Source organism: Necator americanus, chromosome I (assembly GCF_031761385.1).
Source record: "Necator americanus strain Aroian chromosome I, whole genome shotgun sequence".
NCBI classification, from domain to species: Eukaryota; Metazoa; Nematoda; class Chromadorea; order Rhabditida; family Ancylostomatidae; genus Necator; species Necator americanus.
In genome coordinates this window covers 36,134,505-36,255,264 of record NC_087371.1, presented here as the reverse complement: position 1 = coordinate 36,255,264, position 120,760 = coordinate 36,134,505, and the positions used below count along the sequence as shown (strand labels likewise).

Genomic DNA, 120,760 nt, shown 5'->3' with positions numbered 1-120,760 from the left:
AATTGCTGTGATTCTAGACCCTAGACAAGTCTCTAAGGACTTTTTTCACGGAGAATGAGTCAAAAATGATTCTTTACACTTGTTTGAAATTAATAACCTTAAGTAATAATCAAAATAACGTCTTCTGTGGTAGTTTAAAGCTCTTCACTTGAGCTGAGTATAAAGATTTTCGAAAAATAAATGTCTTCTGGATGTCGTCTGGTCAATGGATTACAGGCGAAGTGACGTAGGATGTCAGGATATTGCAATATTGACAGAAGAACATTATGCGCTCCACAGTCTCTCATTAAACGAGCACCTTCATGGAAAAATAATTTCTGGGAAGAAAAAAGAAACTTGAAAAGCAGACAGGAGAAAGAAATGTTGAAGAAATGATAAAAAGAGGCAAATTGAGGAATGCACCATAAATCAGAGGCGATTGGAAAAAAGTGTAGTTTGAAATAAACGCTCGTTTCAGAAGAAATAGTACAAGACAAAGATGTAACTTTAAAAGCAACTGCGACAAAAGCGAATTCATCTAAAACTATCCATAAATTCCCCTTATTTTCCATTATTATTAATTATCCACAAATAATCCCAAAAGAAAAGATTGAAATTCTAGTTTGGCAGATAAAACAAATGTGAGTATGATATTTTTCCAGAAATAGTAAAGGAGAACAGAAAGCTTTGTTGAAATACTCCCCTCAGGACATTAATAAACTCGTTCGAATCGAATCGTGAATTCATTGAAGCGAAAAAGTGTAGATCAAAAGATAGAAGAACATTGTGCGCTATCGATCAGCCAGTCTTGTACCGTTGATGGAGCGACTGTCATGCGCTGTCTGTCGTGTGGGGGACGAACGAACTCATAATCAACGCCAAAAACGATGAAAACGACGACGACGAGACACGGTGCGTGTCCCGCCCCGGCCGAGATGAAGAAAATTTTACGGGCTGAACTTTGAAGAGTGAGGAATTAACGAAGAGACGTAACGTATGATAGTGATGATGATGATGATGATGATGTTCGACCCGTAATACTCGCAACACTTCAAATTCATTTCGCAAAGGGCATTTTGAATCGCCGCAACCAACGTAACGAGGAGGACGAGGAGGTACGAGGTACGAGGAGAAGAACTTCACTCTGGCTGGTATGTTTGAGCTTGTCTTTACGCCTCGGCCCGTGAGAGACGAGAGGACCGCGCATAATCACAATATTTGTATTGCGCTCTTTTATTCTTTTAGAATTCGCTGCTCTCTCTCTCGTTCCTTGCAAGCAGCTAGCGACACGATTCATTCAACTCATTGGACGATGGCCACGATGATGATGAAATGCTTAAAATGTGTTTCCGAGGACTGTATGAGCGGGAGGGGGAATTTCGCGTCTGGAACATTGCCAGCAACGATCGACTGTCGGACTTATCACTTTGTTTCATCTGCGGAAATAAATGCCAACACCAGTACCAGCAGTGCGCACACAGCAAATCGACGACGATGTTGCGCAGAGTTTTACAAAAGTCATAAAAGTTTGTTGATGAGTCCGTCCGTAGCAGAGTCACATAGATAGTGTGTGTAATGCGGTGAGGCACGGACGGAGGGGAAGCTGCGCTGGCTGCGGCTACTCAACTCAGCCACGAGTACCACCGGCTAGGGCTTAGCTTCAGGTCGCCAGCGTACCTGCAAGCTGCAGCATAACCCTAGTGACCGTCCGTACCAGTTATTCCCGGAATAACTGTAATTATTTTGATCTCAGAAGAAGATAGTAACCCTCCAAAGTTCCCGCCATCCAGCTGTCACTCTTTACTCATACACTTGATTACTGGATCACAACGCTGTCAGAGCAAAAGCGCTGCGAAAGCTGTTCTACTACACTACGCTACGAGTAGCTGCTCCTTCCCTACAGGATTAGCAGCCAGCCATCTCCTCAGCACTCAGCTCACACCTCATCCCTCCAATCAACAGCAAATGATTCCCTCAAGACGTCATACCGATAAACCATTCATTAACATCCACATATGAGATTAGGGAATAAATATGAAAATCCTATACGACGACAACGAACGGAAACATTGTGTCAGCTAGTGTGGCATACGGTAGCAAAGCAACGCCTCAAGGGACTTCCCCACTCATACATATAATGCAGCTTGGATAGGACGTACTCAATCACTCGGATGCCAATTTTATTTCGAGAGCAGCATAGCCGACACGAGAACAAGTAATGACCTTATAAAACAAGTCGCATTTGCACATGTATTTTGAGAGGCAAATCGAGGGATTTGAGTGTTCGTTTAAAGGAAGCAGAATGTGTGGAAATGATGGCGATCCATCAGAACTTCACAGGTTACCGAGGTCAACGACAACGTCACACACACACACTACACGCTACACCGATACGATCAAAATATGAAATGTATCAAAATGCCGCCCGATACTTTCGCCGATTCGTCGTGTACAAAAAAGGACACGGCAGTGTCATGATAAATGACCCGAACACGTCATTTCCGAATCCTGAATCACTTCACCGGCTCCTGAAGCAGGATACAGTATCGTGCATGTGTCTGTGTGTTGCGGTGACGCGGTGCTTTGCGGTGAATCGTCAGAACATGCACATAAAAACGGAATCGTCGATGGATAATTGCACATACAGTGCGTCCAGCGCACCCCACCGCACCGTTCATGGGGTTGTGAACAGACCGTGTTTGGTGCGCTGCTTTGAGGATCACATTGCTACCGTAACACTGACATACACACACACACATCTATTCCACACGGTAAACCATCAACAAGCTCATAAACATCGATTGAACACACGAATGAACAGATCGTGTCACGATGAACTTTTTCCGTTGAAGTTTCATTAAAACGACAATATGATAATTGCTAAGGTACAAAACTGACATTATTGGTGTACGGTATGGAAATTTTTGGTAGGGAAAAAATTTGAAGTGCTGACCTAGAAAGCAGCAGGTTAACACTCACACACACACCGAAGAGGCGCGCGGATGAGTCGTCGGCAAAAAGCAAGAAATTATCAAATGGGCGGGACGTCGAGGCAGCACATCCTACCTCGCCACTCTCTTCCACTCACATACACTCTCCGCTTTCTACTCATGACCGCAGGGAGGCGGAGGAATTTTTAATCGTTCGCGTTACAAAGGACACCTTATGCAGCGAGTGAAATTAGGAGGGATTATGCAGAAATTATTGTCGAAAATCGTCGTCGGCACAAATCAAGGACGCCGTGTGTACAAATCGAGGGGAGGGCGGGAACGAACAGGAATTAGAAGGAGGACAGGATATTTGGTGGATTTTTTTCCCACTTCTGCTGCGACTACGATGCGATTCTGCCTTCTACGAGAATCTAAAGACATTATGAAGACCGCAGCGGCGGCGGCGACGGTGGAAAACTCGAGCCGAAATGAACCTACCCATCTATATCTCGGTTCTCGTGGTCCTCTCATTTCTCTACACTCACTACGCGATGGGGAAATGAACTGAAATTGTTTACCTCCTTGTGGTGATTCTCAACTAACATCATCTCGCTGCTCTATCTATGTATATAAAGCCGAGCACTGAAGTATTCCGGCAGTATTTATGCGGTCATTACGGTCACAACGTTGCTGAACGTGATCCTTTTCGAATCCGGCACCGTTATCAGGAAGGGATTCTTCATTTTTCCACGATTTCAATGTGCAGCACATATCAATTTCGGCAGCTACCACTTCACCGCGTTAAGATTGGTATGAGACGAAAAATGGTAGTTCGAAATGGTCGATGCTTTGAGGCAACGTGTTATTTATGCCAGCTCCGTTCAATGAGTTTGTTATGTGGCTGTCCGGGGCCCTCTCCTTTCCTTTCACAGAGAGAAAACAGAAAACCATCAATTATCGATCTTACAACACATTGAATCCACATTACATGTCGTTTCCCATAACACACAACGCTTTTTTTCGTTGAGAATTCACCCACATCCAGAAAACTCTCTGCAACATATTCATATTCTATTCAGAAATATTCAGAAATGTGTTCTGCTTTTTTTTTCTTTCTTTTCTGGTGCACCATTGGTGTATGTGAATAAATAAATAAATAAATAAATAAACATGTAGGAAAACAAAATCTTTAACCAACTAGCTATCCAGAAACTTCCATGGACAACTGAAAGAAGTCAGTTGTGTTCTCTTAAAATACAACAATACAACATCGTACACAGGTGGCAGTAGTGACAGTAAACGGTTCTCCACCATCTATGATGGTGTTAAATCATTTTATTGGTTGAACTGTAGAGTGTACAGTATTCTTATTCTGGTTCTACTTATCTATATAAAGTTAATATCGCATCGAAGTCTTCCTACTGTCCCTGAACTAGACAATATCCAGAAAAAAATTCCTTCGTGGTGCTTTTTCAATGAAAACGAGGACACATTCTGTCTGTGATGGTCCACAATGACGAAAACGTTCGTACAGAAGCAATTTTGAACAATTAAAAACCTTTAAATCCATTTCTTTTGTTTTTTCCCCAAAAAGTCAACTTTTAACATTTTTAGAATCCTGTTTTTGAATTAGAAAAACTTGGCGACAAAGTGTAAACGCACACAATTTTTATAAGTAAAACATTAAAAATGCTGCACCAAAAGAAACTTTTATTGTTGAAATTTTGAAATCTCTAGAAAACGCCTGCGAAATTCTGATTTGTAAAAGGTTTGTAAATTTCAACTGTTTTCTGAGGTACATATTAACATTCAAATTTCGCCTCATTCACCTCAATAATTGGGCTTTGCGTAGGTTTTCATAACTATGCTGGGAGAGATTTTTTTACACTCTCATACTGACTCTCTAAACCGGTAGATAACCTTCTAAATTCTAGAAATTTCTCCAAAAAAAAAAATGGGAAAATGGTTGTGTTGTGCTCTCCGAGAACCAGTGGATTTTTCTGGTCAAATTGCGTCTTGATTGTCCCTTCGAGCACATATCTCAAAATCTGACAAATTCTGTCAATTCCACTAATTATTGTGTAAAAGATGCATCTCTGACAACGTATCTCCGCGAGATGATTAACGTTCGTTTTAAGGAAATTATTGACTACAATCGATCCTATATATCCTCTTCAAGGAATTTGTGATTGGTTGAAATAATTGGACAATGTGATGTTGTTCGTATAATCTACCTTCTTCCGTGCTGGAAAAGAGATTTATTTCCAAAAATCTTCGTGAAAAATTCAGAACCTCTAGGGAATTTGTCAGAAAAAGCCAAAAAAAGCAAAAATTTCTAGAGGAACATCTTTAGGGGAACGCTGGAAGAATATTTATTTTCCTGTAGGTAGTGGTTTCTAGGGAACTAAAGAATGTATTTAAGGATTTTTTTCGAATCTAAGGAACTTGTAGCTGAACTGGAACTCGAAAAGAGGTACTTAATGGACTAGGATTTTCTAATATCCTTAGCGACACCTTTTTCCAGGATCTACTCGAACAGTTTAGTTTAGACGCTGTCAGTGAGCATTCTTTTCCCGACGTTCTCCTACGGACTCCCCTTTTCTAGTAGGATTTTACGTTCAATCGAAGGCGGCGCGAGTTCTGGATGAAACGGCACAAATTAGGAGGAGCTGATTAAAGCTTTAATGCTTGATATTACCCGCAGATGTGCCTCATGCGCTCATTCGCTTCGTCGTCGCCGCCGCCACTACCACGACGAGAAACCCGCCAATCAAAACTATAAATAAAAAGATATCCGGGCGCTTTATGAGAACCCATTAAAGCCTAAAGCCACACACACACACGCATCCAGGCCCTCAACGCATCACCCACCGACCGACGACGAATAACGCACTTAAAAGGAGTAGCACACAAGATTTTTTCTCTTCTTGGATTTTACAGATGAATAAGGGGGAGAATTTTGAAGTACGAGTACGATTATATATGATCTATGTATGATGGTTTCTTAAATGTCCCAAAAAATCACTGAAGCAAATCCGTTGACTTCAGGAAATGTTCGGATGACGTGTCCAGAACCACAGGCAGACCACCACACTACGGTCGGATCCTCAGTGGAGCTCCTTCAAGATTTCCGAGATTTCTCAACATTAAACACCGCCTCCACTCCACTTCAACGATCCTTAAGCGTCGCCGAATAAAAGCGTGTAAACGGTCGCTACCAAAACGCTTCTCATCAAAAATCCGCGAAGTTTTGTAGCTTGTAAACATAGAATGTGAATTGTGGAGACGCAGACACACACACGACAACTAAGCGCGAGCAGTTATGCAATATGTGAATCGATGCGTCTACACTCTCCAGCTATCTCCTCTCCAGCCGCCAGGATGCCCATGCGAAGCACGGCCAGCCGGCCAGCCACGGAAGGAATACGGTACTCGTTCATTTCTTATTAATTCTCGCTCATCACTTGACGCGTCCGCCATTGCAGATCGTTCGTCGTGCGGCGGCTGCGTCAACGAACGGGGACGAGCAGATAGCGGCGGCGCGGAAAAAAAGCGCTTAGGATGTAAGATAAACAGCCAGGGAGTTAGGATCGAAATAGCTCCTAATTTTCCAGAAAATTCAAGCTCTGATATTTCTTGGAATTGCTGTCAACATCTAAAATAACTGGACAATTTGAAACTGTGCTGACTAAAATGGATAGGTAGGGTCTAGGTAGAGGCGAAACGATCCTTTTTTTCAATTTCATCCTCTATTTTATTTATTTTGCCTTTTTGTTTGCTTCTCTATGTTCTTATTTAATTCTTTGAGCGTCCAGCGTGGTTAGACATTTAGTACTGAGGTAACGATGCGATCCAGGATCCAGGAAAGATCTAACGACTCGGAGAGAGCCCCTTTGAATTCCAAGCTGCAAGTTGTTCCTCCGCATTTATTCACGCGCATCCTCGATGAGTCTTTGGAGCTTTGTTGATTCCATATCGCAAAGCCATCCGACATGAAACATCCAGGAATTCGACTCAGCGGACATAATGACACCTTCCCTTGGACATTAACGTTTACGAAGAAATACAAAAAAGAAATTTCTGATTGTACAAAACAAAAACACAATGGGAATCTGAGCAAAAATGAATCGTGGCTGAAATAAAACCTAGTAAAATGAATTTTACATTCTCCAATTATTTTACAAACTAGTTAATAAAATTGGTTCTCCTTTTTTCCCTCCACTTTCTCAAACTTTTCGTTCAGAGTTTGTTGATTTAGTAAATAACAAACAACGAACTAAACGAAAGATTCTAATGCCTTTGGTCAAATTTCGTCTTTCTTCGTCCAATATTCAACTGTTTATGGAAAATATGATCCAGAGTCCCTACATGACCAAACTATGTATGGCCAATAAAGTTATCAAATTAAAAAATGTTAGGATAAGATAAAAAAGAACATAATAAATTATTGTTTTAAATTTTTGCTTTAAATCCTTGCCATTCCGTTCTACTCCTTCTTTTCTCTTCAGTTTATTTATTGGAGTTTATTTATTGGCCCATATTAGGTCCCATAATTGTAAAAGTGGAAAAAAACATTGCTGAAAACATTTCGAGTTCCCTGACAAAGTTTGACTATTGATTTTGTGGATGTGCTCTGAAAGCGAAGAAAAGTATTTTGATGGAATTTCTGTTAGAACCCAAGAAGAAAATGAATCCACTAAAAACTCCTCTTTCCCCGGAGTTTTCTCAGAATTTCTCTTCTTTCTCACGCAAAAATCGATTTACTGAGAGCTTAGCGGAGAAAAAAGCAAAATTTCGACTTGAAAATGTTGACGTGGAATGAAAGATCGTCTTTAAATGAAAGGAATGAATGGGAGGATGTGGAAGAAAGAAGGGAACAGTCATTCCCCGTCAGTGAAAAAGAGGCGTGGACGAGTAGTGAGTGATGGCGAGGTGGTAGCGGTAGGAGGCGAAGCGAAGGAGAGCGAAGAAGACGTGTCTGTCCGCATATTTCTCATTATAATCGGGATGGAGAGCGAGGCGAAGAGGAGGAGGAGGATACGGTAAAAAGGGCGGGATTAATAATGGGGCGAACATAACGGCTGGACGTATAAACATGTCTTCTTCTGGAGAAGTTGACTACACCTACGCCTGCACGGATAAATCCAGGTGAATTCGGTAGATATTCGAAGGAGGAATTAATGGTAAGTACTTTTTTGAAAAGAGCCGAATATATGGTACATAGTAGTAGTGTAGGTGAAATAATGAGGATGATGAGGGGAAGGAGGAGGATAAACTGCTGTAGTCTGAAGGAATGAGAGAAGGAGAAACTCATTACTCGGATACGCGTTATCTGCTCATGCAATATGCCGAGATGCTTATAATTTTTCATCGTTTCCTGTCCATTAATCTGCTATGATATCTGGCTATGTGGGGGAGATTTGTGAGGAAGAGCATCCCCAGTTTAGTGCGTCGTCCACGAACGCGTGAAACGATTCTAATCTGAATTGAACGCTTATGCTTTGCTAATTATTTCCCTACGTCCACATAAAACACGATGAACATCAACCCATTGGTGATTTATCAAATCCGAGAACTCATCCACAATGCTCGGGATGTGTCCGGGTTTCGCGTTCATCTCCACATGAATGAGCACAACAAAATCATGAACGAGTTGTGGCTTAGCGCTGAGTTCAGCTTATAAATGAGACTTTTTCTCCCATCTAGGGGTTTGTTTTTGTTTTTGTTTTCTTTTTTCTGTTTTTTATTTATAAGTTCTTGTTGTAACTCAAAAAATGTTGAATGTTTTTCATTTTAAAGCCACTAAAAATACTGAGAAAAAGCACAGAAAGAGAAATATTCGTAGAAACCTTAACCGATACATATCTAACTTTTCGTTCTGTCATTTTAGAAGCAATAATCTTTAGTTAACATCGACTTACCGTAGTTTTTTTTAGATGACTTACCTTTTTTAAAGGAATATGTACTTTTAAAAAAATTGGATTTTATGAGAATTTTGAATTGTTTGTCGGCAGTACTTCTTGAACATTATCGGGACAATGACGAACCGAAGGAAAGTTCGGCGCGGAGATTAAGCCAGAAGTAGGACTAGTAAACCAAAAAGAAACTAATTTAAGTCAATCAATCGATTAGCTAATTTAAAGTTAAAGATTCTCTCGAAAAAACTTACCTACTTATTGAAAATTTGCGGAATCCTTAAGAGCACTCTTCGATGAAGTAACAGTGACAGGAAAGCTTTTGATACATTGAGCTTTTCTTCACGTAAAAGAAATATTTGTCACTTGTCATTTGTCACTCAATTATTTGTCACTACTATTACTTATTTATTCTCGATAACATTTTTGTTTTGCGATATTTCTTACCATCGCTATTTTTGAACTCACTCAATTATATACATGGAGAACTTTGACCATTCATCTTGAAAAAATCCAACAAGACAAGAAATGTTCTAGACGATCCTGCTGAGGCACACATCGCATGAAAATATATTGCAGTTCGAGTTCTGCTGACTTTTCTTCAACCGCTTTACACATTTTGGATGTGATTTGAGGTGTGTGCCTGGCTGGTTCCTGCTATTTATTACAATAGCATTGTAGAGTTGATTAAATGTTCGGATAGAAAAAAGTAGCTCAATTGTTATGCATAAGAACAGAACAGCCGCTAGAAAATGATGAGCGATGAGATGAAGGAATGAAAATAATCGCCGGAGTCGAACAGTTCAAGTTACACATGGTGGATTGAGATTCTCCTATCTACCTTCATCAATATTTGATATTTTTTGATATTCTTATTATTATTGATATTGATATTATTATTGCTGATATTATTACTGGTTATTCTTGATATTTTTCTCATAACTTATCCAGAAAGTTGATATTTTGAGACTACAGATGTGGGAAAATTAGGAGAAACAGGTAGAAAAAATGAGAAAATATCCTCGTTTTACATTGTTCTCAGATAAGCAGTCAAAGAAAACTGTATGGAATTTACGAGATTTTTTAAAAATTACTGTAGACTAGTATGAACTAGGAAATTATTCAGTTCGCATTGATATATAGTACATCAACGTCAGTTAAAATAATAAATCAGTGCTATTATAATAAAATCTGTAATAAAATAGTAGTAGATAATGAGTAATAAATAAATAAATAATAATTAAATATAAAATACAAGACATACAAAAAAAGATATAAAATTATTCAAAAATTAGGTTAAATAAGTTAAAATATCAAATAACTCAGAGAAATTCACTTATTTACAAGTTGCAATTAGTCATTATTGACTTATGCAAAGCTACCGTATGTTTTGTGCGCAGTTTTCTTTCTGTTTGAACAAAAAAATCACTCTCAATCAAATTCTCAGGGAAATTCTCAAGGATATTCAAATAATGTTCAACAATAATAAGGAAATTATTAGGAAATTATAATAATAGGGAAATTCACTTATTTACTGGTTGAGAATAGTTATTATTGATTTATGCAACACTACCGTATGTATTTTGCAAAGTTTCTTTCTGTTTACAGAAAAAAAAATCACTCTCAGTCAAATTCTTAGAGAAATTCTCAAGGATATTCAAATTATGTTCGCTACCGAGGAAATACCGGTCTCAAGAGACTTTCTTGCACATATCTCAGAGGTAAATGTATTCTGGATGGAAAGCGATTCTATGTGCCTAATCAGATTTGCTTTCATAGAGAGATGGAGAGAGAATGAATGAGTGACGGAGTGCGGTAGTGAGGGAGTGGCTCCACCACTCCGGATCCCCCCACCCACCCCGTGCTCGTCGTCCCACGTCCCATACATAGAGCCATGTGTGTGTCGTTATGTTTGTTTGTTGGCATTGTCATCCGTTCAGCATACTAATGAGCTAAGAGCGTGTCGTTATAATAAGACCCTAATAAGGCCCTAATCGAAGAGAAAGGAGTAATGTCTCCGAACGAGCCTTAATTGCCTCGTATTCATATATGTGTGTTTTCGGTTGGGACGGGGGGCGCGAGGGGGGAGGGGGTCAGACAGCTGGCCATAAAATTCGCGCATCACCGATCGGCACTCGGCTTCAACCAAAGAAAACACACCCCTCGTACATCGTGGACGACGACGACGACAGATTGCTGCTAACAAGATTTCTCCATAAACCACGAACCACATACAAAACATACGAACAGATGCGAATCGAGCCCAGCGCAAGGTGCGTAACGTTTCGCGTTGTTCTTCGGGCGTTCCTCTACGAATGCAACAGTGCTGAGTCGGGGAAAAAAATCCCCATCCACCAATTTATTGAATCGATACGAGTTCGTGCTTAAGTTTATGATGAGGCGAAGGGAGAAGAAATTCGAAACATCGGGAGGCAGATCATAAATCTCACCCGTATTACGTCAATAATTCATCGCCAGCAACTGTCGTTGTGCAATGACTCCCGACCAGGTGGAATCCGTCCGAGGGCACAAAAGCAACGTGAATCAGGAGCAGCGATCTCGCGAAGAAGTTGATAGCTGCCAGATAACGGGTCGCTAATTTCTTCTACTTCACTTTTCTCAGAAAATCACTTTGGTTCAGCATAAATCCATGCAATAACATGGAATTTTCAACATTATAGAATTACTTCACGGCAATTTTGTTTCTTTTTCCTTAGGAACTCATCCTGGTTCAAAATGAATCCACGAAATATCATGAAATTTCCACTATCACAGAGATTACTTCACAGAACCAGCATCACTTTCTAGTGATGTTCAAAAAATGCAACAAAGAAAAATCCACAGAATATTGCTAATTCCTGAGTTTTCTCAATGAGACAAAAAGGAAAAGTGTTAAGTAAAACAGAGGAAAATTTACGAAAACCATAGCTGATTTGTTGTTTCTTTTTTTTCCTGGGAATTCATTCTGGAATTCAACATAAATCCATAACAACTACTAAATTCACATAATTCATCCATGTGAATCACTTCACAGGATCAGTTTCCAGTGATGTTCGAAAACGGAAACAAAGAAAAAGCTACAGTATATAGGTTTCTCCTTAGGTTTCCCCAATGAAAAGAAAAACATTAGGTGAAATTGCGAAAATTTAGGAAAGCCGTAGGTGAAATACTGCTGGATAAAGTTGACTCTGCTGGATTATTCAATTATGTTGGTGTTTACATAGTTCTGCGGGGTCATAGGAGTCCTTAACAGTATTTATGTATGAATAATCAGTATTATTTATGATTTATGAAGTATAAAGTGATTTATTATTTATGAATGTACTCCGGAATAATCAATTTTGAGCTGTTACAAGTACTAAGTTCACCTATTCAACTCTTATTCAGTCGTAATCGCTCTGCTTTTGTACTACGGTAGCTTTTAATTAATTATTCATTATTACTAATTATTATTTATTTCTCCTGATCCCTCTAGGCTAGAGGTACTACGGTAGCTCTTCGTCGTAAGCTAATGTTTATGCTAGAAAATAATCCATTCAAAACATTGGATTGGAGTCATTAACAATAAGCGCATGACCTCCGTAGCGATGGGGTGAAGCCGTAATCCATCATGCACACTGTTCATCAGATTCGTAGAATACGTACGTAGTAATCGAGATGTCAAATCTCTCTCGAATGGAAAAACGGATGATGATGATGATGATGATCCAAGCGCTAATTGTTCATGTATGGTTGTTGAATGACTGCTTTACAGCAGTTGTTCTCAAGCAAGAATACATCGATTAACGACGAAGCAGATGGCAATCATTTTCCGGAATTTTTAAATAGTTGCATGTTGTTGGATTGATTCAAATGCTAAGCTGACGTCACACTCATTTATTTAGTAGGAAATAAAGCTGAATTTATAGTCAAATGCGGAGAATTTTCCGCGCATCGCCTTACATTTTTTAAGGTTAGCGATATCAAATGAAAACCTCTTCACATCCACTGGTTAGAATATTTCTTCTTGTTCTTTTTAGATATTGTCCTACGCAGAAAAAAAAACACAGTTTTTTAAATTCACTCTTTTCAACAAATTCTCACTAATTTTTGGTTCTTATTTCCAAAATTCAACTGAGAAAATTACAAAAATTCCAGTTATTTTATATATATATATATATATATATTCTAATTATTTCGTCTTGTGCTCTGTTCATACACGCTTGCATGTAATAAGTAAATAAATAAATAAATAAATATTGTTACTACATAGTTTTAGCCTCTAAGGCAGACTTTAATCATATCACATAGAACCCAATCACATTCGAAAAGAAAACCACATTCATATTAGCAGGCATGAAACATTGAGTCTGTATAAAAGTGACAAACAAAAATAGATTTCTAAATTTCCAGGAAACGTTGGGATAATGAGATATTTTCAAGGATTCTTCGGCGCTCACACAAATAATTTTACCAATTAGAGAAGTTTTTTTTTACAATATTATTTAACTTAAATTTACAGGTCCTTCAAACAATTTGAAGTTTCATTTTCTTACAAGAATTTCAATTTACAAAGGAATTTCCAATATCATACTGTAGCGGCTTTCTATTGTCCAACTAGAATATGTATATAAGAAAATAAGTGATTAGGAAAATTATGTGTTCAAGAGCTTTTTCCGCTTCTCTTTCCGAAGACATCCAGTTTAATTTGTGGCTACTATGTTAATAAAAAAACTTTTATTTTCACTGGAAATAGTGAACCTTTATCAGTACAGAATTTAAGCTGTTTTAAAATCTAACGTGGAAAAATATTGGGATCTGCTTTGTGCAGCATCGAATCGGTTATTTTCCGCGATGCTAACTGATTATTATCTTCTCGAAAAAAATCTATTTGGCCCTCCTCAACTATCTGGAAATGTTTTTTTTTTTGTTCTTTACTTTTATTCATGCACGACAAAAAAATTAGAAGAGCTAATTATTTCCTGTGATGGTCTCTTTCTTTGAGCTCTTCCTAGAAAAATTATATGAATGTGAATGCTCGTGACGGGACGACGAGCTGCTCTGCGTGTATTGCTCTCACTCAGGCGGACGCGTCTTCCGGCCGGAAGACGAGCATCGAGGGATAAACGCAGCAGCGCATTCACAAATAATTCAACGCTTTGCGCAGCTCTGACAAAAATATGGCAATTATCGTCGATGACAGTAGCATAGCTAATGTTTTGAATGAAATTCAAACAAATGAGGGAAGAGTGGAAATTAATTCGAAAATTCGAGAAGAAATCTACCAGTAAGAACAAGAAGAAATGCTGAGGCTAAATGATAAACTGACAGGGTTCTGATAATTCCTCAGTTAAGTAGTGATCTGAAGCTTGAGATTGAGTGAGTGACATGTTGGGATTCGAGTGCGCGGCGGTGCGATTTGAGGAACGACTTACGTTGTGATGGATCGACACAGTTGTGCTGATCGTAAACCTCAACCAAGTTGTCACCGTTTGGGGGTCAGCATCCACAAACAGCTTCCGTCCGAGAAATTATTTTATTCGTTAGCCGATCGTCACACCTACACTAAGAGGGACACACACACTCGCACTACTATTCGTTCGAACCAATCCGCTTCAAATTCTATTTCGTAGCGACTTTTCATCATTAACCTCTTCGTCCTCTTCGAGGGTATTATATAAGGGTGAGCGTGGCGATGAATGCTCATTATGCCGTTATCACGTCCATCTAAGGAGACCTTATTGAGGCTTCGCTTCATTTTAATTTCCGCAATAATGCCTGCCCATTGCAAAATAAGTCAAATCGACACATACACATCAAAGAATCGTTTTCGAGGGAACATTTCGTGCAATTTTCCCTCCTCAACTCTTTGAGATCAAATATTTTCCTCACCAAATCATACTCCATCTTTTGCTGCCTTATTAAAATTAGTTTTCATATTAATTAATACATCGCTACATCTTCACAAATCATTCTATAGCTTCAAGTAGCGGAATTAATAGACGGAGGTTCTCTTCAAGACCAACAATTCAAAAGAGCCCAAAACATCCTTTCAACTATGATCTCCATCACCATTTTTAGTTAAGGAGCATGTTCTATTTTTGTGGAACAAACAAAATTTTTGTTTAGAAAAACAAAGAGAAGTTTTATTTAGAAAATATGAGTATGAAATGGAGGCAGAATGCTGATAACGGTGGTGAGGATTTGAGGAAAAGTGCTAGAGCTGGAGCTACAGCTACAGCTAGAATTCGAAGAAACTACTCACATCCAGGCAAATAGATCAGCTGAGGTCACCTGTCTGGAGATAATTTCTCAGGACAATGTACATTAATCGGTGACGACCTAATTTTGCTATATCTCTTATAACATGAAGTTTATCTCAAGACCAATTACGCGGATAAAACCAGGAAGTGAAGTTACCGTAGCCTACATGAGCCCACAATCCTAAATCAATGATAATTGTAATTGTAACTGTAAACCTAACTCAGCTCCATGATAAATGTAAATCTGTGGTATAATCCGACATAAAGACACTGTTCATAACTCTTGAAAGCAGCTTTGAAGTTGCCAAAGAGAACCGAATTGCTTCGGATCTTTCCGGAAGCCTAATACTCTCAAAGTTCACTGCAAATGATCTACGATCGGATTATTGATGTAGTCTTGTTGCGAACTCTCGTATATGACCACAAGGTGAGCTCAAGGACGAAATTTTCGAATTTTTGCTGTATCTACCGGTTTTTTCTTAATTATTCTAAGTAGCTTTATTTATATTATGGTTATTTTTAGTAACGAGGTGTACATTATAGTCTATATAACGTATTTCAGTAGTTCCGGAAGTTTTAGGATTTTTTCCTCGAACACATTTTTATAGGGTTCTTCAGTTTACAGCAAAAATCTCTACTACAGTTAGAACATCTCTACTTTTTTTACTGGATTTTCCGTAGTAATCATTTTCATCAATAAGGATTTCTCGATTTTGTTCTGGGAATAGTTTTAGGAAGTCACTTCACTGAGAAGGGAACGTTAACTCAGAAATAGAAATTGAAATTGGAGGCTGACCATAAACATAGGAGGTTATTCACTGCGAACACAGACATTTCCTTAATGCTCGTATTCCAAAGAGATCATATTTTAAAAATATCAATATTTTAAGAATGAGTTTTTACCGCTTTTATATTCGACGAGATCTTGGGAGAAAAATGTAACAAAAATCCAGGAATAAGAGTTTTCAAGACGATTAATCAAAACATAATAATAATAATAATAGAGGAGACCAAAAAAGTGCCCGAAATTCGAAATCAACTCAACATTGCGAGTGGGATGGGCGGTGTGTGTGTGGGGTATTGAAGAGGTCAAAACCTTTTCCCACGCTTGTGAGATCTTCCGCTAAGCCGTCGTATGCCAGAACACTGATGAACGGCGGGAAACACGATATTCCCAAATCACACCACCACCACCACCACTCTCTCTCCCTCCGATGAGGACAACCACATCACCTTGAAGTATTAGGTGAATAATACAAATCGACTTAGATTAAGCTTAAACTTTTCACCGATTTTTTTCTCTTTTTCTTTATTCTTGTTGAAGTTATGCGAGCAACCTATTAAATTCGAATGGATTTCTTTTCGTGGTCGAAAAAATTTCCTTTTTCAGATATTCTACAAATTTTTAGAAGTTCGTGGATTGATCGAGTCAGACCAAAAACATATTTGTCTTCTTCTCTTCGACACACTCGCGCCTCTGCCATCTTCTGTGGGTTATGGTACTTATTGAAATAATTTTAAAAAGTCAAAATATTCAAAAAAAAAACAATTATCACAGTTTTGATGTGCAAAAAGAGCTCTTTCAAATAATCAACAAGGTACAACCAAATCATCATAAAATAAAATATAATATAAAATTCTACGAACTTATTCCCCTAACCTAATATGTTGGGAAATCCATATTTATTTATTAGCGGATTCATATAAAAAATTCTTGTGACTCTTCCACGCGATCTCTATAGATGCGTCGAATAGATAACATCTATAAGGCCGTCTTTAGCTACTCACCACCTAATCCACTGATTTCGGGTGCTGGTGCTTGAGCAGTGAACGAGAATCGCAAGTTTCACTTATCTCCCCACTACACCTGTCACAAAGTTGGTTCCGATAGCTTTATTTTGAAAATTTCTAGTTCTAGGTCGCTATCCGAACGCTTACAAAATGTGAATATGATTATAAATTGGCCATTTTCATCTGCGAAGCTCATTAAAGATAAAAATCCGCTTCTTTCTCTCTTTTCCGTGCTTGTTTCAAATTCATTCACTTCTTTCTCTCTTTTCCTCTGCTCTACTCTGCTTGTTTTAAATGTTTTCAATACAATGCCGAATAAATAATTTATTATCACATAATCAACACCACAACGGCATGAAAACGATCTAATATGTATACGAGACAAAAAAAAAACATTTCTGAACAAGGAAGCGTGTAGGGAGCGGCGAGAATACAGAGTACAAGGGCTAAGACAAGAAGGATCATCACAGAACTGAAGCAGCTCAACATGCATGACGTGTATGGGGATGGCATTGCCAAAATCTTCCGGCTTTAAAACGAATTTGGTCATGCAGCTGCAAAAATACACACCTCTCTGCAGACTAGCACTCGCCTAAGTAGCACAAGCGTTCACGATGCGACTGTTGAAATTTCGCGCGCCAGAGGATTGTGTGACACCACATTTTCTTACAAAAAAAAAACACCACAGAAAAGAAAATCGCAAGAAACCACCTCACTCTTTTAAAACGAACATTACAATCTACCTTCATCAAATGTACGTCATAACGATGCACTTATGCTAAAGGAATCCTTCAGTAATCATTGAGAAGTGAAAAAAGGAGAAAAACAAAAACAATTTCATGTAGAGTTAAAGTTAAGGAGAATTCAGTAGACGTTCCACAGCAGCATTCAAATCACCGAATGAAGCACGCAAAGCTGCAAAAAAAGGAGAAAAGAATAAGGATAATATGTAAAATAAAATGTGACATATGACATGAATAGAAAAATATTCATTTGTGACCAAGGATAAATATTTAATGATGCTAACACAACCAACCTGCAATGTTCTGTGCCCTGTTCGAAAATCCCATACCAGCAAGTTGCTCCAATTGTGAAGCGTACAACACTTCAGGATCCTGAAATTCCTTGTAACTGAGAAGATGCCTCAATGATGCACTCAGCGGAATTACTCGTGTTTCAAGACATCAACTTCGTTTCATATGAGTACATTAGCTTGAATTGATATAGTTTTAAACTCAAAGAGATGAAAATTTCTATCACTTTCCATTAGCTACGGAGCACATTTAATAAATAAGAGAAGCTTACAAGCTCGGCAACCGTTGCTCGTCGCAAAGCTGCCGAGAAACGTAAAAATTATTGTAAAAAGTTGCTAGAATCTCGAGGACAACACATATGAAAGTTTCTATCTTTTGCCTTTTTTTCTTTGCTTTTCAAACGGCTCCTCACTCTGAATGATGAGACTTTATATAGGTCCACAGGAGAAACGCTTCTGTTTGAAGCACGCAGATCTATGTCACCTGGGTTCGTAATTTTGCAGTTAATCCTTCCTTAATCGTTTTTTTTTCTAAACTTCACTCCTTTTTATTACTAATGCTGATAATAATTCTAATAATGTTGAGAGTTACATGTGTGAGCCGCCAAAACTTCGCTCACCAATGTCCGCCTCATGTTTAGAACTTATCACTGTAGAATTTAGATTTATACAGGAATATGTGTACGAATTTCCCTTTATCTCAGGAATTATTTCGCTTTCTTCCTAATTTTTCTGACATACATGGTTTAGACATTTGCATTGCGGATAAAATTAACTACGTACCTCTACCACTTCACAGCATATCTAATTAGCAACTTTTATAAGTTGCTTATTTCATGTTTTATAAATCTTATTCTATTATTTTATATTTTTTTATATATTTTATGCTTCAAATCGAAGGAAAACCATGTACTTCGTTCTCTTCCGGGAAGAGAATTTCACCAGGACTTTCAGACTTTCTAGTTCTTTCAAAACTCTAACACCAAAAGAGAGATTATTCCAAATGATTCGAGCAGACAATCTCAGAAATTGCAACGCTTCAACTGCGGCGTGACTTTGATGAAACAAATGGAGGGTATGATGAAAGCGCGACCGATTCGCCGGCAAACAATGAGCTGTGGCTGGCACTTGCCTTCTCCACAATCAGCAAAGGAACGACCGCATCGTCAAACACGCGGCTGCTGTTGTTAACTATGCTCACATTCGCCTCCGTTTCGCCTTTCAAAACCACCATTTCACAGCAACACTTTCATAGCATTCTTATGAATGGAATACGCTCTGTCGGAGAATATTTCGACGCTACAGGGACCACTTCCAAAACATAAACATCCCCTTTTGATGTAAATGTCTGTTGAGACAAAAGAAAACGCAGATTACTGCGTTTGAGACCTTTCCGCTCTCAATGTGATGGGTCATAAAAAGCAGCAATGCTATCGCAACACGCGGAATTAATAAAACAGCGATAAGAGCGCAGCGGAATAATCCCCGATGAAGAATGGGCCCGAGGGGGATGACGCAATGAAATTGTGAAAACACAAAAGCATGCTAATCAACAAAATTATAATCGCTTGAAAACGCTAACACATTGTTTGAAACTACTGCGTTAAGCTGCATCCACTCATTCTTTCCAAGACCGTTATAGAAATAAATGATCTTTCTCGAACAAGAATTTCATGCTGTTGCTTAGAAATCAAAATATGACATTCGCAAACCAAGCTGTAACAAAAACCTCCGTCTAATTATTCCTCTAAAAAACAAAATATATGAACCCTACCAATAAGAAATGGGAAATACATTTGGAGGTTTTTTTTTGGTCGATTATGTTGGCAACGAACTTCGTCGTCGGTACCCCAACTGCAACCAAAGCCTCTTACAAGGACGTATCGGACAAAGGTTTTATTTACAGCTTTGCCCTTTTTGCTGAAAAAAGACTCGTCTCCCACACACCCACACTCGAAACCCATAAAAACGCTATTAAGTTCCATCCAATACACTTTACGAAGAGTTCCTCCTCTCCCTACAAACCATACCAACCATGGATTTGCATTCGAATATACGCCTGGATATCTGGAATCGGCATTAAATTTGCAGCATTTGACACCCTACACAATCAGATTAGTGGGAGGTCCTATGACTCAATCGCTATGCGCATTAATATTCGGCGCGATCGCATTCGATACAGTAACAGTAGCCAGTATAACTCGCACCCGTCAGTGAGCACAAAGACGAGCCGCGTGTTCGTCGGCGATGTCATATTATATAGTGCGCGATACAAATTCGCCTTTCTTCGCTCGATGACAAATGCGAACGGCAACCAGCACCACTGAATGCCGAATGCAAAATGATCAACGCGGATCGCGATCAATCGCCACTAACGACAATTCCTTACATTCGCACCACCCAGGGGACTCCTCAAAATATTGGAGGAGACTTTATAGGTCAGAAATGGGCTCCGATTCCAGAGAAGTTGGGGAACCAAATAGAGTTTCATTTTTCTCATGAGTGCGATCCTAGTGTCAATAGGTCTGGTGCTTTGTGGAGACCACGAGTGACAACGCTTCATTGTAAAATCTACAGTATCTGAAAACTACATCAAACAGCACTCGACATAATTGCAGAGCCAAAAATGAGGCAGAACTGTACTGTATAAGGTAGAATGGTTCCAAACTCTCCCGTTTTTCTTAATTAACCTTATTTTTTTCTGGGATCTTATAAATAAAAGTAAAACATGCTTCCTTCGCAGTTCCCACTCTTACGAATAATCAATTGACTGCAGATTTCCCTATTTTTCGACGAGTTTCTCACAGCTATAAAAATAGATTCCCTTAGAGATTTTTCTGTTCTATAGGTAAACATGGGAAATACCATCCAAAAATGATTTAAATCACGATTGAAAAATAGATAAGCACACGTTTTAACTGCCGTTCTGAACTATTTTGTGCACTTAACAGCCGTTATTGTCCACATGATTCGAAAAATTTGAAATCTGCGACAAAAAAAAAGTTCTCTTTGCATCCTTATGTGTAGAAGAAACAATCTCATAGTAAGCAGCAACGCTCCTCAACCAGGTTCGTGAATTATTTTTCGCTCCAGCTGGTGTGCTTGAGCAAGAAATCCTTCATCATATCAACAAACAATTAAACGCTTACTTATCCTCATAGTATTTCCTGGAATTACTTGCAGATATTCCGTAACATTTGATTTTTGCAAGAAAACACTTCGTATTCAACTATGCTTATGAAGCAATGAAGTTGCAGTCGCTGCTGGAGTACGCTATGCCGAAAGCAATCAGAGCTTGGGAAGCGCTTCAGCGTAATGAATTCTGAAAGCTGCATGACAATACTCCATATACCATGTCAACCGCGATTTCGTGATGCGATGACATTATGGCTGTTTGCTCAGCTTATGCAATAAGGGCCTAATCACTTACGCTGCCATAGGCCGCATCACACAATTGACGCCCCAAGTTACACGTCACGTAGGGAGACAATGATGGAACGGAAAATCAATGGGAATTGCGTTTTGTCGCTTTATCGCTCTTATTATAGCTAACAAGCCTTATAGCCTTCACAAGTATTATTTCACAAAAAAAAACCAACAGATATGAGAGGTATAAACCCAGTACTTTAAATAGAAAAAACACGAAAATGATTGCAATGCAGTCCGAGACCTTAGGAAAAGGAACCTTTCCTTTCAGGTTAATTTAAGTTTTTTAATTCTTTCCTAATTCAATTTCTTATAATCACATGTGTATGTCAGCTAGGCACAGTGCTTGTGCAATTTGACCCGCTACTCCCAGAGCGACGAGCATAAAGAGCTTATGGCCGAAATTCGAGATGATAATTGCATTAGAGCTAAGGCAAATCAGAGACATCCGTTGCTCATTACTTGGTCGTTTTTGTTGAACAGAATCTACTGAACATACTAGAAATATGACTCCTTTTACATAAGCTGCAAAAAGAAAAGCAACTCAACGAAAACTTACACTCACACTTATTCAAATTCAACATTTATATTAATCAAAAGTTCCGAACATTCTGAAGTGGCATATATTTGTTTGTAAGTAACGCTTCTGAAACGAAAAGAAGCAAGAAATATCTCAACCAAATACAGAAGGCACAGCCACGCATTGTCTCATTCGTAACTTCTTGAAATTAAGTCAAAGTGATTTTTAAAAAGACTGATTTAAAGAAAAAGAAAATAATCCCTGATAAAAATTTCGACCATCTGGTCCGGAATCACCTATTTTAACGGCGGCTGTGTATGCCAAACTGGGACAAACAAGCATATACATGCATCTTTTGCAGGATTTGGTCCCGTTATTTCATTGGACTTTCATTTGACGGAAAAACAAATCCCACGAAGAGAGAAGAATTAACAATTCAATTATCTGTTTTCCAAACGCCCACACGAATCATCACGTGATCCGTATTTAATAAAACAACAGCTGTTTCAAATGATACAGAGAAACAATAGACGAGAGAAGAACCAAATGCTAAAAAAGCGACTGCCACGGAAACATGCCAATCCGGTCCCACCATATAAACTCACTGTTTCCTTTTTTTTACTAAAAGAAGGTATAGGTTTGTCCTTTCCTAATTTACATCCTAAAAGAACTGAGCTGTGCGAACATGTAAAATCAGATATTGTTCCACTGGAAACTAAGTATAGTACAATCAAAACGACATAAAGCGCAGTGCAGTTGCGTAAGCGGTTGCACTTGAAGCGGTGCGCTGGAGCGTAACGGTTAGAATCGAGTGAGGACCCTTGCTACCACCGTTCATAACTACAGTTCGCGATAGTCTCATCTCGATTACAACCGCTTTCTTCACCGCACAGCTTCGAGCGCAGCCGCTTACGCAATTGCACCGAGTTTCACGTCGTTTTCACCCGACTATAACTTTCGCTAATATTTAACTCTACTAACAAACTGGTCTCCTCTCGCTGGAAATGGTCATCACGGGGACTGTAGGCCGCATTACATCGTGGGCATAAATAGTATTTCTTATAGCATGATCGTTTTCTGCATTTTCTGTTCATCAATCTTTAACAAAGTCCAAGTTAGCGGTACGGATCATTTTGTGGCTCATTATATATAAAACTAAAAAAAACTACGCAGAAACCGCAACAACCAGCGCTACCACATTAAGTAATTCCGCTCATAAAAATGTTCAGCAGAAAAAAAAGTAACTTACAGTCGTTGTATTCATCCCAGCGAACATGTTGTTAAGCATGTTCACAGGATCTTGGTTGTTTGACGATTCGGTGTTTCGTGCAGCACCTGTACCTCCGGTTCCACCAGCTGCTGCACCAGCAGCACTAGCTGCAGCGGAAAAACTGCTTCCAAACATTCTGAAAGTAAAGTGCATATGTTCTGATTTAAACACATTTAAAAAATTAACAATAGATCACTGCATCAAAAACTCCGCAGAAATGAGATTCCCCAATTTGAAACCCCAGAACGATTGTTCTTTTAACAATCTCATATATAAATTACAGAAGGGAATCCCAGAAGACGGAAAAACGAGTGATAACTAGGTAAGTTGTGATAAAGAAATGAAAAAAGTTCCTCTGTTGTTTAAATCTTTTGTCGAAGCCAGGTGTTGTTAATGTGGGGGAAATAGAATAATAGAAGCTCTTCATAAAGGCTTTAAACAACGAAAAAATAAATCAGGACAATAATGCTCCACTCTCAACATGTCGATCAAAAATTCATAACCAATATTACTTACGAGGACAATTGCAGATTTGAAATTACGAGTGTTTCTGAACACAGATGCTGGGTTTTATGAGTACGCAAAAACGTAACCTACCCGGCTAAAGCAGGTGCCTCGCGCCGAATTGTATCCATTCCCTGTTGTATCATGCGTAACGCCTCCAAGACCCTGGGATTTGTCATCGCCGCCATAATTTCAGGATTACCCATCTGTAGAAGCCAGTTAAAGACTTTGCTCTTAAAAAAAAAACTACTGAACCAACCATGTTCATCATATTTGGCAGTTGCGCCCGAAGTTGCTCAGCAAGTTGAGGATTATTCGCGACCAAAGGATTCTGCTCCATTATCTGGAACAATGTAAACATATAGCATTATTGAACCTCGTTTCTCTTGTTTACAAACGAAATGCAGCATGTTCCTCTTCGAAGTGAAACCTTAACACAAATTTGGGAGAAGGCTGAATAGTGTTTTTAATTCCTAAAAGTCTTAGACGCTGCACTCTAAATAACATAATGGTCCTAAAAGAAAACTGAATTTATTGAATTCAAGGATTTGTGACGTACAGCAGCATAACAAGCAGGCACGCAGCAACAATTATACTTAGGATTATTCAAAATTGAGTCAAGTCAAGTCATCGAAATGATGGCGAACGTTGTTTATTTTGCAGCAATTACTGTTATTACGTTGAACTACGCTGGCTTCAATGCAAATACAGTTTTTCAAATACGAACACTCAAAATTCACACTTGGCAAATAAAATTAACGTGCCTGTTGCATCACTTGAGGATTCTGCGAAATACTTTGCCTGAATAACTCCATCATTTCAGGCCGCATCAACGACTGCATCATTGCCGGATCTGCTAACATCTGCTCCATCAAAGAATTCATACCAGATGAACCAAGTACAGCTGAAAATTCAAAAGACTCAGAAGTTTTAGAAAATCGCATGTCAAACAATGAATGTGTTCTCAAGTAGTACATCCAAATCCACCAGACGCAGGACTTCCAGTAGATGATGGTTGCGAATTTTGCTGCTGATTTGTTGCTCCACCACCCCACGGATTTGGTAATGCCTCACTGTTTTCTTGGCCAGCACGTTGGCTCCGAGAAGCTTTAATACAAACGAATAAACTAGAAATCACAAGAGCAAATGGAAGAGGACTAACCAACAGAATCGTCTCCTTGACGCAAAGAAGCAAACGGGTTACCAGCAAGCGAACTGGTGGCACTATTGAGGAGTGGTTCTTGTACATCTTGATACAAACGTTGCAAAGCCGCTTCACCGCCAGGAATCCCCTAAACCAACTTCTGTCGTCAAGTAACATTAAAAGTTCGTTGCATGTCTCTTAAAAGTGGAATAGACCAAAAGACACACCTGAAGGTTTCGAATGGCGAGGTCATGATTTCGCATCATTTCTTGGAACATATTGGGATTGCGGATCATTTCCATTGTTTGCCGCATCATATCCGGATCGTTTAGAACATGCCCTAGCTCGGGATTGCGCTGTAAAGCTGCCATTAGGTCAAAATATGTGGTGCATCTAGGGAATCTCAACAGAGACAAATCACATAACAGTAAAATCCTCTGGTGATGATGTGCTCAACTGAACATGAAGAGCTACTCACCTCAATGAGCTGTTGAATTTGTGGGTTGTTAGCAAAGAGAGAGCGGAAGATTTCTGGATTGCTCATGATGTTCTGCATAATTGGATTATCCATCATTTGACGCATCATCTCCGGGTTATTCAGCATCTGCTGAGCCATAGCCTACAAGACGTCATTTAATAAGATAGCAAATAAAATAAATGACAAAAGAAAGAAAATAGAGGGAATCTCAGCTAGGGAGATGGAAGGGACATAAATGAGCTATCTTTATTTTATTCCTTGAACTTGGCATAACCTTTTTATAATTGTAAGTTTACCTGAGGACCTCCAGCTCCGAGATTAGCGCCGAACAAAGGGTTAGAATTAGGCATCCCAGTGGACCCCTGTAAAATTACAAGCTTAGGTACAGCTTTCAACAACAAGTAAGAGGTGGACACAGGAATCCACGGTTATTGAAGTTCAAATTCTGCTCTATTCTGCTGTATTCAAAAATACACATTAGAAGGAACTGAACGTTGATGATACAATAGTAACGGACAGAGAAGAGAGAAATAGTCACAAAAATGGTAGATTTATTGCTATATAAGGGAGGTCTTCTACTTGGTCTTCTCCCAAGCATTTGAAGTGCGTAGCTAATTTCTCGTTCTGAATTTTTTATACTTCTTTGGCAAAAAATTTGAATGTCGACGAGCAATGTTCAAAGATCAGTGTTTGCAAATCAAGTGTCAAAAAACGGATGAGCTGAATTCCCATGAAATAAAAAAAGCCAGTCTACTGGAAACGGTAGTATTCGCCGACCCATCCAAAAAATTATAAAGAACGTTTGAGGTCGCGTATACGAGCATGATTCCTACCTGCTCACGGTGGCCCTGCTTATATTGGATGGAATAAGGCATTTGAGTATAAGCTCTAAGAACGTACGAGCTGTGTAACTTCTACAGTTGTATGGCGAAAGTAACAGATATTAAAAGAAACAGATATTAAAATGGTGCCATTGTCCAGCAGACCGCGAGAGTCCAACGCAAACAGGTCAAATACCTAGAGGGAGCGTGAAATCTTTAGCAACAACTCTCTCTTCCGTTACGCTGAACTGCCAGACACTGTGGATATGAGGTACTCGGAGTACTTGCTCTCAATACGCAATGCGAGACGTAAAGTCTCACACACTAAGGAGGTTAAGATGCTTGTCGATTGTAGGTGATTGTACAGATCTATTCTGAGCGGATGCAGCACCGTAAAGATTTAGTGTTAGATACTCCAAAATTCTCTACGCACATTGATAATAGTCGGGTCAAAACCACATAAAGCACGGTGCAGCTGCGTAAGCGGCTGCGTTCGAAGCTGTGCAGTGGAGGTACCGGTTGGTTTCGAGGTGGGACCGGTAGAAGGGGCCCGCTTCGAGCGCATCCGCTTACGCAACTGCACTGTGCTTTATGTCGTTTTGACTACTATATAATGTGAAGAACCCAGTGATCTCCAAATCTTAATTACATCATTAATCATGACAGTTTTGCCACACTATGAATGTTGATCGAAGCTTCGTTTTTTTTTCTAGAACAAACAGAATGCATTACAGCACTCTTGAATATAACGAGTGAAGGCACAATACATTCATTGAGCTCACTGCTTTATACAAGAATCATTTAGATTTTGTATTTGCCTTTCCTGCTTGCTGGCTGAGAAATACTAGACGTTCAGCGTACCAAAGTACCCACCAATTATAGAAGATTTAGTTTACATAGTAATGCCAGGAAATACTCCAGAAAAGTATTCATTGAAGAAAGGGAATGTTAACCACAAACGATACTTGATTTTTTCTTTGTAGCGTGGATTGAATTGCACGACTAATGTAATATTGCGCAAACGAGATGACAGACGTAATGTATCAAAGAGAGTTTAGCGCTAAGAGTGACACACTAAGATCTTTTCTTTTCAATTCGAAAATGTGACAATGATAAATGTCTCCGAGAAATTAAAAAGATTTTATGACGCAACTTAAATGATCAAGTATTTCTTAGATGATCACCAACTTATTGTTGGAAAAGATACGACTGGACTCCACTGCAAGTAACAAAAGCGGAAGTCTTACCTGGGAAGAATTTGTAGACGAGTTGTTAGTGTTCTGATTTGCGGCTGTTGTGCTACTTTGATTGGGCTGAAACATCAGGAAAGTAAGGATTTGAAAACGAAGGCAAATACTTTCAATTAGATAATTAAACGTATGCACTGATATTAAAAAAGGATTAAGGATAAAGTCACTGGCGTATCAATCCACTTGGGATGCGCCAACGCGTTTTTTACTGGAATTCGTAATCGTTGAGGTTTTGGAACGCGTGTTGGCCTATACAATGACTTGCGGGGGCCAGCCGATGATCAAGTCAGTGTTTTTATCCTCCCAGACAAGTCTGGTACCAATTTATCGACCCCGGAGGGATGAAAGGCTTGGTGAGCACTAGGGCGGATTCGAACCCTCGACCGTGTGGCCTCAACGGACCTCTAACCGACTGCGCCACACCCGCCCCCTGCACTGATATTAGCAAAAAAAAAATTGCGCCTGAAAAATTTTGCAATGCAAACGGAAAATGAATTCATGATCATGTTAATGATGTAATTTAACAAGTTCAACGAGGAATCGCTTTAGAAGTGGACATGTTTGAAACTGATGAACTCTATGTTGTGAAATAAGTTAATTTTCTAATTACAACAGCTAACGATCTAACGAAGTGCTTGTTCTGATGGCTATATAATTACGGTTCTAAATAGCACAACACAGAGATTTATGTGGAAACAAAGTGGTACAGAGATACGGGAGGTTTTCCCTGCACAACTGTTGATCTCGTCTTGGTGATTGCAGCTCCACTGTTTTTACTGTTTATAAATATTACTTGCTGCCGTCGAAATGAGGTTGCGCTGTTTATATGTGTTGGCTGTTCGTTTACAGTCAAATAGAGAAAAAAGGAACAAGCCCTGGTGTTACTGAATCCCTTTGGAATGCCCCAACCTGTCTAACTTCAGTTCAGAATCGTTTGAGTTTTGTGAACGCACATGTGAACTGTACAATGATTTGCATGGGTCAACTGACATATCAAGTCGTGTTTTAATCACCAAATCTATCACCAATTCTTTGATGTTGGAGAGATGAAAGACTTCGTTGACGTAGACCGGTTCACAACTATTGACCATACAGTCGTAACGGAACCTCTTACCACTCCCCTATACCCACTTCTGCTTCCATCTAAAAGAAATATCCCTTGTAGTTTTTCTAGCTTCACTGGCAACTTCTTGTTGACATTTCCTAATTCTTCCCTGCACGCTTTACCCTCGATTCTTCGGTAAAATTTAAACGTAAACCTGATATGACAGAGTACGGTAGGTGCTAAGCTCTACCTAGCTTGTCAAAGTAGATATGCGATATGTGTTCATAATTAATTGAAAATTCTTCGGAATTTATTTAATGTAATCCAAACCTTCCGCTGAAGGCTTGGATTACATTAAGCAAGCGGAGAAAACCAGGTTCAACAGCATCAGACGGATCGAGAAAAGAAGACCCTGCTATTGTGCTATGCTATTGTGATACGGTGACGGTTTACAACATCTCCGTTAGAAGCGGAAGAGGAAGAAGAACAGTTCATTGTTAAAGGTAAGATGAAGAGAAATCTTTATTGCAAGTTTTTGGTCCAAGGAGAGGACCTATATGTACTTCGTTGCATCCTATAATCTTGGCTTCGAAACAATAAATGATAAACGAAGTGGAAAAAGTGAAAGTCTTTGCTTTTTCAGGTAGTTTTTTTTTTAATTTCTGTTGAGGAGTGAGACTGCTGCGAAGTTGCTTATTCCAATATGGATGAATGAAGCTACAAAATTTTTTATATTTGATTCAATGCAATGCGGTTCAGCATAGTTTTTTTCTTAAACATAAAACGTATGAATTTATTGAACAATAGTTTCCTCGAAGGGCATTATTACCTGAGAAAAATACTAGTTAAACAAAATGTCTAGGAATTAAACAGTCGTCTTGTGCTCAAAAGAGGTAGAGCAGGTAGCACACTTTGAAACACCTTGTAGTTGCCCATCAAACTCAAACTTAACTATCAAGACAATAGTGTGGCTGTGTGACCAAAATTCGATGTTGCACGAGGGTTTTTTTTTTTACTTAAATTTCGTTCATAACTCTTCACTTCAGACTTGCAGAACAGTTTACAATGCTGTCGCACACCGCAACCTATATTTCGTAGATCATTTCTTGGTCATTTCACTATTCGCTTATCACGAAGCTGATCGTAATCGTCCTTGAAAAACTGCGTTTATTCCTAAGAGGTACGTAAAAATGCACCATCCTCGTGAACTCGCCGCATCCACGAGCGAACGGTTGAAAATCAATGAGGTCTCATAAACAGCCTATTCAGGAGAAACCAATGAACAGGGTGATGAGGGAACCGGATTATGCACAAAAATGGCACGTTCTAACGTACCTTGTAGGAACAAACGCCGTTTTTTCAAGATTGGGGGAAGTGAACGTCGCAACGCTCATGCTCGTAATGCACACCCGGAGCTCTATGCTTTCCCACGGAGACTCCACAGACATCAGTTTCGCGATACGCTGATTTAATTCCTAAGGGATACACTATTCACGCTAGTTCTAATTAATATATGCTATCAAAACCCGTAGAACAACCCAGAATGCCACAATCCGTGGAAACCTTAAATTATTACAAAATAAAATCCGTTTTTAAACGAACATCTACGGGAAGATGAGGATTTAACAATGCATTTTGTAAAGATCATGTTTAGAAAGATTGTTCCAGTTTATTTCCTTTCCTAAGGAACCTTTTCGAAAAGTTTCATTTATTGTTCCTTCGACATCAAATGTTCTTCCTTTTTCAGTCAACTCCGCTTTCATCTATTCCTTTTCATTTCATGTTTAGCACTTTTTTAAGTTAAGAAGCAGCACTTGGAACAGCAAAAAAGAACAAACAACTCGGGATGTATCTCACACTGTCTGCTCAAAATATTGCATTTCGCATTTGTTTTTGAAGGTTTCATTTCAAATGACGAGACTGCTTGACTAGACTACGTCTAACAGGCTTTTTCGACTATATTGCTGAAGCAAATCCAATACGAACAGGGAACTAAAGGCATAGTCACTTTAATGATTGGGGGTGCAAATTTCGCATTATGTGCCAACGACTTGTTTTACCAGAAGAGCTCAGGTTAGACCTCCAGGTGAGCAATCAAAAAAAAATTCACCGGAAGAATCCCAGTTTAAAGGCAACACCCCACGAATCTGAGGTGGTGCAGATTTCAGATGGAGTATTCGTATATAGGATGGGAGACTACGGAGAGGGAGGTGATTCCGTCCATTTCTTGCTAATTGCCGTAAAAAACGGCCCGGAAGATGCGGCGCCGCACAAGACTGGTGCGCTCCAATCGAATCTCTTGTACAAAATGGTGCGCCAAAACGAATGAAGCCGTATCTTCCGGGCCGTTTTTTACGGCAATTAGGAAGAAATGGACGGAATCACCACCCTCTCCTTAATCTACGATCCCGTATACGAATACTCCACCTGAAATCTGCACCACCTCAGATTCGTGGGGTGATGTCTTTAACCGTTCGGACAAAAATAAGAGAATGTCAGTAAAGAGTTGCCAGTAAAGCTAGAAGAGCTGTAAAGGATTTTTCTCGTAAATGAGTGGGTATAACGCAGTGGTAAGAGGTTCCGTTACGACTGCGCGGTCGATAGTTGGGAACCGGACTACGTCAACGAAGTCTTTCATCTCTCCAGTACCAATGAAATGATACTAGATTTGGTGATTAAAATACGATTTGATATAACAGCTGACCCATGCATGTCACTGTATAATTTGCAAGTTCGTTCACAAACCTAAAACGATTCTGAACTGAAGTTGAACGGGTTGGAGCATTCCAATGAGATTCACTAACGACAGTACTTGTTCCTTTTTTCTCCATTTGACTGTAAAAGAACAACCAACACCTACAAGTAGCGCAGCCCCATCTCCACCAAAATAATATTTATAAGCAGTATAACCTGCAATCACCAAGACGAGATCAACAGTTGTACAGGGGAATGTCATAGACTCTGTACCAGTTTATTTCCTCTGTTGTGCTATTTAGAACCTTAATTATATAGCTATCAGAATAAGCACTTCGATAAGTCGTTAGCTCGTATGTAAGTTCAGAAAATAACTTATTCCACCAGTGTTCGTCAGTTTAAAAAATGGCGATGTGCGACGTACTTCAACTCGAAATTAACTGACGGGTCAGGCATTAGCTTCTGATAAAAAAAAAGCCAAGCAGATACAGAGGCTTATAAAAGTAACACTACAAACAAAATTTTGAGCAAGGACTATACTCACGCGATTCAGCTGGCCTTGCCGCACCACCAAATGCAATGCCATGCCATCTCCAATGTCTGAAACGAGAAACACATTCACTGAGCTATGCTCCAAGAACGCGACGTAAAAATGATAGCGGGGCAGGAATGACCATGGCATTTAGAATAAAACGCTTACTGTGCGCTTGTAGTTTCTCGTGATCCTTTAGAATCTTCCCTGAGAAGATAAGGCAAAGGAGAGACTTCTCAACGTTATTCAATTTGGTGACTAGAACATCTTTGATCTGAAATAAGAGAACGTAAATGGAGTCAGGAAGTAATTTTCTACAAATGTACACAGTCACGTATAAATGCTATCTTGTGATAGTTTTCACTGAGTAAAATGTTTAATAGTTCGCAGTTCAACAACACTGACTTACACTGATCTAAGAAAACATCAACATGCTTCATGTGAGCTTACTAATAACACTTTAATGGTGAATTGTAAGGAACCTAAACTAAACGGGGCACAGGAAGAAAAAAAAAGAAAAGCCTTTGAGAACGAATTTTGGGAAGAAAACAAAACTCGATAAACCCACATCAGAAACTGTGGCATTCTCCTTTACTTGCACATCATATGCGGTGGTTGTCGTTTTAACTTTCAGGGAAATTGTAGGTACTCCTTCATCCTCGACGTCGCTCATGATTGGGACTTCTGGAACTCGATTTTCGTTTATAGTTGCAAAGATTAAAGAGAAATACGAAATACTGTAAAATAACAGAGCTTCTGATGAATGAGACCGACACGGCAAAGAAAATAGGAAATATGAACTCCTAGTGAAACAAATACGAAAGATTTCCACCAAAATTCAGGACATTTTCGACTACAACACTTCAGCACCAAAAATTGCATTGCGTTCCTCCCCCATGCAGAACCGTGGTGATGAAAATAGCAGTGGCATGCGGATTCGGTCAACTACCGTATGCTGGGTCAGAGCGAAGACATAGATTCATGTCCGGGTCCGACATGGATTCGTGGCACAAGGCAAGGCGTGTTCGACCGGCTATCGACCAATCGCAGACGGCCACACGTGCATAACCCCGTCGGTTCGATCGGCGATCGTGAAAGAAATCCGAATATTCGTGTATGTGTATGGTTGCTGCAGCGGTGGTGTCGGGAGGTTGTAGCTGGTTCCAGGACCGCTCTTCCGTCTGTGTTTAACCGTGATAAGTTATGGTTGCACGTTGCAGTACAACCATAACTTGAATGTACATGTGTTTCCCGTGTGGAATGAATGCGCCACCGCATCATTGCATGCATGGAATTTTCGCGAAGTTCTAGAAACTACTGCTCTCATCTTATTCTAAATCTTAGTTTCTGTAGGGATGTTTATGTCGCAAATAATTTATCGCTATCATCGAAATCCCATACCGTTCGCTGCCCCAATTTTCAGTCCCGTGTTTCCCCCGTACGTATTGATTAGCGCTGTGCCGTCCACGCCACTCCCCATAGACTTTCATTCGAACACATCGCATTCCCTAGCCTTCCCTGCTTGCTGTTGTGTGTGTGCGTGTGTGCTGATTCTCGTCTCTTATACTTTCTTCACGTACACGATTCTCTTAAAAATAGGGGATTTTTCAGGGTAAAACAAGAGGAATGAGGCTTATTTCCGTGTTAGCAACGCTGATATTGGGAGTTTCGGCTGGTGATGTGTTGCAATACACCGATAGCAATTTCGACGAACTCATCAAATCTCATGAAGTCGCTCTGGTGAAATTCTACGCTCCCTGGTTAGTTGCCGACGATCTACATTTCAGCTTTATGAAAATAAACTTCTGAGAAGCATAGTGGAATGGACGTGCCTTCTGGAGTTTCTTTAGCAACTAGAGAATTTCAAGAGTTATCAATTTCTTTAAGAGAATCGCATCTATAGGGGAAAAGTCAACTTGAAAATGTGTTGATTAGTGGTAGTTATTTCGGTCTACAAATTCCTGTATTGAGTCCCAAGATCAATTTAGGACGTGCACAAAATATGCTGAAAAGATCAATAGTTTCGCAACGTGACAACGAGGCTTGTCCGCTGGAGATGATGCAATGCAGAGGCAGGATAATGCTGTAGTTGTGCTCGAAATTCAGCAGATGTGCAGTAAAGCATTAGAAAGCGAGCTGCTGATCTTTTCATGGATCTGAGGACGGAACAGTGTCGATTGCACGGAATTTCAGCTCAGGATAGCAGCAGATGGCTACCCTGGATTTTTCTAGGCGTCATTAGGGTGGCCAACAAGCGGCAGATTCTCTCAAATTTGCAGAAAAAATTTACGTCAAATCTTTTCGAAATGTCAATTGACTGACATAATTAATGACACTTGTACTTATAAGATTTAAACAAATAGAGCTCGCCATCTAGGGAGTACTTCTGTCTGATATCAAAAATTATGCTAAGAACTCCTGTTCAAACGGTGCGGATTTGCTTTGTTTGGCTGTCACAAACACTCGTAATTTGTTTGTATACGGTCAACATCGGTACGTACAGCTGAGCGGACGTCTCCTTAAATTCCCTGGGCACAGTTAGATTTCATCTGTTTCCCGTAGAACTGGGCTACTTCGAAGACAAAAGACCGAATATATGTGTAGGCGGATTGTCGATATGTGCCCATATGCAGGCGTATGGTTGCACTGTTTTATTTTAAGATGAGAAGGTGCATTTAAGCCGGGGACGAATCCTTTGAATTGCATTAGTGTTCGTTTCCGGGCGTTCACTTCTGCAACAGGAGTGCAGTAAGATAGGCTATCAATTTTGTGGTAAAAGTCACGACACTGTGTTATCATACACGCTGGATCCATCGTTCGTGTTCAGTTCATCGTAACACTACGTGAGAGGGAAATCCTGAATTTTTTTAGCTGAATAGGCAGCAAACTCTGGGACTTTGATGTTGGGATTGTTTACACTTTTTCTTCGGAAAGCTTTTCAGACGCTTTTCAGCCTCTTAAGCTTTTCAAATTCTAGCTTTCCAGAAACCACTTCTTCGAGTAGAGTAGCCCTTTTTCATTTCATCACAATCTTCTCTGAAAAGGAGCAAGCAGAAGATAGCTCATGTGGTTAATAAAACTAGCAAATGTAACCGAAGATGCATGGAAAACATGAGTGACCATTTCCCTAATAAGATCTTACAACTACAAAGGTGGCTCTCTTTTTATTTCAAACTTCTTAATATGCCCATCATACACACTGTTGAATGATAACTTCTTCAGACCAGGCGAATTCAAGGAAATATACAATTTAGTGCGAGCAGCAAGTAGCAGAAACATCTTTAGCAGCTGGTACAACTACCTAAGATGTACAGTAGAGTCAAAACGAAATGAAACACAGTGCAGTTGCGTAAGCGGTTGCGCTGGAAGTGGCGCGGTGGAGATGGCGGTTGGAATCGAGGTGGGACTATCGCGAACTGCAGCAAGGAACGGTGGTAGCTGGGGTCCTCACTCTATTCCTACCGATACCTCCAGCGCGCCACTCAGAGCGCAACCGCCAACACAGCTACACGCTGCTTCATGACGTTTTGATCCGACTATACAACCTATATGTTGTCACTTCTGATGCGTCTCTGAAAAACTCCAGTTAAAAAAGGCTGTATGTCTCCCCGAGGCTACCCGCAGAGTTCAGAACCGCGCGGGAGCGCGGTTTGGCGGCTCTTAACTCTGCAGACTGCCTAAGGGATGTAGAGTGCGCGTCACATTATTGGGCCAAAATTATTGCGTCGTCTCATCGTTACATCAAAAGCAAACATAGTCTAATTGTATTAATTGTTGTTCAAACTATTTCGGACATATTTTCTAAGTATTACTGGATGTGGGCTTCTTTGGCGCGAGCAGTGTCCTTCATTCACTCTGATTTTATCCAAAGTATGTCACTTTTTGAGGGTACGCAGTTTAGGCGATGGTCAAACGGGAATTACCCGGAAATCGACGATAGTTCGCGAAATATGCGGGTTACATGGGCATTTCCTTTCAGTTCTATCTGAAATCCGCTGGTGAATTTTCACCAAAAACTACCATCATTGAATACGTCCAAACTAGAGTGACTAGATGTGCAAGAAGTTCGATTAGCCTACCCAGTTTGGCCTTTTTGGAGGGTGTTCATGAAATTTCGCATTGTTGAAGCAATCAGTCAAACTGGTTCGGGTATAGACCGGTCAAAGCGGCCGGTCGCTTGGCGCAGCTGCAACTGCGCTCGAAGCGGCGCGGTATGGCCAGGGATTACTCCCGAGGTGGGATCATCGGTCGCTCTATTTAGATTGCAAGAATTTGGGTAGCTAGCGGTAGTCCCACTTCGATTGTAACCACTGGATCCTCCGTGCCGCTCTATAACTATAGGTGTTCGAGGATCAGCGTTGGTCACAGAGAAATCGGGCTGAGCCTTAATTTCGTCCGAGGGATGAAATTGGGGTAGTAATAATAGGAAGTAGTTGGGGTCTACTCGGCGAAAGATTTTGTAGATGTTTGTGTCTCGTCCCTGTATTTGTCCTTAGTATATTTAAAGTTACCACGGACAGAGTTACCGCGAACGCAAAGATCAGGAAGGAGGTTTGATGCCGCTAACTTCCGGATTTTGCATCCAAGGGATATTTGATTATTCACACCCCAACTTGCTGCATTATGTCATCTGAATAAAGATTGTGTTCGAAAATTCGCTTCAGTACGAAGCAGCGATGTGCCTGCTATATACGGCGTATTAATGAAGCGCCCGGAGGATCCCATCCACGTTGTTAATTTCGGAAACCAACTATCGTCGTAGCCATTTTTTGAAGTGTGGCCGATGAACTTTCAATATGTTAACGCAAAGATGTAGGAAGTGCGTGTCAATGATTTCAGCGCTCTGTATGAATTCAATTTCGTATAACTCAGGTGATTGTTTCCAGAGAATTGGAACTTCTGAGTTAATTTGTACAGTCTATCTGTGCCAAACCAGTTGAGTTCTGCGCAGTTGGGATCCCCGAGATCTGAGTATCCGTCCCTTAGTTCAGTCAGTAGTGTCCTATAGGTTTTTCTTGTTTGGAGTGACAAATACTAAACAGTGAATGACCGGTGAAAAAGTGATTGGATTTCGAGATCAAGGCTTTTGAGATCTAGAAAGCTGGAACCATTGTGCTGCATGTGATGCTGCTACAGCGGACTTTCGTCGACCATTGTCCGAGCCACTACCGACAAAGTGCAAGTCCACAAACAAACTGAAGGCATTGCTACCATCAGCACTACTGCTAACAACGCTTTCATTACTGCTTTGAAAGGTGTATGCACTCTCGCTCTGAAAACGTAATTCCAAAGAGACAACCACTAATATGACATCACTTTATCCCTTTCTTGAAAGATACAGCGGATGTTCCTGTTGATTGCCCCTGGCTCTAATTTTTGGATAGACAATTGCTCATCCACTCAAGAATACAAGGAACTAAAAACTCCAGCGTCGAATTGACAGATAATAGAATGAACAAAGGGAAAACCTATATAATTTGCTTGGTACCTCAGCGCAAACTGCACGTTTCATATAAATATCAACTGTTGGTTTTGTGTAATGAATGATACTGTTCTTAAATCTGATAATGAGGGGTTATACATGCGATCAATAAATTTGACCGCATGTGTAACCTCTCATTATCAGATTTAAGAAAAAAATCATTTTTACAAAGGGAAAAATTTTTTATTATTAATTTGTTGAACGATGCTGAGTTCTGCTAAGAGAGGATAACGCTAAACAAGAGAGATATTATTGATACTAAAATAAGATCTCAATGTCCTATTTTGAAGAAAGTTGGTAACAAGCAGTGTAGATCCCATTGTAAGTGGATATACTGCTTATTCTCTGTCCTAGATAAATAATCTCACCTAGGATTTGAGTGCCCCTGCCAAAGATATTATGATCCAGATGTTTTTTTTATCATTTCTTTGGAATTAAACCTTTATTTAAAGTTGTAACCGTCTACTAAGTCCCATCTAAATCCTGCTAATTTTCAGTCGTTTTAGAGGACCAACGTAGGGGCTTGTACCTGTTTTAGTTGCTTTCTGATTTTGCTTAAACGTTCCGCGCAGCAATATCAATTCTCAAGTAATATACTCTTCCGCTACTTTTTGATTTGTGGACGACATACCTTCTTTAAAGTTTTGGTGACAGTCCCTTCATTCTTCATAGCCATGCCAGCAATCTATCGGCTGTATGAAAATAGTTTCATTATGGTATTGCCTGAAGAAGCGCATTTTCCGATAGGGGTATCCGTTTTGCAAGGTCATTTATATAACATTCTTAACTATGCAAACTATTCGAAGTCGAAGTTACTGGCGTATAAATTCACTTGGGATGCGCTAACGCTTTTTCTACTGCAATTCGTAATAGTTGAGGTTTTTTATATCACCTATACAATGATCTGCGGAGGCAGCCGATGATCAAGTCAGTTTTTACCTGCCAGACAAGTGTGGTATCAGTCTATCGACCCCCGAGGGATGGAAGACTTGGCTGGAATTAAGGCGGTTTCGAGCTACCGACCGTGTGGCTATAACCTCTTACCGAATGCGCCACACTCGCTGGATACAAACTATTACAGTATTTTAATTACACTCTTCGATAATCACTGTCATCGGGTATTTCTAGTGCGGTGAAGTAGGTATTCTTCTGCTTTAGTCTCATGTTGATTCCGCTCCTATCTGAAATACATGCACTGGAAAACCATGCTTGCGTTGCGTTATATATGACCCATTTATATTAGCTTGAGAAATGCGGTACTTGCATCTTTATCCGATTGACTTGCTATCGCAGAAGCACCCGTAGACTTGTACAACAGTTAGTTACATATTATGTTATTACCCATCCAGCAGTTATTTTCATACCAATCAGTTAATGGAGCAATACTATATACTATCTTATTCATCAAGCCATCATGAGTAAAAAACATCAATACACTCTCGAAAGTACAGAATAAAATGAATAGAATATTCCCAGTACTTAAGTCACAATTTTTAGAGGAGTTATTGGCGATAGCTAGTAGTCCCCACACTGTAACCCAATAATCAGACCTGCGCACAAGTGGTTTCTGTTCGGGTCCGGTTACATCCTTGAAAGGAATGTGTGCGCACTTAATTTATTGGAAAACTGATTAATTTTATTTTTAAAAAATGTGTACAGCTTTTAGCATCATAGAAAATTGTTTCCATTAGTGTTGCTTTGCTTCCAAGGTAGCTGCTAAGATCGTTCCTTTGTCAAGATACAGTCATATATTCTCATATCATACAACTCATTACATATCACTAACTAGGCTTCAAAATGACAGATCAGTTGCTGTCCATGCAGCTGAGTGGACACAATTTGCAACTATTGCGAGCTATTTGTTTAGCTGTATTTGGTTGTAGTAAATAGCCTTTTCGGTTTCATCTGACTATACACACGTATACATAGATGCTATCTAGGGTTTATGGTTCATACAATTTGCGAAGATCATATTTTGCGTGAAGCAATTTCACTTAAACAAGTTTTATCATAACTTTAAATAGTTGTGATAATTTCTTTGGTAGTGGGTTTGTATAAAATCTAGCGAATTGAGACTTGATGGTTTTGGGTTGGGCGAAGCGTGTTGTGCAGGTACAAACCAATCGCTCATTCTTAGAGATTTATACTAGCAATCCAGTTCTGCAGTTATCTGGACGCATACACGAATGTTTTAGGTTTGCTGATATCTTGATGGGGGAGGGACTTCTTTTTAATTGTAAGAAATCTTAAAATATTCCAATAGTATTTGACCTTGATTGAAAGTCGGGTGATGATAGCTTAGGTTTCTGTATCGTATACTCTAACAGCCTCATATGCTTCTGATATACTAAAGGTTTTAAGATTACGTTGTTCTAGGTGTGGCCACTGCAAGAAAATGGCACCGGAATTCGAGAAGGCATCCACGAAGCTGAAGAACAACGATCCTCCTATCACTCTGATCGAGGTGATTTGAGAATCAGCACTAGCTGATCTAAAAAAGATAACTAAACAGTAACACAGCTACTTGCTTTGAATTGCCAACAAGGTGTAAAAACGTGTTCTACCAGCAACTCCTGTTGGTGTGATTGTCAATATTGCTGCGTATTTGTTTCATTCATGTGCTTTTAATATCTAGATCTTACTTATTCTTCGTTTTCATTTCAGGTAGATTGCACCGTCGAGAAAACCACCTGCGACAAATTTGGAGTGAAGGGATTCCCCACTCTAAAGATTTTCCGCCACGGTTTAGAGGCTCAGTCTTACGAGGGACCTCGAGATGCCGATGGAATCATTAAGTACATGCGCGGACAAGCCGGTCCATCCGCCAAGGAACTCAAGTCTCTAGAAGAGTTCAAGAAATTCATTTCAGGAGATGAGAATGCTGTAGTTGGTGAGTGTTCCTCCAAACATATTTGCGTTTTACTTGTGTTTTTGCTTCTTTTCCTAAATATTATGGTCCTCGAACTTTAGGCTTCTTTGAGAATGAGAGCAAGTTGAAGGATTCATTCCTCAAGGTCGCCGATACCGAGCGCGACCGCTTCCAGTTTGGGTATTGCTCAAATGCTGCAGTACTCAAGGAAACTGGATACACTGAGTACGTTTGAATTAATTAAGCAATAGATCGTATTGCGCATAGCTTATACATGACTTCCACAAAGTCTATTCTCCTATGAAAACATTCCTAGAGGTGGGATGTTTTCTAGGCAGTTATCAGTTATCAAACTAAGAGAAGCAATGTTTTGCTAAGTTTCCAATCTGGGGATGTGTTGCAATTCTTTGTTAGAAGTTAGGTATTTTCTGCACAGTCGTTTACTTTACTTCTCTTTTTATTTTTTGCTGCCATATCCCATGGTTGTTAGTAAGGCTACTGTCTTTTGTCATTAAACATGTCCCATTCTAATCAGGTGGTGCGACAAGATCTTTAGCATAGTAGCTTAGCCAATTGTCATACCGAATCTTAGAAAAAAACATTTTTGCAACAATTCAGTGGTACTGCCAGCATAGCTGACGAACGTCAGTCGGTTGTCTAGCACTGTTACAGGTTGATGGTAAGGTAAGGAGGTAGGTATCAGGTATCCCAGGTATCGAGAATTGTTTGCAGTTCCTTTCCCCTATGAATTTAGAATTTATGCCCACATTTAGGTGACAACACTTTAAATGTTAGCAAGTCAGTTAAATTCTATGTATTTACATATTGGTCACACCCCTTACAGTAGTAGTCAATGGTTTTTTTCTGTGATCTTAACTATGAGACTGTCCGAAGTTTTTTTTTATTGGTTTGGCAAGAAGTACTATGGACTGATGACTGATGGCTGTTGGAGAGTACAAAATCAGCTATGATAGATCCAGTTAGAGTTTGTTATTTAAAAAAAAATGTTCATACACATACAGGAAACATTCAACGAACACATGGTTAACAAAAGTCAACAAATAAGGAAGCTCAGATAACCTACACAACTAGTCGTCATACTAAAATGTATCTTATGTATCAAAATTGAGTTGGATTCTTATTCTAGTGAGGCGTTGTGGAGCATCACAGAGAATAAGAATATCGTTAGGATATTCTTGTACCTTCAATCACAGCGTTACTGTAGGGCTTAAATTTCAACGCAAACAAGTTGATGGAAGTCAGTTTAGAACTTCTGAGTGGTGGACTCTGTTGTACGTTTTTTCGCTTCTTCATTTATGTGCGTATCAATGAAATCCGAACAAATGTGTAAGTACTACTTCAGGATTAGGAAGGCTTAGACATTGGTCACTCTCAGTGATGATATAGTGCTCTACATCTTGACGAGTGGTCCCTCTCGGTGATCCACTATTCAAGAACATGATATTCGGATGTTCTTCAGGGAGGATCAGTGCAATCTTCTGTTGAACTAGGAAATGACTGCAGCTTCCTTGTCGATGCATATTCATAGTCGGGTTGGAGACCGCTAACACTTAATGGTAGTCCGTTGTCTATAAATGTTCTTCTGCAGTGGATCGAAATTTTTCTACAGATACTTCGCCCCACTATTTAGCTGGATCTTACGCATTTTCCGGATGCTCTACGTGGTGTTTTTCCGTAACTTGTTTCTAATTATCTGCTCTGAACCCTACCCTTTTTTGCTATTATCTAGATCCTCACTGCGCACGCGGATTGTTTTCTTATTACTTCATCCTTTCACTTCTTGCTCTGATATTTTTGAGACGTTCTAACAGTGCTTTGTCGCGCACTTATGCATAACTAAAATAGAGCTGGAATCCAATCAAGAACGCGAATTAATCTGTTACCTCGCACACGGTATAACAGAACAAGGGAATATTTCATGAGTTAAACTTATTGAACTCGCAGTATATGCTCTTTAACAATGCTCCGTGGTACAATGTTCACGCGACTTGATCATATTCTATCCATGCTGTAGTCCCTACTCGTCCTTCTTGTATCTTGAAATAGAATATTCCTCGTTCTCGTCGTCGTGCAAATCATTTATGAATTGTCGACGCGTAGTATTTCAAACAAAGTGAGTGCCGTGAATGCCTTGACAGAGAGTAGAGAAAGTTTATGTATAAAGCGATGAGAAGACGTGCGTTGCGGCAGAAGCATCGCGCTCATTCAGTTGGACACTTTCGATGCCACTGTAGTTCCACTTGTGAACTTATGAACTTAATTGATGATGAATGGTTTACATGAAATACATGATTTTATCAAACTATTTACATTGACGCAAACTCAGTTTTGGCTAATTAAGTGACATCGTTGTGTTCACTCCGAAGAAACTTCACAACAAATTCGATCCCAACGAGTTCAAATACGACGGGAACTACGATACTGACAGAATCAAGAGCTTCCTTGTTCATGAAACTGTTGGGCTGGCTGGTATTCGCACCCAAGGCAATTTGTTCCAGTTTGAGCAAAGGCCCATCGTTGTAGTCTACTATAATGTCGACTACTTGAAGGATCCCAAAGGTGTGTATGTTCTTAACATTGTCTACATCATCCTACGATGACGGAGGGTTTTTTTTAAGTTCATCATCAACCCCACTTTGCTCTGAACTCAATTCAGGTTCTAACTACTGGCGAAACCGTGTTTTGAAGGTTGCTCAGGACTACAAACGTAAGGTTCATTTTGCTGTTTCGAGCAAGGAAGAGTTCTCCTCTGAGGTTGACCAAAATGGGCTGTCTGAGCGAAAGGACTCAGATAAACCCATTGTTGCTGCTATCACCAACGAGGGCAAGTTCCCAATGAATAACGAGTTCAGGTGAGAAAGGGTTTATTGAATCCAAAGGGAGGATTGATACTCTGTGATATCTGGATGTCATTTTTAGCGTAGACAACCTCAAAGCGTTTGTTGAAGATCTTCTTTCTGGTAAGCTCGAGCCTTACATGAAATCTGAGCCGATTCCCGAAAACACCGGCGCTCTCAAGGTTCGTGTCATCCACTACTTTTGTTTAATATTTGCCTGAACAAAAATATAAATGTTGCTACTTTAGAAATGCCTTTATTTGCCTCGGTAGTTGTTTACTTGTTGCAGACTGCTGTCGCCAAGAACTTCAAGGAACTGGTAATGGATGCAGATCAAGACGCTCTTATTGAGTTCTATGCACCATGGTGCGGACATTGCAAGGCTCTTGCACCTAAGTATGAAGAACTTGCGACTAAGGTTAGTTGTTGGTAATCTTCCTGTTGGCGTCGTTGTTCTTAATATACTTTTTCAAGCTAGAAAAGGAGGATGTTCTCATCGTGAAGATGGATGCAACTGCCAACGATGTGCCTCCTCTCTTCCAAGTTCAAGGGTACATGTTCTTCTTTCTTTGCTCTCTAGTATTTTCCTTTCAAAAAGGTATCCGAATAAGAGTTCAAGTGTTGATTTCAGATTCCCAACTCTCTACTGGTTACCAAAGAATAAGAAGGATTCTCCAGTCCCTTACAGTGGTGGACGTGAAGTGAAGGACTTCATTAATTTCATCGCTAAACATTCTACTGATGGTCTCAAGGGTTACTCGCGCGATGGCAAGAAGAAGAAGAAGGAAGAGTTGTAAGCGTTGACAGCAACCTCCTCTACACCTCACAGCAACCCCAATGCTGAGACTGATGTGATAGAATGCCATTTTTGTGCATTTTCTTGTTTTATTTATTCATTCCAAGGGTTACTCCCACGGTTGTTTGTTGTTATATAGGCTTATTGTGTGCCTTGTTCATGGTTTTAAGTGTTCCACGTGGTGTTTCATACAGTGTTTATTTATTGAATGTGAAATAAATTGTTATTTATATTTTTCTAAAAGCACATAGATCCATCTACACACTAAGGCAGGCAGCTACACTCAGTTTAGACAGTGAACAACGGGAAATTAGATATTTGAAATGGCGGGCGATGGTCTCATTTGGACGCTAAGTATATTGCGTGCGGCTGCGACGCGGCTCTTTCTATTTAACTGGAGTCGGAGAAATTCTGCTGGTTCTTGGCGATCACGTTGTGCTTCGGCACCTTCTACGTAGGGTTGTGTTGCCTTCATCGGTTACCTTAGGGTTTGCTTATATTCTTCCTCTCAGCTTTTCGTATAGTACAGCGTCAGGAACTAGGTCTTGGTAGTGTGTTGACGTGGATAATTCAGTCCGAATGGAGTGTACGAGCAACGGAGTTTATGCTAGGGTGCGGCCGCTTCTGTCCTGAAGTACCTGCCTCGTTATATTTGCTTTCACTACTTAGGGAACTATGGCAAACGTTAGGAATTATCTATACTAACTTAGTAAAAGGTATAAGTATGATGGGTGATTATCATCCCCTTTCCTTTCTGTTTGAGCTTATCCTTTTCTTGCCCGCATCCAAGTAGTCATCCACCCACTGGGATGTATTTTTACAAATTTCTGTGACTTTTTCTTATTAGCACGTTCGTTATAATACGTACATACATTCCTAATAATGTAAAGGAATAGAGTTAATTCAGGCAGCCCTTACCTCAGCTCTTTTTTTTTTCCTCTCAAGCAAATCTCCACCAAAATACACGGTCCTGTCTAGTATTAAATTACAGTTCAAAATATTACTATGTGGCAAGACGAATCAGACGATTCGTCCTCACATGCAGGCGGAAGTGGAGAAGGTGAAGATGTTAAAGACAAGACCGTGTACGCCACGGCGGCAGATTCGCAACATGAGGAGACAAGGGATGGTTCAAGCGCAGCCGAGCACGACAGCGACTACGAAGACCAGGAAGAAGGTAAGAATATATTTATATCTTATTTGCTAGTTCCTTTATTGATTGATGATAGTTTTAGAGAAATAAGCGGATTATGACACGTAAAATGTTGTTCTGTGGTTTTTTTCTTTGCAAAAGGATGTCATGTGAAGAATGCGTTTTCTTTTCTAATATGGAGGGTTGGAAATTACATTATTTTGCTCTTCCTAGCACTTCTGTTTCCTTAAAATGAGGATTTCATGTGCCGACCTTCACCAAAGACTACCCTTTCTGTAGCAGCGTTCACAGCCCTGTTGGCGCTCCTCATCGGTCCGCTACATTCCTTCAATCTCATTTATTTTGGATTTCGCCAATAGTTTCCTTTTCTTTAATTCGTCGAAGTAGACCAATAGTGAACAAGTATATGATGTGGGGTTTCGGTGATATTCTAACTATGTAGGTACCTCGCTTCTTCTACAGCCATCCCAACCCTAGTGAAGCTTCTCATTGATCACTCCTTCGATTCTATGGTCTTCTTTGATTTTACTGATTCTACTTCCGCTGTATATCGATCGAAATAGTCGAGCAGTGTCGCTGAAGTGGCGTTTAGGAGATATTTCAACCGTAGACATCTCCCTGGTGCTGCAGCCATCCCAACCCCAGTGGAGCTTCTCATTGATCATTCCTTCGATTCTATGGTCTTCTTTGATTTTACGGATTCTGCTTCCACTGTATATCGATCGAAGTAGTCGAGCAGTGTCGCTGAAGTGGCGTTTAGGAGATACTTCAACCGTAGACACCTCCCTGGTGCTGCAGCCATCCCAACCCCAGTGGAGCTTCTCATTGATCATTCCTTCGATTTTATGGTCTTCTTTGATTTTACGGATTCTACCTCCACTGTATATCGATCGAAATAGTCGAGCATTGTCGCTGAAGTGGCGTTTAGGAGATACTTCAACCGTAGACATCTCCCTGGTGCTGCAGCCATCCCAACCCTAGTGGAGCTTCTCATTGATCATTCCTTCGATTCTATGGTCTTCTTTGATTTTACGGATTCTGCTTCCACTGTATATCGATCGAAATAGTCGAGCAGTGTCGCTGAAGTGGCGTTTAGGAGATACTTCAACCGTAGACACCTCCCTGGTGCTGCAGCCATCCCAACCCCAGTGGAGCTTCTCATTGATCATTCCTTCGATTCTATGGTCTTCTTTGATTTTACGGATTCTGCTTCCACTGTATATCGATCGAAATAGTCGAGCATTGTCGCTGAAGTGGCGTTTAGGAGATATTTCAACCGTAGACATCTCCCTGGTGCTGCAGCCATCCCAACCCCAGTGGAGCTTCTCATTGATCATTCCTTCGATTTTATGGTCTTCTTTGATTTTACGGATTCTACCTCCACTGTATATCGATCGAAATAGTCGAGCAGTGTCGCTGAAGTGGCGTTTAGGAGATACTTCAACCGTAGACATCTCCCTGGTGCTGCAGCCATCCCAACCCTAGTGGAGCTTCTCATTGATCATTCCTTCGATTTTATGGTCTTCTTTGATTTTACGGATTCTACCTCCACTGTATATCGATCGAAATAGTCGAGCAGTGTCGCTGAAGTGGCGTTTAGGAGATATTTCAACCGTAGACATCTCCCTGGTGCTGCAGCCATCCCAACCCCAGTGGAGCTTCTCATTGATCATTCCTTCGATTTTATGGTCTTCTTTGATTTTACGGATTCTACCTCCACTGTATATCGATCGAAATAGTCGAGCAGTGTCGCTGAAGTGGCGTTTAGGAGATACTTCAACCGTAGACACCTCCCTGGTGCTGCAGCCATCCCAACCCCAGTGGAGCTTCTCATTGATCATTCCTTCGATTCTATGGTCTTCTTTGATTTTACGGATTCTGCTTCCACTGTATATCGATCGAAATAGTCGAGCATTGTCGCTGAAGTGGCGTTTAGGAGATATTTCAACCGTAGACATCTCCCTGGTGCTGCAGCCATCCCAACCCCAGTGGAGCTTCTCATTGATCATTCCTTCGATTTTATGGTCTTCTTTGATTTTACGGATTCTACCTCCACTGTATATCGATCGAAATAGTCGAGCAGTGTCGCTGAAGTGGCGTTTAGGAGATACTTCAACCGTAGACACCTCCCTGGTGCTGCAGCCATCCCAACCCCAGTGGAGCTTCTCATTGATCATTCCTTCGATTCTATGGTCTTCTTTGATTTTACGGATTCTGCTTCCACTGTATATCGATCGAAATAGTCGAGCATTGTCGCTGAAGTGGCGTTTAGGAGATATTTCAACCGTAGACATCTCCCTGGTGCTGCAGCCATCCCAACCCCAGTGGAGCTTCTCATTGATCATTCCTTCGATTTTATGGTCTTCTTTGATTTTACGGATTCTGCTTCCACTGTATATCGATCGAAATAGTCGAGCATTGTCGCTGAAGTGGCGTTTAGGAGATATTTCAACCGTAGACATCTCCCTGGTGCTGCAGCCATCCCAACCCCAGTGGAGCTTCTCATTGATCATTCCTTCGATTCTATGGTCTTCTTTGATTTTACGGATTCTGCTTCCACTGTATATCGATCGAAATAGTCGAGCATTGTCGCTGAAGTGGCGTTTAGGAGATATTTCAACCGTAGACATCTCCCTGGTGCTGCAGCCATCCCAACCCCAGTGGAGCTTCTCATTGATCATTCCTTCGATTTTATGGTCTTCTTTGATTTTACGGATTCTACCTCCACTGTATATCGATCGAAATAGTCGAGCAGTGTCGCTGAAGTGGCGTTTAGGAGATACTTCAACCGTAGACATCTCCCTGGTGCTGCAGCCATCCCAACCCTAGTGGAGCTTCTCATTGATCATTCCTTCGATTCTATGGTCTTCTTTGATTTTACGGATTCTGCTTCCACTGTATATCGATCGAAATAGTCGAGCAGTGTCGCTGAAGTGGCGTTTAGGAGATACTTCAATCGTAGACATCTCCCTGGTGCTGCAGCCATCCCAACCCCAGTGGAGCTTCTCATTGATCATTCCTTCGATTTTATGGTCTTCTTTGATTTTACTTATTCTACTTCTGCTGTATATCGATCGACTTGACTTCCTCTTTTCCAGACAGAGATGATAGCGACGAAGATAACGACCATGCTCCAGAAAGTAGTAGTAGTAGTAGTTCTGCATCTAGCGCGAGCGATGTCCCAAGGAGGCGACCGAAAGGCCGATTGGATGAAAAGACTCGCAAGGTGATGATCGAATTCGTTTGAGTTCTCTTATTATTGAATCTAGTAGTCCAAGTGGGCAATGCTCCTTTGCTGACTGGGATCTTAAGCACAGCAGTGCTTTTCTATTCTGCTTGTAATTTTTAGATTTTTCCAGCTCTTAGAAGATAGCAATTATCTAAGGCGATCAACGCGCTCGAAACTCGTTGACCGAAAGAAAAAAGGTAGCAGTCCATCAGAGGTGATTCTTTTTTTTTTCGAAGAGTAGTGGTCCTTTCATGTTTGCATTGATTTACATGCTTAATATTTTTTGAATGTAAGGAAGAAGAGGAATCTGATATCCCAAGCGAGCAAAGCTCCTCTGATGACGAGAGTTATAAGCGAAATAGTAGAAGAGGTGCAGTTTCCCAGAAATCCAAGGGATCACATGGACGTGCTGCGAAAACGGCTCGCTCTGCTGTTGATTACACGGAAAAAGGATCCGATGAAGATGTATGCTTCGATTTGTGTTAGATTTCGGTTGAGCTCAGGTGATTAGTTTAGCTGTTTGTTTTAGCTTGATGAAAATGATGTTCTTGAATGGGAAGAGGATAAGAAGTCGCCTTCTTCGGCCACTGCGAATGCGGAAACTATCGAAAGAGTAATTTTGCGATTCTTTCGTGTTCTTTAAATTGAAATATGTAGTCGGTGAGATGTCGCAATATTGATTACCGACTTTTCTAGGTGATAAAGTCAAGAATGGGTGCCCAAGGAGCAACTGGATCTGCAACGACATGCTATAACGTAGCGGAAAAGGGCGACCCAAATAGTCCTACCGCTGCTATTCTCGAACAACAGTTTTTAATAAAGTAATTCATTTATATGATATATGATATGAAAATACTGCTTTCTTCTTCATATCCTGTCGTGTCTCTCTTAGATGGGTAGGCTGGAGCCATCTACACAACACTTGGGAATCTGAAGCGTCGATTGCTGCGATGGGCGCAAATGGAATAAAAAAGATCCAGAATTTTCTGAAAAAGCAGAAAGAAATGGAGGAGTGGTGAGTGAATCAAATGTCTCGTTCTCATGAATTGTCACTGTCATTTTCTTATTCAGGAAACGTACAGCAGATAAAGAGTACATTGAGTTCTATGAGTGCGAACAAGTGATGAATGAAGAACTATGTGAAGAGTATAAAAAAGTAGAACGTATAGTCGCTCACCAGGTAATTGTTTAACTTTTTTTCTCAGACAACCATAAAGAATATGGTAGTGGCTTCAGGTGTCTCGTGACCGTAATTCAGAAGGAGTGGAAGCTACTGAGTATTATGTGAAGTGGTGCGGACTATCTTATTCTGACTGCACTTGGGAGGACGCTCGTCTCTTACCTCAGGAACAGATCCAAGCCTACCATCGAAGGATCGAGAATTATAAAGCTCCTAGCAAGAACGCTGTGGTAAGTTGTTTTCCATTTTGTAAAATACAGCTATCTATCATAACGTAAACCTTTCGTCTAAGCATAGCGTCTAAACTAATTTATAGAATGTGTGCTATACTGCCTACCTTTTTGTTTGCATTCGTATGACTTATAACACTCTCAGCAGAGGGAAACTAAGGAGTTTCTGATAAGCTCAAACATGCACAGGAACACGCCGTTGAACGATTTTCCAGAGGATCATAGTCAGTTCTTTAGGTATTACGGAAAAGGCCTAAATTCACAAAAATCGAGGACATGCCATCCTTTCTTCAAGTGGATGGTAGAGAACAAACTCTCCGAGACTATCAACTAGAAGGTCTGAACTGGATGCTACATGCGTGGTGCAAGCATAATTCTTGGTTGGTTACATTTTTAAAATCGTCTTCTTGTTCTCGACATGCACTTGATAATTCCTGACTTCTTCATTTCAGCATTCTCGCGGATGAAATGGGTCTTGGAAAGACGATCCAGTCTATAGCATTTCTGGCAGCGTTGTATCATAGGTATGATCTGTACGGGCCGTTCCTCGTCGTCGTGCCGTTGTCTACAATGGCTGCATGGCAGAAAGAATTTGCTCAATGGGCGCCAAATCTAAACCTTGTGACCTATATGGGCGACACTAGCTCTCGTGAGCAGGTTAGTCCAAGGATGTCTGACATCCGTATTAACAAAAAAGTTCTGGATAATGAGACTATTCTCCGAAATTAGCGTTCGGGGAGTTCACTTATAAAGGTTTTCGCATACTCATTTTATGAGTATAGTAACCATTTTGTGAGAAGCAAAGTTGTGATGAGCAGCATTTTAGGATGCGGTATTTAATGGGATAAGTCCCCCCACCTCCCCTCTCCACTCCCTCACCATGTCTGTCCTTTCTTCCCATAAATTTTAACCCCAATGTCGACTGAATAGATTTTGCGTGCCTTGCCCAATATTTTTTTGTGGAGATAGCAAATATTATTTCTTCAAATTCTAACTTGTTTTGTCCTATTTGTTTCATTGGTTTTTCTAGACGTAACTTCTATAAATTTAACTGTCGAATTTGATAGTGATAATCGTCACAATTTTGAAGAAGAATGAGGTTAAAGAAACGATTATTCATTAGCAGATGCCTCATAGCATCACATATATGCTCCCTCCTGATTCTACTTGCTTTTGATTTTGTTTTTTGCCATTTCAGCTTAGCAGAGTTTGCTAGTTCTCATGGTTCTCTAGACCAATACCCTTATATATTCAATTAGAAATATATTTTATATTCTGTTGAGTACGTTGCTCTTCAACCTCTAGTCTTTTCTCCAGATTCGTCAGTTCGAATGGTACGTAGCAGGCACGAAGAAAATCAAAGTCAATGCTGTCCTCACCACGTATGAAATTTTACTTAAAGATAAGGTATATTTCTAGTGGTATTCACGTAGTCGTTCGAAATTACGGTTTATTTTCGTTTCAGCCATTCTTGGGCAGCTTCCATTGGGCAGCACTGGCAGTCGATGAGGCACATCGTTTGAAAAATGACGAATCTCTTCTGTACATTTCTCTCTCTTCTTTTAATTGCGATCATCGGCTTCTCATTACTGGAACACCACTGCAGAACTCTTTGAAGGAATTATGGGCTTTACTACACTTTATAATGCCAGAAAAGTAGGTGAATCAGTCATGTTTTGTTGCTTCTGTGGTAGTATAATTGTATAGGTATAGGATGACCAGTCGGAGTTACATCGTCGTGACTATTATTAGCACATTTGAAAGGGCTCCGTCCTTATTTAATTGTCGTTTTTTTCCTCAAATTTGTGGAGCGATCTGTAGGTGGTTAGAAAAGATGCAGTAGATCTTTGGTATTGTATTTATTGCAGGGAACATACACCATATAGAGAATTCGACTAAAACGTCGTAAATGTGAAGAAGCTACAGAAATTATGCCAGTTGTTGCTTGCTGAGTTACTTTAGGGTTTTTCATTTTGCAGATTCGATAGCTGGCCAGACTTCGAGAGTGGACACAGTGACCGAGACCATAAGGGAATCGCTGCTCTACACCGAAAGTTAGAACCATATCTGTTAAGGCGCGTGAAGAAAGATGTGGAGAAAAGCTTACCTCCTAAGGTTAGTTATAGTACTTTATGAACTATAGTGGTCCTGTGAAGAATGCTTCGCCTAAGAATATTTTGTGTTGTTATACCAAAACTTAGAAAACTATCGGGTTCTGTTCCGTACCTTTCTCAGTCAACTGTACAGCAGCGGAGCAGCGATGACAAAAAAAGTTGGAAAGTGTCTGGAGACTAACAGATAAATGTAGATAAACATAAATAAGGAGCAATATTATTAGTTTTTTAGTTGGAACAAATTTTGCGTGTGGACATGACAGCCCAGCAAAAACAGTACTACAAGTGGATTCTGACGAAGAATTATCGTGAACTGTCGAAAGGCGTTAAAGGTGCTTTTTTTATTTATGCATAACATTTGTTTTAGTCGGCGTAAACAGCTTCAAAAGGTAACGGTCCTACAGCTGATAGAAATAAGTGAATTGGCCGGTTTAGGATCTATTAATGGTTTCGTAAACCTTGTCATGGAGTTAAAGAAATGCTGTAATCACACTTCTCTCGTGCGACAATATGACCACTTTGAGAATGATCCACAGGCACGGCTACAGGTGTGCTCAAAGATACTTCTAGAACTATGTCGTTACGCGTTTGCCAAGTTGTCTTTTTCAAATAATTAATTAGGAATTTTCTAGCAACTCCTTAAATCGTCGGGAAAGCTGATCCTATTGGACAAACTGCTCTGTCGTCTCAAAGACACAGGGCATCGTGTCTTGATTTTTTCTCAGATGGTGATGATGCTAGACATCTTGCAGGAGTATCTTCAACTGCGCCGTTTTCCAGCCCAGGTATACCTCATTGAGAAAATGCATTGTAGACGTTTATTCGCCAGTTTTGTTATGAAATGTGGTTGTTTCAGCGACTCGATGGATCTATGAGAGCAGATCTCCGTAAACAAGCGCTGGACCATTACAATGCCGAGGGATCTACTGACTTTGCCTTCCTGCTTTCAACTCGCGCTGGAGGTCTGGGGATCAACTTGGCTACCGCCGACACGGTTGGGATCATTGTTATCATTATATTCTTTGTAATTACTGTGGTATTTTATAACATGATATCCAAGCTTGTAGTTAGAGTAAGAGCAAAAAAACTGCTCATGGTTCGTTTCTTGAGATCAGTTCATAGCGTAGACTGACTACTCACATTTTAATTGGATGGTTTAGTTAGCATTTGTTTGTTTAGGTTATTATATTTGACTCCGACTGGAATCCACAGAACGATCTTCAAGCGATGAGCAGGGCACATCGAATAGGACAAACTCGCCAGGTTATTTTTCGTGTTGTATGATTAACAACAGTTGTTCGCCGTTGGCAAGATGTGCGTCTTTTCGTCGATTAGCAATCATTCACAACGATATCTGCTAAATATCGCCGTCAAATCTCTCGAAAATCACTCTTTTGAACGACACAACAGTTGTCTATGGCCAGGTGAATGCTGCATGTTTTTAAGATTCTAGGAATTCGATTATTTTTCATGGAAATTTGATTTCCTGATCAAGGATTATAGTTTTCGCCGAATTTTCGCGGTGAAACAGGACATACTACTTAGCTAAGTCTTTCAATCTGGATTTGACTGAAAATACTCTGAAGTTATTGAGATGAAATCAGTTCTCGAGGAAACCACTTTTTACGGGTTGGTCTTGTTGGCAGTAGATTACTATGAGAATTATTCTGTTAGTAACGTTTTCAAGTTGTAATAGTATCATATCATGTTTTAACAAAATATAGTTATTTGATATTTTAACTCAGTTGGAGGCAATGTGTGCCATTTTCTGTACAAATCCTAAATGTTCTGCAGAATTTTTCTACATGCGAAACCTTGATGATTACTCAGGTCCAAAGAAGACAACTCCTTAGACCAATAGAAATGATAGGGTCTTGAACTTTTCGTCATGTGCCGTGCTGGTTCGTCATTAGCTCTACAGGTTGATCGAGACATGTAGGAACCTCAGTCAAGCACTTTTGGAATAAAAGCATCACCATATAGAGATCACCATTTATCGTACTGTAGTCGGGAGGCGAGCGTCCTTATTTTCTGAGACTGTTCTGAACGAAGTCTGTTGGGACGAGGACTACAGTCTCTCGTTTTCTTTTCATCCTGTTTCTTTTTTCTCTCGAAATGTTTGCGGAAAGTGGTTTTTTCTCTAAGAAATATACTTGAGGACCTAGTTATATTTTTATGTCACCGTAACAATCACTATTCACCCATTTTCTTCAAGCAGATTGTGATAGAATCCTTCTCTTCTTAGACTTTTGATTAACACACTGAACGCTAAAATGGGGGTGATTTTTTCCTGAAAAGAAAACATTATTTTTTAAACAGATAATCAAATAATAACTTCATTTTTACTATTGCATGGTAGCTTCTGGTAAAATGCAGAGAACGTGAACTTCATTAGAGTCCTGATGATATTTATTTACTGACCTGTCAATCCATAACACATGGAAAGAACGTCTGAAGTCCCTAAGAGATGTCGTTGAACTTTTTATAGATCGTTGTAAATCTCGACGTCAAACCTGATGATATTGTTTATGTACTGACATGTCAATCCATCACACATGGAAAGAACCAACAAAGAAAATCAGTCGAATAGAAAAATATATGGTCATATTTTCGAATTCAAAAAGTCCCGAGGAATTTTCCCGTTAGTTTAACCGCAACGAATCTGAGTTAATTTTCAATAATAATGGTAATTGAATTGTGAAATTAATAATAATAGTAATTAATATTTGTGTTAATCGCATAAAAGTACATCTGAGATGTGGAAGCCTTGATTGATAGATGTTAGTCAATCTGTATTGAGCCAGTTTCGTCAAGTACACGACTCCACCGTGAGGCTGTTAATTCCTGTGATCACCACTTTTACATCCAAAAATCATCTCTTGGGAAGATATTTATCCTCATAGAACGAAACGTTTGGTTTGACATTGAACTAGAATCAATTCAATCAAATCAATTTCTTTCGATTGAATCAGAAACGTGATATTTTCAGGTAAACATATACCGCCTAGTGACCCGTAACTCCATGGAAGAAGAAATCGTCGAGCGCGCGAAACGTAAACTTGTGTTAGACCATCTTGTTATTCAACGAATGGATACTACTGGAAGAACCGTACGTTTATTCTTGTCAGTGTGAGAGGTTTACAGTAACTCTTACCTATTTCACAGGTACTTTCCAAGACGTCCGGAACTGGCGCTCGTTCGATTCCTTTTGACAAGAAAGAACTTAATGATATTCTGAAGTTTGGCGCGGCGGATTTGTTCAAAGAAGGCGAAGGTGAAGAACAGGAGCCAGAAGTCGATATTGATAGAATTCTTAGTGTAGCAGAGACAAGGGATGCTGACGAAACTCAGGTAAAATGTTTAACATTTACTGCTAACATTTTCGTACTTTTTACTTTTAGGAGAGCGGTAATGAACTGCTGAATTCTTTCAAATACGCTAATTTCTCAATTAATGAAGAACAAGACGTAGCAGCTGCTGCTCAACACCAGGTCTCATCTTCGAAGGATAAGGAAAATGAAGGCACAGGTGCTGACTGGGATGAGATCATTCCCGAAGCTGAAAGACAAAAACTCGAAGAAGAAGAGCGACGAAAAGTAAGAATCATCTTTGTTACACAACACCAAGAATTAAACGCGCTATTTTTTCTTTCAGATGGCAGCAGATTTGGAGTTGGCACCTCGACAACGTGTTAAGGTTGACATTGAGGAAGCAGATGATGGAGATGCATCTGCTTCTGAAGGAGAAGCCGAAAATAATGGTCGCAAGAAAAGAAAAAAAGCGTTTGGAGATTTCTCAGGTGCAGAGATCAAAAGATTTGTACGATCGTTCAGAAAGTTTGCGAAACCGTTGCAAAGGTAATCGTTTTATTTTTAGCCAGTTTTACGCAGTCGTTTTATCTGCAAAAATATTTCTTCCTCACTTCTCATTTTTTCTAGACTTGAAGCTCTTGCACAGGATGCGGAGCTGGAGGAACACAGTGCCGATGAGTTGCGAAAGCTTGCAGAAGCACTTCTTGACGGTTGCGAAAAGGCTGAAGAAGAGCACGAATTAAAGAAGAATGAAGCGAAGGTTCGTGTATCTGCTTTGGATAGAATGGAATGCAGGTCACTCAGTTATTCTTACCGTTTTTTTTTCCTTTCGCATCCTCATCTGTCGAGTTCGAGAGGTAGTGAATTTTTCGGAACAGACGTAACCTCGGTGTTTTTCTATTGTGGAGGGGCATGCCTTGACGCAATGATAGCTCTGTTATCCTCGAACTGCATCCTGATAGGCATTTTGGCAGTGTTGGTTATTGTTCGAAAATCATTGCGAGCGCTTGCGCACATCAGAAATCGCGAAATATTCATCTGAGATAATTTCACTACGTGTTTGAACAGAAAGTGTTCTTCCTTTTCCCATTAGTATTCTGAACGTTCAGCGTAATATCGTCGGAGACTCTTCAGGAATATTTGCTCAAGGGGTGCAAGTGTAATCAAGTAGCGAAATCTGATGTCAGCGCTATTGTAAAATGGGTGAAACTCATCCACGGTGCGTCTTACCTATTTTGCGTATAACAGTATTTTGATCCATTCAATGTATTACTAATAAAAAAATAAATTGCTCGAATACGGTGACTGTTCGAGTGAATGAAGCATTTCGTTGAACATCTCCTAAAAATCCTTTTTTCAGACGGATGGAGAGAAGACAAAAGATCGAGGGCCATCATTCAAATTTGTGGGAGTGGTGGACGTGAACGTGCGATCCATTCGAAAATTACATGCAGAGTTAGAACCTTTACACAAGGCCCTCTCTGAGATTGAATCAAGTACAGACTTTAGGCCTCCTCATAAAGCGCGCTCTCAGAAGGTAGGTATCTGTTTCTTCTTCAAGTTGCAAAGAAAACGAAAAGCTCGAGATTTTAGGGGTGGGATGTGGAATGGACGTCCGTAGACGACGCTGCATTGTTACGTGGTGTGTACAAATATGGGCTAGGAAGTTGGGAAGCGATTAAAATGGATCCGCAACTTGGTTTAGCTGACAAAATCTTCCTGAAGGACAAGGTGAATTGTAGAGACTTGCCGCTAGCGAGGTTATGGGTTATATGGTTTAATTTTGGTTTGCAATATCTGCTTGCATCACACAAAATTCCTTTACGATACCTTTACACTTGATCTGAATCTAACTTATGGTTGTCTCAGATCCGAAAGCCACAGCCACGGCATGTGCAGCAGCGTGTAGATTACCTGCTGAAGTTAATGGACAAGTCCACCAATGGAATGAGAAACCAAAAAGCAGCGATATCAGGAACGCGTAAACGCAAAGCGCCTGACGACGACCAAGGAAGATCTTCCGTAGTCGAAGAAAAGGTTCAGGTTTCTGTTTTATGGCGCCAAAAGTTGCTCAGATTTTAAACAACTCTTTTTTCTAGAAGCGACGAGAGAAAGAACATTCTTCTAACCATAAACATCATCACCATCATCACATCACTCCAACGAAGTCGTCAACGACCACACGCGATAAAACACTCGCAGATCAACTTGCTTTGGTACTTATCGAGAAATCCATCTATGGGCAGGCCCTTGAGGACACTGGAGATAGGCCTTTTTCTGGTGAGTTAATCTAGCTTATTGAATCTGAATGTGTATCTGCTACATTAGATGACTTTACCAAGAAAAAGAAACGACAGCGGGAAATTAGGTTTTAAAACGTACAAGAGTAAGAAATTGTCGTGTTTCCCGAACAACTTATAACCGACACCGAATGTACTAGAACGTGGTTAGAGCGATGCGCCAACGATTGATTGATTGATTGGAGCAGAGCAAAGGTGGGGCCACTAGGCAGATGCATCCCGCTCGTTTGTTTTCAGTACATTCTCTGCTGACTACATTTGCAATCCACTCCTCTTATCGCTATCCTTTTACTGTTTTTTTTTCTAATTGCTGCACTTTTTCCAGTTTATTTTCTTTTAGTTCTTTTTCTTTTGACGTTCATCTACAAATTTCCAACTTTTGACTTCTTGACGGATCTGCCTCAATTGTTCCGCTGCTCTCATTTAACCTGACATCAAGGCGTGAGAAGCTATAGATTTCTTTTTAAACAATCCTTTCAAGAATTCAAATACCGTGATGCATATTTTTGCCTCCGAAAGAGTTGAAGAGGCCACCAGCGCAGCCATGCTGTTGCTTAATTTCGCTCACCAACCATCAGCCAGTATTTTAAACCTCAGCCAACTGCGAATGGTTGGAAGTAAACGATTACACGATGTTGCACCATAAATAAAAACTTTATGACCTTACATTACTGTACTCTATCCTAGCAGAAACACTTTCCTCGCTCTTTCAGACAAATTGAAGTCTTTTATTTTCGAATCAAATCCTTCTCTTAATATGAATTTGTTTAGAATGTGTGAAGATGATGCGGCCGGTTCAAAAATATATCAAGAAATTGACAGAAGCTTGTAGCGAAAAAGAGGCAGCAAAGTACCTAATGAGGTTAGGTGACAACTGTCGTGATCAGTTAGACGAAATGCTCAAGAGGTCAGTCGCTCTACCATCTTAATCAGTTTAATATTTAGCTCTTTTATTTACCAAAATAGTAATGTTAAGGAAACCAAAGACAAATGTACGTAAATGGTATAACTATATGTGGATATTCTTATCGAAGTTTGTCTCCCAAGAACCTATGGAAATGCTGCAGAAGTACCGAGAACTTTGTGCAGCGGTGAGCCTTTATTACGCATCTGAATTTCCTAACTTTTTTTTAAACAACGTTTTCAAGAAGTAGGTCTAGAAAGATTCTCACATCGAGCTTTCAGAATCATCGACATAAACATCGTGATCATAACAACGTTCAAAAGGACCGATCACCCACTAAACACGACCCGGAGAAGGGTAAGGAGCGAGACAAGAAAGAGCATCATAAGAAGAAACATCACAAGCATGATAAAGAACACAGAGAGCATCGAACCCATAGACCTCATGATGGGCACAAGGTGATTTTTCCTTTTATCTTCTATCTGAGAATCTTGTATTTTCCCTCAATCTTCGTGATTTTCCTTTCTCGTCTTTCAAAATGATTTTTCATCCTTCTATGGCGCTAGCATTGTCCTAGAAATGTTTGCTTTTGTTATCAGCGCTCCTTCCAAGGTCAATTGGAATTTCTCTCAGTGAGCATGTATATTAAATGAATGGGGACGATATGGTGAATCTTATTTCCCTTCAGATTAAGCGAGGACGACGTTAGAACAATAAGGAACTCAACTCAATTATGTGAAGTGAATACCATTTAATTGGAATTATTACATACTTTCATTTTTGATATCGTAGCTGTTGAGTATTTGTGGTTCCTCGCTTCTATCCTTTAAGAATCAGGAATCATATCATCTACAAACAGTTAAATTTTGGAGAAAAAGTTAGGATAAAAACCAAATGGGATTTAAGTCACTGACAAATCTATCATGTTCGTGCATTTCAGGATCGAGTCTTTCGAGAAGAACCTCCAACAGAGTATCGTAGTCCTCTACAAGACGAGTATCGAAGTTCTCCACTTGTGCGACCTCCCCTCCTTTCCGCTACTCCCCGGTAGTCTATGATGGTTCGCTCAGCAGCGAATTAGGAAATGAAAACTCAGATAACCACACTAAAAGTTTGTGATTTTGGCGGAACTGATTCATTACGGGTTTCTCATTATCGTTTCATTTAAATGTCATTGTCTCTCCAAGTTTTGTGATATCTCACTGAATTTTGTCATTTGGTACAATATTTTGTTCCGTGGTGCGGGTGAGCGCTAAGACCTTTGTATCTTGTGAATTGATTGAGCCAGGCAGTTGTAGCTGTTAGAGATTTAATGCATGCCTTAGATTAGAGAGCGTATGATTCTACGCTATGTATGTTACGTTTGCCAAGTCGTGATCGTTCACCCGAGTTAATTTGAAGTTTATAAATATTTATTATACATTAGATATTTGTTTTTATGCTCTACTTGCACTCAACTCTAGTCGGATGAAAACAATAATACAAGAAAGAAAAGCAAGAGAATCTACGCATTTTGATTGGAATCTGTGGAATTGACCAATGGTCACCATCAATGAATTTAGAGTTCAACACATATCAATTTCCTTACATATTACGCCTGGCTTTTCATCGTTCAGGATCATTTGAGTAATTTTGTCGAATTCTTTGTCGACAAGCCTTTTGCAGTAGTCATCGATTACTGGCATGTCAAGGATTTGATGACAGTCCTTCTCAGCTTTCTAAAGAGTATCGGATTAATATGAGTGCATCGGGGAAAAAAAAAAACGCCAAACGCTACTCACCTTTTTCAAATTTTGATCTTCCTCTATCTCCTTCTTGTCGATACCTTCGACGAACTGCTGGCATACGGCACATTCAAGACCTTTCGCTGAGCATAACGACAACAGTAAGGATAGAATAATGAAGCTGAAGAGGCTACGCATAACTGAAATGGTTAACTCTCTTGGTTTGTGAATGTTATCATAGTTATCTCGGAGATTTCGATAGGGTTCATAGTGGAGTGGTCACTGCTCAAACTCGGCTCGGCAGATAGATGAAACGGGCTTCCAGTTTCTGGCTTCAATTTTTTTTTTCGGTAGCGTATGTTCGATAGATTCCTAATGCATGTTTACGAAAAATAAGCACATAAATTCAGTACAGGCACTAGGAACGAAGTTCCTGCAGCGAACAAAAGTACGGTCAATCAGTTGAATGTGTTCATTCTGTTGCAAACACACATCCGCTCTCTCCATATCGTCCTGCTGTGCACCTGGATGAACACTTTCGGTGCCAAGTTAGCTTCAGATATGTTATGATATAATAACTTCGATTAAAAAACAGTTTTTTTCCTACAAACATGGATCGGCTGACTTTCCCAGCTTCGTAGAGTATGCGCCGATATCCACCATGTTATGTCAGTCTGTGGTTCAGTCTTCTCATCTGGCTCTATTTTTAATTCAGTTTCCATCTTTTCTGTATCTAGCGACTTTGACGAAGGAGAAGTAGACAGCAGTTCTTCTATTTACAATTCGTAACGATTACTTAGTCATTGCGCATATGGTTTATTTGGCCCGGAGCAAATCAACAATCAATATGTTTAGTCAGGTCAAAACGACATGAAGCATAGTCCAGTTGCGTAAGCGGTTGCGCTCGAAGCGGTACGGTGAAGCGCAACGGTTAGAATAGAATGAGGACCCCTGCTACCACCGTTCATTGCTGCGGTTTGCGAAGGTCCCATCTCAATCCCAACCGTCCTCTGCACCGTGCGGCTTCGAGCGCAACCGCTTCCCCAACTGCACCGTACTTTATGTCGTTTTGAGCCGACTACTCGCCACAAAGTTGTATCGGTCAGTTTCATTTGAACTTAACATATTCTCAGATTAGAATCTAATGGGTTCAGGAAGGGAGAGTTGATGCCAATCTCACTCGATATAAACCCAGTGAAGAATACAGCCATCTGTTACGGCTATGATTGGAAGAGAAAACAAAGCTGAACACAGACATATTAAAGTGGCACATCGTTAACAACATGGACCAATAAAATTTAGCCGAAAGAATTCCGAAGACAGCGTGCTGCCCTATTCCCTGCTTATCAATCACTCCATGAACCGTAAAATACGACAAAAGATCGTTTGATTACACCTGTGTTCTCAATAAATGCAGGTCATATCACATCACCTCTCACATCAACAGCTTGGTATGATTTTACTTTAACTGCAACAACAACAAAAACAACAAAAGAGTTAATAGTATGAAAAACTATAGAACTAACTCAAACAGTCAAGAGTCGATAAAGAATTACCATTTACATAAAAACAAAAAAAAAACAGACTTCATTCACCGAAAACTAGTAGGCGACTATAGAAAAAATTCTTGATATTGGTTTCCCATGTCCTCATGAGAAGCAGATGAACGGTTGTGTTATTTATTAAAGGTTTTTCCAGACCTGATGTATTTCTGGAAAGATAGTTATATAAGTAAGAGAATAGAAGAGTTAACCACGCAAATAGCTGGGAAAGCTTGTTCATAATTTCCGAAATAAGCACATATATGATAACAAAATAGCTTCAATCTGCGCTGGATCCACAAAAGCTAATACGATGAATGGCGCTATTTAACTTCTTGTCACCCAACAATCTCACGGATAAATTTTCATCCATAGCTCTTTTAAGAAATGATGTGGAATTTAGACAGCTTCATTTAATGCAATTATTGAATCCTTTAAATAGAGGATATAAAGTAGGAAATGAAAAGTCCGAAATTTCTGTTCCATATACAGGTTACGGACAACTTATTAACTGAGAACAAAACCGTGACTAAATGCCCCCTTGCTACTTTTTGTTGGGATGACGTGAATGATTATCATTATCTTAAATTTGTAGCGATTCATTGCGTTACAGCCGCCCCGACATGCAGTATAAGCTAAAATACCACAACATTTACCTGTCTATTGAGAACCAATTAATATCCTCATTTTCGTGAAGAATCAATTGAAACGTGGTCTGAAAGTTGATAAACACGCTTGTTTCTTGCCATGGATGTAGACACGGGTGGCACCTTTTGGTACGGGTGGAAGAGCAAACCGACCACGAGTAGGGTTTCTCTTGATGACATTGCCAACACTTGTTTCCCACACTGGAATAAGAAAAAAGATTATCTTAAAACACTTCAGTAATTTTTTTTTTGAAACGAGTACAATAAAATGAAATGAGGAACCCTGTAAAGCGTGAAGATAATCTATGTAAACCCAGAACGAAACACTATAGAGTAGATGTTTGTGGAGTTTAATGTTCCAAGGAAGTGGCCACACTGACCGGTTAATTCCTTCCTATTCTTCCTTGGTGAACATACAGGTTTAAACGACTGATGGGTCCAATCGATATCCTCATTTTCTCCTGAATTATCTTCTTCCTGTTCAGTATTCATTAATTCAATTGAGTTGTTCTTTTTTTCGACAGCCACAGGACTCCCTAATGGGCTTAACTCAGACAGCGCGTCGACGTCATCCTGAAATATGGAAGAGCTGTGTACTTCTGTATACTACTTCATTTTCTTCTACTTCATTTCCCAGTAAAAAAAAAACAAACAGGAATGAATGAAATCCTGTAGAGGCTAAGTTTACTCCTGGAATTATCTTCAGTCCTTATTCTTATTTATTTGCCAAGAATTTTCACAAATTCTTCAGCAGAAGGAAGGATCCACGGTAGTATCTCTTGTTCCTTCCCAAAAATGTTTAATTTCCAAATAGCTACTGTTCTGTTTTTACAATAACATAACTTGAATAATATTTGTTGTGTCCCCTAAGATGATCTAATCTAATCTAATCTAACGCCATACGCTAACGCCATACATCTAGGGGACTGATAGGTTCTCGTAACTGTATGAGAATTCACACACATTTTATGTGAGCGGAACGTAGCAAGCATCATTTCCCTTATTTTCTCATGATTAACTTTGATTCTTGAAACACTGCAGAAGAAAACCGACTAGAAAACATTGCGTTCCACTGATATCTGGATTGTTGCATCAAAATGGATATTTAATTCAACCGAGGGTTAGCAAATAGTTAGAAAACGATCAAATTGAACAATTCTAAGATGTGAATATAAGAAAGAAAGAAAACCTGAGTCATGTCGGGGAATGATGCGAGACCTGCTACTAGAAGACGGACTCGCAGAGAGGATGATGGGTCGTAACCTCGTTCACGCAGATAAAAGTCCACTAATTTCTTCTCACCGTTCTAAAAGGAAAGTTATTATTTTAGGAGTTTTGTATTCCAAGAATATGAGCACGACAAAACCAATCTTATATGATAAATATAATACACCTTTTCGCAATATCTCCCATAAATATGTTTATTCTAGCAACCTAAACAGTATGCACGCACATAATCTTCTTCCGGATTACGCTTCTGCAACGTTAAAGTGTAAAGTTGAATGTAACTTTAAAGATTTGCAAAATATAAACTAAACATGATCTGTATTTGCTATTGGATTGAACTATTGGAGCAGCCAAATTTATCCATGAAAAGGTCTGATATGCCCCTGGACTAACCGTCTATAAAGGGTTATCCTAGTTTACGAGCGCTATCATATGAAGTGCGCAAAATTGTAGGCCTTTACGTACGTCCGAAGCGAGTTCCCATGCAAGTTCAGAGATCAAGAGGACGTCAAATTTGTACAGACGTCAAATTTTTTTCCGTACAGTGCATCTTTGGCATAGTGAACAATGATTTAATTTACTGTGCTCTACTACAGTATACTGCACTGCACTACAGTACCCTGCAATACTCTACATTACAACACTTACTACACTCACCCTTGATTCACTCTTAAACACCTGCATCCATGAATCAGCAAAGTGTTTCGCGATGCTCCTCATTTCAACAAGCATGTTCAGCGAAGTAACGCAACCATCGTTGTGTTGAGCACCCAAAGAACATTCGACGGCTTGGGCTGGAATGTTCGCAAAAGCTCGAGGCATGAAGAACAAGGACGACAGCTTCACATCCGTTTGTCTCTTCCCATGATCTACGAACCAAGTGGTGACGGATTCTCTATCCTAAAAATCACTCCGATATTCATAGTCGATACGTGAATTCAGAAGAATTAATTTCATATTCTCTGAGATTGTTTATGCGTGCTTATAGAAACAGTTCTTTTTTGATATATGCAAGCTGAGTTTCTAACTCCGAATACTTCAAATATGGTCGCATTTACGAGCGCTATCATTTCTATTTAGAAGGAAAACCAAAATTCATTGAGACTTACTACATTTACTTCTTGAACCAGCGCACGCCGGCAATGGTTGTGTGCAACCACTAACACTGGAAGTCCTAGATAAATGTTATTGATTGATGTGGGGCGTAGGGACGTACAATTCTTAGATTCATCATCTACCCACCGTCTGAAAAAAGTCGATAGTAAAGAAAAAAGGAGCGCAAACACGAATATGGCAGATTTCAGGAAAAGGAAGTCACATTTTAAACGGTAGACCTTTGTTATTTTACCTCGTCACATGCTTAGCATTTCTCTACAGCGGCACTTCCCCTTCCCCCAAATATCAGATTAACTAACTGATGGCATGGGTGTAGCGCTATGGTTAGAAGATTCCTTTGTTCCGTTGCGGCTGGACTCGATGACTCGAAGCTGATTCAAAAATTTCATCTTCCTGGATAGATAAATTAGTACCAGTTTTGAATTTCATGCGGGATCGCAGGAAGGCTGCGGGAAAAAGGCTGCGAGATCACAGAAGGCTCAAATATTGGAAAGTAAGTACCTAAGCCAATAAACTGCATAAGGGCGATTGAAATACACATTCTTGAAAACTTTGATGTGTGCATCAACAGACATAACACCACTGCTTTAAACATTTTGAAAGACTAGTCGACTACATTTCTCAACAACGAAACCGCAGCTGTGATTTGCACTAATGTGCATTGTGTAATGTAATGTCCAAAATGTGGTCGGTAATTAATTTTGAAAAAAAAATTACTGGATGAAAACTTAGATTCAATTTTATCGAAAAAACGGATTTTCCAGAATTATAAGCCTACCTGAGTCTATCTTCGAGCAACTTTCTGGTTTTCATGTATGGAACAACGTAAACTTCATTAGGATTGATAAATCTCAGCAAGCGAACCTTAAGTAGGATATTTTGTAGTCACATTCACAGGTTTTTTTTTACAAACTCATCCACTTATGTGGACGCAACGCAATTGTTAATGGATTAAGTTTACATATTAAAATAAAGTGGACGAAGACAAAAAAGAGAAAAAGTTGAAGGAGTGCGTACACCCTCAAATATTGTTCTTCGAAACTCGAGACGCATAGAAGTTCTATAAATTACCTTAATAAGTCTACTTCTCACCAGATGAATCTGTGGCCACTTTCACAAAAAAAAAATTATTTTTTTTTCTGTTTTTAGGCTGAATTAAGTGTCTATCTCTCGCTGCTTTGGTACCGAGAACAGCTGGACGTCATCACTTAGCGATTATGGGGGAGAAAACACGATTACACGAATTAGATAGAAGCAGAGAACAATGACTTAAATCCTTCTTAAAAGTACTGATTCCGCACATAATTTCCACATTACCAAATAAATATAGTGAGAAATCGTTTAGTTACATCTCATTGGTAATGCTGAGTAAAGCAAAACACATACCTCGTACAGACGAGATTCATGTAGGTCCATATTCGTCTGAATAGAACCGACATGGGCAAGTTCTTTAGCATCGACGAAATCCTATAGTGAAAGATATGCAACAAAAAGATGGAGTAGCTTATCCTACTAGGCATTTCGATATATGTTCAGGTCCAAAGCCTCTTTTGACTATGGTTTAATTGCATAACCTATTGCGCTTAAAGGCATCACCCCACGAATCTGAGGTAGTATGGATTTCAAGTGGGGTATTCGTACACGGGATCATAGATTATGGAGAGGTGGATGATTCCGTCCATTTCTTGCTAATTGGCGTAAAAAACGGCCAGAAGATGCGGCGTGTGCACACGGCTGGCGCGCTCCGACCAAACTTTGCAGAAAATAGCGCGCCGGAACGCTCGAAGCCGTATCTTCCGCGCCGTTTTTTACGGAAGAAATGGACGGAATCACCCCCCCCCCCCCCCTCCTTAATCTACGATCCTGTATACAAATACTCCACCTGAAATCCGTACGACCCAGATTCGTGCGGTGATGCCTTTGAAGATCTGACCCTGGTTAGCTCGCAACTCGACTAGAGCTAAAAAGGGTCTCACTTCCGACGCAACCGCATACGCAGTTGCACCATAAGCTTGGTTGTTTCGACACGATTGTATGGCAGCTGGGGTACTACTACCTTACAACTTTGCACAATTTTGCACCCGTTACTCCTGTGTACTACGAAGCTGTCTGCAATGACACATTCACTTAAACTCAGAGTCGCCTTGATTTTCATTTGCATTTGGTCCCCGATCAACGTCACACACTACTACCATCTAAAATTGTTCGAATTGCAGAGATATTCACAGAATAGTGAAGGACTTTGCAAACCACGCGCAGCGCCGAAGCGATAACACCTGGTTACGAATTATAACATATTCTACTAATACAATGCTAGCATCTTATTATTATCCGATTGTTTTGGTATGGAATAACTCACAAGAACATTCCATCGGCCCTCCTCACCCCATTCTTTCTCGGCGTTGTCCCTCACTAGATCCTCAGACTTATTTCGACTGAAAGTTAAATAAATGAAGCACTTTAATCGAAACAGATAGCTTAAGATGTAAGCATTCCTAGCCAGATGTGATCCCGGATTTTTTCTTCAGAATAATTCTAAAAAAAACTAGTTCAAAATACTTAACAATGAATTACCGTGAATTTCCGCTGAGTTCATCATTCATAACTTTGGACGTGTCGATATTGCAATTCCTGTCTGTCCCAGGATCTTCTAAAGCAATATGGGTGGTGATATCAAAGGAAGTCATAAAAGATCAGATCCTCAGTACTTTCTCCGATGCAACTATTGTCCGACGTTCCCTGCAAATGAGATGTTATTCAGAGCCGTAAGTAAGCAAAATACATAGTAACTGAATTGTAAGATCATATTAAGTTGTAATCAGATAAAGTACTCCTCAAGGCAATAAAATCAAGAATGAGCAACCACTTTGCATCTATCAGCTCTTCCGAGAAGAATAGAATACAGGGAGTTTATTGGATCTAACAGTGTTGTTTGGTTAAAGCACTGCACGAGAAGACAAACCTGTTCATTGGAATATTTCAAAGGCAATTTCAGTTTCTTTGTGTATTATCTTGCTCTGAAATGTAACATTGAGTAACTTTCACCTTCTAGGACTTCCATGACTTTCAAATAACAGGACAATTTAAATTTCAGGGAGTACGAACGCTTAAACTATCTAACACTGGCTGCACAGTGTTTTTGTTCAATCATCGCAAATCAATTTTCAAGCTCTGGTGAGAGTAATTAAATACAATTAATACGATTAAACGCAACAAATTCCTCCGACAATCTAGCTGCACGTTTGCGCTCAGATCTATTATCACGACATAAATCTCTCCAGATATGATTCGAGATGATTCACCGTTTACTCATTACTCGTTCTCTGCTGTTCGGCCAATCCCACTTCTTAATTCCTAAAATGACTGCCAAGAAACGTTTAATACAGTGACACTCGCGTAGATTGGTTTCGTAATGGGCGCAATGATTCTCGCTTCGCGGTGCCAAATATTCCAGACCGGACCGGCTAATTTTGCCAAGGCCGTACTTTTCTACATTGCCATCGTTACACATAAAGTAGTAAATAATTGCTTATGGAAAACACAAGTAACTTACTTGAAAAGTAGCCTTCATTGCTGGATCGAGAGGAGTCAATTTTTGGAAATCTGTAAGAAGCCGATTAACAGCCACGGTCAGAATTGATTTTCGCGACCTTGACCACTTTTAGGAAGAGAAAGGAAAAACGTAATTGGTGATACTATTGAATTCGATTCACTGCATGGCTCTTCATTCGTACTGCTTGATGAGCTTTTTTCATCGATCTTCCATCTGCAAAGAAGGATCACTATTAACCAGCGTTCATTATCAGGTTCAGAGCTTAGGTTCCCTAGCCTGACGTTACAGAAGTACCTAAATATCTCTGCGAACATTTAAAGAGGCAGAGGTTCAAGAAGCTAAGCCAAACCCGACGAATTTTGTCAGAAACGATAATTAGTCAATTGAACTAATACTAACCTGAGCCACTAAAAGGGATGGTTTGTTCAGTAATTAACGTAATTACGTTAATTACTAAACAAACCATCCCTTTTAGTGCCTCAAACCTGAAGAAACCTATTTAGGTTGCCATTACGACCACTTTTTTCGGTTACTCCGCAACCCCCTTTCTGTTCAACGATTATTGAATTACATATGTAATGGTAAACACGGCAATGGAAATTTTGTTTAAAAAACGTGTATGACAACGAAAAAACTCCATAGAAATTCACAGAATACGAGTGTTCCTTGATAAAAAGGTGTGTATGGCAAAAGAGCAAAAAAAAAAAACAAATAGCGAAAGAAAGAAAACTTATGGTTGGACTGATGAAGTTGAGAACGGGGCCGCCTCATTGCTGTCTTGAATTCCACATCCCTTCAAAGAAGAATTTATTGGGAATCAACTAGAAAGCTCTGGTGATTTCCTTCAAAAAAGGAACAACTAAGTGAAAAAGAGATAGAATTAATAGCTCCTAAATGAAGGAGGATGGCTACGGCCCAAGCTAGTGTGTTGACAGCGACTTGATTATCGTATTGAAACCAGAAGACTCACGTAGCGTGAATCAGCTTACATACGAGAACTTAGCTACTATTCCAAAGAGACTTAACAATCTCAAAACTGCCGGAGATATCAGAGTTTTAAGACATTTAAGAAACTTCAGTCTTAAGAAATTGTGAGGACATTTTCCTGGCCGAACGGTTCTACTGTAAGTCTCCGCAAAAAAAAACCTAGTTGTGATGTAAAACGAATGACTTTAAGAGGAAAAAAAAAACAGAATAGATAATTGATGAAACCTCTTCGCTGATAGAATCCGCGGGTTCCACAGTGGTTTCACTGTCTGTTGTTGCTGTAGGACGGGAAATGGTACCAGCCGCTTGGTTGCACGACAATCCACCTTGTACCTCAAGAGAGGGGCTTGAACTGCTTCCGTCCGCGTTGCGATACTCAGGAGGAACAATCCTGAAGATAGCAGGACCAACATAAACAAAAGTTACAATCAATTGCTGTTTTCTCTGGGAAGTACACAAAAGATGAGCAGACTTTAACTTTAACCTGTATAAAATTATAACACAACAAAAGATGCGTGGAAATTAAACCTGTATATGATTACAACACAAAGTGTACGTACATTCGGACTACATCGCGAGGATGTTGCGTTATAAACGTTAGCAGCAGATCATCATGAAGTTGTCCGCATACAATTTGACTGAAATTTGCTAGATTCATCAAGAAAAATCGTGGCAAATCCGCTTCACCACATTGTGAAAAATACCTATGATAACCACAAAGAAAAACAAAGGAATTCTGTTCTCTTGAAAAAAAAAATCTGTTGAAAAAACAAGAAAGAAACAAAGAAAAACCACAAAGAAAACAAAGAAAAGAATAAAGTAATAATCGGAGGGATACCGATGCACATAAAATCCTTTCTACTTTCTACTACACTTCTTTTAGATGAAAACTGTTGTATTAAGTGGACATTTATAGAAAAAAAAGGCAAAGCGAACATCATCCCTTCCAAGAAGTTCGCATAAACTCGCTGCTCGAATAACACTAATAAGACAACGTTATTACAGTTTCAGGAGGAACATCCAACTTTCCAGTTATTTCTTCTATGTTCCCTTCGCAACTAAACTTACAAACTTCAAAAAAAAAAAAACTCTTCCGTTCTTTTTTTCAATGGTCCGACCTCATCTTTCGGACACGTCTCCCTCATTCTGATAGCGTTCTTCCACCCTAAGCCACAATACTCTTCCTTTCTATCATTTGCACACGCTGCCTTTCACCTTTCCGTCCTCGTCGCCCCTCAATCCGTACTTTCCTCCCAATGTTGTGAACGAAAATACATATATCCATATTTTTATCCATGAGAGCTTCGCAGTCACACGACAAAAATTCTCATAAAACTAAGACATACGAATTTTAGTACGAAGTACGAAGCGAACATACGAATTCTCACATTGGAAAGTGTGGACGTGAATGTGAACGTGGGCGATTGCTCGTTGACACACTTCCGAGTCATTTTTATCCGAGATTTATTAAGTTTATTCGCTTTAATCTTTGTATGTACAAAGTCCCCACTGTTTATAGTCGCCGCCGAACCTACAACCGAGAAGTAATCCTAACTCATAGTTGCAAGAGAAAAAAAGAACAAGAACACCAGAACAGAACAAAGGAAGACCAAGAAAAAAAGGCAGCAAAAAGGTCCCAATGAGCATATGAGCGCTGTCGTCTCTTAGATCATCAATAGATCCTTTCGATCGACACAGGCGGCAAGAGCACCAATCTCTACCGTGAAGATATCGCGCCAGGGCTAGGATCGGCGACGACTGGAAATTAGTTGATATAAGCACAACCCGTAGTTCTCATCAATATTCACGAAAATTCGTCAAAGCTTTATTATTGATTTGCTACGAGAAACACATTCAGCTATCACCTGCATCAAATTTTGCAGATATTACACGAGTAGAAAAAAAAAAACAGACAGATGAACTATCACCTGAATTCGTCCTTGACCATGTTCAGAAGTCGTCGACGGACTTTTGCAAATGAATACAGGATAGCTTCATCCCATATTTTATTTCGCTGAATTGATACAGTTCTTCATAACTTTCAATTTACTACACGTAAAACTTTGTCAACGTTACCATTAATGCTACGTCAGCATCAACGCGCACGTCAATCTCTCCCATAGACTTTCTTAAATCGTAGAAAATTAAATCAAATTAATTAATTTAATTAACTAAAAAAAAAAGAAAAGTGAGTAGCATGGTAACATAACAGCATACAGACAGAGAATTAGTAGGGTCACAACGACATGAATCACGGTGCAATTGCGTACGCGGTTTCTCTCGAGGCGGTGCGTTCCAACTGCTGCTTCCACCGCGCCGTCTCGAGCGCGTACGCAAATGTACCGTGATTAATGTCGCTTTGACCCGACTAAGGGTGGTGAACATCGACTCTGGCTGCTCGCAGGGTAACAGACGGACGTGCGGCACTGTACAGCAGACTCTAGCAATTGGCTGTACAGCAGACTCTAGCAATTGGTGGTAATCAATAGGGTCGGGTCAAAACGAAGCATTTAGCGTTTAACATTTAGCATTAAGTAACGTAGTAACGTCCAAACGGCGCGATGGAAATGGCATTTGGAGGTGGGACTATCGTGAATTGTAGCGATGAGTGTCAACAAGGGTCTTCCTTCGATTTACCCCATGTTCCACCGCACCGCATCGAACGCAGCCGCTTACGCGACTGCACTGAGCTTCATGTCGTTTCGACCCGACTCCAGTACTGTTTGGCTAACAGATCTCGCGGTATTTAGTCACTAAAATCGTAGAGACGGAACTGCAGCTCCGCACGTCCGGCAGCGACTTTCCCGGCAGTCTTAAACTTTAAGAATTAGAAGGAAAAAAAACAGAAACACATATCTTAGAAAAAGATATCTTAGAAGCAAGCTTGTAGTTGTGAAGCTCGGTACAGTTTCGCAAGAGCAAGATACGAGTGGAAGTAGCTTAGGTCCCACCTCGATTGCATCAACTGGCTCCTACCGTGCCGACAGCCGCTTACGTAATTACACCAAGTTTCAGGTCATCATGATCCAACTATAATATGCGCAGAGAAACTGTTTACTCTAGCGTCTATCGTAGACTTCAGTTATAGGCATAGAAATGTCCACATTTTTTGCTGAATTCACTCCCTATTAGGCCGTTTTCATAAACTCAACGTGACAGGTGCGCGAAATACCTCAGAACAACCAAGAAAAGTTGCAGCTGCTTGCAGAGTTCCAATAGCACCAGTTAGAAAAGTGAAATAGTCGATGCAAAAAACGAGAATGCAACTTTTGGGAATAATCTTTAAACGACCAACTATGAATATTTGGAAGATCGTCTCATTCTTATCCCTCTGGCCGGTGGTGTTTCCGTTACGGTATCCATGAGACAGCAGCAAACTCGTTCTTTTGCACGCAAGCCACCGCTCCGCCCTCCGTTCGATTTCTTCTTGTTGGATACGCGCGTGTGTGCTTTACTAGGGCTGGCACCTACCCCAGCTCCTTGGATGAACTGGCGCTTGTGACCCAACGTGCGACAAAGAATGAAATCGAGAGTTCGGTGCTGCGCAAGTCTGCAGAATGACGGAAGAAGCTCTAACGCTGCAGAAAATGTGCAAACGTCCTCCTCGGGTCGTTTACTTCGATGGTTTTCTACTTATCCCTGCATTGTAAGGTCGTTTACCTTGCCATACTGCTAAGAAAAAGGCTTAAATGCTTAAGAAAAAGCTCAAGAAAGCCGCAATGAGGAAGATAAGTGTTAGCCCCGGCAGTGAACGACGAGAAGAAGATGCTTACAAACTTTCTGTTTTGCACGCAACATCGAATGCTATGGACGTTACTGCACAAAACACTAAACGTGGCGAATTGGTCTATGCGAGTGATTTACACAACTGTACCAGGCTTCAGACCGTGTTGATCCGAATATACCGTTTGGAACGTCAATTCCTATGAAGCGGTGTACTGTTCTGGACGAGGCATTCGAAGCAGAATGTTAAGAATGTTTTTAGAATGAATATTGAAATGTTTCTACTTTTAGTGTCATTGCGACGATGCTCAAACTTTATCCGTGATGAGCAGTTTTGGATTCCACTTCAAATAATTCACTGACAAGTTGCCAAGTTCCAACCTTCACAGTACTCAGCCATTGTTCCCTTTATAATGTCTCTTTGGGCCAACCTCGTATTAAATCAGTGTGTTTACTCTCGTTCTCACTGATATGATGCATATTTGTCGTCCACAGAAGTATAAAGACCTTGGCCTGCCGTGGGCGATTTAGAAACATCCTCAGTACAGTGGTGACCTCTTTACAGTGCACCAGCTTCCTCCTAACATTACTGAGCAATTCTCAAGATGCATCAAGAAGCTCTAGTTAGATCTTTATCAAATCACACCAATAAGAAACAGACAAATACAATACCCATAATACCGTCAAAAGAATATTAGCATGCAAAGAAGGCAAATTAATTCTGTAGACTAAAACTACATTCCTTGAGAATTGAGGAATTCATCAATATCAGCGACATTTGACTGCAGCAAATTCTCGTTTAATCGAACAGATTCCGTTGCCTTAAGAAGAATGATTAATTACTGTCAACTAAAATTTATTCTAGGATTCACTGCACTTTAAACATCAATCGCGAGATTTTGGCTCAAAACCTGCAAGAGATGAGGCGGGTTCATAAGCTAAAAGGTGTAATGCAGCCTTTATATGCCTATGAAAACGGCTAAATTTGCAAAACAGCAGATGTCATCAAATGTCTGACCAGGATAATCGTTGCCGGAAGGAAACACATTAGAAAGATTGAGGAGTTTTCCTGCGTAGTGATTAAATTTGCACACACATCTCGCATGGCAGAAAGCTGACCAATAATCGGGTTGCAATATACCAAACGCACCACAGCAAATTGAGGACAGAAGCGTCTGATTACTGGCACCTTATCTTGTTTCGGAAGGCAAAGTTAGAAAGAATGTGTCAAGTAATGATACTTGACGGAAATGCATTTTAAAAAATCAACTAAAAAGGAGAAACAGTAACTCCACAGGTGGAGTAGAGTTAATGCTCACGACTTTTTGCCCTCTAATGTATTTAACTTTAACTACACATTCCCAACAATTAGCATTATGAACAACTTTACCTGTTTGATAGGGCGACTGAGTGTTTGTAAATCTTCAGGTGGCAGTGTGTTGCAGAAGAAGTTCTAAATTAACAATAGACAAAATATAGGACACAGGTAAAGTATCCACAAAAACGCACCTCCACTTCCTGGGCAAAGCTTTCAGAACATTGACGTTCAATAGATAGTTTCATGCACCTCTGAAATTCAAGTCCTTGTATGCATATTAAATATGTGGACTGCTTCAATATAATGGTAAACCTTACCTGGAAAAGAGACGAATTGACCCCTCCAAATTTTTCAATAAGAGAAGCGATGTTCTCCTTGAAATAATTCCACAGGAACTGTTGTCCTACTTTACTCACACTTGCTCCATAGAACAGCAGCATGTGATCTTGAGCACGAGCTTTTCCCTGGAAATTGTGTTTAACTATCGTCTAGAAGAATAAACTGGAAACATTGGCCTGTCAAATGTGCTGGTGACTTAAAGGTGATTAGGGATAGCGTCTGAAGAAGAAAATCAGTTTTCTAGGGACTATTTTTCAAAGATTCGCGTTTCTGTTCTTCTTTCTCTCCTGCTTACACTGCTTTTTCTCGAAGTTTTTGATAAAAGTGACTTATGGTGCTGTTCTATACATCTGCAATCTTTTTCTTTCTTTCTCTTTTTCTTTGCAATCTACCTCTCAAGGGCTACCCTATTCTTGAATAGTCATGGATCTGCAATAAATTTGTTGATATCAAACCAAGGCGTGCAACTATGGAAGCTGAAAGCGATGTGTTGCTACCCTAAATACGAATGAAATTATGAGAGTGGTTTTCGGTACCTTGAAATGGTTTCAACTGGGCTGCCGTGAAATTTGAGAAAGGATGAGATGGGAGAGGGAGAGGAGGTCGTTCTCTATAGTCTTTTGTGGAGGTGGGGGTCGTTCTCAGGACCCTCACCTCTACAAAAGTAGTGTTTTTTTCTAAAACTTCTTACAGAAGTTCATGCTCATTTGACCATTACCCAATTCCAAGCTTTGAATTCTGTTTATTCATTCAGGGGTGAAAAAAAAATCAGGTTGAGAAGGGTCGAAACGACAAACGATGAAGCACGGTGCAACGTTGGAATCAAAGTGGGACCATCACGAACTGCAGCGAAGAATGGTGCTAGGTCCAAGTTCCTCCATCGATCAATGACACTACGCCCCACTTTACCTCTTCGAGCAGAACCGCTTGCGCAGCTGCACTCAGCTCGTTAATGTCGTTTTGACCCTACTATATACATATACGCCATCGTTATTTCAAAACTGCAGGTTCTTTTCTCTCCCCTAAACTAAGAAATATCTGTACCAAAACTCACATCTTGAATAGCGTACTTGAAAAGTCGCTGGAGCAGGTTCGGGTCTTGGGTTTGTGATAGCGCAGTGATGCAGTTTCTCTCAACTTCCGGAAATCCTACAGTCTCGTAAATTTGCAGTAGCTGGTTAAACGCGGACTCTCCTCCGTTTCTTACTGCATTTGTGAAAATCTGAAGGATCACTCTGTAAATGACAATTTAAAAAAATGAAAAGAAAGCGAAAATACCAACACAGAGGCGCAGGTCGGGATGTAGAGGTCGCTTTGATTCCACGTGGTCCGAAAACAAGGAGAGTGCTTTCTCAATAGTTTCGTCATGGCCAGCTCTCATTAGTCTTCCGTGTACAACAGCTCGCAAAATACCACGCTGAGAATCTTTAAGAAGATATCTTCAGTGGAAGCAAAATCACTTCATACAAGTAAAATAAAAATGGATGTTTCAATGCTCGAGTCTCGAGAGCCCGCGACGAAAAATCGCTCAAACTGGTATTATCGCACGGGAATAAAGGGAATAAATAAGGTTTCATGTTTGAATATTTTCAACAGTACAGAACCTTCGCCATCATGACAGTCCCATCCTAAGCGTGCTCCAAGATTTGCCATTACTGCTATGATGAAAGAATTGAACCTGTAGAAGTAATTTGCAGATTTGATCATTCTTCCTCAAACTGCAAAAACTACCGTTTTGAAATAGGGCCATCAACATAATTTAAAACATTTGCAAGATCCTCAATTCCTCCTGCTAGAGACTGCCAGATAATATATTCATCTTCATTTTGAAGAGATGCTAGGACGGAAAGGAATGTGGACGCTCCAGTTCGACCTGCTTGAACCTGAAACATACTATTTCAGAAACTCAGCTATATTAGAAACTAACAAAACCTCACAAGAGCAAACAGGTCGTTCACTACAGAGAATCGATCTAGAAGCAGCATATTGCCATTGGCAATATCTGGTATCATAGCTTGCAACATCTCAGGGCTATATTCCACGCGATAGAATCCCGTCGAACCAGCATTCAACTATTCAAAGAAACATTTTTGGTGGATCTCACGACATTTCAGTAAAAATGTGTCTACCTTCACCCATTCGTCCTCACCAACATTGGGCACTTCAATCTCCTGCTCAGGGTCAACAAGGAGAAACTTCCCTTTTACTTCTGCAGGATTGGTACCAACGCAGACATTTATGGGCACCTAAAAATGTCAATATCAAAATAGTTTTACTCTCTTAAGCATAAGGTTTGCTCTAGTATATGATTAATCAAAAGACATGAAGTTCGGTGTAGTTGCATTAGCGGCTGTCCTTGAAGCGATACGATGGAGCGCAACGGCCAGGATCGAGAGGGCCACTCATCACTGCAGTTCGCGATGGTCCTGTCCCACCTCAACTCCTGTCACTAGCTCCAACGCGCCATTTTCTTTGTGACCCGACTGCACCTTTCCTCTTTCGGAATGAAGGCCACTCTAGTACTGAAGAAATCGTCTCCAGACTTCCATAGCATTTAAAATCAATAAACTTATCATACATCGTGGATAATATTCTTTTCGAAGTTTAGAAGCGATAGTTGATCTTGGGATCAGTTTTGGAACTCTTGTAGAAAAGGAATTTATCATAGATATAGAATATCGCGATATAATACACAAAACCTACTCGTTGGTGCATACATAGGAGTTCATGGATAGAAAAATATCTCAAAAAGATTCGTTGTAGTGCAACGCAGTTTGTGAAAATTGGTACCAGCTTCAGTAAAGTACTGCTGTGTAGATGTACCCCCTCCAAAAAAAAGGTCGAAAGCCGCGTCGCCAAATCAACACTTCCGCAGAGCAACGATTGCAACGGCTCTATTCAGCAGGAAAAGAACGGAAAGACATTTCAAGTCTTCTAAATCAACAATCCTTTCACTAATAGCACAATCCAAGTAATCGATTTCAGATTATTTAGCTACTGGTTTCGCTATTTTCGTCTCTGATGCGAATAAAAAGCATTAAAACCTAAAACACAGATTGAGACCTGCCACAGAGAATTGCTCGTGTCCTCTCCACCATCCGCAAGGAATCTTCGTTGAGAAAGCGTCAAAATCCTGCTTGTTCCTTGTTGTTTACTACTGACAGTAACAACGGGATACCCCATTTGTTTGGTCCAACCAGACATTAACTTAGCAACATCCTAGAAACAAAAAATGACAGTCGGAAGTGATAAACCATCTGGGTATGACATTAATAGTACAACGAGACTTGTCCGGAGGCCTTGCCTAACGCTTCCCAGAGATCTAGCGTTATAGCATTGTCATATTGGAATTTTTTCAAATACAGCCGTAAGCCATCTTGGAATGTTGGTTCCCCGAGGTAGAAGAACAGCATACGATTGATGGCATTCGACTTAGCATATGTAATGTTGTCATAAATTTCTTCGAGCTCACAAGGATTGTCAATTTCAACCTGAAAGTAAATAAGGAAGACGTACAGTTGCGATAATAAAGTGCAATTCAAAACAACCTCTATTGGATGACTGTTTCGCAAACCATCGAGATTGAATCCTTGTGCTAACTCATCGTTTACAAAGTGCTCCCAGATCTTGAACTCTGGACAATTATATCCAACGAATAGGTACTCCATAAAAGAGGCAAAACCTTCTTTCAGCCACAGATCCGTCCACCATTTCTGGAAAGCAATTGAAACCTTCTCACTACATGCATGCAGTTGTAAAAATGCAAATTGCAAGTATTAATTAAGATGTTGTTGTTATCTTCAAAGGAGCGAAACAGACCATAGTAACAAGGTTCCCGAACCAAAAATGAGCGAGTTCGTGAGCTACAACGAGTGCGACACGAGATCTTTGACGAGTAGAAGATTTTGTCGGGTCTACGAGTAGAGCAACTTCGCGGTAAGTTACCAATCCCCAGTTCTCCATAGCACCTGCAAAGAAACTTCTCTGACTTTCAAAAAAAAAAAAACACAAAGCAATTCAAATGAAAGTCGGAGACAGTAGTATCAAATGAAAATGAAGTGCCCACCCATACTAAAATCAGGAATAGCAATGAGATCACATTTTGGCAGTGGATAATCTATACCAAACCAGTTATTATACCAGTCTATAGCTCTGGAAAAAAAAGAGTGGATGAATAATTACAAAGGCAGATAAGATATCAAGTAGTACATGTAAACTACATACTTAGCCGCAAGATCTAGTGAGAATGTCCCTTGGCATCGTTTTCCAGGAATAGTGTACACCCTTATTTCGGTGCCACTTTTTGAAGAAGTCTAAAATCAATGAAACCAAATATTGTGGAACGCCTTTCAAATGTATTGTGGATAACCAACCTGGATGTAGTCTAATTCCCCGACCACGAACGCAACAAGATAAGTGGACATTTGCGGCGTTCGGTCAAATTTAACACGAACTTTTTTGGCACCATGAAATTCACAAGGATCAGCACTCACAATTGGCTGAAAAAACGGTAGTGTCGATATGACGTGACATAGTATTAACTTAAGAAATAAATCAAGCTAATATAACTAATTAATAATCTATGAATAGAAAATATCAGTTAGACAAATTTTTAATCCTATGCTAATTTCATTTACCATATTGGAAAGCGCCGTCATCCCAGGATCAACAATTAGTGATATGTCGAATGTTGCTTTGTAAATTGGCTCATCGAAACATGGGAACGCATAACGAGCATAAGTAGACTGAAAGAAAATTTACTCGCAATGACAACAAGCAATGTTTTTGATCTAATCTATGAAGAGCGGAAACAAAACGAACCTCAAACTGTGTAGAGACAAGGAATTTCTCCTGATTTTGCTCGTCCTTATAGGAACTTCTGTAAAAACCACGCATTTTGTCGTTGATTTCACCGGTGTACTCGAGTGAGAGAGTGGCCTGCAAGTGCAAACCGTTTACTTTTTAAGGTAAGAGACTGAAGGCAGAAGAAATCGTCATTGTACCGTCTGCGGGCTAGCAAGAGCACCAAGGTTGAAAGTAACAATATTGAATTTAGGATCATATGAGTGCTGCAAATCCTTCATGACTAAAACGCAAAATCAGTAAGAATGTTTAATAAGCAGTACTGAAGAGTGTTGTTTACAATCAGATGTCCGACTTACCCGATCCATTTTCCAACGTCATCTTAGCCGAGTCAATTTTGATTGTCATCATGTGAAGTTTAATGACATCTGTGGCCGATAATATACGAATTTTGAGATTTAAACTTCCAGAAAATGAAAAACTGAAAACATAAGTAAAGTATATCAATTGAATAATACATTTTGGAACAATTCTTCGCCGCTGTTCAGATTTCAAAAGAAGAAAAAGAGAACTGAATCAGCATGTTGTATAATAGATATTGACGAAGCCTTGTTCGCAAATGTTGAAGCAGTCAAGCTTTGATAAATCTCATCAATCGCATTACTGAATGAATAAAAAAACATCATTGGACTTACGCAGTCATATCAGGGACGATATTTAAATCGTAGTGTTCTGGTACGGCAAATGTCGGCAGACGCTCATACTTTTCCTTCAATGGAGCTGGACAGGTCTCCATTTTACGTGCTGCAGAGAAGCTGAATGTGCGAAACACAGCAGTGTCTGAAAGATGTCTCCTTACGTACTGAGGGATAGTTGATGAAGAGCGAACATGTTTTACGGAACGTTCAGCGATAAAACACAATCTGAACTATGCTAAATGGGGAAAATTAAACTCGCACCAGTGCTGGGAAAAGCCGATAGGCGTATTCGTGGATAGCGTATGGGTGGTACTTGGCAAAGTAGTGCTGAAGGACAACACATTAAATTTCTTTTGAAGATAATTTGAGGTGGAGATACTTTGAGGTTACCTATCTTAAGGATCGTAAGCAGAACACATCCTGATTTAAAGGAATAATACCGTCACTACGCAGATTACATTCATTACTTCTACTTGACTGCTAGCAAAAAAAAGTTCTGCAACCTTTAACAGATAGGTTTTTTCTCCTGGCATAATTGTTTGAACCATAGTTCAGCTCTGAAATAGCGCAGCACTTCACCACAACCTGAAGCCTGATGCAGTTGTGTAGCTGGCCCGGCAGCACTCGAAGCGACATGGTGGAGCAGGCTATTGCGACCGATGCAGGGCCATCGCTAACTCCACTCAGATCACAGAGGTGAATGGAATTTTTCATGGTCCCAACTCGATCGCAACCGCTAGCACCAGAATAACGCTTCGAGCACGGCCGCTTATGGAACTGCCCTAGGCTTCAGACCGTCTCGATTCGTGGATCTTCGGCAAAAGGGACCCTCTTTTATCTCCGAACTCAGGTTGAAAGGAAACCACTACTGCACCGCAGTTATGTGTTCACGTGCAAACGAAACCGTTGCAGATAACCGTTTAGGCGATGTTGTACCATAAATAAAGACTTTTCCCGTAGCGCAATGTTGTAAGTCCTTCGTTATAATTCTCGACAAATGCATCATTTTTCACCGAAGTCACTACCGGTACTGATAGATGATGCGTCATAAAGTCCTTCTATTTTACTAGTGTAATCTGAACGTATCAATCATTGTTTGTCGATCGACGACTTCGTTTTCGCAGGTGTTGTCGAGTCAAAAAGATTTGAACTTTAGCGCAGTTCCGTAAGGGCCCGGTCTCAAGGTATAGCCGCTACTCATGTCTGCAGCAAGCACGGGTCCTGTCTCGATCGCAACCGCTAGATCCACCGCAACGCTTCGAACGCAGCCTGTTATGCAGGCTGCACCAATTTCCAGGTCGTTTTTATCAGACTTCATCAGTTTTTCAGCTATCTATTTTCCATTCAGATTGCCTTCTGCTCATATTTGTTTTAAAACATAGGGCACTCGAAGTAGATTTAACGTTGGTAACGTTGTGGAGACGTGACGCCTCACCCCATCGGTGAAAGCGGAACTGGTCTGGTCTAATCAATAGGATAGTCAGTTATCTCATCGAGAGAACGTGGCCGTCACTGACTTCAGGAAGAGCTTCGTTGATCTTTTTTTGGAGTCAATATGACGGGTTGCAGAGTAGGATCCTCTATATGGCAATGACAAACAAGGGAATACAAAGGGAAATCGGAAATTCTAACTAAAACAGAGACAAGAATGACTTGTAGCTAGACGCTCAGAATCAGTATTATTGACTCACTTTATGTGAATAGAGAAAGAGGAACAAATCAGCACCAAGCTTACACATAGTTCTACCGTTTTTTCACCACATTCATTTCAATTCAGAATCCTTAGAGGTTCACGAACGCGTGACTAGCCTCTACAATGACTAGGGGAAGCTAACCGATGTGTCAAGTCACCGTTTTTATCCTCCTAGACAAATCTGGTACCAATTTATTGACCCTGTAGGGATGAGAGGTTTGGTTCCCACGAGGGAGGAATCGAACCTCAGATCGATCATGCTGCAGTCACAGCAGAAGCTTTTACTGACTGCACTACGTCGTCCATATAGCAAAATAATCAAGGAAAAATCTGATAGACTTTGTCGACTAAATATATACTATAGTGTTTAAGGGAGAACGAATAATTCAGCGACCCGACCATAGCCAATAGCATGACGGGGACAAGTTCAAGGATCACTTTGAAGACTTCAGGAAGTCGGATGACAGATAGAAGAGATAAGACCTACTACCACATATGTACACAACGAAATCTTCAGGGAGTGGTTTCTACGCAGACAAAGAGAAGGGTTAAGGTGTACATTTGGGGATGGGCGGGCACTCAGCTGCACTCTTATTTCTGAATGCGAATGATTAAGTCGGGGCTCTAAGCAGACTCTAGGCGGAGCTCTAACTATGTATTAGTATTAGAGGATCTCTGACATTCATGCTAAGGCGGCTAAGAGAAAAAAAAGAAGATAGAAATCCCCGAAATAAGTGTCCCACCTCCAAGTTACACTTTACCCGGGAAGAAAATATCGCAGCTCAACAGGGATCAGGCCGGAGAAATTAGTGAACGAACGCAAGTGCAACGCTTATAGGATCCCGGGGTCCTGGGAGTCGTAGATGAAGCAAACTTCCCCACGCATACTTTTTTGAAGTGAGCTTGAACAGTGACACAGGAAAGTTATCCGTATAGCAAAGAGAAACAAAAGTCCAAGGCGGAATTCTGAATGGAAAAAGACATTAAACGACGTGGCAAGACGCTCAGCATCAATATTAATGCCCCACCTTATAAGAATAAAGAAAAGGGGACATATTGTACATTCTGGTGGTAGAGAGCTCAACCATGTTTTGACTCAACGCCTCTCGATAACTATCTGGTCACTTTCATTACGATTAGTTAAGTGAAGTTGAAGGATGATGCTTCTGGCGTTAATCAGTTCGCTTGGGATGCGCCCCCACGTTCATTTCAATTCAGAATTCGTTGAGGTTTACGAACGTGTAACTGGCCTATACAATAACTAGCGGTGGCAGGTCATTTAGCTAAGTAATCAAGCAAAAATCTATGAAAACTTAGTCGAATATCAAAATTTACAGCTATATAGTGGTCAGAGCAAGAATAAACCCTATTATCCGCACCTCTACACGATGAGATCTTCAGCAAACGACTCCTAGCTAGTCGTAGAGGCGAAAACATCGTTGATCCACGGGATCAAAGAATCGAGGGATTAGTGAGCGGACACAATCGCGACACTCATACGAGGTTCGGTGGGGTCCTAGAAGGAGTTCAGGGAAGAGGATGGAAACGATAGCGGTTCCCTTACAATATAATCGTATCCACCATAAACGTAGGAAAGGCAGCAGTGATGGAAAAAAACGGGGCGCCGAGCCGAAATGGACACAGCAGCAGGCGAGGGCAGAGACGCAGAGTGGCACTGGTCATCACGATCGTCTCGTAGCGACGCGATAAGAAATCGGAACGTCTTCTATTTACCATTGATCAGCTGATGTTTATATACATAGGTACGGGAAGTTGATAGACAGTTGATAGAAGGTTGTTGATCGCGAAAAGAAAACAAGCCGATCTTGTGCGGATAGTTTAATCTTTGGTCGGTTTTATCGTGTGAACTCTCACCTCGAACACTGATCAGGTTGGTGACGCAGTATCGCATTTTTTGTTATTACGCGAGATTTGTTTACCTACTTCGTACTTCTTCCTTGATTTTTTTTTGTTGCACAAAATGAAACAGCGTATAATTTGTTTTTCTTCCAACCTTATCTTATTGCTGTGGTATTTTGTACGGTAATTCCTTTATGGACTATTTTTTTTTCTGTTAGTTATTTGCTTTTAAAATTATTTTGTTACACTTTTCAAAACTTTTTTTCGTAGAGTCTCTAGTAAAGTTTCTGCGGCCAAATTCCTGGAAGGGCAGTCGCAAACAGAGTATAGTTGACCGATCGAAACGACCTAAGGCTTAGTGCAATTGCGTAGGTGGCTACGTTCGAGGTTGCGCAATGGAGAAACGGTTGCCATTGAGGTGGGTCTGTCGGTAGCTCCTCTCTGTAGAGAAGAGTGGGACCTTTGAGAGTCCCATCTCAATCATTATCTCTAGCACATATTTGAGCGCCGACGCTTACGCAACTGGACTAGGTTTCGGATCGAAATATAACTTACAGGAATCCTTTGTAATTTGAATCATCTATCAGGCTCGGCTACAGTGAAGTGAATTCAGACATTAAAGTTGAAACCAATCAGCAAGTTTTCTAATGGCTTCGTCTCTAGTTATATTTGAAAGCAAGCTCGGAACATCGTATAGAATAGGAGTTCAGTTAACCTTCTGAAGACATTCTTACTGGTTGCAATTATTACGTTTACTATTTCATAACCGTCCGTTGCATCAGGTACGAAAAGAGATTATGATAAGAGAAGTTTGCGGAGATAAAGGTCTACGGTTCCAAGAAGTGACCGTTCGACAACCGTACAAAAACAAGAAACTTCGGGAGTTTTTTTTTATTGATTTGCTTGAGCTGTAGCAAAGATTGGTATTGATCTAACAGCTAACGTTTTGGCGTTATTGCTTTCATCATAGCCAAGAATTAAATCAACCAAATTAATCAAAGCTACGTATTAAATCATGCCAAGATTCGAGGATACTGGAAAGTATCCTCGAATCTTGGCATGGAAAGTAGGCACTACTACGTTTTTTTCTTGTATTTAGCACGCATATCTCACTGTTAAATCATTTTATTGTTAGTTTTTATTGTTAGTTTTGCATGTGAAGCCTCCACAAGGCACTTTAGCGTGGGTAAATGCTTGTACTCTTCTGGACAAGTGTAACAGCAGAAATTGTCATTATCGTCAATATTGTCAATATTTATAATATAATATTATCAACATTTATCAGTGTCCAAAATTATAACGCATTAGCACCGTGAATATAATACCAAATCTATCACTGCTGTGCTTCTTTGCTCCTTTCTTTGCTTGATGTACGGGCAGCAGCGTATCACGAAACTGACCATATTGCGTTCTCGGTGGGAAAATATAGAGTTGGTAGTGTAGATTGCAAGCGTGGGCCAACTCAATTCTCCTTATTCATCGTGAAAAATGGGTGGGAAACGCCGTTTGTTCCTACGAGGTACGTTAGAACGCGTCACCCATGTAGACGCAAAATCCCACCATCAGTCTATTCCTTGCTTCTACTTGAATAAGCTGTGCAGTATATCGCGGTATAACCTTTCACCATTTCACTACATCCGTTCACAACAAAACAAACAACATAGTCTTTCTTGATTTACAAGAAAAATTCTATTGTTAGATATTTATCAAATCACATCAATAAGAAACGGGCAAATACAATACTATCCAAATCCATAATAATGTCAAAAGAATACTAGCATGCAAGATAGGTGAATTTTTTTGAATAAGGCTGAATTTACATTCCTTGGCTAGTGAGGAATGTGTCGATATCATTGACAATCCACTGCATCAAATTTCTGTTTAGCCGAACTGATTCCGTTGCCTTAAAATGAGATTTTATTATGCAATATCATGAAGACTATCCGGGTTATGGAAAGTTCCACAGAACATTCGGAGATTTCAGATATATTTGGGTTAAAACGACATGAAGCACGATCCAGTTGCGTAAGCGGTGGCGCTCGAAGCGGGGCGGTGGAGCGTAGCGGTTGGGATCGAGTGAGGAGACCTATCAGCACCGTTTATTGCTGCAGTTCGCGATGGTCCCATCTCGATTCGAACCGCTTCGCTCCGCCGCGCCGCTTCGAGCGCAGCCGCTTACGCAACTGCACCGAGCGTCATGTCGCTTTGACTCACTATAGATAGTACACTATTCTATCAATCTCTATTTGATACTGGAATCCGGATGACGTTTGCTTTATTCACTAGTTAGAGGATTTGATATCCCAAACCCAAACATAGTATCTTTGTTCAGGTTAGTTTTAGTTTTTAGTTTATTTTTTCGTACTGTTACAGTACCAGTACTGTAGGTGCTGGCTTTTCAGAATGTCACCAAACACTAGCTAGTAAACAACGGAAGAAAAGTGGACACCCAGTAACGACAACCAGTGCATTGCGCGGACTTATGACCCATAAGAAGAATAATTTTACCTGCTTAATAGGTCGACTGAGTGTTTGTAACTCTTGCGGTTTTAGGCTCTTACTGAGAAAACTCTAAATAACATCAATCTCAAATCAATAATGCCATAGTACAAAGATGAGTGTTGTGCGTATACTAACCTCCACTTCCGTCGCAAATTCTTCTGAACATTGTCGCTCAATTGATAGTTTCAAGCATCGCTAAAATTTGTATTTTTTTAATGAGAGAATACAATTAGAGTAATTTAGAATAATGAATAATTAATTAGATTAATAGATAATAGATAATTCCTATGGAGAATATTAAAAGAAAGTACCGTACCTGGAAAAGAGACGAATTAACACCTCCAAATTTTTCAATGAGTAAAGACATATTCTCTTTGAAATAATTCCATAGGAATTCTTGTCCGATTCTACTTATGTTTGCTCCATAGAACAACAACATATGATCTTGAGCACGTGCTTTTCCCTGAAAAATGTGTTGAATTCTATGTGTATGCACTTTTTTTAGTAAAATAAATGTGAATGTTTGCTACTTTGTGTTTTCTGCCAGTTGAACGCACATGTATTGTGATATAGTCGGTTTACAACGACATGAAGTACGGTGTAATTGCGTACGCGGCTTCTCTCGAGTGCTTGGGAGCGTGCTGGAACCTTTGCTGGCACCAAACATCGCTACAGGTTGTCATGGTCGGTTCCAACTGCTGCCTCCATCCCGCCGTTTCCAGAGCGTACGCGAATGCACCGTGTGCTTCATGTCGTCTTGAACTGGTAAGATATATAGTCGGGTCAATACGATATGAAACACGAGTGTAGTTGCGGTGCATTTGCGTACGCACTCGAAACTGCGCTGTGGAGGCAGCAGTTGGAACCGAGGTGGGCCGGTCGCCAACTGCAGCGATGGGTGATGCCAGCAAGGATTTCACCACGCTCCCAGCCACTACGTTTCACCGAAGCGCCTCGAAAGAAGCCGCGTACGCAATTGCGTACGTGTTTCATGTCGTTTTGATCCTACTATAAGATAAAAACATTGGAAGTTTACGGAAAAAGTAGCAGTAATTCCTGGCTTCGGCAATGAAGCAGGTGCGGTGGAACATAGCGGTTTGGATCGAAGGGACCTTTGCACACATAACTCATTGTTGCAGTTCGCGGTGGTATCACCTCGATCTCAGCCCCTGACTCGAAGGTAGTTTCGAGCGCAGCCGCTTACGAAATTTCACAGAACTCCATGTCGTTTTGAACTGACTATTTATGTAGACGTGGGTGTAGGAGAAATCCCACCACGTTGCTTATGCTCAAAGGTGCATGAAACGTCGCGTCGTTAATGTATGTTTCACTGGCGAAAAAAAATTGAATTTTTGACTACGTGAGGTTTCACCATATTTTTCATCAAGGATGAAAAACGCGAAGAAATGCGTTGAAAATGGATGTGAACATGCGAGATCAATTAATATCAGATAATACTAACAAATAGTGGAGTGGTTCCCAGATGGATTTCTGAGATCAGAGATGGATTTCGAACTGCTGAAGACGAGTAACTGGCCAAGAAGTAGGCGGTAACTCACATCTTTGATGGCGTATCTGAAAAGTCGCCGGAGTAGGTTGGGGTTTTGTGTTTGTGACAGCGCCGTCATACAGTTCCTTTCAACTTCCGGAAATCCTACACCCTCGTAGATATGTAGTAGTTCGTCGAACGCTGTTTCGCCTCCATTTCTCGCCGCACTCGTAAAAATCTGAAGCGAATACTGATACGAAGATGTTGAGAACTTCTGATCATTCCTTTAGAAAAAAAAAGAAGAAAGGAAATTAACAAAAAGGCGCAGATCCGGATGTAGAGGTCGCTTTGATTGTACGTGATCCGAAAACAAGGAGAGTGCTTTTTCAATAGTTTCGTCATGACTAGCTCTCATTAGTCTTCCATGAACGATAGCTCGCAAAATACTACGTTGAGAATCTTAAAGAGAAATTTTTAGTGAGTATCATCAGTGAGGAAGCACTTCAGCAGTGCTACACCTAAGCAAAAAAGAGAAAAAATAAAAGAATTTCATTTTTTCTATTTTTTCTGAAATAAATTGTTCAAGTAATACGGTACCTTCGCCATCGTGACAGTCCCATCCTATGCGAGCACCAAGTTTTGACATTACAGATATTACGAACGAATTGAATCTGTAAAACGTATGGCTCGTTAAAAACTAAAAGATTTTGAACCCGTCAAATTGAGCTTTTCTCTGGATCTAATTTGGCAGCAACGAAACCAGTAACTGGCTCATTTTCCGTCCTCGGATTTTTCTTCGAAAATAAGTTGCATAACTTGAACTAGACATTTTAAGAAGAAACTCATTAGGGTAAACTTTTAGTGCTTTACTAACTCATACAAAATGTGAGCGTAAGTGAGAGTTGAAGTCAAAGTCGCCAAAGGAGTAGAAAAAAAAACTACAAGGTGGACAGACAGGAATGCAAGCGATAGTGTTGATAGTTCTAGTGCCATCATAGGATCATGGGTTTTTCTGTCGATGCAGTACTTAAAGGCATCACCCCACGAACCTGAACAGGTATGAATTTCAGGAGGAGTGTTCGTATACGGGAACGTAGATAATGGAGGGGAAGATGATTCCGTTCATTTCTTCCTAATTGCCGTAGAAAACGGCCCGGAAGATACGGCTTCGAGCGCTCCGGTGCGCTATTTTCTACAATGAGTTCGATTGGAGCGCGGCAGCCTTCTGCACGCGCCGCATCTTCCGGGCCGTTTTTTACGGCATTTAGGAAGAAATGAACGGAATCACCTTCTCCCCCCTCCTCTCCATAATCTACGATCCCGTATACGAATACTCCACCTGAAATCCGTACCACCTCAGATTCGTTGGGTGATGCCTTTAATTTGATGCTTTTTTGTGAGTTTAGCGGTGCGTAAACCAATTTGATGCAATAAAATTGTTTTTGAATGTCTTAACAACATTCTGGAACCTATCTTTAAAATAGTTTCGTACAATAAAGTTCCAACTATCAATGGCTAATGACTGCCAAACAATGAACTCTTCTTCAAAGCACTGCCCGGCAATGGATGCGTCAGCTCAATACCGGCTATCTGACGGGGTCTTATCGTTGAAAGGATAAAGGGCCTGGTGTTAATCAGTCCACTTGGGGTGCGCCACCGCGTTCATTTCAATTCAGAATCGTCTGAAACCGTTTACGAATCCTCTCAAACAATTCTGGTACTAATTCATCGACTTCGGAGGGATTCGTAAGGACAGCGGAACCTCTTACAGACTGCGCTACACCACCCCTCTTATAGTTCTACAATTCAAAAGGAGCACTTTCGCAGCGTTGCTGATTTATGTACCAATCAATTCCAGGACACCGTGCATTTCTCTCTCTTCACGCTTGATAATGTGGGCCTCGGGAAGAATACGTTGATGAAACAGTTCAAGTAGTTTTCTTGTTAATTTTTCTTTTTTTTTCTGGTTGGAACTGCAAAAGTTACCGTTTTGCAATAGGACTATCAACATATTCCAAAACATTCGCAATATCCTCGATTCCTCCTGCTAATGACTGCCATATAATGAACTCTTCCTCATTTTTTAGAGCTGCAAGGACGGACAGGAATGTGGAAGCACGAGCTCGACCTGCGTGCACCTGGAGCATACTATTATTCTATGAACTCTTCAAACTTAAGATAAAAATAGAACAAAGTAAAATATACAAAAAACATATTAAAAAATAAAATTGAAAAAAAATATATAAAATAAATAGAATATAATTAGATAAAATAAAAGGACTAGAAGTTAATAAAAACGCACAAGAGCAAACAAATCGTTTACGACAGAGAATCGATCAAGAAGTAACATTTTCCCGTTGGCAATATCCGGTATCATTGCTTGCAACATCTCAGAACTGTATTCCACTCGATAGAACCCCGTTGCTCCGGCATTCAGCTAAGAAATAAATAAATTTTATACGATATTCGTAGTGGCTTAACAATTTGGGAATACACTCACTTTTACCCATTCTTTTTCTTCAACATTAGGCACTTCAATCTCTTGTTCTCGTTCTATTAGAAGGAATTTTCCTTTAACTTCCTTCGGATTCGAACCAACACAAACATTTACGGGGATCTAAAGGGGTTTGAAAGATCACGATCACTACTTTCAATATTTTCCCTCTTCTTGAAAAAATCATATAGTCTCGTACCTGCCAAAGTGGATTCGACGAATCCTCACCTCCATCGGCAAGGAATCTTCGTTGAGAAATCGTTAGAATCCTGCTTGTACCATCTTGCTTGTCACTTACAGTAACAAGAGGATATCCCACCTGTTTGGTCCATCCTGACATAAGCTTGGCGATATTCTGGAAGCAGAGCCATGATTCTTGAGTTATTTGACTTAATAATACTGATTACTAGACCCATGATTCTATGGTAAACTAATCACAGAATGAAAATAGTAGAATAATAAAAAAATAATAATAACACCAATAATAATAATAACAATAATAATAATAATAACGACAATAATAATAAGAATAATAATAATAGCAATGAATAATAATAATAGTAATAACAATAATAATAAAAGAAGAAGAGGTATTTAATAGAGTGTGCCCCTCTTCTGGATTAGCGTCCGCCAGGAATAAATTCGACCATTAAGGTGGGGATTCTTTTGCGGAAAATCTTCAGAATTTCCATTTTATTTCAAGAAATTCTTGCTGGCGAAATTACTCTTACATCTGACGCGGCGCCTTTGTCTCGTTCGAATAGCCCGCTACTAAACGAGTGAGGAAAATTGTGAGTGACGAGTCACGTAGGAGAGTTGAAGACAGTCAGTTACGCTTCAGGCGCAGTTCTATTTTATAGCAATCTTAACTCTCCAGACCACACCATCCTAACAATCCTAGCATTAATATCGGTTCAGAAGAGGTAAGACCTGTCCGGAAGCTTCTTGCAGTGCATCCCAAAGATCAAGTGTGACAGCGTTATCATACTGGAATTTCTTCAAGTACAATCGTAATCCGGTTTGAAATGTTGACTCGCCCAAATAGAAAAACAACATTCGATTAATAGCGTTCGATTTAGCATAGGTGATGTTATCATATATTTCTTCCAGTTCACAAGGATTATCGATTTCAACCTGAAAATGCAAAAAATAAGAAAGAGACAACGAAAGAGTACCTCCGTCAAGTTTCCAATAAAGATTTTAATTTTTAGTTTACCTTTTTTAGTTTAGTTAGCATTCCTAGGTCATTTTTAGTAGTTTATTTTTTATTTATTATTACTTTATCATTTTTATTTTTAGATTTTTAAAGTTCTAAAGTTTTTCTTTTTCGAGGTTCAGATTCATCACAGTGGGTCATAATAGTATCTTAAAACCAGTGACTTTTGAATTGACATGTTTTTCTGGAAAATATTTTCAGAAACATTTCATTAATCACAACAACGCTATTAATAGTAGAAATTACTCTATTGGTGGAATTAACTTGTTAATGGATAACATTAATATTTTGCAGGAACTCTGTAACTCAAAGAAAAACCTTTAAAAAAAACGGCATTAGAGCGCCTTCACGTAAACGAACCTCTATTGGATGACTATTTCGCAAACAATCCAAGCTGAAACCTTGTGCTAACTCATCATTCACAAATTGTTCCCAAATCTTGAATTCTGGACAAATGTTACCAACGAATAGATATTCCATAAAGGAGGCGAAACCTTCTTTTAACCATAGATCTGTCCACCATTTCTAGAAATAACGCTCGAATTTTTTTCTTAATTTATTTCTTAATTTAATTTGATCTAATTTTTTTTCGCATACTATACATAAAGCTGTACCCACAGCTAATTATTGGAGTAGATCCGAGAGGGCGAGTGTCGTTATTACCACAGAGGCACGCAAGAACTCGCAACTCGAACAAGAAAAGAAGAGATCGATGCAGCTTGCCACAAATTTGGGATTTGTAAGCCAAGTTTGCAATTTTAGCCCATTGGGATCTACCATTAAAGGACTACTACTTCTTTTTTTTTAATTTAGTTTGATTTTAATTCCCTTTGTTAATCTGATAATGAAATGGACAGCACATCAATGTCCTCCAGCAGTCATTTTTGGCATCGCTGTTGAATTTTTTGTCTGTTGTTTTTGATTATTTGCTTGTTTCTTGTATTTTTATATGTTTTTTTGTTCTTCCTCTGTATTTTTCTCTTTCATGAAGTTCCCAAAACACAAAACTTACCATAGTGACAAGATTTCCGAACCAAAAATGAGCAAGCTCATGACCGACAACAAGCGCCACACGAGATCTTTGACGTGTTGACGATTTTGTTGGGTCGATGAGTAGAGCAACTTCACGGTACGTCACTAATCCCCAATTTTCCATAGCACCTAGAAATGAGTCCCTTTGATTGCTTGAAATCACACACACATCATTCTAAATGATGGTCTGATATCATCAAAATCCCGTAGAAATATGGTAGGGTCAAAACGATCGCGGTGCAATTGCGCACGCGATTTCTTTCGAGGCAGCGCGGTGGAGCGTAGCGGTTAGCAGCGCAATGGGACCCTTGCGACGGTCCCACCTCAGTTCCAACTGCCGCTTCCCTCGTGCCGAGTTTCGAGCGCGTACGCAAATGCACCGTGCTTCATGTCGTTTTGACCCGACTATAAAATGGTATGAGCTTACCCATACTGAAATCCGGAATAGCAATGAGATCGCATTTCGGAAGTGGATAGTCTATACCAAACCAATCATTGTAAAAATCTATTGCTCTGTGAAAAATAAAAGTTGGGAAATAAAATAAAAATCTAGCAAAGACTGGTGATGTGACCGTTTTTGAGCAACATACTTAGCTGCAAGATCCAATGAATATGTTCCTTGACATCTCTTCCCGGGGACAGTGTATACCCTTATTATTGTACCACTTTTCGAAGAGGTCTAAATTAATTAATTTATTTATTTATTGTGCTCAATGACGTATCAGAAGGATGTGACAACGATGAGTATAAATAAATACAGAGAGTACAGCAAAAAGAATGGAATGAGCAGGGATTAGTCTCGTGTACGATTCCGGAAATTTAAGAAAACTTACTTACTTAGAACAAGAAACTGGTATAGTTGGGAAATTCGAGGAACAATCTTGGGTTCAGTGTGTAGACTAGGATTATAAGAGTGGTCTCGCTCAATTTTTCCTAGTAGTCCTGAGAAACGGCTTTTACGTACCCTTAGGAAGGACTGCAGGGCAAAGTGCCGGGGGCACTCAGTGGCGCCCTTATTTCTGGAAGTAAATAATCAAATCAATTGGGGCCCTAAGGCCTAAGCATTGTTCATAGAGGATCTATGACATGTACACTTAAGGTACTAGGAAAAAAAAGTAAGTTAGAGTTTCGGGAAATAAGAGGGTCACTGAGTGCCCCCCCCCCCCTCAACGACATTTTCCCCAAGCTGGATTTTTTTTTTCTGGAGGTACGTAAAAACGCGAAACCCTTGGAAAAGCTCCGCTTCACTCAACGGTTTAATCAGTTTTTACTGTTTTTACTTGATCAAACTGTTGAGGAGCACTGATTCTTTATTGCTCGCAGTGGACGTGGACCGTGCGACGAAGGCGAGGCGTTTCCACGTATCTCGTGGGGAAAAACACCATTTCCCACGTCATTTTCCAGGACGATTAGGGGAAACTGAGCCTGGCCACATTCATATTTGTAATTCACACTCTGAACTCTCTGTTTCTCCACAGGTTTCCGAAAAATACCTCAGTTCCGTGATATTCTGCCTTTGAATCTCAAACGCTACGTGGAGCGACATTGCAAAACTTCTTTGCACAAGTATAATTGTCCTTATTTGGGTTCTTCTTGAGCTACGTGATGTTTAAGGCTCACAATGTTTGACTTTTCTTTACAAGCAGAAACTTAGCACCATTTGTTGCGAAGACTAAGATTGGGCCCACGATAGGTGAGATACGGCACCACATTGACTACAGTAGGTTGAAACCGGCATGAACCAGGTGCAGTCGCGGAAGCAGCTGCGTTCAAAGCGGTGGGGATGAAGTTTAGTGGTTAGGATCGAGAGGGGGCCCTTGCTAGCGCCACTCATCGCTGCAGTTCGCGATGGTCCCACCCTATCTCGGGCCCTAGCTCCACCGCACCGATTTGAGCACAGCCGAATACATAACCTCATCGAGTTTCATCTCGTTTTGACCGGACTGTCCCTCCCTGGAATCCCTGCTCTCATTTTGATTAGAAATGTGAAAAAATGGAAAGTTCCCCAAATTCAAACTTCTAAAGCTTTCACAATAACTGTTAAAACTCACATTGGTTCAGCAAGAGTAGACCATTTTCAAGCTTGAACCAACCTGAAGATAATCCAATTCTCCAACCACAAAGGCGACAAGATAAGGAGACATTTGCGGTGTTCTGTCAAATTTCATCCAGATTTTCTTCACACCATGAAAATCACATGGTGTAGCAGTTATAACTGGCTGAAAATAATCCCGTACAGATAGAAGAAATACATATGGGAGTATGAGGGAAGCATTCTTCAATTTTCCCTGATCGCCCTGAAAAACGGCATTGGAAACAGCGTTTATTCCCACGAGACACGTGAGAACGCGCCCCCTTTGTACCCGTGCCCCGTGCACGAGCGTGCGGTCGAGAATCAATGAGGTGTCTTCATCCGTCTATTCAGGTAAAACCAATGAATAGGGTACTGAGAGAAGTGGATCATGTACAAATATAGGGGGTTGTAAGGTGCCTTGTAGGAAATAAAGTGGTTCCCACGCCGTTTTTCAGGATGATTAGGGGGAATTGAGCATGAATACGATCATACATACGTACTCTACACCTCCTAACATTATTTTTTCATAGTAAAACCCCAGTGCCGTAGATTTCTTGTCGTGCTGCTTTTAGTTTTTATCATATTTTTATTTACTTTTTTATTTCTTATATTCGTAAGCCACCACTCTGCTCGAATACCTCAAGCCCAGCACACATTTGTTTACTGTTGTCAATCTCTCAACGAAACAACATTTAAACAAAAACATTTTGAAAAAAAATACCATGTTCGATAATGCAGTCATTCCAGGATCAACAATTAACGATATGTCAAATGTCGCTTTGTAAATAGGTTCATCAAAACATGGGAACGCATATCGAGCGTATGTGGACTAAAAGGATGAGTTGAATGAACTAGCACCACATAGATTTGTTGACATTATTGAAATAATATTTAGTAGAATCCAAGACAGACCTCGAACTGAGTGGATGCGAGAAATTTCTCCCGATTCTGTTCGTCTTTGTAGGAACTTCTGTAGAAGCCACGCATTTTGTCATTTATTTCTCCAGTATATTCGAGTGCAAGAGTAATCTATCAAGTAGTAGTTGCAAATAGTTGTGGTTTTGTCATAAAATCACATGGAATCGTAATTATACCGTTTCTGGATTAACTTGTGTACCAAGTTCAAATGTGACAATATTGAATTTAGGGTCGTAAGAATGATGCAAATCTTTCAACACTGCAGAAGAAATTAGTAATTTCAATTCATAATCTGATAATAATAATTACTAATAATGATAAATGATAATAATAACAATAATTTGGTAGCATAAGGTTTTTTTTTTAATTTCAACTTACCTAACCCATCATCTAACGTCACTTTTGCTGAGTTAATTGTGATGGACATCTGGTGAAGTTTTATAACATCCGTTGGGGAAATTATTCGAATCGTTAAATTTAAACTTCCAGAAAATGTGAAACTGAAAACAAACGAACAAACAGAATAGGATTGATTTAGTGTTTACTTTTTTTTTTATTGATTAGACGTTGAGTTGTAGAAAAGAGGGCTGTACGCTGAACGCCTAACAATGGGAGCTAGAGAGGGTCATTTATTTAGCACAAGGAAGGATCAACGAAGTCTAGCTGCGAGATTACCTACCCTCAATTTGACGTAGGCACGGATGGGTGACTCCTGGAACATCGTCTACAGTAAGAAGCTAGAACACTGTTTCAGTACTTCTGGCCAAAGCTATGCCAGAGCGGAGAACTTTACGGATGTATTCTACTTGCAGATGAGGCGTAGAAGTCGCCGGCGTCGCCGTTTTCGAAAGTACTCGCAGAGGCTGGTCTTCGATTCTTTGAGCATCTTGTAAAAGCAGTCTCAGATCGCCTCGTCCAAATTGTCTTGAGTCCCAAAACGCTACTGGTCGTAAAAGAAACTTTTGGACGGAAGTGGTAATAGAAGGGGCAATTGAGGAGAAAAATGAGGGCAATTTGCATTGATGAGAGGTTCAGGCGAGGCATAGTTCTTTTTATAGGACAGCGGTGAGCGGATACTTCGTGTGGGAACTTATGGGAGTTTTAATCAAAGATTAAACAGGATGTATCTACGAATACCGAGGGACGACAAACCTTGACGAAGATACGTTATGGATACGTTAATGTTCATACTCGGCGTCGAATATGCGCGTCACTACTGTTTCATGACTGTTGACCGAGCACTACAGCAGATGGCAGCGTCTGAGGACTAGATAGCACTCGCTCAGTGATACGGTAACGAAAGAGGAAGCTCCGGGAGGTTACCTTTTCGTACTGATAGGTGCTCGGCTTTCTTCTCGGGCAACTTTCGTGGTTATGAGATTTGCACTGGTTGCATATTTTCCCGTGTTGGAGTGCATCGACGCCGAGTTTCCATGGATTCAACGCGGGAAGAGAAATGCAGACGCTACGTTGTTGTTTGTGAACTTTAATGGAAGGGTAGGTACGTATATATACATCGCAATTCCAGGATATTCCAATAGTTATTCCAGTTGTTCAAAACAGAAATCTTAGCCGAGCATTTTGCGTCTCCACGGTTGCGTCTTCGATAAGAGAGAATTTGATTGAAGTGATTGCGGTATTGATTGAACCGATTGGATTCAGTATTAGCTGAAAATGAAATCGCAATCATTAATCAGAATTCTCATTCCAAACTACGGTTGAGTATAGCGGCAGTCTGGAAGAGGTTTTAAAACCCAAATCAATTTTTTCTCTTTAGATTCTAGCTCAGCGCGTTTTTAAGATCGTTCAGCGACATAGAGGCCCAGCCTTCCTATCCTGGTAATAGTGAATCGATAGTAATTCCCGCAGACCGGCGAACATAATCCAGGAAAATTCAAAATTTGGTTCAAATTCTAGGGATAGTTTCCTTCTTGAAGCTAGCAAGGGACTCCCATCAATCCTTCATCTTCTTGGCGTTATATCTTGCAACTGTAACTTGCTAAAAAGATGATGAGTTTAAACTCACGAGTTCATATCTGGAATAATTTTCAACTCATAATGTTCTGGTACAGCGAATTTGGGTAAACGTTCATATTTCTCTTTCACAGGACAAGCTTCTGCCATGTTGTGTCCGTGGTTTGCCTGGATTTGTGCAACGGTCAAACGAGAGAGCACCTGCCCGGATGAAGAACGCTCAAAAAGTGAAGTTACCAGAGAAGAGTGGAATCTGTTGGAGAAAACGAAGTGATATAAATGATATTAAATTAAAATACCAATCCTTATCACTTTATCATGTCCTTATCATCGTTATTCTTGTAAGAACATGCTTACTTCACTATAAATACATGTTAATTAATTAATTAATGTTAATTCAACTAAGGCATTGTCTAAATAATCTCCAAGTCCTCTCTTCTTAATATTCCGGCATTTTGAACTGGATTTATATTTACTTATTGTGCCTACGAGGTGTTGATGAATCCTTATTAGTGCTCTGATACATTGGCAGGCTCTAGTAAGTCATGGTTTATTATATATGTGATTCAACACCATGGTGCGAACAGCTTTTTCAGGATCAGATCGTAATGGACGATCTGAAATAGACCAGGCACTTGTTAATAAACCACAAACGATTATTATTATTTAAAATGGAACGTATTGGATCATTCAAAGTGGATTAAAGGGATCACCCCACGAATCTGAGGTGGTGCAGGAGGAGTATTCTTATAAGGGATAGTAGATTATGGAGAGGGGGGTGATTCGGTTCATTTCTTTTAATCACCGTAAAAAAGGCCCGGAAGATACGGCTTCGAGCAATCCGGCGCGCTCCAGTCGAACTCCTTGTAGAAAATAGTGCGCCAGAACGCCCGAAGCCGTATCTTCCGCATCGTTTTTTAGTTTTTAAGTTTCCCAGCCACATGTACTTTCGGGTCAAGTCAGTGTTTTTACCCTCCCAAACAAGTCTGATGTAAATTTATCGACCCGGAGGAGATAAAGGGCTTGGTGAGCACTAGAGCGGATTCGAACACGTGATCGATCGTGCAGGAAGCGGAACCTCTAACCACTATACTACACCAGCGCAAACTTATACACATATATAGTATAAAATTGTATTAGCCAAGTAGAAAATGGGCGATTTGTATATTTTTCATTCTAGGTCCTCTTATTTCTCTATCACTCCGTGTACTGTCATGGATAAAGTTTCCCAGCCACATGTACTTTTGACAATCTCTATAATCCTATGTGCCAACAGTTGCGGACACCGGATGATGAGACAAAGCCAGAACTAGTGAAACAACTGTAAAACTGGTTACATTTTCCATATTCCCTAGAAATGCTACATTGTAATAAAATGTCACTATTATTTCAAATATTACTCGTTTTCTCTTTGGCTTATTTCTTATGGAACATCTACAACAATGATCTACTACTACTTATGATGTGTAAAGACACGAAATTCAACACGAAGACAACAGGTAAGATGCCACTTTTTTTAAAATGATTTATGGATTTTTTGATGATTTTTTTCAATGATCCTTATGAAGAGACAACTGTTACAATTACTGTTACAATTATAAACTGTATACAATTTTTTCAATAATGTTACTGAGAAACCAAATTCAGTATTAGTTGCCAGCAAACTCGAGCCACCATTTTTGTGCCCGATCCTTCCCAGGATAAAATATATGCATCTATTTTCAATTTTTTTGAATCTGCTGTTTTTTTGATTCCACAAAAAAAAAAGAACTTCTTGGATATTTGACATTCTGAATTGCTAACCTTCTGGGATTTTTCGGCATCAACAATGGTTATGATTTGGATTAAGGCTGGATTCATTCTGACCTGGGTTCATTTTGACTCGATCAAATCCAATTCTATAGCTAACAGCGGAGAAAATATGTTTCCTTATACAATAAGATCGACAATATCGATCGAAGTTATAGCTGTCCTAAATTTTTCAATTTTCATATTTTATTTTTTTTTCAGTATAATCCTAAAGTGGTGGTGAGATTGCAGCAGTCTTTAAAGTGTAATAAAAAAAGGTAGATGTGAGCAGGTTCTATCTAATTTTCAGTGGCATCGTAAATGTTTTTCCACTATCGACAGGGAACATTATCCGATATCATTACCTTCCATCCATTCCATTTTGACGTTCGAATTTGGCGAGATCGGCCCCTGGGTAAATGATTGGGCTTCTACCAGCATCGTAGGGAATCCTTCCACTATGGCTTACATATAGATCTCGCATGAGACATCCACATTTTTCCGTTAACCATGCTAGTGAATAGGTTTTGAACGAATTTTACTCGAAATTTTGTTTTTTTTTTTTTTGGAGTTGATTGCCAATGCTGCGCGCTGCAGGGGATTTATTGAGCGCTGTGTGTTTTGCATGACCAAATATTTTTTTCAGGATATGGGCAATCAGAAGTGTTTTATCCCTAACGATTGATCCACATTATTTATAGCATGAATGTCTCCAATGGGCTGCTTACGAAATAAAACAGTAAAAACAAAACAGTAACAGTAAATAAACGAAATAGTAAAGAACACAAAAATAAACAATGATGGTGAATGATAATTAAAATGTTAACAATAAGTAACAATAGCAAAAAATAATAATAAATATAAGATAGTACAATATAAATACAATCCCATGAACATATATAATGCAACCAATATAAAAAATAATTGTAAAAACAATAAATTCGCGTAGCACAGCTCTCTATACTCAAATTTCAGAGCATTTGCATGGTGAAGTAAAAAATACCAACGACATCTAGCGGATTATCTCAGATCCTGCCCGGCAAATGCAGAAGCACAAAGGATAAAGTTTCTGGCGTTAATCAATCCGCTTGGGATCCGCCACCACGTTCACTTCAATTCAGAATCGTTTGAGGTTTAGGAACGTGTAACTGGCCTATACAATGACTTGCGGTGGCTAGCCGATGAGTCAAGTCGGTGTTTTTATCCTCCCAGACAAGTCTGGTACCAATTTATCGACCCCTGGAGGGATGAAAGGCTTCGTGAGCACTGGGACGGATTCGAACCTCTGATCGATCGCGTAAACAGCGGGACTTGTAACCGAGCCGCCCCCAGCAAAGGCAAAAGATGAAGTTCAGGATGTGGGTGCTTCACGTCGGCAATGTTTTTGAGTAAGTGAAGAGAGTTGTAAGTTTTTGCACAGCAGTCATCGTGAAGACTTGATTGTGACTTTTGATATATAAATACACGGAACCTGGAACCTGAATCAGAGAGTGAATCCACAAAAAGACAGGGGGAGGAGAGTGGGAACTCTGAGGAATGCGAAAAAAATGTGAAGGAGCGAAAACTTTAGGGCCTATGTAGTGCAATTATTATGTACTAATATATATTATGTATATTATGTAAATATTTACTAGTATATAAATAAATCGAATAGTATATATTTAATTTTAAATCTGTTATAGTACATATAACATATAGTATAAATATTAAGATAAAGACGAATTTAATCGTTTGTTTTTGATGTTTTTGTTGTTTAGTGTTTTTTTTTTGTTTCCTATGATGCACGAATACGCCCTCTTTAGCAGTTGAGCGGTAAAATCATGCACATTTTCTTGCCGTCAACATTTAATTATTTGCACCTTTCAAATTTATAGAATGCTGAAATGCTGGCAAAGTTTCTTTTACAGCTGTTTCTCTCACTGTGCCACATTCTGAAAGTATTAATTTACTCCATTACTGTATGGGAGAAAACACATCGAAGTGCGTACCTCCACTTCTCAGTTTTAGGAACGGATACAAAGTGGGTTCCTTTCGATTTCCTCTCTTACTTTTAATAACTTTCATAGCTTTTAATGGACATGTAGTCAATTTATTAAAGGCATCACCCCACGAATCTGAGGTAGTATGGATTTCAGGTAAAGTATTCGTATACGGGATCGTAGATTATGGAAAGAAGGTTCATTTCGTCCATTTCTTCCTAATTGCCGTAAAAAACGGCCCGGAAGATACGGCTTCGAGCGATCCAGCGCGCTATTTTCTACAATGAGTTCGATTGGAGCGCGCCAGCCTTATGCACGCGCAGCATCTTCTGGGCCATTTTTCACGGCAATTAGGAAGAAATGGAAGGAATCACCCTCTTCCCCATAATGTACGACCCCGTATAGGCATAACCTACCTGAAACCCGCACTCCCTCAGATCGTCCAATGGACCTTATCCCTAAAAAGCTGCTCGCACCATGGTGTTAAATCACATACGTAATAAACCGTGACTTACTATGGCTTGTCGTGTATCAAGGCACTAATAAAGATTCGTCAACACCTAGTAAGCACAGCAAGTAAACATAAATCCAGTTACGGAGGAGATTTCTAATTTTGTGTTATTGAACAACTAATAAATAGGTAGATTATCGATGTCACGATGGTCATAGGGATACACAGCAAAGCAGAAGGAGCGAGCCCGTCTCTTGAAGCCGTCCGCGTCTCAGGACAGGCGCAACGAGGACTTTGGCCCGCGCTTCCCCCTGTGCGCCACCTTGGGACCCGACAACGTTCGCTTAGTGTTTAGCTTGGCGTTCAGTCGGCTGTCATCTCTCTAGTTGGAGTGATCCGTGTAAGGAAGGGTCGTATAGTCTGATCAAAATGATCTGAAGATCGGAGCGCAGTTGCAGCGTCCCAGCGCTTGCGCGGGAAGCGGCACAGAGCAGTTTGGGACTTTAGTTTGGGTCAGGCGGGGACCCTTCTCCATCGCTCCGCTCATCGTTGAAATCACCCTAACCCCTCCACTGAACAATCTCTTCCACAATTTCAGCAAGCTTCGTATCGCTTTGACACTATTATTTCACTATGCGACATTCATTTCTCAATATAGGAACCGTGTTTCTTTTTTTTCAGGTTGCGGATAAATACCGTTTAATTGGATGTGCCATTGCAAAAAACTTATCCACTGTGCTCACTGCTATTTTATGTTTTCTGTTCGACACGGATGGATTTCTAATGAATAACCGGAATCTCACTGGTGATTTGTATCAAATAAGGTCATACTTGAATTTTTCTTCCGGTATTTTCTCTTCTAACGCTACGACATTTCAGATTTTGTTTAAAGCGGAATGAATACGATAATATTCCTATAATTTACAATAATTACAATTCCGATCCGAATATCTGGGGTATGATCGCTATTGTACGGGATCCATTAGAGAGATTTGTTTCTGGATTTTCGGATAAATGTCTCAGGTAAGCAGAACATTGGTTCGAAGTATTCATCCGTAAAGATGTAACGCTACAGGTGGACTTCTGTATCCAAGTGAATGCAGTCTTCTATAGAGTTCCTATTTTAGGAAGCAATCGTGGAGAAATTTTACAAATCATTGTCAAGGATGCGAAACGGTGAGTGTGAAATTTGTAACAACGACAACAAAGCACAGAAATCCAAGGAAGAAATCATTGTTTCAGAATCTGACGTGTTTTATGGAGCGATTATATGCTCGGATGATGCGATGGACAACAAAAGATGAATTTGAACGTGGATCTTTTGACGACAATCACTTCTTCCCACAAAATTGGTGAGTATATTCTTTGATTACGTTGACATTGATAGTATATTCTTTGATTGCGTATTCGAGTATATTCTTAGATTGCGTTGACAGTTATGCTTGTAAGAAATATGGTTGAAGGATACGTTTAATTATTGTTGGGAAGAAATTTCAAATGTTCAACTATAGATTTTCAGGCGTTGCGACTTCAGATCTTACCTAAACCACTATCACATCATAAAATACGCTAGTTCTAAGCAATCAGAATTCCGCGAAGATCTTATAGCAATTTTGAGGAAATATAACGTTTCTGAAACATCCACTCGTTACATAAGTGAGTAAAATCAAGCTTATGACATAGCATAAACAAACAGGAACATAAAGGAACAATTCTCGATGTTTTCTTTTCAGGAACGTCCCTCTCTTCTTCTCGAACACGCCATACTACAAAAGGTACCCTAGAACAACAGGAAACGAGAAAGGCTATTCTTACCAACCACCACCATATGGATCTTCTTATTAAAATGTTCTACTATGATTTTGTTTTATTCGGATTCCCATTCCCACAACTGAACTAAACAAATCAATAAATGGTTACGTTTGAACTACATCAAGTTGTGTAACTTCGGAAGCACACACTGTTCTCCTTTGCACATTCCAACCCTTCATAAGAAGTGCTAGCTGTATTTTCACAAGGGATTGGTATTCAAAGCCAGTTCCTCTTCGGTTTCTACCGTAGATAACAGTGATAAGAAGTCCTATTCGGAATTGCCACTCGAAAATTGTGGGGAAAAACCATCTATTCTTCTGTAATCATTTTTTTTTTGGCTTGCTTTTGCTCCTTAGGGTTACGCTTTATCGTAATCCAGATCCAGTCACTTTTTCTAGCATCGTCTGTTCATCCCTTTGACTGGCACTTTGTGTTAGTTTTGCATACGGACAAACAAAGGCATATGTGCAAGAGAACTATAGTCGGGTTAAAACGACGTGAAGCACAGTGCAGTTGCGTAAGTGGTTGCGCTCGAAGCAGTACGGCTAGAATCCAGCGAGGACCTTTGCTGACATCGTTGCTCGATGTAATCTGCGATGCCCCCAACCTGACTCTAATGAACCAGTGGTAATTCCCGCAAACTGTCTAACATAATGTCGAGAATTTGGTTCAAATCATCTGAATAATCTCTTCCATGAAGCTGGCAAAGATACCCCTGTCGATCGTAACCACTATAATGCGGCTTTGCTCCAATGCCCTGCTTCGAGCGCAACCGCTTACCCTTTGCTACAACAAATCACCGCTGTAGTTTCTGATGGTCCCACCTCGATCCAATCGCAGCACATACTCGCATACAAATATACCCACGGATACACGTGTGACAGAATAAAGGATAAAGTATAGAGTTTCTGGCGTTAATCTTCGCTCGGCTTGGGATGTGCCCCCACGTTCACTTAAATTCAGAATTGTTTAAGGTTTACGAACGTGTAAATGGACTATACAATGACTTGCGGTGGCTAGCCGGTGGGTCAAGTCAGTGTTTTTATCCTCACAGAAAAGTCTGGTACCAATTTGTCGACCCCGGACGGATGAAAGGCTTGGTGAGCACTAGGGCGGATTCGAATTTCCGATCGATCCTGTAGGAAGCGGGACCTAAGCACTAAACTACACCCGCCTCTGTGACAGAACAAGCCAGTTATTATTTAGTATGACTGCTCTCATTTCGCGTGCGCCAACGACACCGACGGTTTTTAGCCGCGCGGCGGAAGGTGGGCATGTGTCCAGTTTCATCCACATTTCTGTTTCCTAGTGACAGCGAACCTTCAAAATTTTTCCATATCTTGGCGGGAAGTCCCTTTATCTCTTATCTCGAATACGAGGTGGCGGGAGTCTCTCAGGGAGGGGTGGGCTGTGTTCAATGTTACTCAGTCTAGAATTCGTGTGTATGCTTTGTGTCGGTTTTGAAGCGCTATGATGTTGTTGCCAGCGTTATCATTTTGTTTTTCTATGCGGTACATCTAGTTGTAACCATCTAAATTAGTACTAAACAGAACTATGGGGACGTGTCCAGAGGATCGTTACGAATCTGTGCTTGCTTCACGATATTGCAAGCGTAGCCCTCTGATTGAAATCCTCTCCGAAAGGAATAAGGTAATTCACTCTCTTCTAGCTTCAATCCTTACAACTCAAGATGGTGTGTGTTGTTTTCCAGACGATTCTATGGCGACAGCTATGGATATGGCTTGCTGAGTCGGAGATGGAACTGGGCCTGAAACAGGTAGTACACATAGTGGCCAAGAATAATCTATACTCAAGTATTTTCGTCTTCTAGGCGAATGCGAGGGAAAAATGAAATGTAGTTAAAGGATAACCAACACTGCTGTGATCGAACTGCAGTTCAGAGCATAAAGACCGTTCTTGACTAACAAAGTGGCTTTCCCATTTAAAGGCATCACCTCACGAATCTGGAGTGGTACGGATTTCCGGTGGAGTATTCGTAAAGGGGATCGTAGATTATTGAGAGAAGGGTGATTCCGTTCCTTTCCTCCTACTTGTCGTAGAAAACGGCCCGGAAGACGGAGACTCAAACGTTCCGGCGCACTATTTCCCACAAGGAGTTCGGTTGGAGCGCGCCAGAACGCTCGATGCCGATGTATACGAATACGCCACCTGAAATCCGTACCACCTCAGATTCCTGGGGTGATGCCTTTAAGAAAGCAATGGACAGTTCATCACTGGAAGTGACCACCTAGGTCAGTCGGGACCCTAAAATAAAAGCATTCGTTTCAGAGGGCTCATGTCATGTAGGCTAGAATTACTAATATAGTAGTAATATAATATATTAATAGAGTAGGAACACCTAATGTTTTAACATTATCAAACTCCTGAGGCCTACTGGAAGTGTATGGCTAAGTCAGTCGGGGTCCTAAATCCTAAGCGTTAGTATTGGATGATGTATGCGACATTTCCCCAAATTCGTACCCAAGTAGTTGAGTGTGCAGTAATTCCAGATTACCCCTCAAGCGATTGAAGAGATGAAAAAAATGCGCGACAATATTGACTGGCAGAAAATTCGCGATGAAGAGCGACGTCTAAAACACGATGTAATGGCACACAATCACGCATTTGGTGCGGTACGCACAATATTATATTCGTCTCACTTCTTCTCCGTTAATATCTTTCCTTATGAATGGGATCTGCTTCAGATATGCCCTAATGCCGCTGGAATTATTCATCTAGGAGCTACATCTTGTTTTGTTCAAGATAACGCTGATCTCATCGTGATCCGTGACTGTGTAAAGCATCTTTTGTGCAGGTAAAGTCAGAACTGTCTGCTACGGTTGAGACGAAAATCCCCAGAAAGTTTAGGACCAATCTTAATCTCCGATTGATGAACAAAAAGCAGTTCATGGTGAGTGTCAGATACCATACTCACTTGTTTGTCACACTGCCGACTTGGCTCTAAAGTCAGTTATACCATGTTGACATTAGTGTTTCTTTTTATTAGTGTGAGTATGAAATAAGTACTAGTACTATCAAGCTTTCTACAAGTACTACTACTAAGTAGCTTTCTCTCCTTTGCTTCTGAGAAAGGTGATGTGAAGCAAAGAAATTAGGATTTTGGTCTTCGAACGCATTCTTTGGAGATTTTCGTAGTTAGGTATTAGATTCAATTCACTTTTTTCGAATTTCTTTTTTTTTCATGAGTTCACTCCGTCTATAGCTGTATCAGCGCGCAACCTTAATACTAACTCTGCTTTTTAAAGAATTCCTGTAGTGGTAGCTTTAGAAGTGGCGGCATAATAAGCGGTATTTGGTGTGAATTGTAGAGAATCTCCCTTTTAACATTTGCTTGTCGACTTATTTATTGTTTGGGAATGAAAAACGAGAACAAAATCAAGTCGAACATATACTTTCTTTCATAGAGATCTTTTCTCCTGTTCCTCGACGTTAACACGATGTTTTCGACTTAAAAATCCTTTTAAATATTGCCGTAGTGCAATGTGTTGCAGGATTGCCACAGTGCTCGACAGAATGGCAGCGTTTGCTGAGCGTGAGAAATCGCATGTGACTGTTGGACGAACACACTATCAAACCGCATCTTTGGTTACAGTAGGGAAAAGGGCTGCACTCTGGGCACAGGAACTCCTTATGGCGTTTAAGCAGGTTAGTTTCCGAACAAATGCCTATCACTTCTGTCTGCCACGTGGAGTTTTAGTTCTTCCGTTTAGTTGGAGCACTTTCACAATACAATGAAATTTCGTGGAATAAAAGGAGCTACTGGAACTCAGGACTCTTTTTTGACACTTTTCGCTGGGGACGAGGAGAAGGTTTGGTTTTTTTCGTTGACCAAAACCGTTGTTTTCTTCCATAATTCTTTACTTTATCCCGCTAAAGGTGGAAAAGCTAGATGAATTAGTCACCAAAAAGGCAGGCTTCACTCACAAGTTCTTTATTTCTGGGCAGACATACTCTAGGCAACAGGTGATTTTATTTGTAATATATAATCCAATGACTTCTCCATAGAACAGCGGAGTTTTAAGGATGTTCATCTTATTTGTGCACTTGCGGTTATTGGCTCCTCCGTAAAGAAAATATGTACTGATATAAGAGTCCTGCAAGCTATGGGAGAGCTTCTGGAACCATTTGAGAAAGTATGCGGTAGTTCACAATTGTTGAGACTGTAAAAGTAAACTGTATCATCATCCTAGTTTTTCATTTTAGGATCAAATTGGGTCTTCCGCGATGCCTTACAAAAAGAATCCGATGAAAAGTGAACGATGTTGCTCTCTTGCCAGGAAGCTCATACATATGCCACAGGTACATTTTCTTCTTTTTCCTTCTGGAAGTAGAGACTCCTCAATACAAAGCTGTTAAGGAAGCGTTAAGCATATTGAGTGATCAAGGATTAGAACGCACTCTAGATGACTCAGCCGGACGCAGGATGTTGTTGCCAGATTCGTTACTCTCTACTGAAGCAATGCTTACAACTCTTCAAGTAAGCGTTTTACCTATTTATTCAACTCGAAGACTTTTCAAGTGTTGTGAAGTTTTGCCTCATAATTTTTGCTTCCTGTCAGCGGAGAGCAGTAAAGGTTCTAAACTAAAACCATCAATTATTACGGTTACTGCAATGAGGTTGTTCCAGAACATCTTCGAAGGACTAACCGTCCAGAGTGAAAACGTCGCTCGTGTGGTTCGAGAAGAGTTGCCCTTTCTAGGACTAGAGAAAGCCATGATGCTACTAACCGAAGAAGGTGTTGACAGACAACAGGTGAAATCTCAAATCAAACGTTTTCCTCTTTTACTCTTTACATTTTCAGCAGTGATTGTGTATTGTGTAACTAGGCTACAGCTATTTTTAAGGCTCATGCAATGATTCGTACCACAGCCCTTGAAGCAAAGAAACGACAAAGTACCGAAGTCGTGCGTATGGAGGATATACTGAGTGATCCATTCTTTGATTCGGTTAGTTGTTTTTTTCCTTTTTCCCTTTCGGGATTTCATACTAGACGTATTTCTTCAAAATTTTATCATTTGTCTCTGTGGCTGATTCCCCGGTTGAACATTTCCATTCTTGTAGCGGAGAGAAAACCAATAAGAAACAGTTTTCTTAGTGAGTGTTGCAATTCGAGCATATTTGCTTACTTTTGATAAAATCCATATTCCATAGGTTTCTCATGGTTAAGCGTGTCTCAGTTAATCTTGATTCTTCTCTTACATTCAGGTTCGCGATCGTGTCATGGCCATAGTGGGCGAGCCGCTTAATTTCACTGGCCGTTGTGAGTCACAAACGATGCGCTTCCTCACACAAGAACTTCGTCCTGCTATTGCACCATATTTCGATCCTAGTGCTACTTGTGTTCAACTAGATGTCTAACTAGATCTTATAGCGATTAATCACAGCTTTGTTAGGTTTCTCACACTTTTTAAGTTAGTAGTTAGTGTTTGGAATTCGATTTGTTGGAGTTTTCTCCGTGTTGTCAGAGATTACTGGTTTTATTCGCTTCCTTGCTCAGTGATACCTGGTGATAATTAGTGATTGTAGTAAACCTTAGTTTTTCATATCCCTTCTTGGTGTCAGAGCTATACAGCTTCATGTTTTTTCTCACGTTTTGACATTTAAAAATGTCACGAAACGCTTCAGTACGGTGCTTTGGTGTTTATGCGGTTTTCGTTCGGTGCGCGTGAAGAGTGTGACTACACAAGCTGTTATTGTGAAGAGAACGTATACAAGTGAGTTTTTTTTTTCTGGTATTTTCAATCTTCTTGTTTCTATTTAAGTTTGTTTCCGACATCTGATCTTGTTATTTTTAGAAGGGGCTGCCAACATGCGGTTTTGCTTTGATTTATTTATATTATTAGTGTGACAAAAGGGGAAATGGAAGGACTGAGAAACTATGAGAAGTAAATGTTGAGTGTGTTATCTGCTGTTGACTTTCTTTCGGAAGGTGAATAGTAAAGCTTTCATATTATCCTGCTTGGTTCTTTTCCAACTGTTTTCACTTCTTCAAATCTGCGAGTGCTCCGGATCCAGATGATTTGCGTTGATTTTGGACAGATTCTGGTTCTTTCTATTAATGAATGAGCGATACGCTGTCTTTGGTGAATAAAAACCGTATGGGAACTTGAAAGAGTATGAAGGTTCTCGTAATAGACGTAGTTCGGCTTCTGTACAACAGCAATCGCAGACCGCATTTGCGTCTATATTGCTTTGTTCTTTTGCTGAGCTACTCGGTGTTCTTATACAGGAACTAATACTAAAATAGAGCTATAGTGCTTCATTGGCATTCATAGCAGAAGATTCAATTGTTGTTTAAGGAATAATAAACTGCTTGGGAATGATGGGCTTTGAAAGTGCACTGATGCACCCACTTAAATTTTTTTAACAGATAGTTACCATTTCATTAATCTAGCAATGGCAAATGGTGTTTCTTGAAAAAGTCGTGCTGTATCTGAACGGCTCTTTGCTGACTCTAATGAACATCCATAAGTTTTTTTTTCGACGAAAAAAAAAAAACACCCATCAACAACATGAGGTGAATGGATGCATCCACTTAGGCTATGCGAGCGAGTGCCTGTGGATCAGCGCTCACGTTTCTTCGCTGTTTTTGTCTCGAATGCATCGAAATGTGTGCCATTGTTTGCCCAGAAAGCTGCTAAAGAAAGGTTTCTTTTTGTATCTCATTTCTATGTCTTCTTATTCCTTAATTATTTTGCAGGCCTTTTGTACTTTGGGATTATCATGTTGTACTTGTTGAAGTACGTGATGTCGAAGAATCCTTGGTTTGGGATCTTGATACTATTCTTGAATTTCCATGCACTTTTGATCATTATTGGATTGCGACTGTTCAGCCAGAAGGATGGAACATTGCTCCTGAATACAAGAGGTGAAAAAATCAGAATATTGTTTGTATATTTAGAAACAATAAAGCGAAGTTCCATCAGTGTTTAGGCAGAATACGCTTATTTTTGTGCTTGTGTAGAAGCCCCTCTGCGGACTGCCACAAGCTTAGAGCAAGCTTAGAAAAAGAACTTTGCAAGTGTTTTAAAAAAACAGTTGGATCTCAGCAAATTCAGTCGTTTCTTCCATCAAATTCAATTTATTAATTATAAAATTAATAACAGAAAGGTAATGTTTCACGAACTTACGACTAAAAGTTCGATATAAGTTTCCGTTCCTACTAGAGGTTCGGTATAATTTTTTTTTAAAAAGATGGTGACATGAATGGATACGAATTGTTTGAGTGATCTTTCTTTGTTTATTCCAAAGTTATTTGATGTGTATAAGATTTTTAAGAAGATCCATAAAAACCAAATGTGTTCATTGAAATCTGAAGGACAGAAGCTCAAAAGCTGATCTATAAGTTATGAATATCATATTTTCCTTTAAACATTAATTGAACTACGTATTCGATTGCTACGCTCAATAATGGACGTATTGCATTTCTAAGCTTTGTACTTGAATCCTAATACTCTGAGCACTGTACTTACTCGCAGTCGAATATATTTCAGTAGTTTGAACAATACGGTAGAAGTATTAGCGTCATTCAAGATCAAGATTATTCAAGATTTAATCATCAGGATGGTGTGATTCCTCAGATTTTGGGGGAAGAATACATTCTGTTTGTATTTGCAAGAATAAATATAATTACAGGTCCAAGAAAATAATAAAATACGTAAACTATTGGAATGTAATATGTGTGCGCCACTCGAAAAAGATAGATTCATGAGACGATGAATAAGTTGTAATGTAACAATAGTATTATAGTTCTCCTTCAGTATTGTTTTCTTTTTTAGAAGGTCGGATTCGAGCTCCTGATTACATAGTTTCATCCACATTTTCAGGTTCTTCCGAGTTATTCCCTGCGCCGAGTTCCTCAGTAATTTTTCGAGTGATCGATCGCATATGATAGCCGAAAATGGATCGTGGATGGCCCCTCCACCACAATGGGAAAAGATCTACAAGAATGGACTGAATAATATTCACGATTTTATCTGCATGGATCCGAACATACTTTCTGAAATCAGCACTGTTCTTGATGAGAACGAAATGATGCTGAAGTTTTCCAATCATTAGAGGAATTTTTCTTGACATTCTAGGAATGTACGGTCTGTTGAGTATCTATAAAGATAGAAAGTATTGGAGGGTTAACTAGTTCTGAATTTTCTTTTTTTCCAAAGTTGGTGGTTTAGGACGCATCGTTCATTGTTTTCTTCATTATTTCCGCATTTGACTGGTATAGTTCAGGTGCTAAAGGTGGTTGTATTTTCATCTTATGTACACAGTTTCTTTTCTCTTTCAACGTGTACTTTTACCTTTTAAAGCTTCATTATCTGTTATTCTTCTGTTATTCTGTATCGCTCACTCTGATGGTTGTATTTGGGTTTAAATAATCAAAATAGAGAAAACTCAAAACCATTCAAATAAATCAAATCTTTGCTTAACTCTGCATTATTGTATTGACATCTGAAGGAAACGAAGAAACTCAAAATCATTCAGGTAAATCGATTAGCCTATGTTAATGATTGATTTGCAGAATTCGATGAATTCTAGCATGCGTACATTTTAATTTAGAACTATTTTGTATTCATAATCAGAAGCATGTGGAAATCGAGACTCTGGATTTCTCCGGGCTTCACTTTTGACTTCTGAAAGCGGCTAAAATCGGAGGATCTCGGGGAATAGAAACTTAGGAGAAGTACTTCGCTCAACTGAAACTGGACGGTGTCAGAAAGCTGGCCGGTACCAGGCCTTTGTTGACTACATTAATCAGTATCAACCTTTTTACAAGGTACAAATGAAGTGCCAAAGTTTTCCAGTGAATCGTTTAACAGAATGTGCCAATCCTGTGAGTTTGCTTTTTTTTGAGAGAGAGAGGGAGAAATAGAGAACTTTCCCTACCTTTTCTTGTCAAACCAGCGCCCTTTGCGAATCCAGATCGAAGTAAGCTGAATTGATCTGAAAAATAGGTAGTGTAGCTCACAACGATGGTTGTTCACTACCTATTTTCTTTGGAAATATCAATATGTTAAGATTGGTTGCAACCTGCTTAAAGGCTTCACCCCGCGAATCTGACGTGATATGGGTTTCGGATGGTCAAAGTCGCCGTAAAAAAACAGCCCGGAAGATGCGGCTTCAAGCGTTCCGGAGCGCTGTTTTCCACGATTCGAGTTCGATTGGAGCGCGTCAGCCTTGTGGACGCGCCGTATCTTGTGGACGGGCCGTTTTTTACGGCAATTTGGAAGAAATGGACGGAATCACCCTCTTCCCGATAATCTAAGATCCTGCATAGGCCACCTGAAATCTGAAACCCCAGACTCGTGGGGTGATGCCGTTGAGGTAGCGATCTGATCAATGCCTCAGTAATGGAGGGCCATTAGTACAATTGATTTTGATCATTTATTGCACTAACCACTAATGGATCAGTTTTGATTTTGAATCGATTTTGACCATCAGTTCCACTAATCACTAGTTGATCACTGAGTACAATTGATTTTGATCACAAATTTGACCTGGATCAAGCCTAATAGTTTTATGGATCACTTAAAAGGTGCGTGTAAAGGTTAATTAAGTGTTTTTTGTTGTAGTGAAGACGGGATTGAGGTATGCGTCTAAATTTTCTCATCTCTACTGTCGCAATGGCTTGACCATCCTCTCTCGGAGTGCGCAGCCGCCACCACCGCCGCCGCCGCCGCCACCCCTGCCTGGACCGGTTCGTCGACTGGTCGCGCTGGTGGTGGCGGTGGTGGTGGTGGACATCGCGCGCTAACAAGGCCGACATGAACGATCGATAGTACTTCCGGAAATTCTTCTGTTTCTTTGAGTTTTTGATGTTCTTATCGATGGATCTTCTTGAAGTTTGAATTGCAATCGGTCACGTAAAACAATCGTGCTGTTGCTTTTGTACGATCTCACGTATTTCTGGAAAAATAGCAATTTTTCCAGCTAGAAAAAAAAGAATTCCGCTCATATTTTTTCTTTTCCGTCTCATCTTTTTTGAATCTTTGGAAATTTATGAACAATAGCTAATGAAACTGAGTTAAAAGAACACTAGAAATTTTGAACGTTAGCTATAAATGTTGAAAAAATGTCTGCAGAAATATTATCCTTTGATTTTAAACATCCATTTAAGAATTTTTTTCTTCTTTATTGTAGCTTGTATTGCATCTTTCTTTCATTTCTTTTCATACTCTTTTTTCTTTTTTATGATTTTTAAATTATGGCTTCGTTCCTTTTCCAATTAAGATTGGGATCTTTTCAAGAAATTTGAAATTTTCTCCGCGGACTCATTTGCGAAGGCTTTTTTTTTGCGAGAAGTATTCCAAAATTTTTATTGGTTATAATTTTATTTCCATTTAATTAATTTCATTTTGGTCGTTTTGTTTTTAGTTTAACTTATTTTTTTTTTGTAATTTTTAAAATTCTCTTCATGGATTCATTTTCGCCTAATTGAATCTACTGTTAAATAATTAGTCCCTACAACTGGTTATTGATTTAATGTGATCGATCTGACTCTTCCGTAGAAATGCCTTTTTTTCGAGCTTCCATCTATTCTGGAAGAAAAGATTTTCATATTGGACTTATGATGTGTATTGTATTACTACTATTAATATTATATCAAGTTTATACTAGATTTTTTTTATTCAAAAGAAGTTTTTGCAATGGAGTGCGCCACGAAATGGAGGTTTCTGGAAAATATGAAAATTCTATAAATCAATAAATATAGTTTTCTGTCTGTAGTTCCATTTCCACTTTAAATACATGCTTAGCTATCTTCTTTTTTGTGACGACGTCTTTTTTGTGTTCACAAATGTCCTAACTTTACCGAAAAGGAATTTTTTTTGTTACATTTTCCCTTTTCTCGCACATCCCTCCGTAAGATAACGATAATTCTTTTCTGCATGTGAAAATAACTTCTTATTTCTTATTTTAATTCTCATACTTCTATTTCTTATTCAAAAAACGAGAAAAGCCCGAATTATATCATAAGTTATATAATTTTTACTGTTTTTTTTGTTGCAACGAATATGAGTTGGCGTTGAGTCACGGGGTTCCAACCAAGTTCTCGAAGGTGAATCCTCGGTCCTTTATTTTATATAGATGTTTTTAAACTTGCGACCCCGATAATAAACCTATGAATAATAAAAATGTTAGCTTTAATTTAATAAAAATGTACAGAACGGCGGCAAGAGTCTCATCGAGTAGCCAGGAAAAAGCATGGTCTATAAATGCGGCCCATAAAGTAGCAATGTCCAATGGGTACCCAGCTGGAGATGGTGCTACCCGACAAGCACGGTATCCCTCTCGAAGACCCAACGTAGTGGATGGCCCAGAGAAGATCCCTTTCTGTTTACCTTATATATCTGATGATATGAGCAGAGCAGTACGGGGCTGTCTACGAAAAGCGGGTCTAAAGAATGACGTGAGGGTTGTGGAAATACCTCCAGCAAACCTCAAGGCGAAGCTGGTACGTAACCGTGTGTATGATCGACTCTGCACAACTCCCAGCTGCGTGGTTTGCCCGTGTGGCAGAGAGGGTGATTGCACGATATCGGGAGTGGTGTATCGTATCACGTGCAGGTTGTGCGGTGACGATTATATAGGGGAAACGGGACGCCCATTGTGTATTAGGGTCAAGGAGCATCTAGATGGACTCGCAAAATCAAAAACCTTCACCCCACTTGGAGCACACCGTAGAATATGTCATCCAAACTCCGAAGTAGAGGTAGAAGTTCGTATATTATCCTACGAGTCCGAAATCACAGCACGCAGAACGCTTGAGGCCTTTTGGATAACCGCCAAAAGTCCAAAAATGAACAAGAAGGATGAGTGCATTGCGATCACAAACGAGTTATCCCCGTATCAAGACTTATGCGGGTTCTGATCTACGGGGCGGGCCGTGAGGTCCCTATATAAAAACCCTTGTGACTCGTAGTTGTGGTACGTGGTGGTCTGCTGAGTTAACAAGTCTAGCTAATGAGGTAAGTACTAGCCTATGTGTTGCTGTTTGAGTTTGCTTACCGTTTGGGTGCTTTCTGTAGGGTGATGAGGCGCTTGAGGGGATAGGTCACTAATGGCTTTGAGTTTTCCAGGCTCTGACGAAGGCGATATCGCCGAAACGTTAGCCGCTGTTTAATAAAGATCGATACCAATCTTGGCTACAGCTCAAGGAAATCAGTTAAAACTACGTTTCAACATGCCGAGATTCAAAGACAGTCGAACATGGGCAAAAATGTTAGCTATTAGTTATTAAATTAATTTATGAACGATAAAAAAGATCACTGATCTAGGAACTAGGTTCAGATAGACCTAACCTGTGAGTAAAACTTGTAATTTTCCGAACGATTCGTACTATGTTCACATGGAAACGGGAAATATTATACTTTCATTTCCATGAAGGTTCCAAAGTTTTCGAATACATTTTTTTTCCGGGATTCTTTTGCAGAATTGAAAATTCTCGCATTAGACACGTTTCCGCTTCCGTTTCCACGACAGACTCGAATGCGTTCGGTTCGTTTTCGATGACAATATTGTTGTTTTGTTTGTTTTGACAATATTGCTGCTTGTTGTTTATTAGTTCTAAAAGTGCATGGCCTGGAAGCGCATGCATTATCGTTTATCCAGGCGCTAGCAGGTAGAACCTGCTTGCTGCGGCCTGACTCATCTCTCTTTCGCTTTTGTCCTAGCACCTATTCCGCCTAGATCTGATATCATTCATCTTTCGTGGATCTGACGTGAAGTGTGATTCGTTCTTTTACGATCAACATCGAAATGAATCTCTCAATTCTGAAAGGAAGGTTTCCACTCTTTCTTCCACTCTGTTTATCGATGTCCCCTATATCTGAAGGAATTTATCGAATACTTTCATGAAAATCCATAATTTTCATTCTTTCTCTGGATTCATAGCTCCTCACTAAAGCTTCTAATGAGCCGGATAATTGTGATCAGCTGCAAATAGCTTGGTGATTTGGCCAATTTTTGATTTTGGGGGAATCACGTAAATTTACGTAGTTTTTTGGGAGTAAATTTCTGGAAATTTCTTTCTGGAATTTCTGGAGTTTTTTTCTGGAAATTTCTTACTATGGCACGGAACAAGGTACACTCTACAAACAAAATCGTATTATCCAATTATTTCAATCTAAAGACAGTACGGAAATTTCCAATGTTGTTAGGTTTTTGATAGTTCACATGTACCAAATTGCAATATCTTCCATCCGTCCTGGAGAAATCATCCAGGATACCGCGTCCATCAGAGAATAAGCAGAAGCAACAGACTAATCAGTTCATTTGACGAAGCTACACTTTACACCATGCTGACAAATTCGATGCGATCGTGTGAATTTTATCACGTATCCCGTGATTCAATATCTCTTTTATAATATTTTATCTATATTATGTTAGAAAAACATTATTATTTAATACCTTAACATACTTTAGAACTCATTCAATTGAATTGATAGTATTTTCTCTACTAATTTTCATCCCTGATCCAATTCATGCGCTTTCACTTCGTCGTCTCGATAGGTGTAAATGGTTGCGTCGTTGGATAAACTGATCAATATGGTTCAATTGATCAGAAGTTTGGTTTTGTAGGAGGTTTTTCACGGGTGATATTCTTTCCTAGCTATGTAAAGAACCATTTTTGCTTCAAAGAGTGCTAATTATCGAAGCGTCCCTCGAAAAGTGCTTTCGAGGACGGGAAACTGCTATTTCGGCTGTATTTCCTAACGAAATGACTAAATTTGTTCGTGATAAAGCAGAATCGTGTTAGCAACCGTAGGAAAAAACGCGTAGTCGTAAATAGAGCTCGTTCTGCTTTCTTTTTTCCAGAACTTTCTGCGACAGGACGCTTCTTAATGATTATGAGTGAGTAATACCCGTGAATTGCTGCTGTTCAGGAATATTGCAATGTTTATGTTGGAGCAGAACGCAGTTGTGGTGCCTTTTTGTTAGCAAATACAGTCGCCGCCGAATGTGTTCATCCAGCTGGACGCGACGCTGCCGCAACGCTACCCCATTTTCTGTGCGTCTGCCTCATGCTTTTGCTCTTCTATCTGCTTTTTCGCCGATCGATATCGATTGGCGCTCGCCCGGTTGAGGATATCTGATGTGGATAATTGTTCCCTCGTAACTATAACCCGATTCCATGACTGAAATCATGACTGTAAGATTTTACTTCCATTTTACACCTGTTCTCGTTCAGTGATCATTGGTGATCGATCTTGATCGATTTTGTTTGGTGTTTACTACATGTTTGTATTTCTGCGTAAAAACCACCAGAAGAAAATTTCCAAATTACACATACACCAGATCTGACTCGATAGATGTGTTCCAAACAATTTTTTTAAGGGAGTGAAATTTATTTTTTTCCCATAAAACCAATGTTCCTTTTATTTTCTTTCTTTTCCCGTGCCCTTTTCAATCTTTATTCGAACAGAAAACAATTCATGGGTTATTCCGAGAATGGGTGTGTCGTGGTACAGTAAATTAACTGTTCATATTCTATTTGTTGATTGCAATAATGCTGACGTGAGGAAACGGAACGAGATGCGTTCAACCTTTTCCGGATTTGATTTGGAGACGTGGAATGCCCACTGGAAGGCAGTAGAAAAGAAATTCTGTCGCTGAAATCTGCAAATTGTTTCGGTTCCGAGGTTCATGTGCACAAATCTGCAAGTTGCTTCGGTTCTGAGGTTTATTTGCACCAACATGGTGCATGCGACTTTCAACTTTGTTTTAATTACTCCCTTATTTCTTGAGAACTTTTAAAAAAATCTATTGCAGCTGTATTTTTGAGTGAATACGTCGTTGTTTACCGCATGAATTTCCGTTTTGACTCAGGTCTTTCGGAACAACAGACCTCAACACCTTAATCAGTGCTTTTGTGTGTTCACTCGTAACATATTTTTTTCAAGGTTGTTGTAAAATAAATTGCACATTTCCAACAAGAATCCGTTTAAAAAACTGCGTATCTCTGAGAGAAAGACTACTGGACGAAAGGAGAAAGAAAGAAAGAAAGAAAATAAGAGGAACATTGGTTGGTGGAGAAAAATAAATTTCATTCCCGTGAAAAAAATTGTTTGGAACATCTATCAACTCAGATCTGGTGTATGTGGAAGTTTGGAAATTTTTGAAGAACAGTTCTTCCGCAAAAATACAGACATGCGGTAAACTCCAAACAAAAATAATCGATCACCAATGATCACTGTTGAAAAGCATTTCTAGCAGAAGCATAAAATTTGAGATTTGAAATGAATCTGAAATCTGGAATTTAGTGGAAGTGCATATTTTCTTAAGCAGAAGTAAAATTTGCCAAACGGAACTTCAAAGCTCGGAAAAAAATCCATCCTATTTTTCAACAATGTATTTTTCAACAAATTTAGGATGAACTCAATTCAGCAAGGACAGAGAGATTAGGATATAGCATAGGATATTTTGTTTGAGTGGATATTTTTGATAGAAGAAAAACATCTAGTTCTCATTCTTAGTTGTACTGAAAAAAAAACTGTCAATTAATATTTGGTGAGATTTGTATTGTTTCATTTCTACCCTACTCCATTTACGTAACTGTAATTTTTCCTTAAATTTAGTTATTTAATTTACTTACAATTTATTTACTTAATACTACTATTTACTATGTATTTTTTCACTTAATACCAATATTATTTCCTTCGGTTTTTTTAAGAGATAAGTAATTTTGTTCCAGAATTTTCTGAAAGTTATTGCTCTATAATCAACAATTGCGTTATTTTGTTTTATTGACTGGACTCTATGGAGTGTTAATCCCCAAATTGCACGGATGTTTTGCATTCTGCAGCAAAACTGGCTTTCGAAACTTCTGGAACAAAAAATAAACAGTTAATAGCAGTTATATATTTCCAAGTGATTTATGATGGAATTAAATAGTCGTTAAAATCGGAAAAAACTTGTACGTGTGTGTGTGTGTGTGTCACTGTACCGGATCACCGCCCAGGTCTGGTTCCACTTGAGTTCGAACACGATGCAACAGCATTTTCGATGATTTCTACTCATTCTCTCAGTTGACTGAAAGCCTCACGTCCTGGTATCACGTCCATGTAGTCCAAATCATAATATTAAGAATTCAAATATTTTATATTAAGAACACATGACCGTCTTTGTCTTTACAGTGGAATTTTGTAGAATTAAATCGTGTTGAATAGAATATTTGACTGAAAATTTAAAAAAAAATAAATCGGAATAAAAACGAAAAGGCAGTATGTTGTAAAGAAAGAAATGGTTCTTCAAGTAACATGTTATTCGACTTGCTAACTTGTTTTCTCTTAAGTTTTCTTTTTAGTTTTTTTTTTCTTTTTCAGTAACTTTTCTCTCTTAAGTTTTATCCTTCAGTTTTTTTTCTTTCTTTTTCCTTCTCTCCTTTCTTTTTCTTTTTCTTTTAAGTTTAAAAAAGCTATTACTTGTGCATTCACCTATGTAGTACATGTTGTAAATATGTCGTCCCGAGTCAAAACTTGTACAGATAAAGATCGTGCGGGGATCGCACACCAACTAGCGCCTGCCAAAAGACGAGTGATTTTCTCCTCGAGGTTAATTTTATCGTTCAGACGGATGTGGAATTTCACGAAAATAAACAAGTCAGTCTTAAACTTCTAAATTTTACATCACGCTTAAGCTATCAAATCTCTTAAATCGATTAAAGTCCCCTTAGATTTCTACTGCTATGAAATTGGTTTCCCTATCAATCCAGTAGGTAAAGGATACAATACCAGTGATCACTGCCATCTCTCGAAATATATATAGCACTTGAAGCAGCAATATTTTTCTTACCGCAGTTTTTTTTCCATCTATTTGCACCAATTTTTAAAAGGTAAAAAAATTGTTGTGAATTGAGTGAGCCTTTTTCTTTCCCGTTTCCAGAAAAATTCATTCTTTAACTTTTCAAAGGTTCTTAACATTCACAGTAGTTAAAAGTTACTGCTAAATTTATTGCTGCTTATTTTTTTTTTTGCATTCAAACAATTTGCTGTAGTTAATTTCCTATTTAGTTGATTTATTTTGATTTATTTGTCAATTTTTCTTTACTTTTTCCTTTTGGCTATTTTTTCAGTTCTTCTCTCTACTATACATATTTTATTCGACAAAGTTCCTAATTTACCGTATACTTTACTACAATAACGATTTGTTGGTTTTAGGATTTTTTTTTCGTTAAAAAACCCATCCATAGTGTTAGCTTTAGAGCTTCTACTAAGGGAGAAAACGTTAAAACGGCTAGAATACAAACGCTACGGATTTTCAACTATCCATTTTCGTATCCGTAGTAGATCAGGCTGTTAGATTACAGTCCAGTCCTAATAATAGTGATAAATAGTAAATAACAGTTTCAATAATAATGGTTCAGTTTAATTTTTTTCTCTAAGCTGCATAGAAACTATCATAATTTTTCTGTAGCGTGAAATTGGATTTTTCTTTTTGGGATTGATTTATTTCTTATTTTATTTAATAGTTTATGTATTACTAACGTGTTTTAATAATGTTTTTGATACTTTTACTCAGTTTTTTTTATCACCTAATATTTTCTTTATTTCTTATTTTTTTGAAGTTAATTTTATTCGATTCTATTTTGTTCCTATTATTTCTTTGATGTCCTCTTCTATGTAATTCTTTTGTTTCTCTGCATCAGATTCCGTCCGACACTTACCCGAACTGTTATTGTCTCGAACTTTGCGCGCAGATTCGATTGTTGGAATTGATTATTTGAATGGGCGCATCCTGATGAGAACCGGTTTCCAGCAATCCTCAACACCGTTCTACATGACGTT

The 120,760-nt window shown here is 39.7% G+C and overlaps 15 protein-coding genes across 23 annotated transcripts; 7 read left to right on the top strand and 8 right to left on the bottom strand.

Moving 5' to 3' along the window:
• Nucleotides 1–17,710: 17,710 nt before the first annotated feature.
• Nucleotides 17,711–32,572, bottom strand: RB195_007955 (uncharacterized protein; the record flags this gene model as incomplete). The annotated part of the gene is made up of 16 exons (XM_064181871.1): nt 17,711–17,772; nt 17,894–17,972; nt 23,086–23,242; nt 23,704–23,816; nt 23,870–23,953; nt 24,375–24,514; nt 24,586–24,717; nt 24,773–24,902; nt 24,982–25,110; nt 25,233–25,373; nt 25,529–25,594; nt 27,301–27,366; nt 31,587–31,642; nt 31,743–31,848; nt 32,143–32,258; nt 32,524–32,572. The coding sequence occupies 16 exons, from the start codon at nt 32,570–32,572 to the stop codon at nt 17,711–17,713; spliced, it is 1,626 nt and encodes a 541-aa protein (XP_064038626.1).
• A 628-nt stretch (nt 32,573–33,200) lies between these two features.
• On the top strand, nt 33,201–43,580 carry RB195_007954 (uncharacterized protein; the record flags this gene model as incomplete). Of its 2 annotated transcripts, XM_064181870.1 has the most annotated exons (11): nt 33,201–33,334; nt 39,433–39,520; nt 39,721–39,871; nt 39,926–39,946; nt 40,027–40,150; nt 42,288–42,505; nt 42,603–42,798; nt 42,866–42,965; nt 43,073–43,201; nt 43,258–43,334; nt 43,415–43,580. In XM_064181870.1, the coding sequence occupies 11 exons, from the start codon at nt 33,201–33,203 to the stop codon at nt 43,578–43,580; spliced, it is 1,404 nt and encodes a 467-aa protein (XP_064038625.1). The 2 variants fall into 2 exon arrangements, with proteins under 2 accessions (XP_064038625.1, XP_013298836.2); XM_013443382.2 differs by having other exon boundaries at nt 39,721–39,946.
• Nucleotides 43,581–44,584: 1,004 nt separating this feature from the next.
• Nucleotides 44,585–59,051, top strand: RB195_007950 (uncharacterized protein; the record flags this gene model as incomplete). Of its 2 annotated transcripts, XM_064181865.1 has the most annotated exons (33): nt 44,585–44,756; nt 47,831–47,958; nt 48,092–48,175; nt 48,256–48,426; nt 48,491–48,574; nt 48,658–48,782; nt 48,854–48,976; nt 49,033–49,141; nt 49,198–49,371; nt 49,609–49,751; nt 49,824–50,028; nt 50,689–50,778; nt 50,837–51,027; nt 51,351–51,486; nt 51,718–51,817; nt 51,921–52,033; nt 52,118–52,270; nt 52,342–52,479; nt 52,665–52,748; nt 54,475–54,594; nt 54,651–54,836; nt 54,887–55,081; nt 55,140–55,342; nt 55,424–55,556; nt 56,157–56,251; nt 56,306–56,333; nt 56,390–56,527; nt 56,666–56,833; nt 56,896–57,076; nt 57,868–58,003; nt 58,073–58,187; nt 58,282–58,458; nt 58,941–59,051. In XM_064181865.1, 33 exons carry the CDS (start codon nt 44,585–44,587, stop codon nt 59,049–59,051), a joined length of 4,509 nt encoding a protein of 1,502 aa, XP_064038621.1. The 2 variants fall into 2 exon arrangements, with proteins under 2 accessions (XP_064038621.1, XP_013298837.2); XM_013443383.2 differs by having other exon boundaries at nt 56,157–56,333.
• RB195_007953 (uncharacterized protein) lies at nt 45,206–45,682 on the bottom strand (the record flags this gene model as incomplete). Its single annotated transcript, XM_064181869.1, has 1 exon — nt 45,206–45,682. The coding sequence occupies one exon, from the start codon at nt 45,680–45,682 to the stop codon at nt 45,206–45,208; it is 477 nt and encodes a 158-aa protein (XP_064038624.1).
• On the bottom strand, nt 45,710–46,186 carry RB195_007952 (uncharacterized protein; the record flags this gene model as incomplete). The annotated part of the gene is made up of 1 exon (XM_064181868.1): nt 45,710–46,186. The coding sequence occupies one exon, from the start codon at nt 46,184–46,186 to the stop codon at nt 45,710–45,712; it is 477 nt and encodes a 158-aa protein (XP_064038623.1).
• Nucleotides 46,214–46,573, bottom strand: RB195_007951 (uncharacterized protein; the record flags this gene model as incomplete). Its single annotated transcript, XM_064181867.1, has 1 exon — nt 46,214–46,573. The coding sequence occupies one exon, from the start codon at nt 46,571–46,573 to the stop codon at nt 46,214–46,216; it is 360 nt and encodes a 119-aa protein (XP_064038622.1).
• Nucleotides 59,052–59,565: 514 nt separating the features above from the next.
• RB195_007948 (uncharacterized protein) lies at nt 59,566–68,122 on the bottom strand (the record flags this gene model as incomplete). Of its 3 annotated transcripts, XM_064181863.1 has the most annotated exons (15): nt 59,566–59,718; nt 59,782–59,924; nt 61,320–61,435; nt 61,922–61,980; nt 62,046–62,113; nt 62,293–62,485; nt 63,102–63,218; nt 63,797–64,039; nt 64,249–64,384; nt 65,034–65,119; nt 65,642–65,722; nt 66,615–66,690; nt 66,830–66,905; nt 66,964–66,994; nt 67,809–67,826. In XM_064181863.1, the coding sequence occupies 15 exons, from the start codon at nt 67,824–67,826 to the stop codon at nt 59,566–59,568; spliced, it is 1,596 nt and encodes a 531-aa protein (XP_064038619.1). The 3 variants fall into 3 exon arrangements, with proteins under 3 accessions (XP_064038619.1, XP_013298838.2, XP_064038618.1); XM_064181862.1 differs by lacking the exons at nt 59,566–59,718; nt 59,782–59,924; nt 61,320–61,435 and adding exons at nt 67,906–68,021; nt 68,103–68,122 and having other exon boundaries at nt 61,965–62,113; nt 67,809–67,858; XM_013443384.2 differs by lacking the exons at nt 61,320–61,435; nt 61,922–61,980; nt 62,046–62,113; ... (8 more) ...; nt 66,964–66,994; nt 67,809–67,826 and having other exon boundaries at nt 59,782–59,922.
• RB195_007949 (uncharacterized protein) lies at nt 60,536–60,972 on the top strand (the record flags this gene model as incomplete). The annotated part of the gene is made up of 3 exons (XM_064181864.1): nt 60,536–60,583; nt 60,665–60,825; nt 60,879–60,972. The coding sequence occupies 3 exons, from the start codon at nt 60,536–60,538 to the stop codon at nt 60,970–60,972; spliced, it is 303 nt and encodes a 100-aa protein (XP_064038620.1).
• A 416-nt stretch (nt 68,123–68,538) lies between the features above and the next one.
• Nucleotides 68,539–70,916, bottom strand: RB195_007947 (uncharacterized protein; the record flags this gene model as incomplete). Of its 2 annotated transcripts, XM_064181860.1 has the most annotated exons (5): nt 68,539–68,601; nt 69,021–69,186; nt 69,356–69,433; nt 70,724–70,809; nt 70,872–70,916. In XM_064181860.1, the coding sequence occupies 5 exons, from the start codon at nt 70,914–70,916 to the stop codon at nt 68,539–68,541; spliced, it is 438 nt and encodes a 145-aa protein (XP_064038616.1). The 2 variants fall into 2 exon arrangements, with proteins under 2 accessions (XP_064038616.1, XP_064038617.1); XM_064181861.1 differs by lacking the exons at nt 70,724–70,809; nt 70,872–70,916 and having other exon boundaries at nt 69,356–69,453.
• Nucleotides 70,917–73,252: 2,336 nt separating this feature from the next.
• On the bottom strand, nt 73,253–82,806 carry RB195_007946 (uncharacterized protein; the record flags this gene model as incomplete). Its single annotated transcript, XM_064181859.1, has 24 exons — nt 73,253–73,339; nt 73,909–73,971; nt 74,028–74,087; nt 74,154–74,300; nt 75,230–75,397; nt 75,458–75,600; nt 75,780–75,853; nt 75,907–76,058; nt 76,113–76,247; nt 76,305–76,421; nt 77,239–77,394; nt 77,463–77,666; nt 77,724–77,888; nt 77,995–78,143; nt 78,242–78,327; nt 78,400–78,488; nt 78,549–78,674; nt 78,813–78,920; nt 78,997–79,113; nt 79,179–79,261; nt 79,338–79,459; nt 79,674–79,818; nt 79,938–80,003; nt 82,749–82,806. 24 exons carry the CDS (start codon nt 82,804–82,806, stop codon nt 73,253–73,255), a joined length of 2,820 nt encoding a protein of 939 aa, XP_064038615.1.
• A 2,239-nt stretch (nt 82,807–85,045) lies between these two features.
• RB195_007945 (uncharacterized protein) lies at nt 85,046–97,078 on the bottom strand (the record flags this gene model as incomplete). The annotated part of the gene is made up of 22 exons (XM_064181858.1): nt 85,046–85,132; nt 85,738–85,800; nt 85,867–85,926; nt 86,048–86,194; nt 87,291–87,458; nt 87,537–87,679; nt 87,818–87,891; nt 89,207–89,358; nt 89,523–89,657; nt 89,721–89,837; nt 89,914–90,069; nt 90,645–90,848; nt 91,291–91,455; nt 91,943–92,091; nt 92,390–92,475; nt 92,553–92,641; nt 94,056–94,181; nt 94,758–94,865; nt 94,949–95,065; nt 95,131–95,213; nt 95,333–95,454; nt 96,981–97,078. The coding sequence occupies 22 exons, from the start codon at nt 97,076–97,078 to the stop codon at nt 85,046–85,048; spliced, it is 2,649 nt and encodes an 882-aa protein (XP_064038614.1).
• Nucleotides 97,079–98,303: 1,225 nt separating this feature from the next.
• RB195_007944 (uncharacterized protein) lies at nt 98,304–103,046 on the top strand (the record flags this gene model as incomplete). 3 transcript variants are annotated; one of them, XM_064181857.1, is made up of 9 exons in its annotated part: nt 98,388–98,427; nt 100,624–100,736; nt 101,502–101,546; nt 101,828–101,970; nt 102,026–102,169; nt 102,274–102,322; nt 102,389–102,498; nt 102,666–102,802; nt 102,880–103,046. In XM_064181857.1, the coding sequence occupies 9 exons, from the start codon at nt 98,388–98,390 to the stop codon at nt 103,044–103,046; spliced, it is 948 nt and encodes a 315-aa protein (XP_064038613.1). The 3 variants fall into 3 exon arrangements, with proteins under 3 accessions (XP_064038611.1, XP_064038613.1, XP_064038612.1); XM_064181855.1 differs by lacking the exon at nt 101,502–101,546 and having other exon boundaries at nt 98,304–98,427; XM_064181856.1 differs by lacking the exon at nt 101,502–101,546.
• A 1,466-nt stretch (nt 103,047–104,512) lies between these two features.
• RB195_007943 (uncharacterized protein) lies at nt 104,513–108,338 on the top strand (the record flags this gene model as incomplete). Its single annotated transcript, XM_064181854.1, has 13 exons — nt 104,513–104,608; nt 104,670–104,735; nt 105,469–105,591; nt 105,664–105,773; nt 106,471–106,624; nt 106,690–106,788; nt 106,856–106,942; nt 107,002–107,112; nt 107,183–107,278; nt 107,337–107,456; nt 107,607–107,732; nt 107,825–107,926; nt 108,186–108,338. 13 exons carry the CDS (start codon nt 104,513–104,515, stop codon nt 108,336–108,338), a joined length of 1,443 nt encoding a protein of 480 aa, XP_064038610.1.
• A 285-nt stretch (nt 108,339–108,623) lies between these two features.
• Nucleotides 108,624–111,038, top strand: RB195_007942 (uncharacterized protein; the record flags this gene model as incomplete). The annotated part of the gene is made up of 4 exons (XM_064181853.1): nt 108,624–108,694; nt 109,520–109,627; nt 109,681–109,848; nt 110,807–111,038. 4 exons carry the CDS (start codon nt 108,624–108,626, stop codon nt 111,036–111,038), a joined length of 579 nt encoding a protein of 192 aa, XP_064038609.1.
• A 3,094-nt stretch (nt 111,039–114,132) lies between these two features.
• Nucleotides 114,133–115,087, top strand: RB195_007941 (uncharacterized protein; the record flags this gene model as incomplete). Of its 2 annotated transcripts, XM_064181852.1 has the most annotated exons (3): nt 114,211–114,839; nt 114,898–114,943; nt 115,055–115,087. In XM_064181852.1, the coding sequence occupies 3 exons, from the start codon at nt 114,211–114,213 to the stop codon at nt 115,085–115,087; spliced, it is 708 nt and encodes a 235-aa protein (XP_064038607.1). The 2 variants fall into 2 exon arrangements, with proteins under 2 accessions (XP_064038608.1, XP_064038607.1); XM_064181851.1 differs by lacking the exons at nt 114,898–114,943; nt 115,055–115,087 and having other exon boundaries at nt 114,133–114,846.
• Nucleotides 115,088–120,760: the final 5,673 nt, after the last annotated feature.